This window comes from Polyodon spathula, chromosome 29 (assembly GCF_017654505.1).
Source record: "Polyodon spathula isolate WHYD16114869_AA chromosome 29, ASM1765450v1, whole genome shotgun sequence".
Lineage (NCBI taxonomy): Eukaryota > Metazoa > Chordata > Actinopteri > Acipenseriformes > Polyodontidae > Polyodon > Polyodon spathula.
Genome location: NC_054562.1, coordinates 3,064,322 through 3,208,500, shown reverse-complemented (window position 1 = coordinate 3,208,500; position 144,179 = coordinate 3,064,322). Strand labels below are relative to the sequence as shown.

Sequence of the window (144,179 nt, the reverse complement as noted above, 5' to 3'; positions counted from 1 at the left end):
GCTTTACCACACCTTGCTGTACTTTACAATGCTTCCCTATGCTTTACCAGACCTATCTGTGCTTTACAATGCTTCCCTATGCTTTACCAGACCTATCTGTGCTTTACAATGCTTCCCTATGCTTTACATGCTTTCACTGTGCTTTATTCATTTATTTGGGAGACAAAGGGCTAGGCTCTCTGATGTAAATGTATTTGAATAGCTGTCATTTGCATTGGGAGTCTGAGGCTAAAACTAACCACATGTAAAAGCAAAGTGTTTTTAAACTTGTACAGAGACACTGATGGCAGGACCTGTTGTATTGTACTATACAGGACCGCTTCCCTTTTAAATGTGTCCCTTAACGAAAGCACAGCAAAGTGTAATAAATCAAATTCAAAATCAAATCACATTGTATTTATAAAGTGCCTTTCATGGCGAGCCATCCCAAGACGCTTTTAACAAGAAAAGAACATTCGGAAGAACATTTAGTACAATAGAAACAATATAACCAATAAAAACAGCAAGAGAAAAGAACATTTTTAAAATTATAGCAAATAAAAGCACAGGTGAGGAACTCAAACCTTATAAATAGGAAAAAAACTATATAAAAAAGAAACATTATAAAGATATAAAAGCCCTGTTATAAAAGCATGTTTTCAATTTATTTTTAGAAACTGCAGGTGTAGGTGCGTCTCTCACTGTGCATGGTAGAGCACTCCAGAGTTCAGGTGCCCTGTGACTGAATTTTCTCCCACCCGTCCTTTGCTTTAAAATCCTTGGGACAGATAGCAGCCCTGCATCTTGTGATCAGAGTGGTCGGCCAGGGACTAAAAGATCATCATATAGATCGGAGCCAAACCGTTTAGCTTTATAGGAGATAAGAAGGACTTTAAAGTCAATCCTGGACAGCACCGGGAGCCAGTGGAGGGCTGCTAACACTGGGGTAATGTGCTCACTTTCTTTTGTTTTGGTTAGCACCCTGGCTGCAGCATTTTGTACAAGCTACAATCGTGACAGAACACAGTTTGGAATTCCAGAGAACAGGGCATTGCAGTAATCAATCGTAGAAGATATAAAGGCATGCATCAGTCTCTCAGCATCGTGCTGTGAAAGGAAGCACCTCACCTTGGCAATATTTCAAAGGTGAAAGAAAGATACTTTAATTATATTCCGCATAAGTGGCTCAAAGGAGAGGTCAGGGTCAAAAATGACACCCAGATTCCTCATTTCAGTTTTCTGAGACTATGTGAAACTATCCTCTGTGAAGGCAGACAGGTCAAAATCATTATCTCTGTTTTATCTGAATTTAACATAAGGAAATTATTAGAATTTCAATACATTGATATCAGCAAGACACCACCTGGTTTTAGAGATATAGCTGGGTGTCATCAGCATAGCAGTGAAAGATGACCCCATGTCTATGGGCAATGTCACCCAAGGGCAGCATATATATAAAAATAAAATTGGCCCAAGAACAGAACCCTGAGGAATGACACAAGTAAACAGATAGTAAGACTGGACTGGAATTACATTGTAACTGCAGTTTAATATCACTAGACTGGACTGGAATTACATTGTAACTGCAGTTTAGTATCACTAGACTGGACTGGAATTACATTGTAACTGCAGTTTAGTATCACTAGACTGGACTGGAATTACATTGTAACTGCAGTTTAATATCACTAGACTGGACTGCAATTACATTGTAACTGCAGTTTAATATTACTAGACTGGACTGGAATTACATTGTAACTGCAGTTTAATATCACTAGACTGGACTGGAATTACATTGTAACTGCAGTTTAATATCACTAGACTGGACTGGAATTACATTGTAACTGCAGTTTAATATCACTAGACTGGGCTGGAATTACATTGTAACTGCAGTTTAATATCACTGGACTGGACTGGAATTACATTGTAACTGCAGTTTAATATCACTAGACTGGACTGGAATTACATTGTAACTGCAGTTTAATATCACTGGACTGGACTGGAATTACATTGTAACTGCAGTTTAATATCACTGGACTGGAAATTACATTGTAACTGCAGTTTAATATCACTAGACTGGACTGGAATTACATTGTAACTGCAGTTTAATATCACTGGACTGGACTGGAATTACATTGTAACTGCAGTTTAATATCACTAGACTGGACTGGAATTACATTGTAACTGCAGTTTAATATCACTGGACTGGACTGGAATTACATTGTAACTGCAGTTTAATATCACTAGACTGGACTGGAATTACATTGTAACTGCAGTTTAATATCACTGGACTGGACTGGAATTACATTGTAACTGCAGTTTAATATCACTAGACTGGACTGCAATTACATTGTAACTGCAGTTTAATATCACTAGACTGGACTGGAATTACATTGTAACTGCAGTTTAATATCACTGGACTGGACTGGAATTACATTGTAACTGCAGTTTAATATCACTGGACTGGACTGGAATTACATTGTAACTGCAGTTTAATATCACTAGACTGGTCTGGAATTACATTGTAACTGCAGTTTAATATCACCAGAGAACTTAACCACTGGAGAAATGGCCAGCTATTAAAAAAAACAAACAAACAAACAAACAAAAAAACACTTTTTCAATCATTGAAGAGGAACCCGTCAGGACTTCTGCATTTCTTTCTTTCTTTCTTTCTTTCTTTCTTTCTTTCTTTCTTTCTTTCTTGCTTAGCTCAGCAGTCTAGTGATCTTAAACTGCAGTTACAATATAATCCTAACACAGTATAATATAGTAATCTCAAACTGCAGTGAAAATGTAATTCTAGCACAATCTAGTCTAGAGATCTTAAACTGCAGTTACAAAGTAATTCTAGAACAGTATAGTTTAGTGAAAGAAATATTGATTGATTATCTTCAGGCTAAAAAAAGAAATGCCACACAGTATTGAAAAAAATAAATATTATATAAAAAAAATTACAGAAAAGTGTAACAAAAAGCATTTTAGCAAAAAAAAAAACATAGATGTAGATGTAAAACATAGAATCTGAGAATATAAGATAAGACAGCCACAAACATTCAGACAGCATTTAGGAGACTGGTGGCATCTTGGCTCCAGAATGCAGTTCGGCTCCTATAGAGAAACATGGAACTGTTAGAGCCATCATGGCATCCATAGGGAGCCAGTTTCATTATAACCTTCTAACTGAGTAGTGATGAGTATATGAGCTACAAATAGACACACAATGTCTTACTCTACCAGATACCCTCCCCTTCTACCTCTCCTTCTCTCCCTCTCCTCTTTCCATCTTTCTCTACCCCTTATAGTAACACCAGTCCTGCAATGCAATTAACAGTAATTACAGGGATCAGCAAATTGCAAATTGTAAATTGCAAATTGTTAAGCATGTAGAGAAGAGAGAAAGGGAGGGGGTAGAGAGAGAAAAGAGAGAGGGAGTGGGTAAAGGGATGAGGGAGGAGAGGATAGAGAAGGGGGTCTTCACTCCTCCATTCCACTCTGTTTCAATCTTTCTTTCTCAGGTGGATGTAGAGCACTCCTCTGATCAGCAGGGCCAGGACACACAGCCATGCTAGAATGAAGCAGTACCAAAAGTGACCAGAATCTCAGGAGCGTGAAGAGAGTAGATGAGAGAGGCAGAGAACACTGTCAACCCTGAATGAGAGGTGAGGAAGATTATTAGCGAGATAGATAGACAGAGACACACAGATAGTCAAACACACATGGCATTGAATTTAGTGAAGAATTTGAATTGAAGGCACTGAGAATTACTTCTAGTGGAAACGTTTGCCACAGAATTTACACTGAAACTTAAGTCGTGTCTTAAAGAGAGAGAGAATCCCAGTTTTAACGCACAGACACACACAGACACACACAGACACACACACAGTTAAACACACAGACACATACAGATAAACAGACAGACAGATGGATGGACAGAGAGACTGACCTGCAAATATCTGGAAGAGTCCCGTGATGTAGAAGAGGCCCCCCCCCCCCCCCCCCGCGCAGCGAGTAGAGCTGATACAGGAATAGGAGGAACGAGATAGCAGAGAACAGAACTGATACAACCATCAACGCCTTCACTGCGTGGAGCCAGTCTGAGAGGAAGGAAGAGGAGTGAGAGAGGGAGAGGAAGAGGAGGGGGAGAGGGAGGGAGAGGGGAACAGAGGGAGGGGGAGGTGGAGAGAGAGGGAGATGAAGAGGAGTAGGAGAGGAATGGAGGGAGGGGGAGAGGAAGAGGAGGGGGAAAGGGAGGGAGTGGGGACAGAGGGAGAGGGATGTGGAGAGAGAGGGAGAGGAAGAGGGGTGAGAGAGGGAGGGAGAGGGTGGGGGAGGTGGAGAGAGGGAGAGAAAGAGGTGTGGGAGATGGCGGGAGGGGGAGGAGGAGAAAGAGGGAGAGGAAGAGACGTGTGAGATTGAGGGAGGGGGATGGATGGAGGTGGAGAGAGAGGGAGAGGAAGAGGAGAGAGATGGAGGGGGATAAAGAGGAAGAGGGGGAGGGAGGCAGAGGTGGAGAGAGAGGGAGAGGAAGGAAGAGGGGGAGAGAGGGAGAGGAAGGTGGAAGAGAGGGAGAGGGAGAGCAGTGGAAGAGAGAAGGAGAGGGGTAGAGAAAGATAGGGGAGTGGGAGGGAGAGAGTGAGAGAAGGAGGGAGAGAAGGAGAGGAGAGACATTTTAAAATGACGGCTGTTATTTCAGTTTGTACTTGCGACTGCATAAGAACAGAACTTCTTGTTAGAGGTGAATTCAATTTGAACTGATGGAGAGGGAAGGGAGGGTGTGACATTCAGACAGGCAGACAGACAGACAAGCACACAGTCCTCTTGTTTGACACTGCAAAATGAGAGAGAGACAGAGAGAGAGAGAGAGAGAGAGAGAGAGAGAGAGAGAGAGAGAGAGAAGGGCAATGAAAGAAAACAGAGTAGTTGTTGAACATAAGAACATAAGAACATAAGAAAGTTTACAAACGAGAGGAGGCCATTCGGCCCATCTTGCTCGTTTGGTTGTTAGTAGCTTATTGATCCCAAAATCTCATCAAGCAGCTTCTTGAAGGATCCCAGGGTGTCAGCTTCAACAACATTACTGGGGAGTTGATTCCAGACCCTCACAATTCTCTGTGTAAAAAAGTGTCTCCTATTTTCTGTTCTGAATGCCCCTTTTTCTAAACTCCATTTGTGACCCCTGGTCCTTGTTTCTTTTTTCAGGCTGAAAAAGTCCCTTGGGTCGACACTGTCAATACCTTTTAGAATTTTGAATGCTTAAATTAGGTCGCCACGTAGTCTTCTTTGTTCAAGACTGAACAGATTCAATTTTTTTAGCCTGTCTGCATATGACATGCCTTTTAAGCCCGGAATAATTCTGGTCGCTCTTCTTTGCACTCTTTCTAGAGCAGCAATATCTTTTTTATAGCGAGGTGACCAGAACTGAACACAATATTCAAGATGAGGTCTTACTAATGCATTGTACAGTTTTAACATTACTTCCCTTGATTTAAATTCAACACTTTTTATAATGTATCTGAGCATCTTGTTAGCCTTTTTTATAGCTTCCCCACATTGTCTAGATGAAGACATTTCTGAGTCAACAAAAACTCCTAGGTCTTTTTCATAGATTCCTTCTCCAATTTCAATATCTCCCATATGATATTTATAATGTACATTTTTATTTCCTGCGTGCAGTACCTTACACTTTTCTCTATTAAATGTCATTTGCCATGTGTCTGCCCAGTTCTGAATCTTGTCTAGATCATTTTGAATGACCTTTGCTGCTGCAACAGTGTTTGCCACTCCTCCTACTTTTGTGTCGTCTGCAAATTTAACAAGTTTGCTTACTATACCAGAATCTAAATCATTAATGTAGATTAGGAATAGCAGAGGACCTAATACTGATCCCTGTGGTACACCGCTGGTTACCACACTCCATTCTGAGGTTTTTCCTCTAATCAGTACTTTCTGTTTTCTACATGTTAACCACTCCCTAATCCATGTACATGTGTTTCCTTGAATCCCAACTGCGTTCAGTTTGAGAATTAATCTTTTGTGCGGGACTTTGTTAAAAGCTTTCTGGAAATCTAAATAAACCATGTCATATGCTTTGCAATTATCCATTATGGATGTTGCATCCTCAAAAAAATCAAGCAAGTTAGTTAGGCACGATCTCCCTTTCCTAAAACCATGTTGACTATCTCCCAGTACCCTGTTACCATATAGGTAATTTTCCATTTTGGATCTTATTATAGTTTCCATAAGTTTGCATATAATAGAAGTCAGGCTTACTGGTCTGTAGTTACCTGGTTCAGTGTTGTTTCCATTTTTGTGGATCGGTATTACGTTTGCAATTTTCCAGTCTGTCGGTACCACCCCTGTGTCAAGAGACTGCTGCATGATCTTGGTTAGCGGTTTGTAAATTACTTCTTTCATTTCTTTGAGTACTACTGGGAGGATCTCATCCATCCCAGGGGATTTGTTTATTTTAAGAGCTCCTAGTCCCTTTAACACTTCTGCCTCAGTTATGCTAAAGTTATTTAAAACTGGATAGGAACTGGATGACATGTGGGGCATGTTGTCAGTATCTTCCTTTGTAAAAACTTGTGAAAAGTAATCATTTAACATATTTGCTATTTTTTTTTCTTCCTCTACGATTTTGCCATTTGTATCTCTTAAACATTTAATCTCCTCTTTGAATGTTCTCTTGCTGTTGTAATATTGGAAAAACATTTTGGAATTGGTTTTAGCTCCCTTAGCAATGTTTATTTCTAACATATTGAGAGGCAGGGGGAGGAAATGAGAGGTGGAGAGAGAGGACAGTAGGATAGTGAATGAGAGGTGGAGAGATAGAGAGGAGAAGGAAGAGAGTTTGAGGGGGAGAGAGTATGAGGTGGAGAGAGAGGAGAGGGGGAGAAAGAGAGAGAGGGAGAGAGAGAGAGATGAAGTGTTGAAGCTGTTTGCCTCATTGTTGTCTGCAGAGTTTGCACAGAGCCAGGTGTTGGTGTAATTGGTGTAGATTGCACAGAGCCAGGTGCCAGTGTAATTGGTGACTGCAGGAGAGACCCACCAAACCTAGAAGTGCTGTATTGCACTAGCCCTGCCTGTGCCCTGCTTTGTGCAGTATTGCCCTGTTCCAGCCCTGCTTAGTGCTGTATTGCCCTGTTCCAGCCCTGCTGAGTGCAGTATTGCCCAGTTCCAGCCCTGCTGAGTGCTGTATTGCCCTGTTCCAGCCCTGCTGAGTGCAGTATTGAACTAGCCCTGCCTGTGCCCTGCTGAGTGCTGTATTGCCTAGCCCTGCTTGTGCCCTTGTGAATGCAGTATTGCCCTAGCCCTGCCTGTCCCCTGCTGAGTGCAGTATTGCCCTGTTCCAACCCTGCCGAGTGCAGTATTGCCCTGTTCCAACACTGCTGAGTGCAGTATTGCCCTAGCCCTGCCTGTGCCCTGCTGATTGGTCCCGGGTCCGGCTGCACTCTCAGCCCTCACCTTGTTCAGCATGGCAGTGAAGAGCATGACAAGAGACAAGAGGTGCAGCACAGTCACTGTAATCAGCAGTGAAGCCATGCTGAACGAAGGGGCTGCTCACAATAAGGGACGGTTACAAAAATAGACCGACCAAACAATTAGGTCCTTCCTATGGTGATCAAAATAACAGGCTGGTCCAAAGCTTAGGTAGTTCCTTCAATTGCTGGTCAGAAATAAGGTCAATCCAAATATAGGCTGTTTTTTCAATTGTGTGGTCAAAAAATAAGTCGTTCTTTATACTGGTTGGACAAAAAAATAGGTTGCTCCTTTAATTTGTTTCACCTTAGTTTAGGATGAGTTTCTTTAAAATAACACTCACTCCAGAACATGATAAAGCTAGCCTGTCAAAATCCTTTGGTCTGGATAAAGTTTGGTCTTGAAAAGTTTTGAATTGTTCTAGAAGAGTATGATTCCTTTAAAAAGTTCAAATAAATCTTGTAAAAAGTTCAGAGTAGATAAAACTATTCCTTTTTAATAGTTCAACTCAGATGACATGAATCATGTATAATCTCCTTTTAGAAGTTTAGAAAACAGTTCTGTAGAAAATTCTTTCTCTTAGGGGCTGAGGGTGGGAGCGTGCCATGCAGTCTCCATGCCTCAAGCCTAACCTTTATTTTAACTTAAAAACAATATAATTTCTATTGCAGTTTGTGGTTTAGCTCAGTTTTGAACCACCATTAAAATCAACAAACACAACATTTTAATTAATTTAATCGCTGTAATTAGCTAGTTAAAATATTTTTTAAAAAGCCCACCCAGTTAATTTAGAACCTTAAAGCATGTCCATTCATCCCCTCAAGAGATACAGAGATCGGAATAAAATAGAGATCACACAAACAGACACACACACACCCAGACAGACACACACACACAGAGACAGACACACAGACAGACAGACACACACACACAGACAGACACACACAGAGACAGACACACAGACACACACACAGAGACAGACAAACACACAGATAGACACGCAGACACACACACACAGACAAGGCAGTCTTCCCAGCGACAGCGAGTGGAAGCGACAGCGAGTGGGAGAAGTACAGGCGTGGAAAAGTACAGAGCAGTTTAGAAGCAGTAAGGAGAAATTGCATCTTGAATTGCTTTAATCAGAAAACAGAGGACACTGGGGAAACACAGCAGCAGCTCAAAGTAAAACAGCCGCGTGTGTTTTTCTGATAACAAACAAGCTGAAACTCGGAGCAGCTGATTCAAATTCAGCGCCGTTTTGAGACACGGGCGAGGGGAGGAGCCAACAGCACAGCAGAACAACGCAATTAAACGAGGCAGTCTTCCCAGTGACAGCGAGTGGAAGCGACAGCGAGTGGGAGAAGTACAGGCGTGGAAAAGTACAGAGCAGTTTAGAAGCAACTTGAAAGCAAGTACAGAGCAGTTTAGAAGCAACTTGAAAGCAAGTTGATGGCTGCAGAAGAAACTAAACTTCAAAAAAAAACCCTCATCATGGTCTTCAAGCCAGTAATCTGTGACACCTGCTTGATGTGGGAAATCCGACAAAACCCAGCGGCGCTAAACCAAGGGTGCGTAAAGTGCCGCGCGATCCAGGACTTGCATAAACCAGTAAGTATGCTAGAAATGGAGCTGGAAGAAGTGAGACAGCAACAGGATCTTGAGGAACTGGCACACCCACAATTCATGGAAGTCTGCATCACCCCTAACATACTGAAAGCCACCAAGGAGATAGAAGGTCAGAACAGCTGGGTTCAGGTAGGCAGAAGCAGGGGAAAAAAGAAACTTTGTCAAACACAACCACCAGAAATCAAAACAACCAACAAATTTGAGTCACTTCAGAATTTTGATGAGCAGAACCAACAACAAGAGAATGAAAGGAAGAAGGGAGGTCATGATTGTTGGGGACTCCTTCTGGTGGCAGAGGCGGCGACGGACCCTCGGCAACCCTAGAAAACAAAAAGTAGACACCAGCAGTCCCAAGCGATGCGGAGCAGCAGGCAACCCCAGGCGATCGAAATGTGTCATCCCTGAGCGGAGCGGGCGTGGCATCCCTGGGCGGTGCAAGGCAGGCATCCTTGGGACATAGCTCCTCTCCTCTGGGCTCTGAGAGCGGCGGCTCTTCCCTCTCGGGCTCTGGGAGCAGCGGCTCCTCCCTCTCTTGCTCTGGGAGCGACGGCAGCTCCTCACCCCTCTCGGGCTCTGGGAGCGACGGCAGCTCCTCACCCCTCTCGGGCTCTGGGAGCGACGGCAGCTCCTCACCCCTCTCTGGCTCTGGGAGCGACGGCAGCTCCTCACCCCTCTCTGGCTCTGGGAGCGACGGCAGCTCCTCACCCCTCTCTGGCTCTGGGAGCGACGGCAGCTCCTCATTTCTTCAGCTGCTGCTGCTTTTCCTGCCTTTGCCGCTGTCTGCTCTTCTTTCCCATTTTTATTTTTTTCAAAAAAAAAAAAAAAATTATCCCAAAAATTCCAAAAATGAAAATAAATAAATAAATACTGCTCTGAGCCTCTAGGTGGTGCTATCCCACTGCTGACACCAAATGTGGCAGGCTGGCGAGTGGAAAGAGGCCCAGAGACAGACTGCAGTTCAAAAAAATAACTATTTTATTATAAATAAACACAAAAATGAAAGGGCACAAGGGCCAAAACAAAACAATTTAAACACAAAGAAAGACAAAAAGCAAAACTTACAAAAATAACAATTTCCAGGCTGGGCAATGCCTTCACTGGATTCAAACTTTCCAAACAACCAAAAAAAAAACAACCTGCTTCCTCAACTCCCTCTCCCAAATGAGAAGCAGAGGCCTCCTTTTATGTCAGGTGGCTGGGCGCTGCTTGATCGTTAATTAACCTAATCAACTAATCAACCCCAGCCACCTGAACGTAATAAACCCAGGCAGGTAGGGGAAGTTAACCCCATCCCTGTCAATTTAAAAAGGGCAGAGCTTTGCTCTGCCATAGACCCCCTTACTATAACAGTGTGCTGCCTTCCGGGAGCCTCAGTCAAGCACATCACTGAAAACGTGGACAGGCTCCTAGAACGAACAGGAGACGACCCGGTGGTAGTCGTCCACATCGGTACAAACAACATTGGAAGAGACAGACCAAAATCCCTGCAAAACAAATTCAGAGAGCTAGGAAGGAAATTAAAAGAGAAAACCAAAACTGTGGTATTTTCTGGTATTACCGGCACCTTGCAAAGGACCATATGGACAGCTGGAAATAATTAATCAAAACGCATGGCTGAAGATGTGGTGCACACGGGAAGGCTTCACCTATCTTGATCATTGGACCACATTCTACAACGAGGACTATCTGTATAGACGGGATGGACTGCACTTAAATAACAAGGGAACCAGTCTACTTGGAGAAAAGATCCTCGAGCAGGTTCAGAAGCATTTAAACTAGAAAGGAAGGGGGGAGAAATCAACAAAAAAACAGACGGGAGACCGCATCAAAACAAGAACAACAACTCAGGTAAGACAACCATTAAATTTATTTATCTAAATGCTAGAAGTATCAGAAACAAAATTCTAGAACTTGAAGCTACTGCACTAACAGGTAACTATGATGTGATAGGTGTTACAGAAACGTGGTTGTCTGAGAGTGATGGGGACGAATATAATATTCGTGGGTATACACTGTATAGGAAAGACAGGGAGGACAGAAGAGGAGGAGGGGTAGCGCTATACATAAGAAACAGTCTTGAAGCCCAGGTGTTAAACCTGGACAAAGAAAATAAAACCGAATCAATATGGGTCAGAATAACGGACAAAAATTCAAAGGGCATAATAATAGGAGCATGCTATAGACCGCCAGATTCAGACGGTGAGCACAATAATCTGTTATACAATGACATTAGAAATGCGTGTAGCAAAGGAGAAGCCATACTAATGGGGGATTTCAACTTCCCCCATAAAAAATGGGAAAACCCGGTGGGTAGCACAAAGGATGAAATAGAAATGGTGGAAATGACAAATGACTGCTTCCTAACACAATTTGTCAAGGCACCGACAAGAGGGGAGGCATGCCTTGATTTAGTCTTTTCAAATAACGAAGATAGAATAACTAAAACAGAGGTCAGAGAACCACTGGCAAACTCAGACCACAACATGGTCTCATTTGAAGTGTTTTTTAAAACCCCAAAAGTAATGACTAAAGCTAAGGTTTACAATTTTAGAAAAGCAAACTATGAAGGTATGAAACAGAGACTAACAGAAGTAGATTGGAGTAAAATAGAGAAAACACCCACAGAAGAAGGATGGTTGTTCTTCAAAAATGTAGTACTAGAGGCGCAAAACAATTACATCCCTAAAGTAGACAAATCTAAATGTAAAACTAAATGGCCAAAATGGTTTAATAGATCAATTAAAAAAAAATATTCAGCGAAAAAAGGCACTTTACAGAGCATTAAAAAAGGACCAAAAAGAAAGTACACAGAAAGAGTACACAGAACTGCAAATGCAAGTCAAAAAGGAAGTTAGAAAGGCCAAGAGAGAAATAGAAATGAACATTGCTAAGGGAGCTAAAACCAATTCCAAAATGTTTTTCCAATATTACAACAGCAAGAGAACATTCAAAGAGGAGATTAAATGTTTAAGAGATACAAATGGCAAAATCATAGATGAAGAAAAAAAAAAGCAAATATATTAAATGATTACTTTTCACAAGTTTTTACAAAGGAAGATACTGACAACATGCCCCACATGTCATCCAGTTCCTATCCAGTTTTAAATAACTTTAGCATAACTGAGGCAGAAGTGTTAAAGGGACTAGGAGCTCTTAAAATAAACAAATCCCCTGGGCCAGATGAGATCCTCCCAGTAGTACTCAAAGAAATGAAAGAAGTAATTTACAAACCGCTAACCAAGATCATGCAGCAGTCTCTTGACACAGGGGTGGTACCGACAGACTGGAAAATTGCAAACGTAATACCGATCCACAAAAAGGGAAACAAAACTGAACCAGGTAACTACAGACCAGTAAGCCTGACTTCTATTATATGCAAACTTATGGAAACTATAATAAGATCCAAAATGGAAAATTACCTATATGGTAACAGGGTCCTGGGAGACAGTAAACATGGTTTTAGGAAAGGGAGATCGTGTCTAACTAACTTGCTTGATTTTTTTTGAGGATGCAACATTGATAATGGATAATTGCAAAGCATATGACATGGTTTATTTAGATTTCCAGAAAGCTTTTGACAAAGTCCCGCACAAAAGATTAATTCTCAAACTGAACGCAGTTGGGATTCAAGGAAACACATGTACATGGATTAGGGAGTGGTTAACATGTAGAAAACAGAAAGTACTGATTAGAGGAAAAACCTCAGAATGGAGTGTGGTAACCAGCGGTGTACCACAGGGATCAGTATTAGGTCCTCTGCTATTCCTAATCTACATTAATGATTTAGATTCTGGTATAGTAGGCAAACTTGTTAAATTTGCAGACGACACAAAAGTAAGAGGAGTGGCAAACACTGTTGCAGCAGCAAAGGTCATTCAAAATGATCTAGACAAGATTCAGAACTGGGCAGACACATGGCAAATGACATTTAATAGAGAAAAGTGTAAGGTACTGCATGCAGGAAATAAAAATGTACATTATAAATATCATATGGGAGATACTGAAATTGGAGAAGGAATCTATGAAAAAGACCTAGGAGTTTTTTGTTGACTCAGAAATGTCTTCATCTAGACAATGTGGGGAAGCTATAAAAAAGGCTAACAAGATGCTCGGATACATTGTGAAAAGTGTTGAATTTAAATCAAGGGAAGTAATGTTAAAACTGTACAATGCACTAGTAAGACCTCATCTTGAATATTGTGTTCAGTTCTGGTCACCTCGCTATAAAAAAGATATTGCTGCTCTAGAAAGAGTGCAAAGAAGAGCGACCAGAATTATTCCGGGCTTAAAAGGCATGTCATATGCAGACAGGCTAAAAGAATTGAATCTGTTCAGTCTTGAACAAAGAAGACTACGTGGCGACCTAATTCAAGCATTCAAAATTCTATAAGGTATTGACAGTGTCGACCCAAGGGACTTTTTCAGCCTGAAAAAAGAAACAAGGACCAGGGGTCACAAATGGAGATTAGATAAAGGGGCATTCAGAACAGAAAATAGGAGGCACTTTTTTACACAGAGAATTGTGAGGGTCTGGAATCAACTCCCCAGTAATGTTGTTGAAGCTGACACCCTGGGATCCTTCAAGAAGCTGCTTGATGAGATTTTGGGATCAATAAGCTACTAACAACCAAACGAGCAAGATGGGCCGAATGGCCTCCTCTCGTTTGTAAACTTTCTTATGTTCTTATGTTCTTATGACAGACACACACACAGACAGACAGACAGACACACACACATTGACAGACACACACAGACAGACACACACACACAGACAGACACACACACAGATACACACACAGATACACACACACACACAGACAGACACACACACACACACACACACACACACACAGACACACACACACACACACACAGACACACACACACAGATGCACACACACAAACACACACACACAGAGACACACACACAGAGTCAGACACACACAGACAGCCTCCACACACACTCATATTCTGAGGCTTGTGCTAAAGAAAGTCCTTAACAATTGGTCTTTGAAAGATAATGGTTCCTGTGACAAGGTGGCTTCACGGCCCAGGCTGGTTAAGGCAGGAATTCGATCCAGAGACAGAAAGCTGTGGTTTTACAGCACTGCTGCGTACTTTATTAAACACAAAAGAAACAAACAAAACAGGTACAAATAAACAGGGCACATGGGCCAAAATAAACAAAATGATCCTCACATGTAGGCTGGGCATCACCTTCACTACAGGTCAAAACTCACAACACAAACACTCAGACTCAGACTCAGCAAAAACATACTTAGAGAGGGGGTAGAGAGGAGAGGGGGAAAGAGAGAAAGAGGGAGAGGAGAGGGGGAAAGAGCAAGAGAGGGAAGAGATAGGGGGAGGAGGGAGGGGGAGAGAGAGAGGAGATGGGGAGAGGAGAGAGAGGGGGAGAGTGAAGGAGTTACATAATTACAAACAGATGCTCTTAAATATATGAATTGGTATTGAGAGAGGGGGAGAGGGAGGAGGGAGAAAGAGAAAGAAAAGAGAAAGCAAGGGAGAAATTATCTTCAATCAAGCCTGCCTCTTTCTCCAGGGGCTGAGGGTGGAAGCGTGCCAAAATAAACAAAATGAATCTCACGTGTAGGCTGGGTATCACCTTCACTACAGGTCAAAACTCACAACACAAACACTCAGACTCAGACTCACACACACACTCACACTCACTCAATTAGCACTCAATTACTTAATTGGGGAATGGCCACACCTGTGATTGTTGGCAGGAACAGATTTAACCCCATCCCTGCCAACCTTACATTACCACATGTAAACTATTTACAGTTTAGGGCTTTCGCCCTGGAGGCCATTGGGCCCATCTTGCTTGTTTGGTTGTTAGTAGCTTATTGATCCCAGAATCTCATCAAGCAGCTTCTTGAAGGATCCCAGGGTGTCGGCTTCAACAACATTACTGGGGAGTTGATTCCAGATCCTCACGATTATCTGTGTAAAAAAGTGCCTCCTATTTTCTGTTCTGAATGCCCCTTTATCTAATCTCCATTTGTGACCCCTGGTCCTTGTTTCTTTTTTCAGGTTGAAAAAGTCCCTTGGGTCGACGTTGTCAATAACTTTAAGAATTTTTTATGCTTGAATCAGATCGCCGCATAGTCTTCTTTGTTCAAAACTGTGTAGATTCATTTTTTTTAGTGTAAGACATGCCTTTTAAGCCCAGAATAATTCTGGTCACTCTTCTTTGCACTCTATTGAGAGCAGCACTATCCTTTTTGTAGCGAGGTATCCAGAACTGAACACAATATTCTAGATGAGGTCTTACTAGTGCATTGTAAAGTTTTAACATTGCTTCCCTTGATTTAAATTCAACGCTTTTCACAATAGATCCGAGCATCTTGTTGGACTTTTTTATAGCTTCCCCACATTGTCGAAAGCAGAGGTTCTCAAACTTTGTGGCACTGTGATAAAAAGTACTTTGCGACTCCACTTCCCTGTATTACTGCAGAATAATTAGTACTGATAAGTTAAACATGCAATACAAAGCAATATAATCAAAACTAAAACATAGCTGTTGCTTATTTTTACAGCCAACTCTTTAAAAAATAATGCTAAGGCTTTATATTAAGGTGTTGCTTATTAATGTTTTAATGACAAGGGACCACCGCCAGCCAGGTGTAACCGATTCTCCGGCTGGAGACCGAGGCCGGGGCATAAGAAAGACCCACCCCCTCCCAAGCCCAAGGGAGACCACCCCTGAGGGGCCCCGGCTGCCACCAACCCCCCTCACAACTGGACTGACCAAATGCAATGACCCATGGCAAGGCTGCACCCAGGACTCCTGGGTGCTATCGACAATGAGACACGGATACGCTCTATAATTCCTCTTAGGTCCGCCACCCTTCAAGGGTGAGCTCCTCACCACCGTCGAACCAGCGAGAGTGATACTCTTTCAACAGGAGATCGCCAATCTTCAACAGAAGAACGCTGTGCACTTCGTAGATCCAAACAATGCCTCAGCGGCTTTTACTCCAGGTACCTCCTGGTGCCCAAGAGGGACGACGGTTTCAGACCTATTCTGGACCTCAGGTTCCTCAATTTATTCCTCAACCAGAGGAAGTTCAACATGTTGACAGCACAGCGTATCCTCCAATTCATCCAACTGGGTGACTAGTTCACATCGATCCACCTGCAAGAAGCCTAGTTTCATGTCCCGATCCGTCCCGCGCACAGAAAGTATCTGCTCTTCGCCTTTCAAGGCAATGCATATGAATTCTGCATGCAGCCATTTGGCCTCTCACTGGCACCCAACACATTTTCAAAGTGCATGGATGCTGCACTGGCTCCAGTTTGCGCGCATTCCAAAAGACTCGCAGAGGCCCACACAAAACAGGTCATAGATCATGTGACGAAGTTAAGGCTCTCAATACATCAACAGAAAAGCAACTTCGTTCCGTCTAAGTCCACAGTATTCCTGGGGATCAAACTGAACTCTGCGAGCATGCTTGCCTCACTGTCGAAAGACAGGATTCGGTTGTTGGAGGCCACACTCTCCCTATTCAGAGAGGATGCTCTCCTACAGGTCAAAGTATATCAGAGATTGTTGGGGCTGACGGCAGCAACTTCGAGAATCCTTCCACTAGGGCTGCTGAGAATGTGCCCGCTTCAAGCCTGGGTGAATATGCACCCGGTCCGAGATCGGTACCGGCTGGTGCGAGTGTTCAGACAATGCCGGAAGACACTGGAGTGGTGGCTCCATCCCGGCAATCTGCGCCTCGGATCTCCCCTCGGATCCCCTCACAGAAAGGAAGTGGTCACTACAGATGCCTCCAGCCTGGGTTGGGAAGCGGTCTGGAATGGGAGAGGAATAAGAGGTCAGTGGAAGGGACATTGGTAGCAAGTGCACATAAATGCCCAAGAGCTGCAAGCAGTGAACCTGGCGTTATCTCATTTTCACCAGCAGTTAGTGCACAAACATGCACTGGTCCGGACCGACAATACTACAGTTGTAGCCTTGTGACAGGGAGCATGAGGATCTGAGCTGCAAATCTCCCTCCCGACCCAAGAGGGCACTAAGCAGAGGTACTTGCATGCCTGTTTAGTGATGGGCCGGCTTGGAGAGAGGGGTGGAAAAGGAAGTCGGCCATCTTGGTGCAGGGCGGAATGACCATATTAGGGGACAAAATCACTGTGATCAGCTGTGTTGCATTAGACAACTGGCAGATGTGCTGAGTCGCGCTGATCATGGGGTGGAGTCCCCTGGTATATAAGGGCTGTCATTTTGTAAGTGCGAGGCTTGTTGAGGTAATACTGGAGCTAGGTTCCTGAGCTGTGTGTTTGTTTATTTGGTTATTTTTGTGCTACATGTTTGTGTTTATTGTCAGAGTGATCCCTGACGCCAAGGAGCTGCCGCACCACTGCCAGCACTTTTCACCTTGGACACCACACACCCCGGACAACAGATCTGGACACTTAAGCACCTGAGCACCTGCACTTTTCACCACCCCAGAAGTGCACCCAAGGAGCTGAGAGGGACTCGCTCTGTTGGAACTTATCACTTATATTTTTGTTGCTTTGAACTGTGTTCTTTTTGTTAGTAAAGTTCACCCTACCATTGTGGTAGGGTATTTGCAAATTCAAAAGTGACTCTGTGATGTCTGCTCCACATCCACACCCACTGCACCGTCACAAGCCTACATAAACCACCAAGGCGGCCTGCGCTCGCCAGGTCTTCACCACGCAGCACACAGACTCCTGTCCTGGATGCACAGAAACTTGCGTTCCATCATGGAGGTTCACCTCCCCGGTGTGGACATCAAGGCAGCAGACCCCCTGTCCAGAAATGCTCCAGACAGCTCAGAATGGAGACTGCATCCTTAAGTGGTGAAACAGATTTGGGAGAGGTTTCATACTGCACGAGTCGACCTCTTTGCTACAGCCGAGTCCACTCATTGCCCCCTATGGTTCTCCATGGAGAGAGACAGGGGGGCCCCCTGAGAGTAGACGCGCTACCTCATTCCTGGCCACAGGGTCGCTTGTATGCGTTCCCTCCGCTATCATTATTACCCCTGACACTAGAGAGGATCAGGGCGGAGAGAGCACAGGTTTTGCTGGTTGCACCCAGATGGCTGAGACACTCCTGGCTTGCTCTCCTTTCCGACATGTTGTCGGGTCAGTTCGGGCTCTGCGTTGTTACCTGGATAGGACGGATTCCTGGAGACAGTCCAACCTGCTGTTTGTCTGCTATGGGTCCCGCTGTAGAGGTCAGGTCCTATTGAAGCAACGTCTAGCGCACTGGGTGGCAGATGCTATACGCTTGGCGTATGAACAGACAGACTCACCCTTACCGGGGGACATTACGGCCCATTCTACCAGGGGCCAGGCAACTTAGAACATAAGAACATAAGAAAGTTTACAAACGAGAGGAGGCCATTTGGCCCATCTTGCTCGTTTGGTTGTTAGTAGCTTATTGATCCCAAAATCTCATCAAGCAGCTTCTTGAAGGATCCCAGGGTGTCGGCTTCAACAACATTACTGCAGAGATGATTCCAGACCCTCACGATTCTCTGTGTAAAAAAGTGCCTCCTATCTTCTGTTCTGAATGCCCTTTTGTCTAATCTCCATTTGTGACCCCTGGTCCTTGTTTCTTTTTTCAGGCTGAAAAAGTCCCTTGGGTCGACATTGTCAATACTTTTTAGAATTTTGAATGCTTGAATTAGGTCACCACGTAGTCTTCTTTGTTCAAGACTGAACAGATTCAATTCTTTTAGCCTGTCTGCATATGACATGCCTTTTAAGCCCGGAATAATTCTGGTCGCTCTTCTTTGCACTCTTTCTAGAGCAGCAATATCTTTTTTATAACGAGGTGACCAGAACTGCACACAGTATTCAAGATGAGGTCTTACTAGTGCATTGTACAGTTTTAACATTACTTCCCTTGATTTAAATTCAACACTTTTCACAATGTATCCGAGCATCTTGTTAGCCTTTTTTATAGCTTCCCCACATTGTCTAGATGAAGACATTTCTGAGTCAACAAAAACTCCTAGGTCTTTTTCATAGATTCCTTCTCCAATTTCAGTATCTGGATGACATGTGGGGCATGTTGTCAGTATCTTCCTTTGTAAAAACTTGTAAAAACTTGTGAAAAGTAATCATTTAATATATTTGCTATTTTTTTTTTTCTTCCTCTACGATTTTGCCATTTGTATCTCTTAAACATTTAATCTCCTCTTTGAATGTTCTCTTGCTGTTGTAATATTGGAAAAACACTTTGGAATTGGTTTTAGCCCCCTTAGCAATGTTCATTTCTATTTCTCTCTTGGCCTTTCTAACTTCCTTTGCAGTTCTGTGTACTTTTTCTGCGTACTTTCTTTTTGGTCATTTTTAATGCTCTATAAAGTGTCTTTTTTCACTGAATATTTTTTTTAATTGATCTATTAAACCATTTTGGCAATTTAGTTTTACATTTAGATTTGTCTACTTTAGGGATGTAATTGTTTTGCGCCTCTAGTACTACATTTTTGAAGAACAACCACCCTTCTTCTGTGGGTGTTTTCTCTATTTTACTCCAATCTACTTCTGTTAGTCTCTGTTTCATACCTTCATAGTTTGCTTTTCTAAAATTGTAAACCTTAGCTTTAGTCATTACTTTTGGGGTTTTAAAAAACACTTCAAATGAGACCGTGTTGTGGTCTGAGTTTGCCAGTGGTTCTCTGACCTCTGTTTTAGTTATTCTATCTTCGTTATTTGAAAAGACTAAATCAAGGCATGCCTCCCCTCTAGTGGGTGCCTTGACAAATTGTGTTAGGAAGCAGTCATTTGTCATTTCCACCATTTCAATTTCATCCTTCGTGCTACCCATCGGGTTTTCCCATTTTATATGGGGGAAGTTGAAATCCCCCATTAGTATGGCTTCTCCTTTGGTTCACGCATTTCTAATGTCATTGTATAACAGATTATTGTGCTCACCGTCTGAATCTGGCGGTCTATAGCATGCTCCTATTATTATGCCCTATGAATTTTTGTCCGTTATTCTGACCCATATTGATTCGGCTTTATTTTCTTAGTCCAGGTTTAACACCTGGGCTTCAAGACTGTTTCTTATGTATAGCGTTACCCCTCCTCCTCTTCTGTCCTGCCTGTCTTTCCTATACAGTGTATACCCACAAATATTATATTCGTCCCCATCACTCTCAGATAACCACGTTTCTGTAACACCTATCACATCATAGTTACCTGTTAGTGCAGTAGCTTCAAGTTCTAGAATTTTGTTTGTGATACTTCTAGCATTTAGATAAATAAATTTAATGGTTGTCTTACCTGAGTTGTTGTTCTTGTTTTGATGCGGTCTCCCTTCTGTTTTTTTGTTGATTTCTCCCCCCTTCCTTTCTAGTTTAAATGCTTCTGAACCTGCTTCTGAACTTCATGGGCTTTCCTTCATGGCGACTCCTTAGATGAGTTTTGCAGTGCTGCTACATGGACAGCTAGTCAGACATTTACGTGTTGTTACTGCCTTGATGTTGCAAACAGAGCAAGACCCTCCCTGGGCTCTAGGGCGTTGCAGGCGGCATGCCCTTAGGCATCATGTGGGCTCTGAGGCTATCCCTGTGAGGATGTACTGTTGGTAATCTAGAGCCACAACAGCTTTGGTACAGCTTTTCCCATTCGGTAATGGTTGTCATTCCATTGAAAGGGAATATAGGGTTATTACCATAACCCTGAAAGAGAATGACAACCATTACCCTTCGAGGTCATGTCCCCAGCTGACCTCTGTTTTCGAAAGAAAATGGCGATATGCTACTGTGAGGATGTCCTTCTTCAGCAGGAGATGGGCGGGACTTCCCCCTCACAGCAGGGCCTGATAGGGCAGCATTTTTTATATATGCTCAGTGATTGGTGGTCAGAGAGCTCTTCCCATTCGGTAATGGTTGTCATTCTCTTTCAGGGATCCAAGGTTATGGTAATAACCCAGCGTTTTTTTCCTTTCATGTCACGAGCTCCATTACTACAAACGCCTACCCAGCGCTGCAATTCTAAGCCAGCAGGAGACAAAACCACTCAAAAGAGCAGAGTTCCAGTCACCTTGAAATCTAATCTAGTTCAGCATCTGAGCAGCACCCGACACATCAGTCATTTCATCCAATTGAATAGCAAAACAAATTGAAAATAAAATAATAATAATACTTTGCTTTACTTTGATGATCTCATGATCATTTAGGTTAACAGCCTGGCACCGCTGTCATTAGAGGGAAAGCGAATCAAGCTGGCTGGCAGCACATTGTCCCATCATAATCGAAACCACCTTCTTGGTGCACAGTAGAGAAAAAAAGTTTCTCCATTATTGTGGGGTTTACCAGTTTTGGCTATCCAGTGTGACACAGAAAAGTTGCACGGAGTACTTTCTTATTAGTTGTAGCCGCTAATTTCAGTACTTCAGTCTGGCCCCTTAGCTCTGTCAACTTGCGCTGAAAGAAATCGATAGGCTTCCCTTGAAGAGAACTGTGCTTTGTCTGCAAGTGGTGCAACATTTCCGTTTTAAACTCTCCTTAGCCAGCACTGTGGCCGTGGCTCCTCTTCAGAACCAAACCAGGTAAACCGTGTTCCATTTTGGTTTTTTATCATACTTTGGGGTTGTTGTTTTTTTGCTGCTGATCGGATCCTTGTTGTCGGCACTTCTTTTGCTTGCAGTGCTTCATTACTCCAGTTTATAATGCTCTTCAGAAAAAGCTCCATTTTAAAATACTGCTGATAATGCAGTATTTTAATGCTGATAGATAATCTCACGCTAATCTCCAAATTAGCAGGTGGAGCATAGATTTCACCCAGTATTTATACCCTAAGTCCCATGTGCACCTTCCCCGTGCTGGTGAGGTCAGTCCCAGTGTAGAACATGCACCCATTATAACTACAGGGAAAAAAGATTTGCAGGGCTGTCAGCCCGTGTCCTGTCATGCATCCAGCAACATATTACTAGTTCTTGTCTTAAGTCAATGTTGCCATTAGTCACTGAGCTTGCAAACAGCTCATGCAGCATTTATCCTGTAGCGGCAAACACTACAATAAAATTTAACTTTCTGAACTCCCTTCACAGCAATTATGGTCGAGTTAACACTATAGAAGTGTATTCCGCTTATTGGCTGACATGCAAGACTGGTACAGAAGTGCTGATTGGCTGACATGTAAAAGCCGAAAAAAGCCTTAGTTTGTTGCAAGGTAACCCATTCAGAACATTCAGGCAAAGGCAGGAAGAGAAAACGAGGACCCATATGGAGTAAAACGTGCCAATAATAATAATAATAAATGAATGTTCCTGTTTCTTAAACAAAATAGGGTTTTTTTTTTTTAATAGGGCACATATTCACGACCCCATTGAAAGGCACTGGTGACCCCATTTGGGTTCGAAACCCACAGTTTGAGAACTGCTGGTCTTTTTCATAGATTCCTGCTTCAATTTCACAATCTCCCATATGATATTTGTTGAATTTAAGGCATAACAGGAAAAAAAGGAAAAGAGTCGCGAGCTTCTTCTTTTGGCTTTCAGATAAGTTTAGTTTATTGAAGGATAAAGGTTCTGAGTTGCAAAGTTACAGCCAGACATCGTAAAGGTTACATGGTGACAGCAGTTTGCAGGTATTCTCTTTCCAAGCATGGATCAGAGCAATACAAAGAACATTTCAGTATTCTCAGTTTAAATACAGTCTCTCAGTGACATCATGACTTTTCCTTAAACCAATCAGAAAGACACAGATCTCGTATCACTTGGTTGTCATTTTGTCTTAACCCTGCTTCAAAGCATCTGGTTCAATCCAGTTTCTCTTTGAAGTAGCCAGTTTTTATAACCCTCATAAAATCAACTGTAATTTCCTCAGAAAAGCTGTTTTATTTCTGGTTTGTGAAGATGTTAACATAAAAACAGTGATCCACCCTGAATGGCAAATGCCTTTCATGTTAGAACTGGACCTCAAAGGAGAGGCCAACACCTATTTCAAAATATCTTGAAGGTCAGCCTTGTCTTAACAAGGACAAAGTGACTAGAAAGATCTTTATCAACTTACTGTCCAAGTAGGAATTTAACCAGAATCTGATTTTAATCTTTAGCCCATTCTGTGAGTTGTATTCTAAGACCAATAATTAATTTATATCTAAATAAAATGTTCCAACAATATTTATAATGCACATTTTTATTGCATTATAAAGTTGTGAATCTTGTCTAGATCATTTTGAATGACCTTTGTTTCTGCAACAGTGTTTGTCACACCTCCATTTTTGTGTCGTCTGCAAATTTAACAAGTTTGCTTACTATACCAGAATCGAAATCATTAATGTAGATTAAGAATAGCAGAGGACCTAATACTGATCCCTGTGGTACGCCACTGGTTACCACACTTCATTCTGAGGTTTCTCCTCTAATCAGTACTTCCTGTTTTAACAACTCCCTAATCCATGTGCATGCATTTCCTTGAATCCCTACTGCATTCAGTCTGAGAACTAATCTTTTATGCAGGACTATGTCAAAAGCTTTCTAGAAATCTAAATAGACCGTGTCACATGCTTTGCATTATCCATTATTGATGTTGCCTCCTCAAAAAAATCGTACAGGTTAGTCAGACACGATCTCCCTTTCCATGCTCACTGTCTCCCATGATACTGTTATCATATAGGTAATTTTCCATTTTGGATCTTCTTACAGTTTCCATGAGTTTCCATATAATAGAAGACAGGCTTATTGGTCTTATTGGTTCATACAGCAACAGCATGGGAGCGACAGTGTGGGAGGAGCGCTTCATTGAGAAGTGAGAGCAGTTGGAAGCAGTAAGAGAAAATTAAACCTTGAATTGCTTTAATCAGAAAATACATGAATTGAAAAATTTTAACAGCTGTATGTCTTTTTCTGACAACAAGCTGAAAGAAAATAGATATATAAAAATTATAATTAGGGCTTGAACTTTTCAGTTTTTATTTTTTGATCAGTTTGGGGGAGTTTTATTGTTTTTTATTATTATTTGGCAAAAACGATTATTTTCAGTTCTTAAAAATAAACATTCAAACACATTCATTTTCAGTTTCTATAATACATTGAGTGCATGTTTCACTGACACATATACAAACGATAACGTGCTGTTCTGCAGTGAAAATGTCCACATGAGGGAAAGATGTCCAGCAGGATTCCGGCAATGTAGAACTCTGGATACATTGTACACACCCATTTCTGCCCATATGTCTATCCCGCTACAAAAAAGACCTAGGAGTTCATGTTGACTCAGAAATGTCTTCATCTTGACAATGTGGGGAACCTATAAAAAAGCACAGATGCTTGGATATATTATGAAAAGCTGAATTTAAATCAAGGGAAGTAATGTTAAAACTGTACAATGCATTAGTAAGACCTCATCTTGAAAATTGTGTTCAGTTCCGGTCACCTTGCTATAAAAAAGATATTGCTGCTCTAGAAAAAGTGCAAAGAAGAGCGACCAGAATTATTCCGGGTTTAAAAGGCATGTCATATGCAGACAGGCTAAAAGAAATGAATCTGTTCAGTCTTGAACAAAGAAGATTACGCGGCGAACTAATTCAAGCATTCAAAATTCTAAAAGGTATTGACAGTGTCGACCCAAGGGACTTTTTCAACCTGAAAAAAGAAACAAGGACCAGGGGTCACAAATGGAGATTAGACAAAGGGGCATTCAGAACAGAAAATAGGAGGCACTTTTTTACACAGAGAATTGTGAGGGTGTGGAATCAACTCCCCAGTAATGTTATTAAAGCTGACACCCTGGGATCCTTCAAGAAGCTGCTTGATGAGATTCTGGGATCAATAAGCTACTAACAACCAAACAAGAAAGATAGGCCAAATGGCCTCCTCTCGTTTGTAAACTTTCTTATGTTCTAATAAAAGCTCGACTTTTTCAAGAATCTTTTCCGCTCTATGTAATGAGATGGGAAGCGAGCAGGTAAATCTATTGCTCCACACGGAGGTGCGATGGCTTTCACGGGGCAAAGCACTGGCACGTTTCTTTGAACTTCACTCTGAGGTCAAGGTATTTTTTACAGACCACCCATTCCCATTCTCTCACTGTCTGCATGATACAGACTCGCTCTCACGACTGGGCTACTTGTCAGATATATTCTCTCGCCTGAATAAACTAAACCTAGGACTTCAAGGGCTGAGTGCAACCATCTTCAATGTCCAGGACAAAATTGAGGCAATGATAAAAAAGCTGGAATTCTGGGCTTGTTGTGTGGAGAATAACAACGCTGAAATTTTCCCAAGCATGCACGAATTCCTGACTACAAATGAACTACTGTTGCAAGACAGTGTTAAAGGTGACATCAAACAACATCTCACTGAAATGGCAAGGCAACTATGTGAGTACTTTCCCCCAATGGAAAACGCAAACAGCTGGGTCCGCTACCCTTTCGCAAATTCATCTGCAATACCCTCCCGCAAGACTTGTCAATAAGAACAAGAGAATCTCCTGGACATCAACTAACGACGGACTAAAGACTGAGTTCCAACAAAAACAGTTGGCTGAGTTTTGGATCCAAATGCGAGCAGAGTTCCCCGAATTGTTGGACAAAGCTGTAAAAGTTTTAATACTGTTTGCTACAACTTACCTGTGTGAAAGCGGATTTTCGTCACTCTCTGCAATGAAATCAAAGTATAATCAGCATCTTTCTGTAGAAAACAACTTACGACTCAAGATATCCCCCATCACTCCAAACATTATGCGCCTATGCTAAAACAAACAAGCTCATCCTTCACATTAATGGTGAGTATATTATTAAGCCATTGTTTTTAAGTAAATGTATATTAAAATTAAAAACGTACATTAATTGTATTATTATTATTATTATTATTATGTGTGTTCATGTGTATTGTGTGTACATTTTATACAATGCTTTGGCATTAAAGGGGTTAAAACAAACCCTGTCTGCTGGTAGGGGTACGTGGACAGCTGGTAAATCTGGAAGTGGGTATGAAATAAGAAAAAGTTTGGGAACCACGGTGCTAATACATACTTGGGAGTCATGGGATGACCAATTCAAATGGTTAAAATAACGGAATGAGATGATTGTAATGATTGCTCATTACGTGGCTTATAGTGGAGGCTATATCAACATCTTGGGGCTGTAGGACTAAATTATAGGTTCAAAAAACAGTCATGAAAAATGCATGGCCCTACATTTGACTGTAGCATACTGCTTTAATTAAACACAATTAAGGTTTGATAGTTATGTAATAATAATAATAATAATAATAATAATAATAATAATAATAATAATAATAATTACACAAGAAAAACTTGAACATGGGTTATTACTTTTTCAGTTCATCGTTGAATAATACCATAACGCGATGTTGCTGGTTTGTTTGTGTTCATGGTCGTTAAGCCCGTTGCTAAGGAAATGATGTATTGACGTAAGTGATGCATATTACAAAGTACACAAAATGGATGATTGGTCAGTTGCAATGTCTTTGCACACCGTCCACCTTCTGAAGAGGTTTTCTTCAAGTAGATGATGATTTCCATTACATGAGAGTAGATGTTAAACTTCATGCTGATTTGAATTCTGCTCTCGCCAAGATAAGCACCAACTAAGACGTAGCTTTACAGTAAACTAATGTGATCCATCCTCATCTCCATCCATTTGCGTTGCTTTTCATCTGATGATGTAGATATCCTTCTGTCTGGTGTTCATGGCTGAAGTGCAATGCTGGCTCCAGGGATCAGCTCATTTGCCTCCCCAGCGCATCAGCGCACACAACGGCTGCGATGCTGGCTCTGAGGATCAACCCAGTGCTGTCTCCCCAGCGCATAAGCATGACAACCGTTTGGATTGAGTTAAGTAGGGTACATCTCTGGGGTCTTCAAGTGGGCACCTTCCATCCTCTGTGTTTTGTCGACTAGCCCACTACACCTCAAGAGGGCTCAACAGTGATTCTGGCATCCCAGCATCACCCCCCTCCATCCCCCACTCAGCTCAGCACAGATTACTTACCTGTACATCATCATTAGGAATAGAGAAATATTGTCTTTTGTGTGTAATACTTTGATGGAACTGGTGGCAACTTATTGGTCAGGTTACATTTGTCTTCCAGTGCTAAGGCCAGACATAGCAGTACCTGGTCATGGTGCCAAGTAAGCCGTTCTTGGCTAAGACCCACCTTACATTCTGTCAAAATGTGTCTAAATTATACAGGTGATGAACACAAAGGACATAAGGGATCCTCATCCACCCAGAGGTTTAGGTTCTGTGGTGATGGGAGAACATCATATGTTGATCTGATGTCGAAACTGATCCTGCTCTGTTCCATTGTCCATAGGTCTTGCCAGCTGATCTTGCAGTGTTCCATCTCATCCATTCTCCCTGCTTGGCCTGGGAAATGGCCTTTACACACCTGATCCTCTCCTCCTGCTTTTGCACAATGTTAACTACCAGCTCCCTCCATTGAGCTGGGGTTGCCTTGTGTCATAGTATCTTCCACAGCTTTCTTTGCCGCCCATTTTCTTCCAGTTTTCAACACAGGTGCTGCCTCCCTTATGCATTTGTCACGTGAATCTACTAAAGTCATTTCCAGTCGGACTTTGACTCATTTAAACTCCTCGGTTAGAGCAGAGATTGGTAGCTAGAGTATTCCTTTACCATAAAGTCCCACTCTGCTGAGGCAGCGTGGAACTCCCAACCATTTCCTGACGTATGAACTGATTAAAGCTTCCAGTAGAAAGATAGTAGTGAATGATTGATATTTCAATTATGTTGCCAAAACATTTGTTCATCAGTTTTTAAAAACTTCTAAATAGGACTTTGGGTGTTTTTTTCAGTTATTATCAGTTAAAAGCGAAAACTAAAGGACTGGCAATAATAATATTGACCCTCGAAGAGCTGAGCAGCACAGCTGGCCTCGTGGGACTTAATCAGAACCTAGGCTGATATAGAATTATACACTTAATATTACAGAGGAACTACTTCAGAATTGAAAAGAGAGAGAAAAAAGTGAAATATCAGCTTATCTATGCACTTTAGATTGAAAGTCAGAGCTAACTCCTTCCTCAGGTAGGCTGAATGAAAAATGGCGCAGATCTCAATGCGACAGTCGTGTTTATCTCCTGGGGGCAGAGACGACACCTGATGCATACAGGGCTCTTAGAGGAATAGCTTTGGTATAGGTGCTCAGGTAATTCAGACTAGAATAGATTATATATATATATATATCTATATATATAATGGTTACATTTCGTACTTGAAAGGGAACTAAGGCTATTGAAACTTAGGAGGATTGTCTGAGTCGTGTTTGGTGTTGTTGTATAATATATAAAACTATGCAGATTGAAACTCAGGGGGGCTGTCTGAATCATGTTTGGTGTTGCTGTATAATATATAAAACTATGCAGATTGAAACTCAGGGGGGTGTCTGAATCGTGTTTGGTGTTGCTGTATAATATATAAAACTATGCAGATTGAAACTCAGGGGGGCTGTCTGAATCGTGTTTGGTGTTGCTGTATAATATATAAAACTATGCAGATTGAAGCTCAGGGGGGCTGTCTGAATCATGTTTGGTGTTGCTGTATAATATATATAAACTGTGCAGATTGAAGCACAGGGGGGTGTCTGAATCATGTTTGGTGTTGCTGTATAATATATAAAACTATGCAGATTGAAGCTCAGGGGGGTGTCTGAATCGTGTTTGGTGTTGCTGTATAATATATAAAACTATGCAGATTGAAGCTCAGGGGGGTGTCTGAATCGTGTTTGGTGTTGCTGTATAATATATAAAACTATGCAGATTGAAGCTCAGGGGGGCTGTCTGAATCGTGTTTGGTGTTGCTGTATAATATATAAAACTATGCAGATTGAAGCTCAGGGGGGCTGTCTGAATCGTGTTTGGTGTTGCTGTATAATATATAAAACTATGCAGATTGAAGCTCAGGGGGGCTGTCTGAATCGTGTTTGGTGTTGCTGTATAATATATAAAACTATGCAGATTGAAGCTCAGGGGGGCTGTCTGAATCGTGTTTGGTGTTGCTGTATAATATATAAAACTATGCAGATTGAAACTCAGGGGGGCTGTCTGAATCGTGTTTGGTGTTGCTGTATAATATATAAAACTATGCAGATTGAAGCTCAGGGGGACTGTCTGAATCCTGTGTGGTGACATTGCTGTATAATATATAAAACTATGCAGATTGAAGCTCAGGGGGGCTGTCTGAATCATGTTTGGTGTTGCTGTATAATATATAAAACTATGCAGATTGAAACTCAGGGGGCTGTCTGAATCGTGTTTGGTGTTGCTGTATAATATATAAAACTATGCAGATTGAAGCTCAGGGGGGCTGTCTGAATCGTGTTTGGTGTTGCTGTATAATATATAAAACTATGCAGATTGAAGCTCAGGGGGGCTGTCTGAATCGTGTTTGGTGTTGCTGTATAATATATAAAACTATGCAGATTGAAACTCAGGGGGGCTGTCTGAATCGTGTTTGGTGTTGCTGTATAATATATAAAACTATGCAGATTGAAGCTCAGGGGGGCTGTCTGAATCGTGTTTGGTGTTGCTGTATAATATATAAAACTATGCAGATTGAAACTCAGGGGGGCTGTCTGAATCGTGTTTGGTGTTGCTGTATAATATATAAAACTATGCAGATTGAAACTCAGGGGGGCTGTCTGAATCATGTTTGGTGTTGCTGTATAATATATAAAACTATGCAGATTGAAGCTCAGGGGGGCTGTCTGAATCCTGTGTGGTGACATTGCTGTATAATATATAAAACTATGCAGATTGAAGCTCAGGGGGACTGTCTGAATCGTGTTTGGTGTTGCTGTATAATATATAAAACTATGCAGATTGAAGCTCAGGGGGGCTGTCTGAATCGTGTTTGGTGTTGCTGTATAATATATAAAACTATGCAGATTGAAGCTCAGGGGGGCTGTCTGAATCGTGTTTGGTGTTGCTGTATAATATATAAAACTATGCAGATTGAAACTCAGGGGGGCTGTCTGAATCGTGTTTGGTGTTGCTGTATAATATATAAAACTATGCAGATTGAAGCTCAGGGGGGTGTCTGAATCGTGTTTGGTGTTGCTGTATAATATATAAAACTATGCAGATTGAAGCTCAGGGGGGCTGTCTGAATCGTGTTTGGTGTTGCTGTATAATATATAAAACTATGCAGATTGAAGCTCAGGGGGGCTGTCTGAATCCTGTTTGGTGTTGCTGTATAATATATAAAACTATGCAGATTGAAACTCAGGGGGGCTGTCTGAATCCTGTTTGGTGTTGCTGTATAATATATAAAACTATGCAGATTGAAGCTCAGGGGGGCTGTCTGAATCGTGTTTGGTGTTGCTGTATAATATATAAAACTATGCAGATTGAAGCTCAGGGGGGCTGTCTGAATCGTGTTTGGTGTTGCTGTATAATATATAAAACTATGCAGATTGAAGCTCAGGGGGGCTGTCTGAATCGTGTTTGGTGTTGCTGTATAATATATAAAACTATGCAGATTGAAGCTCAGGGGGGCTGTCTGAATCGTGTTTGGTGTTGCTGTATAATATATAAAACTATGCAGATTGAAGCTCAGGGGGGCTGTCTGAATCGTGTTTGGTGTTGCTGTATAATATATAAAACTATGCAGATTGAAGCTCAGGGGGGCTGTCTGAATCCTGTTTGGTGTTGCTGTATAATATATAAAACTATGCAGATTGAAGCTCAGGGGGGTGTCTGAATCATGTTTGGTGTTGCTGTATAATATATAAAACTATGCAGATTGAAACTCAGGGGGGCTGTCTGAATCGTGTTTGGTGTTGCTGTATAATATATAAAACTATGCAGATTGAAACTCAGGGGGGCTGTCTGAATCGTGTTTGGTGTTGCTGTATAATATATAAAACTATGCAGATTGAAGCTCAGGGGGGTGTCTGAATCGTGTTTGGTGTTGCTGTATAATATATAAAACTATGCAGATTGAAGCTCAGGGGGGCTGTCTGAATCGTGTTTGGTGTTGCTGTATAATATATAAAACTATGCAGATTGAAGCTCAGGGGGGCTGTCTGAATCGTGTTTGGTGTTGCTGTATAATATATAAAACTATGCAGATTGAAGCTCAGGGGGGCTGTCTGAATCGTGTTTGGTGTTGCTGTATAATATATAAAACTATGCAGATTGAAGCTCAGGGGGGCTGTCTGAATCGTGTTTGGTGTTGCTGTATAATATATAAAACTATGCAGATTGAAGCTCAGGGGGACTGTCTGAATCGTGTTTGGTGTTGCTGTATAATATATAAAACTATGCAGATTGAAACTCAGGGGGGCTGTCTGAATCGTGTTTGGTGTTGTTGTATAATATATAAAACTATGCAGATTGAAGCTCAGGGGGACTGTCTGAATCATGTTTGGTGTTGCTGTATAATATATATAAAACTGTGCAGATTGAAACACAGGGGAACAGTCTGACTCATGTTTGGTGTTGCTGTATAATATATAAAACTATGCAGATTGAAGCTCAGGGGGACTGTCTGAATCATGTTTGGTGACATTGCTGTATAATATATAAAACTATGCAGATTGAAGCTCAGGGGGGCTGTCTGAATCCTGTGTGGTGACATTGCTGTATAATATATAAAACTATGCAGATTGAAGCTCAGGGGGGCTGTCTGAATCGTGTTTGGTGTTGCTGTATAATATATAAAACTATGCAGATTGAAACTCAGGGGGGCTGTCTGAATCGTGTTTGGTGTTGCTGTATAATATATAAAACTATGCAGATTGAAGCTCAGGGGGGCTGTCTGAATCGTGTTTGGTGTTGCTGTATAATATATAAAACTATGCAGATTGAAACTCAGGGGGGCTGTCTGAATCGTGTTTGGTGTTGCTGTATAATATATAAAACTATGCAGATTGAAGCTCAGGGGGGTGTCTGAATCGTGTTTGGTGTTGCTGTATAATATATAAAACTATGCAGATTGAAACTCAGGGGGGCTGTCTGAATCATGTTTGGTGTTGCTGTATAATATATAAAACTATGCAGATTGAAGCTCAGGGGGGCTGTCTGAATCGTGTTTGGTGTTGCTGTATAATATATAAAACTATGCAGATTGAAGCTCAGGGGGGCTGTCTGAATCGTGTTTGGTGTTGCTGTATAATATATAAAACTATGCAGATTGAAGCTCAGGGGGGCTGTCTGAATCGTGTTTGGTGTTGCTGTATAATATATAAAACTATGCAGATTGAAGCTCAGGGGGGCTGTCTGAATCGTGTTTGGTGTTGCTGTATAATATATAAAACTATGCAGATTGAAACTCAGGGGGGCTGTCTGAATCCTGTTTGGTGACATTGCTGTATAATATATAAAACTATGCAGATTGAAGCTCAGGGGGGCTGTCTGAATCATGTTTGGTGTTGCTGTATAATATATAAAACTATGCAGATTGAAGCTCAGGGGGGCTGTCTGAATCCTGTTTGGTGTTGCTGTATAATATATAAAACTATGCAGATTGAAGCTCAGGGGGGCTGTCTGAATCGTGTTTGGTGTTGCTGTATAATATATAAAACTATGCAGATTGAAGCTCAGGGGGGCTGTCTGAATCGTGTTTGGTGTTGCTGTATAATATATAAAACTATGCAGATTGAAACTCAGGGGGGCTGTCTGAATCGTGTTTGGTGTTGCTGTATAATATATAAAACTATGCAGATTGAAGCTCAGGGGGGCTGTCTGAATCGTGTTTGGTGTTGCTGTATAATATATAAAACTATGCAGATTGAAGCTCAGGGGGGCTGTCTGAATCGTGTTTGGTGTTGCTGTATAATATATAAAACTATGCAGATTGAAGCTCAGGGGGGCTGTCTGAATCGTGTTTGGTGTTGCTGTATAATATATAAAACTATGCAGATTGAAGCTCAGGGGGGCTGTCTGAATCGTGTTTGGTGTTGCTGTATAATATATAAAACTATGCAGATTGAAACTCAGGGGGGCTGTCTGAATCGTGTTTGGTGTTGCTGTATAATATATAAAACTATGCAGATTGAAGCTCAGGGGGGCTGTCTGAATCGTGTTTGGTGTTGCTGTATAATATATAAAACTATGCAGATTGAAGCTCAGGGGGGCTGTCTGAATCGTGTTTGGTGTTGCTGTATAATATATAAAACTATGCAGATTGAAGCTCAGGGGGGCTGTCTGAATCGTGTTTGGTGTTGCTGTATAATATATAAAACTATGCAGATTGAAGCTCAGGGGGGCTGTCTGAATCGTGTTTGGTGTTGCTGTATAATATATAAAACTATGCAGATTGAAGCTCAGGGGGGCTGTCTGAATCGTGTTTGGTGTTGCTGTATAATATATAAAACTATGCAGATTGAAGCTCAGGGGGGTGTCTGAATCGTGTTTGGTGTTGCTGTATAATATATAAAACTATGCAGATTGAAGCTCAGGGGGGCTGTCTGAATCGTGTTTGGTGTTGCTGTATAATATATAAAACTATGCAGATTGAAACTCAGGGGGACTGTCTGAATCATGTTTGGTGTTGCTGTATAATATATAAAACTATGCAGATTGAAACTCAGGGGGGCTGTCTGAATCGTGTTTGGTGTTGCTGTATAATATATAAAACTATGCAGATTGAAGCTCAGGGGGGCTGTCTGAATCGTGTTTGGTGTTGCTGTATAATATATAAAACTATGCAGATTGAAACTCAGGGGGGCTGTCTGAATCGTGTTTGGTGTTGCTGTATAATATATAAAACTATGCAGATTGAAGCTCAGGGGGGCTGTCTGAATCGTGTTTGGTGTTGCTGTATAATATATAAAACTATGCAGATTGAAACTCAGGGGGGCTGTCTGAATCGTGTTTGGTGTTGCTGTATAATATATAAAACTATGCAGATTGAAGCTCAGGGGGGCTGTCTGAATCGTGTTTGGTGTTGCTGTATAATATATAAAACTATGCAGATTGAAACTCAGGGGGGCTGTCTGAATCGTGTTTGGTGTTGCTGTATAATATATAAAACTATGCAGATTGAAGCTCAGGGGGGCTGTCTGAATCGTGTTTGGTGTTGCTGTATAATATATAAAACTATGCAGATTGAAGCTCAGGGGGGCTGTCTGAATCGTGTTTGGTGTTGCTGTATAATATATAAAACTATGCAGATTGAAGCTCAGGGGGGCTGTCTGAATCGTGTTTGGTGTTGCTGTATAATATATAAAACTATGCAGATTGAAGCTCAGGGGGGCTGTCTGAATCGTGTTTGGTGTTGCTGTATAATATATAAAACTATGCAGATTGAAGCTCAGGGGGGCTGTCTGAATCGTGTTTGGTGTTGCTGTATAATATATAAAACTATGCAGATTGAAGCTCAGGGGGGCTGTCTGAATCGTGTTTGGTGTTGCTGTATAATATATAAAACTATGCAGATTGAAGCTCAGGGGGACTGTCTGAATCGTGTTTGGTGTTGCTGTATAATATATAAAACTATGCAGATTGAAGCTCAGGGGGGTGTCTGAATCGTGTTTGGTGTTGCTGTATAATATATAAAACTATGCAGATTGAAGCTCAGGGGGGCTGTCTGAATCGTGTTTGGTGTTGCTGTATAATATATTAAACTATGCAGATTGAAGCTCAGGGGGGCTGTCTGAATCGTGTTTGGTGTTGCTGTATAATATATAAAACTATGCAGATTGAAGCTCAGGGGGGCTGTCTGAATCGTGTTTGGTGTTGCTGTATAATATATAAAACTATGCAGATTGAAGCTCAGGGGGGCTGTCTGAATCGTGTTTGGTGTTGCTGTATAATATATAAAACTATGCAGATTGAAGCTCAGGGGGGCTGTCTGAATCGTGTTTGGTGTTGCTGTATAATATATAAAACTATGCAGATTGAAACTCAGGGGGGTGTCTGAATCGTGTTTGGTGTTGCTGTATAATATATAAAACTATGCAGATTGAAGCTCAGGGGGGCTGTCTGAATCGTGTTTGGTGTTGCTGTATAATATATAAAACTATGCAGATTGAAGCTCAGGGGGGCTGTCTGAATCGTGTTTGGTGTTGCTGTATAATATATAAAACTATGCAGATTGAAGCTCAGGGGGGCTGTCTGAATCGTGTTTGGTGTTGCTGTATAATATATAAAACTATGCAGATTGAAGCTCAGGGGGGCTGTCTGAATCGTGTTTGGTGTTGCTGTATAATATATAAAACTATGCAGATTGAAGCTCAGGGGGGCTGTCTGAATCGTGTTTGGTGTTGCTGTATAATATATAAAACTATGCAGATTGAAGCTCAGGGGGGCTGTCTGAATCGTGTTTGGTGTTGCTGTATAATATATAAAACTATGCAGATTGAAGCTCAGGGGGGCTGTCTGAATCGTGTTTGGTGTTGCTGTATAATATATAAAACTATGCAGATTGAAGCTCAGGGGGGCTGTCTGAATCGTGTTTGGTGTTGCTGTATAATATATAAAACTATGCAGATTGAAGCTCAGGGGGGCTGTCTGAATCGTGTTTGGTGTTGCTGTATAATATATAAAACTATGCAGATTGAAACTCAGGGGGGCTGTCTGAATCGTGTTTGGTGTTGCTGTATAATATATAAAACTATGCAGATTGAAGCTCAGGGGGGTGTCTGAATCGTGTTTGGTGTTGCTGTATAATATATAAAACTATGCAGATTGAAACTCAGGGGGGCTGTCTGAATCGTGTTTGGTGTTGCTGTATAATATATAAAACTATGCAGATTGAAGCTCAGGGGGGCTGTCTGAATCGTGTTTGGTGTTGCTGTATAATATATAAAACTATGCAGATTGAAACTCAGGGGGGCTGTCTGAATCGTGTTTGGTGTTGCTGTATAATATATAAAACTATGCAGATTGAAGCTCAGGGGGGCTGTCTGAATCGTGTTTGGTGTTGCTGTATAATATATAAAACTATGCAGATTGAAACTCAGGGGGGCTGTCTGAATCGTGTTTGGTGTTGCTGTATAATATATAAAACTATGCAGATTGAAGCTCAGGGGGGCTGTCTGAATCGTGTTTGGTGTTGCTGTATAATATATAAAACTATGCAGATTGAAGCTCAGGGGGGCTGTCTGAATCGTGTTTGGTGTTGCTGTATAATATATAAAACTATGCAGATTGAAGCTCAGGGGGGCTGTCTGAATCGTGTTTGGTGTTGCTGTATAATATATAAAACTATGCAGATTGAAGCTCAGGGGGGCTGTCTGAATCGTGTTTGGTGTTGCTGTATAATATATAAAACTATGCAGATTGAAGCTCAGGGGGGCTGTCTGAATCGTGTTTGGTGTTGCTGTATAATATATAAAACTATGCAGATTGAAGCTCAGGGGGGCTGTCTGAATCGTGTTTGGTGTTGCTGTATAATATATAAAACTATGCAGATTGAAGCTCAGGGGGGCTGTCTGAATCGTGTTTGGTGTTGCTGTATAATATATAAAACTATGCAGATTGAAGCTCAGGGGGGCTGTCTGAATCGTGTTTGGTGTTGCTGTATAATATATAAAACTATGCAGATTGAAGCTCAGGGGGGTGTCTGAATCGTGTTTGGTGTTGCTGTATAATATATAAAACTATGCAGATTGAAGCTCAGGGGGGTGTCTGAATCGTGTTTGGTGTTGCTGTATAATATATAAAACTATGCAGATTGAAGCTCAGGGGGGCTGTCTGAATCGTGTTTGGTGTTGCTGTATAATATATAAAACTATGCAGATTGAAGCTCAGGGGGGCTGTCTGAATCGTGTTTGGTGTTGCTGTATAATATATAAAACTATGCAGATTGAAGCTCAGGGGGGCTGTCTGAATCGTGTTTGGTGTTGCTGTATAATATATAAAACTATGCAGATTGAAGCTCAGGGGGGCTGTCTGAATCGTGTTTGGTGTTGCTGTATAATATATAAAACTATGCAGATTGAAACTCAGGGGGGCTGTCTGAATCGTGTTTGGTGTTGCTGTATAATATATAAAACTATGCAGATTGAAGCTCAGGGGGGTGTCTGAATCGTGTTTGGTGTTGCTGTATAATATATAAAACTATGCAGATTGAAGCTCAGGGGGACTGTCTGAATCGTGTTTGGTGTTGCTGTATAATATATAAAACTATGCAGATTGAAGCTCAGGGGGGCTGTCTGAATCGTGTTTGGTGTTGCTGTATAATATATAAAACTATGCAGATTGAAGCTCAGGGGGGCTGTCTGAATCGTGTTTGGTGTTGCTGTATAATATATAAAACTATGCAGATTGAAGCTCAGGGGGGCTGTCTGAATCGTGTTTGGTGTTGCTGTATAATATATAAAACTATGCAGATTGAAGCTCAGGGGGGCTGTCTGAATCGTGTTTGGTGTTGCTGTATAATATATAAAACTATGCAGATTGAAGCTCAGGGGGACTGTCTGAATCGTGTTTGGTGTTGCTGTATAATATATAAAACTATGCAGATTGAAGCTCAGGGGGGCTGTCTGAATCGTGTTTGGTGTTGCTGTATAATATATAAAACTATGCAGATTGAAACTCAGGGGGGCTGTCTGAATCGTGTTTGGTGTTGCTGTATAATATATAAAACTATGCAGATTGAAACTCAGGGGGGCTGTCTGAATCGTGTTTGGTGTTGCTGTATAATATATAAAACTATGCAGATTGAAGCTCAGGGGGGTGTCTGAATCGTGTTTGGTGTTGCTGTATAATATATAAAACTATGCAGATTGAAACTCAGGGGGGCTGTCTGAATCGTGTTTGGTGTTGCTGTATAATATATAAAACTATGCAGATTGAAGCTCAGGGGGGCTGTCTGAATCGTGTTTGGTGTTGCTGTATAATATATAAAACTATGCAGATTGAAGCTCAGGGGGGCTGTCTGAATCGTGTTTGGTGTTGCTGTATAATATATAAAACTATGCAGATTGAAGCTCAGGGGGGCTGTCTGAATCGTGTTTGGTGTTGCTGTATAATATATAAAACTATGCAGATTGAAGCTCAGGGGGGCTGTCTGAATCGTGTTTGGTGTTGCTGTATAATATATAAAACTATGCAGATTGAAGCTCAGGGGGGCTGTCTGAATCGTGTTTGGTGTTGCTGTATAATATATAAAACTATGCAGATTGAAGCTCAGGGGGGCTGTCTGAATCGTGTTTGGTGTTGCTGTATAATATATAAAACTATGCAGATTGAAGCTCAGGGGGGCTGTCTGAATCGTGTTTGGTGTTGCTGTATAATATATAAAACTATGCAGATTGAAACTCAGGGGGGCTGTCTGAATCGTGTTTGGTGTTGCTGTATAATATATAAAACTATGCAGATTGAAGCTCAGGGGGGCTGTCTGAATCGTGTTTGGTGTTGCTGTATAATATATAAAACTATGCAGATTGAAGCTCAGGGGGGTGTCTGAATCGTGTTTGGTGTTGCTGTATAATATATAAAACTATGCAGATTGAAGCTCAGGGGGGCTGTCTGAATCGTGTTTGGTGTTGCTGTATAATATATAAAACTATGCAGATTGAAGCTCAGGGGGGCTGTCTGAATCGTGTTTGGTGTTGCTGTATAATATATAAAACTATGCAGATTGAAGCTCAGGGGGGTGTCTGAATCGTGTTTGGTGTTGCTGTATAATATATAAAACTATGCAGATTGAAGCTCAGGGGGGCTGTCTGAATCGTGTTTGGTGTTGCTGTATAATATATAAAACTATGCAGATTGAAGCTCAGGGGGGCTGTCTGAATCGTGTTTGGTGTTGCTGTATAATATATAAAACTATGCAGATTGAAACTCAGGGGGGCTGTCTGAATCGTGTTTGGTGTTGCTGTATAATATATAAAACTATGCAGATTGAAACTCAGGGGGGCTGTCTGAATCGTGTTTGGTGTTGCTGTATAATATATAAAACTATGCAGATTGAAGCTCAGGGGGGTGTCTGAATCGTGTTTGGTGTTGCTGTATAATATATAAAACTATGCAGATTGAAGCTCAGGGGGGTGTCTGAATCGTGTTTGGTGTTGCTGTATAATATATAAAACTATGCAGATTGAAGCTCAGGGGGGTGTCTGAATCGTGTTTGGTGTTGCTGTATAATATATAAAACTATGCAGATTGAAGCTCAGGGGGGTGTCTGAATCGTGTTTGGTGTTGCTGTATAATATATAAAACTATGCAGATTGAAGCTCAGGGGGGCTGTCTGAATCGTGTTTGGTGTTGCTGTATAATATATAAAACTATGCAGATTGAAGCTCAGGGGGGCTGTCTGAATCATGTTTGGTGTTGCTGTATAATATATAAAACTATGCAGATTGAAGCTCAGGGGGGTGTCTGAATCGTGTTTGGTGTTGCTGTATAATATATAAAACTATGCAGATTGAAACTCAGGGGGGTGTCTGAATCGTGTTTGGTGTTGCTGTATAATATATAAAACTATGCAGATTGAAGCTCAGGGGGGCTGTCTGAATCGTGTTTGGTGTTGCTGTATAATATATAAAACTATGCAGATTGAAGCTCAGGGGGGCTGTCTGAATCGTGTTTGGTGTTGCTGTATAATATATAAAACTATGCAGATTGAAGCTCAGGGGGGCTGTCTGAATCGTGTTTGGTGTTGCTGTATAATATATAAAACTATGCAGATTGAAGCTCAGGGGGGCTGTCTGAATCGTGTTTGGTGTTGCTGTATAATATATAAAACTATGCAGATTGAAGCTCAGGGGGGCTGTCTGAATCGTGTTTGGTGTTGCTGTATAATATATAAAACTATGCAGATTGAAGCTCAGGGGGGCTGTCTGAATCGTGTTTGGTGTTGCTGTATAATATATAAAACTATGCAGATTGAAGCTCAGGGGGACTGTCTGAATCGTGTTTGGTGTTGCTGTATAATATATAAAACTATGCAGATTGAAGCTCAGGGGGGCTGTCTGAATCGTGTTTGGTGTTGCTGTATAATATATAAAACTATGCAGATTGAAACTCAGGGGGGCTGTCTGAATCGTGTTTGGTGTTGCTGTATAATATATAAAACTATGCAGATTGAAGCTCAGGGGGGCTGTCTGAATCGTGTTTGGTGTTGCTGTATAATATATAAAACTATGCAGATTGAAACTCAGGGGGGCTGTCTGAATCGTGTTTGGTGTTGCTGTATAATATATAAAACTATGCAGATTGAAACTCAGGGGGGCTGTCTGAATCGTGTTTGGTGTTGCTGTATAATATATAAAACTATGCAGATTGAAACTCAGGGGGGCTGTCTGAATCGTGTTTGGTGTTGCTGTATAATATATAAAACTATGCAGATTGAAGCTCAGGGGGGCTGTCTGAATCGTGTTTGGTGTTGCTGTATAATATATAAAACTATGCAGATTGAAGCTCAGGGGGGCTGTCTGAATCGTGTTTGGTGTTGCTGTATAATATATAAAACTATGCAGATTGAAGCTCAGGGGGGCTGTCTGAATCGTGTTTGGTGTTGCTGTATAATATATAAAACTATGCAGATTGAAGCTCAGGGGGGCTGTCTGAATCGTGTTTGGTGTTGCTGTATAATATATAAAACTATGCAGATTGAAGCTCAGGGGGGCTGTCTGAATCGTGTTTGGTGTTGCTGTATAATATATAAAACTATGCAGATTGAAGCTCAGGGGGGCTGTCTGAATCATGTTTGGTGTTGCTGTATAATATATAAAACTATGCAGATTGAAGCTCAGGGGGGCTGTCTGAATCGTGTTTGGTGTTGCTGTATAATATATAAAACTATGCAGATTGAAGCTCAGGGGGGCTGTCTGAATCGTGTTTGGTGTTGCTGTATAATATATAAAACTATGCAGATTGAAGCTCAGGGGGGCTGTCTGAATCGTGTTTGGTGTTGCTGTATAATATATAAAACTATGCAGATTGAAGCTCAGGGGGGCTGTCTGAATCGTGTTTGGTGTTGCTGTATAATATATAAAACTATGCAGATTGAAGCTCAGGGGGGCTGTCTGAATCGTGTTTGGTGTTGCTGTATAATATATAAAACTATGCAGATTGAAGCTTGGGGGGGCTGTCTGAATCTGTTTGGTGTTGCTGTATATCTATGTTGAAACTGGGGGGCTGTCTGAATCGTGTTTGGTGTTGCTGTATAATATATAAAACTATGCAGATTGAAGCTCAGGGGGGCTGTCTGAATCGTGTTTGGTGACATTGCTGTATAATATATAAAACTATGCAGATTGAAGCCCAGGGGGGCTGTCTGAATCATGTTTGGTGTTGCTGTATAATATATAAAACTATGCAGATTGAATCTCAGGGGGGCTGTCTGAATCGTGTTTGGTGTTGCTGTATAATATATAAAACTATGCAGATTGAATCTCAGGGGGGCTGTCTGAATCGTGTTTGGTGACATTGCTGTATAATATATTGAACAATAAAGTAGTTCAGATAGGTTTTCGGTAGAATGAAACAAAAAGCTGTGGCTTGACAAAATGTATTTTATATTTATTTTAAAATAGTCAATTAAAAACAATAAACAATTGATGTACAAACAATGTGCAGCCTGAAATGAAGACCCCTCTGAATAAAAACCAACCACAATTAAGGACACCTTTTCATAGTCACTTTCAATTTAAGACATCCTCTGTATTCAGTATTAAAACCACTCTCTGTATTTAATATTAAGACCACTCTCTTTATTCAGTATGAAGACTCTTCACCCTATATTCAGTATTAATACTACCCCCCTCTATTCAGTATAAAAGCCACCACCTGTATTCAGTATTAAGACTACCCCCTGTATTCAATATGAAGGCCACCCCCTCTGGTATCAACCCTTATAAAAGTTCACCACAATAATTTGCACAATAGTTTACCATGGTTTGTTTTTTTAATATACTTTACCATACCTATCTGGGCTTTACAATGCTTCCCTATGCTTTACCATACCTCTCTGTGCTTTACAATGCTTCCCTATGCTTTACCACACCTCTCTGTGCTTTACAATGCTTCCCTATGCTTTACTACACCTATCTGTGCTTTACAATGCTTCCCTATGCTTTACCAGACCTCTCTGTGCTTTACAATGCTTCACTGTGCGTTACCAGACCTCTCTGTGTTTTACAATGCTTCCCTGTGCTTTACAATGCTTTCCTGTGCTTTACCAGACCTCTCTGTACTTTACAATGCTTACCTGTGCTTTAACAGACCTCTCTGTGCTTTACAATGCTTGCCTGTGCTTTACCAGACCTCTCTGTGCTTTACAATGCTTCCCTATGCTTTACCACACCTCTCTGTGCTTCACAATGCTTCCCTATGGTTTACCAGACCTCTCTGGGCTTTGCAGTTCTTCCTATGCTTTATTACACTTTGCTCTGCTTTCACTATAGATATAAGTGAAACAGCTGTTAAGATCTAAATTAAAAAACAAAAAAAGAAAAAATACAAATATTAATACATTCTGTTTTTCATATAAAACATTTAAAACCACATACAATATTACACCTTTGTTTATACCTAGAAAATGTAAAATATATTTTTAATAAATCAAATAAAGTTTGTGCTTGAGTTCCATTTCAAAACTAGAAGAGAACAATTTTGATATTAAACTTAGTCTAGTTTCTATATTACAGCATGTGGACTGTAGCACAGCACCCCTTTGTGTTTTATCTGTGTTATTACATGTAAAAATACAAGCAATACAATACAATTCACATTTCTATAGCGCCTTTCATCACAAGGATCCCACAGTGCTTCACAGAATAAAAGAGAACAATAAACCATTTGTTTTGGGATCCCAGAGAAAAGCACATTACAATAATCAATTCTAGATGCATTAGTCTTTCAGCATTAAAACAGAAATAATAGGTTTAGCTATATTTCTCAAATGATAAAAGGTTACTTTTAGTGACTTTCCTAATATGAGTCTCGAACGATAGATCAGGGTTAAAGATGAGACCCACATTTCTAGCTGTAGTTCTAATGAGTCTAACTCAAACAATCCCACATTTGTTTTTGTTGGTTCTGAGAGCAATGCTGATTTCACCTCCCAACAGAGACGAGCTGAAACCTATTGGAGAGATAAGATATGACCCAAGATAGGACACCTGCTGACAATCCCACTGAGCTTTCAAGACCATGCAACACAATGGAGAGGAGCACCATATCAAAAGGAGCGGAGAGATCCAGCCAGCGCTTCAGATAATCTGCATACTGAGTGTTTTACACGTTAAAAACTATGAATTATGCATGATATTTAAATTGAGTAATTTCACTGCACAGCTTGAGTTCTTCACAGCTTGAGCTGAGCTTCATGTACTTTGAATAGAAAAAAAAAAAAAACATCACTTAGAGCTTGGAGAATTAAAATTGAAGGAAAGCCCAAGTCAGAGTTTATCAGCAGATCATTTACTAATCTACTCTCTCGGTGCTTCGTGCAGCACGAAATCCACACTCACATTTTTCATATATATATTTATATATTAAGATTGGCCTATAACGATTAAGGACTTTGGGTCCAAGTTTGTTGAGCAATGACTTTACCACAGAACTATACCAGAGGAAAGCAATCACTCAATATGAAGCAGAGTCTAGTCTTTATATTACAGCATTCATACCTGAACACAACCCCTCATACAGTAAAAAAAATTTAATTGAAACATTAGCAATCTATTATGTGAGATAGAGGAGAGGGAGAGAAGACATTAGGGAGTAAAGCTGGGGAGGGAGAGGTCAGAGAACAGAAACAGTAGGGAAAATGGAGATGGAGAGACAGGAGAGGAGAGAAGGGTGAGAGGGGAGATGGAGGAAGAGGGGAGAGGGGAGATGGATGGAGGGAGGGGGAGAGGGGAGATGGAGGGAGGGGGGAGAGAGAGAGGAGATGGAGGGAGAGGGGAGAGGGGAGATGGAGGGAGGGTGTGTATTCACTCTGGGTTAGAGTTCAGTCTCTTGGAGAGGTGGGGCTGTGTGTTTTGGGTTTCATGGTCATGGGGGGGCTGCACCCCCAGTTTTCGGAGTGAAGCTTCATCCGTCATCGAGAGAGAGCGAGTCAGGAGAGAGTGACGAGGACCAGCACTGTCCATCACTGAGGAAAGAGAGGGGAGAGGGGGAGGAGAGAGAGGGGGAGAGGGGGAGAGGGGGTTGGTCACTTATAATGGTGTTGGACAGGTATAATAATAAACGTGTTTCTTACAGACTCACCCACCTCTCTCCCTCCCTCTCTCCTCTCTCCCCCTCTCTCTCCCTCTACCCTCGCTCTCTCTCCCCTCCCTCTCTCTCTCTCTCTCCTCTCCTCTCTCTTCTCTCTCCCCCTGACTCCTCCCCCCCTCTCCTCTTTCTCCTCCCTCTCCCCCTGTCTCCTCTCACCTGTGTTTTGTTTCAATTTGCTGTTAGTTTGCTCCTGCAGGTCTCTCTCAAATTCCCTCACATCTTCAAGAGACATTCCTGAACGAAACATAACAAAAGAGAATTCAAGTCAAGCCCATCACACCACCAGGGAAATATAACACTGAGAAGAATAATAAAAGGAGAATTATTTAGTACTACTACTAATAATAATAATAAGATGAAGTACTGTTGAGGCTTGAACATGCTTAGTAAAAAATGACTTGAAATGAGAGAATATATAACACAGGCTTGAAGTGAGAGCATGCCTACATTTCAATATCCATAGCTGATAAGTCAGTTGCTTTGACTTAGTTCAGGAGCTGTTCTTCAGTTCTAGTTGCCTCAGAGACAGGCAGACAGACTCAGAGTCAGGCAGAGACACTCAGAGACAGGCAGACAGACTCACAGACAGACAGACAGACTCAGACAGACAGACAGATAGTCAGGCAGACAGATGTTCAGACAGACGCACAGGCAGGCAGACAGACATACAGGCAGGCAAACAGACAGATAGACAGATAGGTGTTTGATTGCTCTTGCTTACCGCTCCACTCGTCGATCCAGGCCACTGCCTGCCTGTGTCCGATCAGCAGGATGTCTCGAATGTTCTGTAGGGGGAGGGGGGGTGGGGTGGGGTGGGAGCGATGACAAACAACTTTTAACATCATCTCCTATTCCTGAAGATTGCATCCTCTCCAGTGTTTAACTGCCAAAATAATTATCTGCATCTTACCTACCCTGCACCTCCTAAATATTGATGTGATTGTAGCCAGCAAAATACTCTCCATTCTCTATCTCCTCTCCTCTCCTATCTGTGTGTCTCTCTCTGTATCTCTCTCTGTATTAATATTCTATACCTTGTGAATGAAGCTCTCCGATGTCTCTGTATTCATATTCTATACCTTGTGAATGAAGCTCTCCGTTCTCTGTGTATTCATATTCTATACCTTGTGAATGAAGCTCTCCGCTCTCTCTGTATTCATATTCTATACCTTGTGAATGAAGCTCTCCGCTCTCTCTGTATTAATATTCTATACCTTGTGAATGAAGCTCTCCGATGTCTCTGTATTCATATTCTATACCTTGTGAATGAAGCTCTCCGCTCTCTCTGTATTAATATTCTATACCTTGTGAATGAAGCTCTCCACTCTGCCCTGTAACCCGTACACCTCGAACCTGGCAGACACCCTCTTGTAGGAGCACATGATGGGCTGGGTGTTAGAGCGCCACCCCTCCATCAGGGGGCCTCGTCCTGTCTTTACAGAGTGGAACAACCGCAGGTCCTGAGAGAGAGGGAGGGGAGAGGGGAGAGAAAAGAGAGGACAAAAGGAAGGAGAGAGGAGGGTGAATATAAGCTCACCAGCACTCGTCCTGTTCCTAGCAGCTGATTGAGCTCAAGTCAAGTCGGGTCTTAAAGGGTCCCAGTGATTCAGCATCAACAATGCAACTTGATAAGTCCGTCTCTATTTAATTTCCAACTGAGGGATCATTTACACCAAGACAAAGAGACTTCTAGCCGTTAATCATTGAATTTACACTGAAGACAATGAGAAAGACTTCTAGCCGTTAATCATTGAATTTACACTGAAGACAATGAGAAAGACTTCTAGCCGTTAATCATTGAATTTACACTGAAGACAATGAGAAAGACTTCTAGCCGTTAATCATTGAATTTACACTGAAGACAATGAGAAAGACTTCTAGCCGTTAGTCATTGAATTTACATTGAAGTGATTCAGTATTAGTAACCTCTCACCACTCTCTGTGTGAAGAATTCTCCTTCTCCAATCCTAACTTTATCTCCACCTAATGTCCGCATGGTGTCCTCTGGTCCTGGTTTCTGTGTTTCACTTTCAGCACTAGCTGTAGGGTTACCATGTGAACTCCTTTTAAAGATTGCAGTTCAGAAGTGCAGAGTGGCTGTGAAGGATAGGCACAGGATTCTCACCTCGGACTCTTTGTAGTATCTCTCAGGTAACTCATCGAAGGCGATGTCGAGGGCACAGACTTCATCAGGAGGAGAGGAGGAGCTTTCTACAAACACCTGCAGAGAAACCACAACATAAACTTACATTATACAGTCGACTCCACTTATTTGCATATTGGATAATTGCAAAAACCGCTTAAATGCTAATGACGTGCCCCGTTCCCGTACAATGCATGCAACACGAAACAAGACATGACAAATGAACAAAACAAACACAGAGTCTAGCAACATGCCATCGCCTGGGTCATTACAATATACTGTACTGTATTGTTTCACAGGAGGCAGAACACAGAGAGACGCTGGTTCCTTAATTTCAAATCCTTTCTCTTTATTTATTGCTCTGGACGCTGTGTCTGCAATACAGGATTGTTACGAAGTGCCCGCCCCTGTGTGTATTTTCTGTTATGTTGTGTGTCTAATGTTGGTGTATAGTCATTGGTACACGGGATATAAACGGGTCTGTGTAACACGAGTGTTTAAAATGTATATTTGTATTTAGGCACAAGGATTGCACAGCAAGTAAAAAGTAATAATATGTGAGCACAGGGAATTGCACTTTATTAATTCACGTGCAGTTGTACCGAGACTCCAATTGAATGATTGATTAGTAGTCGAGTCTCGGTACAGCTGCATAAAAACAACATGTTTTCACCCACTTGCGGTTGGGTGTTCGATGAGTGGAGAACGGGAGAGAGAGCAGGCGAGTTAGAATTACAATTGCTATTGCGTGCTGGTGGGACCAGCACGATACTTGTTTATTTAACTCACCGTGTTTGTTTGTCAATCTGCTCACCATGTTTTGTGTAAGTGTTAGTCCGTTTTGTTTGTCTATTTATTTTGGCTTCACGTACTGTGTCCTGTTTCTGTTTGTTTGTTCAACCCTTTTATTTTACAATAAACCGGCGCAAGCAAGCGCCATCATCATTTCATTTCATCTGTCCTGTTTTGTGTATTCATTTCCTGGTTCTGACGCCGCCCACTTCAGCCGTCTTTGTGACAAGGATTCATAGAGCAGAGACGCAGGGACATGACAACCAGAACAACAACATTGAGCGGCATTGCCTTCTAGCTCCCCTCACCAACAAGGATAAAGGATGGCTGTTTGAAAGGATGGCTGTTTTTTAAAAATTTAGTACAAAATGTGCAAAACAATTACATCCCAAAAGTAGATAAATCTAAATCTAAAACAAAATGGTCATAATGGTTTAATAGATCAATTTAAACAAATATTCAGAGAAAAAATGCACTTTACAGAGGGTTTTAAGGGACCAAGAACAGAGTACACAGAAAGAGTACTTAAAGCTGCAAATGCAACTCAAAAAGGAAGTTAGAAAGGCCAAGAGGGCTAAAACCAATTACAAAAAGTTTTTCCAATATTATAATATTATAACAGCAAGAGAACATTTAAAGAGGAGGTAAAATGTCTAAGAGATACAAATAGCAAAATCATAGATGAAGAGAAAAAAAAAGCAAATATATTAAATGATTACTTTTCACAAGTTTTTACAAAGAAGGATATGGGCAACATGCCCTACATGTCAACCTGTTCCTATCCAGTTTTAAATAACTTTAGCATAACCAAGGCAGAAGTGTTAAAGGGACTAGGAGCTCTTAAAATAAACAAATCCCCTGGGCCGGATGAGATCCTCCCAATAGTACTCAAAGAAATGAAATAAGTTATTTACAAACCGCTAACCAAGATCATGCAACAATCTCTTGACACAACGGTTGTACCAACAGACTGGAGAATTGCAAACATAATATCGATCCACAAAGAGGAAAACAAAACTGAACCAGGCAACTACAGATCAATAAGCCTGACTTCTATTATATGTAAACTTATGGAAACTATAATAAGATCCAAAATGGAAAATTACCTATATGGTAACAGCATCCTGGGAGGCAGTCAGCATGGTTTTAGGAAAGGGAGATTGTGTCTAACTAACCTACTTGATTTTTTGAGGCAAATGTCTGCAATATTCTTTGAGCACTGGATGCGGAAGCAGCTATCATGTTTGTTCATGTCCGTGCTGTGTCTGTGGTGAAGGGACTCTATGTATTGCTCAGATCCGGCTCTGTTTTTTTTTTTGGCTTCTATCATACTCTCTCAGCTTTTTCCAGAGAAAAAATGACTAGGGACCAATATTTTGATGTCTTGTTGATGATGTCGGACAGGGTCCTAAAAAGAGGGAGCGACTTATACAGCGGTGCATCTCATGCACCGGTTTTTACAGTAGTTCATTCCTTTCTGTTGGGTTCCTCCAGCATATGTTTTGAGCCTGTTTATTAATTTATTTAAATGAACACTGCAGGCACATTATGCAAGTTATTAATAATATGAGATTATAATTTTGATTACATTAGACATGGAGTAAAAGCAGTTGTGGTATAATTATCTGTTATCAAATGCTGCTGTGCAATTCAGAAGAATCAGAATGCAAACATTGTCAAGAATAACAATTATAAATACAATTCAGCTCATTGTCCTTTTCTACTCATCATTCAATAGCACTATTTAACAACATTCAGAATCACTGTACACTATCCCAAGATATCACATTGATTTAACTATAGTTTGCCATATCTTGATTCATGATATTATGATTATCATACAATGATTTATAATACCATTATTTATCATGATTACCATGGCAAAGTGTTGAAAACACCAATAAGATTACCATGATAGCTATGATACATTTTTACTTGGGTTATGCCAAATAGTGCTGTTTGTATTGAGCGCATATCACATTTCAAGTTGGTTTAATTTTCTTGTACAGTATTTTAGGTTAATTGTAATAAGTTACTTGTAATACAATATGTAAAACATATAAATATAACGTTTATTCCGGCTGTTATATACATTAATTAATGTTTCATATTGTGCTTTACCAGAGAATAGCGTTGTTTGCGTTGGTGTATAAAATATTTCAATTTGGTTTATTTTTCTGAACTTGTTCACTATTTTAAATTACTTGTAATAAAATATAAGGGAAAAATAAAGTTATGAATCTGATCAAAACAAGTCATATATACACATACACATAGTCCTATTGTAATTGTAGCCCATTGTATTCCCTCACTGCGATTATACAGTTGTAGTCAAAAGTTTACAGACCCCAAGGGAAATGTATAATTTCTAGAAATTTCTCAAAAACAAAGAATTTTAAGAAAAATCTTTAGTAGCAAAAGTTTTGTTTTTTTGGGATTTTTTGCAAAGTATTCATATCCTTTGATGCTATGATAGGATTGTCTACAAGGTGCTAGAAATTTCAATATGATAATGCAGAACTTAACTCTAGAAAAGTCTAGAAAATGCTGGATTGTAGGTGAACATTCTTAGAGCATTTAAAAGGGTTAGGAATGAGATGATTGCTGTCATAACTAATAAGTAAATATGGGAACAAGTAAGAGCTATCTGAAGGAAGACCTTAGGCATGAAATTGTTTATTGTCATAAACCTTCAGAAAGATACAAGAAGATTTCAATTTCAACCATTGTTTCTATTATCAAGAAGCACAAGACTGGTACTGTCACAATGCTCCTTCGGCCTGAAAGAAAGAAGGTTCTTTCACAAATCCGATAACAATCCGAGATTGACTGCCAAAGATATTCAAAGTGGGACTGAAGTTTCCATTTCAACCATCGGCTGAGTATTGCATGGTGAAGGTCTCAAGGGAAAAGCCACTCTTTGGAAGATGTTACAAGGACAATTGTTTATAGTTTGCAAAACAGAATTTGAATGATGGATATGAGTTCTGGTCAAAGCTTTTGTGGAATGATGAAACAAAAATTGAGCTATTTGGTCATGCTGATAGTTGTTACTTTGGAGAGAGTCTGGTGAGGCATACAAAGAAAAGAACACCATACCTACTGTCAAGCATGGAGGTGGTAATATCCTTCTGTGGGGATGTTTTTCCTCTAGTGGCACAGAAAATTGAATTCCAGTACATGGTAAAATGGATTCTATAGCATACCAAAAGATACTGGACAATCATCTGAAACCCCCCACTACAAAACTTGGTTTAAAGCACAACTGGACGCTCCAACACAACAGCGATCCAAAGCACACATCAAAATCTACTTCAGAATGGTTAAAGAAGAATGAAATCAAGGTTCTGGAATGGCCTCGTCAATGTTCCGATCTAAATCTGATTGAGAATCTTTGGTATGAGTTGAAGGCAGCTGTGCACTGGAGAAGTCCTCGGAATTTGAAGAGGAGGCCATTCTGCCCATCTTGCTCGTTTGGTTGTTAGTAGCTTATTGATCCCAGAATCTCATCAAGCAGCTTCTTGAAGATCCCAAAGTGTCAGCTTCAACAACATTACTGGGGAGTTGATTCCAGACCCTCACAATTCTCTGTGTAATAAAATGCATCCTATTTTCTGTTCTGAATGCCCCTTTGTCTAATCTCCATTTGTGACCCCTGGTCTTTGTTTCTTTTTTCAGGTCGAAAAAGTCCCTTGGGTTGACCTTGTCAATAACTTTAAGAATTTTTTATGCTTGAATCAGATCGCTGCATAGTCTTCTTTGTTCAAAACTGTGTAGATTCATTTTTTTTAGCCTATGACATGCCTTTTAAGCCCAGAATAATTCTGGTCACTCTTCTTTGCACTCTATCAAGAGCAGCAATATCCTTTTTGTAGCGAGGTATCCAGAACTGAACACAATATTCTAGATGAGGTCTTACTAATGCATTGTAAAGTCCCTTTGGTCGACATTGTCAATACCTTTTAGAATTTTGAATGCTTGAATTAGGTCGCCGCTTAGTCTTCTTTGTTCAAGACTGAACAGATTCAATTCTTTTAGCCTGTCTGCATATGACATGCCTTTTAAGCCCAGAATAATTCTGGTTGCTCTTCTTTGCACTCTTTCTAGAGCAGCAATATCTTTTTATAGCGAGGTGACCAGAACTGAACATAACAGCCAGAACATCCACAAAAGCAAAACTTTTGCTACAAAAGATTTTTCCTATTCAAGAAATTTCTAGAAATTATAAATTTCCATTGGGGTATGTAAACTTTTGACTACAACTGTATGTATGACCTCACACTGGTCCCAAGCCCATTAACCTGAGCTCCTGTAACACTCTGCCTCCTATTGGATGGAAGAAATACAGCAGGAATATAATATATATATATAATATATATATATATATGTATATATATATATATATAACATACATACATATATTATATATATATATATATATATATATATATATACATATACACATATATATAACTGGACACTCCAGGAGGTTGCCATTTAGTGATGACCTGTCCGAGGTGTCGAATTAACCACGGGCATGAGTTGTGGCATTAACATGCTGTGACAGAGAGCGAATGACTTCGAATCAACAATCTCCCTCTCGACCTGTGAGGGCACTGTACAACAGGAACTATGTGCCCCGTACTGAATGGTTGGGCAGTTCATTCCAAAGGCAGTCGGAAGCTGGCCATTCAGGAAGGGGGCGGCGTCACAGTACCAGGAATCCTACGGTGAGTGAAGTTTCAGTCATGAATTGGAGGTGACGTGAATTGAACTAGCTATCGGAAGCAGTCTTGTACTATTATTAACCTGACCCCCTGCATCTCTGCCACCTTGCCAGGGACAGGACAGGTTCATAATGGTACAGATAGCTGTATGGGACTCGCCTGATTATTGTCTCCTCTGTTGTTCTCAAATTGGGTCTCAATTCTGATCTGAAGCTTCGGCAGGAAAGAGCACTAGAAGAGAGGGAGAGAATAAAACATCTGAGAGAGGGGGGGGGAGAGAGGGGAAGAGAGGAGAGACAGGGAGAGGGGAAGAGAGGAAAGAGGGGAAGAGAGAGATGGAGAGAGGAGAAACAGGGAGAGAGGGGAAGAGAGGACAATGGGGAAAGGGAGGGAGAGATGGAGGAGAATGGGGAGAGGGAAGGAGAGATGAGGGAGAAGGTAAGGTGGGGAGAATGGGGGAGTGGGAGGGAAGATGAAGGAGAATGGAGAGAGAGAGAGAAGATGAAGGAGAATGGGGGAGAGGCAGGCAAAGATGAGGGAGAATGGGGAGAGGGAAAGGAGGGGAGCATGGAGTAGAGGAAGGGAGAGGAGATTAAGGAGAGCTACAGAATGACAGATGACAGACATCGAGACAGAAAGATGGGGAGAGACAGACAGAGAATGAAATAATGAGAAGAATGAGAAGAAATAAACACAGACAGAAAATAGGCAGACAGGCAGACAGCCAGACAGGCAGACAGGCACAGCGTGGGGTCTGTGTCATACTACAGTATACTCACAGTATATTCTGTCGGTTAGGAGTTAGAGGATGAGTCAAAGGAAGGTGCAAAATAAAAAATTAAACAAAATATTAGAACAACGCGGTAGACTCATTACAATATATTAAAAGAGACACACAGACATACAGACAGACACGAAGACACACAGAGAGACAGACAGAGAGACAGACACACAGACAGACACACAGACACACAGACAGACACACAGAGAGGCAGACACACAGACACACAGACAGACACACAGACACACAGAGAGACAGACAGAGAGGCAGACACACAGACACACAGACAGACAGACAGACAGACAGAAACAGGCAGGCAGACAGACAGACAGACAGAAACAGGCAGGCAGACAGACAGACAGCCAGACAGGCAGGCAGGCAGGCAGACAGGCAGGCAGGCAGATACTCAGCTCTACCTGTGATGGTGAATGGGTAGTAGTTCCAGGCTCTCTCTGTGATGTAGAAGATTTTGGGCACAAATGTTTTAGCCCAGCCAGGGAGTTTACTGACAAAAAACAAAGAAAAATAAACACCCTCTTGTTTCTCCCTCCCCCTCTCTCCTCCTCCCTCTCCTCTCCCTCTTACCTGCTCAGGTAGATTCTCTTCTCAGTATATTGGCCTCTCCCATGTTTGTGGTCCTCGCAGGGCTTGTTTACTGTCACCTCAACCCCCTCCCCTGCTGAGCTCTGCTCCAGACTGTGTTTGCTGATCATATAGAGCTGGCCTATCCTGTACTGAGAGACAGCAGAGAAAGAGACACGTCAACTCCATCCAGTACCTGTATAAAGAACTACAGCTCCCAGCACCCCTCACTGTTACTCTAGTGCTGATGCATGCTGGGAGATGGGTTTTTATTTTGATTCTTGTGGCACTTATTATTTTAGGAGGAGAGAGGAGAGATAGAGGGAGCATGAGAAGAGCTGTGGTGTTTCAGGTGTAAATACAAACTCACACACACAGGCACAGTGCAGCTGAACAGGTACATTTATACAATTATTTTGTCAGCTGCAGTCACTTTTGTTTGAACAATACAAACTCCTTAACCTATTCACCTATTCATAAGAATCATATTTACACTCATATAACTTTCACTATTACAATCCATCCTCTTACATTTTATTAGATTAATTAACATTATCACTAGCACCTGACCCCTCTCAAACAGACTCCATACACCTTCAGATTCTGACACTCTCAATAACTTGTGCTAAAGAAGATCCTGAGTCTCATCACAATCAGACCAGCGCTTCACTAGCTATGTGTGACGATGCAAGTGGTAAGATATGGTTTTTGGCATGGAACCGCAGAATAGTCTTACATTTTGATTGGCCCTTTACTGTCGGAGGAATATGATGTCAACACGAGTGGGAAAGCTTGCAGGAATTTTGACATTGTGATCAGGCATAGAGAGATAGAGAGAGAGAGAGAGAGAGAGAGAGAGAGAGAGAGAGAGAGAGAGAGAGAGAGAGAGAGAGAGAGAGAGAGAGATCTGCTTTCCAGAACCTTTAGAATGTGGTATTTTGCTGTACTAATATAACAAACTATGGGTGACTGTTACTTTATATAAATGATCATGTCATGCACAAATGTAAGAATTGGCTTTCTGTGGTGATGTACTTTTTTCTTTCAAGTAGCATATATCTATAATCATTTGCATGATTTATTTCAATTGTATGTAACAAAGCAGGATCAGTTTCCTCATCAGATCAATATATGATGTTCTCCCATCACCACAGAACCTAAAGCTCTGGGTGGGTGAGGATCCCTCATGTCCTTTGTGTTCATCACCTGCAACATTAAGGCACATTTTGTCAGGATGTAAGGTGGGTCTTAACCACGGACTGTTTACTTGGCGCCATGACCAGGTGCTGCAATGTTTGGCCTTAACATTGGAAGACAAGAGTAACCTGACCAATAAGTTGGCACCAGTTCCATCAAAGCATTACACACAAAAGACAATATTCCTCCATCCAGGAGAGCAACTACCAAGAAAAGGTGTTAAAACCAAACCTCGCCCAGGACAACTGGAAGCTGCTAGAGACTGGAAGATGCTGGCAGATGTTGGTCAACGGCTTATTTTTCCACCTGTGATTGTCATCACTAACCTTAGACCAGACATTGTCTTGTGATCTAGATCAGCATGCCTTGTTCATCTGGTAGAGTTAACAGTGCCATGGGAAGATGCAGTGGATGAGGCGTATGAGAGGAAGAAACTTTGTTATGCTCAACTAGCTGCTGAAGCGGAACAGCGAGGATGGAGATTCCGAGATTACCCAGTGGAGGTGGGTTGTCGATGATTTGTGGCACACTCTACAACTCGGTTTCTCAGAGATATCGGGTTCAGTGGCCAAGAGTTGCATCACACAGTGAAGAACTTATCTGAAGCAGCAGAAAGGAGCAGCAACTGGCTGTGGTTGAGACGGAAAGATTATGGATGGGGATCTCAAGCACAACAGGAGGAAAGCAATGCTGATGTATGGGTAAATAAGCTGGGCTGAACTGAGTGGGGGGTGGAGGGGGGTGATGCTGGGATGCTAGAATCACTGTCGAGCCCTCTTGAGGTGTCGTGGGCTAGTCGACGAAACACCGAAGATGGAAGGTGCCCACTTGAAGACCCCAGAGATGTACTCTACTTAGCTCAAACCAAACGGTTGTCATGCTGATGCGCTGGGGAGACCGCACTGGGTTGATCCTCAGAGCCAGCATCACAGCCGTTGTGTGTGCTGATGCGCTGGAGAGGCAAAATGAGCTCATCCCTGGAGCCAGCATTACACTTCAGCAATCAACACCAGACAGAAGGATATCTACATCATCAGATGGAAAACAACACAAATGGATGGAGATGCAGATGGATCACATTAGTTTACTGTAAAGCTACGTCTAAGTTGGTGCTTATCTTGGCGAGAGCAGAATTCAAATCAGCATGAAGTTTAACATCTACTCTCATGTAATGGAAATCATCAATCACCATATCTATATATCTATATATATATATATATATACTATATATATATATATATATATATATATATATATATATATATATATATATATATATATGGGAAGGACCTATTACAGTTTTGAACAGGATAAATTAGTTTATCTCTAATGTAATGTAATCACAGTTTTACATATATACTACCCTGTTCTCAGATAACATCCCAAATTATTTGCTTTTCCAAATTCAATCCAGTTTTTGGGATATTCTGCTCAGCTAACATGCATGCTCAGTTACCATAAAAAAAAACATACATCAGAACTGAATCGTGAATTAATTTAAGAGTAACCCTTAGTAAGAACATAAGAACATAAGAAAGTTTACAAACGAGAGGAGGCCATTCGGCCCATCTTGCTCGTTTGGTTGTTAGTAGCTTATTGATCCCAAAATCTCATCAAGCAGCTTCTTGAAGGATCCCAGGGTGTCAGCTTCAACAACATTATTGGGGAGTTGATTCCAGACCCTCACAATTCTCTGTGTAAAAAAGTGTCTCCTATTTTCTGTTCTGAATGCCCCTTTTCTAAACTCCATTTGTGACTCCTGGTCCTTGTTTCTTTTTTCAGGCTGAAAAAGTCCCTTGGGTCGACACTGTCAATACCTTTTAGAATTTTGAATGCTTGAATTAGGTCGCCACGTAGTCTTCTTTGTTCAAGACTGAACAGATTCAATTCTTTTAGCCTGTCTGCATATGACATGCCTTTTAAGCCCGGAATAATTCTGGTCGCTCTTCTTTGCACTCTTTCTAGAGCAGCAATATCTTTTTTATAGCGAGGTGACCAGAACTGCACACAATATTCAAGATGAGGTCTTACTAGTGCATTGTACAGTTTTAACATTACTTCCCTTGATTTAAATTCTACACCGAGCATCTTGTTAGCCTTTTTTATAGCTTCCCCACATTGTCTAGATGAAGACATTTCTGAGTCAACAAAAACTCCTAGGTCTTTTTCATAGATTCCTTCTCCAATTTCAGTATCTCCCATATGATATTTATAATGTACATTTTTATTTCCTGCATGCAGTACCTTACACTTTTCTCTATTAAATGTCATTTGCCATGTGTCTGCCCAGTTCTGAATCTTGTCTAGATCATTTTGAATGACCTTTGCTGCTGCAACAGTGTTTGCCACTCCTCCTATTTTTGTGTCGTCTGCAAATTTAACAAGTGTGCTTACTATACCAGAATCTAAATCATTAATGTAGATTAGGAATAGCAGAGGACCTAATACTGATCCCTGTGGTACTCCGCTGGTTACATCACTCCATTCTGAGGTTTCTCCTCTAATCAGTACTTTCTGTTTTCTACATGTTAACCACTCCCTAATCCATGTACATGCGTTTCCTTGAATCCCAACTGCGTTCAGTTTGAGAATTAATCTTTTGTGCGGGACTTTGTCAAAAGCTTTCTGGAAATCTAAATAAACCATGTCATATGCTTTGCAATTATCCATTATCGATGTTGCATCCTCAAAAAAATCAAGCAAGTTAGTTAGGCACGATCTCCCTTTCCTAAAACCATGTTGACTGTCCCCCAGTACCCTGTTACCATAAAGGTAATTTTCCATTTTGGATCTTATTATAGTTTCCATAAGTTTGCATATAATAGAAGTCAGGCTTACTGGTCTGTAGTTACCTGGTTCAGTTTTGTTTCCCTTTTTGTGGATCGGTATTACGTTTGCAATTTTCCAGTCTGTCGGTACCACCCCTGTGTCAAGAGACTGCTGCATGATCTTGGTTAGCGGTTTGTAAATTACTTCTTTCATTTCTTTGAGTACTACTGGGAGGATCTCATCCGGCCCAGGGGATTTGTTTATTTTAAGAGCTCCTAGTCCCTTTAACACTTCTGCCTCAGTTATGCTAAAGTTATTTAAAACTGGATAGGAACTGGATGACATGTGGGGCATGTTGTCAGTATCTTCCTTTGTAAAAACTTGTGAAAAGTAATCATTTAACATATTTGCTATTTTTTTTTTCTTCCTCTACGATTTTGCCATTTGTATCTCTTAAACATTTAATCTCCTCTTTGAATGTTCTCTTGCTGTTGTAATATTGGAAAAACATTTTGGAATTGGTTTTAGCTCCCTTAGCAATGTTCATTTCTATTTCTCTCTTGGCCTTTCTAACTTCCTTTTTGACTTGCGTTTGCAGTTCCGTGTACTCTTTCTGCGTACTTTCTTTTTGGTCCTTTTTTAATGCTCTGTAAAGTGCCTTTTTTCGCTGAATATTTTTTTTAATTGATCTATTAAACCATTTTGGCAATTTAGTTTTACATTTAGATTTGTCTACTTTAGGGATGTAATTGTTTTGCGCCTCTAGTACTACATTTTTGAAGAACAACCATCCTTCTTCTGTGGGTGTTTTCTCTATTTTACTCCAATCTACTTCTGTTAGTCTCTGTTTCATACCTTCATAGTTTGCTTTTCTAAAATTGTAAACCTTAACTTTAGTCTTTACTTTTGGGGATTTAAAAAACACTTCAAATGAGACCATGTTATGGTCTGAGTTTGCCAGTGGTTCTCTGACCTCTGTTTTAGTTATTCTATCTTCGTTATTTGAAAAGACTAAATCAAGGCATGCCTCGCCTCTAGTGGGTGCCTTCACAAATTGTGTTAGGAAGCAGTCATTTGTCATTTCCACCATTTCTATTTCATCCTTCGTGCTACCCACCGGGTTTTCCCATTTTATTTGGGGGAAGTTGAAATCCCCCATTAGTATGGCTTCTCCTTTGCTACACACATTTCTAATGTCATTGTATAACAGATTATTGTGCTCACCGTCTGAATCTGGCGGTCTATAGCATGCTCCTATTATTATGCCCTTTGAATTTTTGTCTGTTATTCTGACCCATGTTGATTCGGTTTTATTTTCTTTGTCCAGGTTTAACACCTGGGCTTCAAGACTGTTTCTTATGTATAGCGCTACTCCTCCTCCTTGTCTGTCCTGCCTGTCTTTCCTATACAGTGTATACCCAAAAATATTATATTCGTCCCCATCACTCTCAGATAACCACGTTTCTGTAACACCTATCACATCATAGTTACCTGTTAGTGCAGTAGCTTCAAGTTCTAGAATTTTGTTTCTGATACTTCTAGCATTTAGATAAATACATTTAATGGTTGTCTTACCTGAGTTGTTGTTCTTGTTTTGATGCGGTCTCCCTTCTGTTTTTTTGTTGATTTCTCCCCCCTTGAATCAAAGTTAACACTACACAATCAAAGTTAACACTACACAATAGGTACATGAAAATTCATTAAAGTAGATGTTTCCTTTATCAAAGGTTAATACTAAAATAGGCTAACGAGTAATGAGTTTCTAAAATTTTAGGTAACTATAACCCCATTCGCACTACTGTGCTGGCCCTGGGGCGCCGCATATTCAGGTCTGTAACCCTATTCACATTTGCTGTTTAAGGTGGCTTTGCGTGTTCACACATGTTACTGAAAAGCAGCCCTAAAATGTAGCAAATATCTGCAGCAGATGTTTCTTATTAATGCATAGTTTTTCAATGCAGCACAGTAGCAATTTCATGGTATATATATATATATATATATATATATATATATATATATATATATATATATATATATATATATATATATATATATATATATATATATATATATATATATATAATATAAAGAGCATCAAAAGAAACTTATCACTATTATAATACATTTATTTTTGGAAAAAAAGTTATATAAATGATGCAGATTGACGAAATGTTTTTGGTTTCTTTTTAAATCATTCAATCATTTATTTTTGACCATGACACACTTGAGTGACTATGACTGAAGCATATGCACTTAATCACCTAATTAGTGAGACAGTTGATTGGACGCTGGATATGGAGTGATTTCAGCTGTTGAATTGCAAGCTTGAATAAAAGCAATAAAGAAAATCACAGAAAAAAAATGTCTGTCAAGAGAGCAGCACCTTCATTCGATCGGCATGCTGGAGGCTGGACTAGGGCAGCGTACTGTGGCTCGCCATCTTGGGTGCTCACAGCCAGCAATTTCAAACCTGGCCTGACGATATAACCAGACACACTCTGTCAATGACAGGCCACCAACCGGGAGACCAAGAGTCACAACACCTGCCCAAGATCAACAGATCATTTTGCAACATCTTTGTGATGTTAATTGTTAATCAGCACAATAAAAAGACACTGCACCTGCTCTAACACAGAGCTATTCATTTTTTGATCACATCTAATGAATTTTATCCAAATATAAGTGATAAGTTTCTTTTGATGATCAAATATAAGTGATACATTTCTTTTGATGCTCTGTGTGTGTGTGTGTGTGTGTGTGTGTGTGTGTGTGTATATATATATATATATATATATATATATATATATATATATATATATATATATATATATATATATATAATTTCCAGACTGTATTGTTTTTCCACATTTTCTTTGCTCAGTGCTGAGAGTGAATATATACATTAGATTCAGCTTCTTCATACCCACTTGCCATCTGTGCAGCCAAAACATGGTAGCTTTTACCAGCACTTGCTCCACAGACACATCATCACCATCTTGGTGGAACACATACAGAGTATTAAAAGACACCATTTTGTCTATTTTGCTCCGTTGATTTACTAACTAGAAACCCGTACACATGTACCAATACAAAGTGGGATGCTATTAGTGGAAAATATCACTAAGTGATCAGCTTAACTGAACTGTATTTTCTCTTCTTTGATCTGTGAAGAAAAAAATGTTAGAATGATTTCTATATAGTGCACGGAAAAGTAGAATACAAAATGTAAATTATCCTCTCTGAGTGATTCTTGTAACAAAGATTGTTATTGCTGGGATTCTTCTTTTTATTCTTTCTGCCAAAAGTTCCTCAAAAACTGACAAAATTCAGTATGATGGTAGATGGTTATGGGACGTTAGTAGATTGTTAATTGAACATATGTCGTAGGTCACAGGTTTGGCCACAATATTGGATTGAAAAAAACCAAACTTTTTGCCTAAATTTGAAAATTCACCTTTTGAAAACCTCTTATTGCAGAGTTGGTATGCTTGTTGGGAGATAGTGCAAGATTAATTAATGTTTGTAAGAAGCTGATAGGTTGTGTGGTATGGCGACCATGTTGCATGATGTCATAATCACACAGAACAGACGTCATAATCACAAATTACATAGATCATCTTCTCCGATTGAACCAAACCCAATGGCAAACATGATCGTAGTGTGATTGTCGTTAGCACAGAACCGTCGGATTTTCAAACCACCTATAACCACCACGGGTCACTTCGACCCATATATTTTTAAACTGCTTTGTTATGAAAATGAAAGACATACTATCAGATACAGCTCAAAAGTTTTATTTATGAACTAAATATCTAGCATTTTCATCAAAGAAACACCATATTTAAATGAAAAAATAAACCTAAAAGGCTTTATTTTAAAATGAGTGCATATACAGCATGACTACAAGTGAAACAATAAATACAAAATACACATTTCAAAAGAAACAGGGGTGTACATATACCCGTGTTCAGGTGCAAATGAGTATATGTACACACGAAACTATAAAACCGAAATCATTGTTTCTAATATTACATATAAACAAAATATAATGGCTGCGTTGTACTATATGGAGACACGTACACATCTGCCAGCTGACTGTCTGCACCCAGGAGCTGTGTTGTAAACACAGACGCAGTTCCATTGAACACTATTGTGTTAACATGTGTAAACTGGTACATACAAACCTGTAAAACCGATTTTTTTCCTAAAAGTAATATAAAAAATATACAACATCCGTTTCATATTTGGCACAAAAGTTGTTATCCTACCTGCCATTTCAGTTTGCCATATGCATCTGAATGCAGCTTGCCATATTCCAATAAAAATGACTACTTTCAAGATTAAATATTTATTGTTAGAACTTGAAGCTACTGCACAAAGAAGTAATTACAATATGATAGGTGTTATAGAGTGATGGAGATGAATATAATATTTGTGAGTATACACTGTATAGGAAAGACAGGCAGGACAGAAGAGGTGGAGGGGTGGCACTATACATAAGAAACAGTCTTGAAGCCCAGGTGTTAAATCTGGACTAAGAAAACAAAACCAAATCAATATGGGTCAGACTAACGGACAAAAATTCAAAGGGCATAATAATAGGAGCATGCTATAGACTGCCAGATTCAGACGGTGAGCAAAATAATCCGTTATACAATGACATTAGAAATGCGTGTAGCAAAGGAGAAGCCATACTAATGGGGGATTTCAACTTCCCCCACATAAAATGGGAAAACCCGGTGGGGAACAGATGAAATTGAGATGGTGGAAATGACAAATGACTGCTTCCTAACACAATTTGTCAAGGCACCAACTAGAAGGGAGACATGCCTTGATTTAGTCTTTTCAAATAATTAAGACAGAATAACTAAAACAGAGATCAGAGAACCAGTGGCAAAAACTCAGATCACAACATGGTCTCATTTGAAGTGATTTTTAAAACCCAAAAAGCAATGACTAAAGCTAAGGTTTACAATTTTAGAAAGGCAAACTATGAAGGAATGAAACAAAGACTAACAGAAGTATATTGGAGTAAAATAGAGAAAACATCCACAGAAAAAGGATGGCAGTTTTTTTAAAAATGTAGTACTAGAGGCGCAAAACAATTACATCCCAAAAGTAGAAGAATCTAAATCTAAACAAAATGTATTCACAGGCAAGGTGTCGGCTTGAGTTTGTCAGTGTCACTCTTTTATTGCTCTGAGTACACTAAACTCAGGGTAAACGTTTATGGAGGACTATAACAGGATGGCGTGTATGGTCACGTCAGACCCGGAAGAAACACTCAGTACTGCCAGGTGAAACGTGAATTGCGCTGTTGCGCAGTTTAATCAATAAACAGAAAATAGAAGGTTGAACAAATGAAAAACACTTTGTATAATAAAACGGCACAGTAGCCAAAATGAACAGACAGACAAACGGTGGACATACAAACAAGTATTGTGCTGGTTGTAAGCCAGCACGTAGCAATTGTTAGTCTTAGTTTTTACCTCCTCTCCACACCAGTTCTCCACTCACGAACACACAACCCCGAGTGAGTGGAAACATGTTGTTTTTATGCAGCTGTACTGAGACTCGATTGTTAATCAGTCATTCAATTGGAGTCTCGGTACAACTGCACGTGAATTTACTTTGTGCAATTGCCCGTGCTCACATATTACATTTTACCTGCACGTGAAGTGCTGTGAAGTGCTGCTGCATGCCTAAATACAAATATACATTTTAAATCACTCATGTTCATAACCCATTTATATCCCGTGTACCAATGACTATACACCAACATTAACACACTACACTTAACATACAACACAAATAAATAGCACAGGGGCGGGGCACTTTGCCACAAGGACAGAGAGATGTTTTGGACTCCTGTAGTGGATTGTTCATGCACTGGGCTTGCAACATATCCAGACAACCTTTTAATAATCAAGAAAATCACACAGACTCATTTAATTTGAAGTTTTAACGAATCTTAGAGTATTAGTACTCCTTCAGATTATTAAATGCTTAATAATGGATCTAGTGGTTGCAAATCACTTTGGATCCCTGCTAACAGGCAGCCTGGGTGTTTCCATATAGTGCCTTTACAGGTTTAACAGCATTAATACTTCAATACAGTAATACAAATATGATTATCATATGCTTAGCCCTTAGGCTAGCCATGCAAAAAGCTGACGCACCCACCGCTAAATCCTACAACATACAATATATCACTCTCCAAAGCTTAATTTTAATTCCTGTACCTTATAGCAATGCATTAATATAGATGAAGTGTCATTGTAGAATACAACATAAAAACAAGAGCTGTCTTCAAAGGCAGACTTCTGAATATGACCAAACAGCAAGCAGCTTTTACAGAGATCTTCAAAGCATGGACCACACAATTGTAGTTAACAAGTTGGGTGATACTTGACTGGGGTTTTTACCCTGGCTTTTAGAGAGTTTTTTCTCTATTTATACTTCAGAAGACCCAATTAAATCTAATTATTTGCTCTGTTTTGACAGCTCTTATCTTTGTGCGAATAATATTTTTCAGAAAGTGCCAGTGACTCCCTTCTCAAAATGAACTGAATGTGAGCTCGTGGTTCACTATCTTCCACCCCTCCTTTCTGTAAAAATTAGGTCAACTAGAGTATATTTGTATATACAGTGTGTGTGTGTGTGTGTGTGTGTGTGTGTGTGTGTGTCTATATATAAAAGCACCAGCCATGCTGAGCTGGGATACCCCAAAAAACGTTTTAGTTTTATAAGTGTTTGCTTTATTGAAGCACCAGTTGGGGATCGTTAATGAATTTAATGAAATTACAGGTTTCACTCAAAAAGATTTGCAGTGATATTTTTACACTCTGTTTTCTGTAACTTGTGTGGTATAAGGAGGCTTGGTGGTCCAGCGGTTAAAGAAAGGGGTTCTTGATACCAGGAGGTTCAAATCACCTGGCTCATCCACTAACTCACTGTGTGTGTGAGACCCTGAGCAACTCACTGAAACTCCTTGTGCTCCGTCCTTCAGACGAGATGTAAAACAAACATGGTTCTATTGGAAGGGACTCTGCAGCAGCAGCTGTTGATGATGCAAAGGTCACCCCCTAGTTTCTGTAAGTTGCTTTGGATAAAGCGTCTGATAAGTGACTTGTTAATAATAATAAAGTATATGTGAAATGAGAACTGGCGGGCAGTAATTTCATAAAGTTCTGTTTTATGATTGTTTCTGGCATTTTACACGACTTGCCCCTTCCTCCACGATCGTCATGAGGAGAGCAATGCTAAGTTTTGTTTCTCAATAATTGTGTCATGCCAGAAAAATAATGTACACTACCGGTCAAAAGTTTTAGGACACCCCCATTTTTCCAGTTTTTATTGAAATTTAAGCAGTTCAAGTCCAGTGAATAACCTGAAATGGTACAAAGGTAAGCAGTAAACTGCCAGAGGTTAAAAAAAAAAGTTTAGGTTCCCAAAAACTGAAAAAAAAAGGCCTTTTTCAGGGAACAAGTAATGGGTTAACAACTTACAGCTGTTCTGCAGCAATGGAAGTAATTAAGCCTTGAAAGTTGATGCTAACAATTCCTACAGGTGTCCCAACTTTTGTTGATTACTTACAAACCCTCTGTCTGTATAAAAGCAGTGTTGGAACAGACTGTGTTACTACACCCTCTTAAGCATTATTTGGACAGTATTGTGCTGCAGGAAGTAGTATATTGCTATCATAATGGCGAGAAAAAGGCAATTAACAAAGGAAGACAGACAGACCATTATAACCCTTAAAAGTGTAGGTCTTTCCTTTAGAGAAATTGCAAAGAAAGCCAAGGTGTCAGTGAGTATAGTTTCCTACACCATCAAAAGGAACTTGGAAACTGGAGGAAACTCTGACAGGAAGAGGTCTGGCAGACCCAAAGCCACAACAGCAGACAAGTTTCTGAGAGTCAACAGCTTGCGTGATAGGCGGCTCACAAAACAACAGCTTTAAGCACAGCTTAACACTGGTTGAAGTAAGCAAGTCTCAGTTTCAACTGTGAAGAGAAGACTTTGAGCTGCAGGTTTGACAGGTCGAGTGGCAGTAAGAAAGCCATTGCTAAGATGGCAAAATAAGAAAAAGAGGCTTGCCTGGGCCGTGAAGCACCGACAGTGGTCTACTGAAGACTGGAAGAAGGTCTTATGGACCAATGAATCAAAATTTGAAATCTTCGGTTCATCACGCAGGGTTTTTGTACGCCGTTGAGTAGGCGAAAGGATGGTTCCTCAGTGTGTGACACCAACTGGCAAACATGGAGGAGGAAGCATGATGGTCTGGGGCTCTTTTGCTGGATCCAGAGTCGGCGACTTGCACAGAGTGTGTGGCACCCTGAACCAAAACGGCTACCGCAGCATTTTGCAGCACCATGCAATACACTCTGGTATACGTCTAGTTGGTCAGGGGTTCATCCTATAGCAATATAATGACCTAAAACATACCTCCAGGCTATGTCAGAACTACCTTAGAAGAAAAGAACAAGAAGGTAGGCTTCGAATCATGGAATGGCCAGCACAGTCTCCATCGAGCTGGTTTGGGATGAACTGGACAGAAGGGTGAAAGAAAAGCAACCTACAAGTGCAACACATTTGTGGGAACTTCTGCAACAGTGTTGGGAAGAACTTTCCGAACAGTATTTGATTTCCATTGTAGAAAGAATGCCACGAGTGTGTTCGGCTTTTATATCTGCAAAAGGTGGCTACTTTGATGAGTCAAAAATTTAGATTAAATTTTGTTAAATAAAACAATTCCATGATTTCTTTTTTATCTCCAATTGTTTATTTGTTCTGTGCTTTAATTTTAGAGTACATTGAGACATTAAACTGCGTAAATTTCAATAAAAACTGGAAATATGGAAGTGTTCCAAAACTTTTGACCTGTAGTGTATGCAGTGATATCTATCCAGCTGAAAAACATTCAGTTTTGTTAAACAAATAACGTGACCCACCCTCCATGCACAATACAAGCTTCCAAATTCCCAGAACTCCACGCTTGATGAAACAACCGAGGTATGTCCGTTTTTCATCTCCTCATACAGTTAGAATGCAAAAAACCAAACAAAAAAACAAGAGTTCATTAAAGTCTTTTTTATAAATAAATAAATAAATCTGGCAGCACAAGAAAGTCATAAAACCGAGAGTCAGTGAAGTAAAAAAAAAACTATTTAAATGAGTGGTGAGTTAAATGAAAAGTTTTTGTTTGAGTTTATTTTAGTAGTGCATTGAAGAATGCATGTCCTGCTTTTATCTATGTGTTGGCAGCTGGCTTCGCATAGTCAGAGAGAGAGAGAGAGAATGGAGGGAATAAATTATCTTTTCTGTATCAAAAAACCTTGAGCCATTTCTCACTATAATATTTTCTTTTTACATATTGCACAGCAGACATAGCCAGAGCAGTTTTTATTGTATTTCTTTAAAGTTATTGGATATTTAATTGAATAAAAAATGAATCTGTCCATCGGCTTTTAAGTTTAGTTTTTAATTTGAAAACTTTTTTTTTTATTTTTTTATTACGCTCCTTGTTTGAGATTTTAAAGGGACCAGCCATGCCGACCTGGGTTACCACAGAAAGCATGTTAGTTTTATAAACGTCTGCTTTATTGAACTATTGTGGATAGTTTAAAAAAAAAATTAAAATAATTTTTAATTGAACCAATGACATGCCTCGCCCTCCAGGAGCACACATTTTCAGCTTCTGGAACTCCACACTCGACTTCTCCTGAAGCAAGGTACCTGGCTTTGCTCCTCATACAGTTATAATGAAAAACAACTAAATAAAACAAGAGTTAATTAAAGCCTGTCTTGATAAATACATTGAAAAAAAGTAATGAAACTTGAAAAAGTCTATCAAATCATGAGTTAAATTAAATAAGGCAGCTTGGTGGTATTCATGTTGCAGTGCCGTATTCGAAAATGTCAGTCATACAATAACATTGCAGGTGTTTTTTTTTTTTTATATCGTAATAGCAATCCAATTTTTAAAAGTCTGTTAGTTTGATTATTGAATAAAAATGATCAAAATGATGTTATATATTTGGAACGGACACTAAGATTTCCTGTAATCTCATCAGAGCTAGTCCGGTTCCCAGCAGCTGATTGGTCTCAGAACTTTATCAAGTCTGGTCTTAAAGGATCCCAGTGATTCTGCCTCGACAACAAGACTAGGCAACCCTAGGCAGCCCGTTCCATTTGGAATTAATAACCAGGGCTGCTATACTAGAACTATATTATTGTATTAGAAACTACTGCAGTTCTGCAATAACCATTCTCTTTGCTCTTCATATTTTCACAAAAAGGTCAACAGCAGCACAGAAGAGGAGAAATAGACTTCACACCCCTTCTTGGAAAGTGTCCCTCCTGCAATTGCAACATTCGCTATGTCTGGTGTGAAGGGAAGGGATGGTTAGATTAAAGGTCGAAGCTTGGAGAGAGTTTGATTTGATAGTTATTTGAGCCAAGTTAAAACAATTCACTCCCAGCTGTCTAGAAAGATGGAATTTGCATTTTTGGAAAAAAAAATGCTGAAAAATAATTGTAGACATCAATTTCTTGTAACTTTTTTTTTCCTCATCATTTTCGCAAAATTTTTAATAATAATAATAATAATAATAATAATAATAATAATAATAATAATAATAATATAATAATAATAAATATTATAAGTATAATATTTTTACTATAATACTATAATTATTTGCTTGAGAAATTTCTAAAAATTATAAATTTCTATTGGGGTATGTAAACTTTTGACTACAGTGCATAATAATTAAATGAACTAGAAGATAGCAACAAGAACAACAACAACAACAAAAACACAAAAGATCTCTGTCTTTATACTTAGTCACCCGACTTTGTCATTTAAAATAATGTATTTTTTGCGGTTTGTAAACGCTACAGAAAAACACAAAAATGCACTTCTGCACATAATCCACCCCTCTCAGACACAGACCTTGAAAAATGACTGAAATCAGAGTTTGTGCTTATTTTTATTTCTCCCATCTGTTCTGCTCAAACAGTGTGTGTCTGCACTGCCAGTGACAGGGGAAAAAAAAACAACACAGTGCCGTCTCGATTCCGCCCTCTGGTGTATCTTTTCAATGGCAATGTCCACAATATCAAAAATACAGATGTACTTTCTTTTGCATGTTAATAAAATTAATTTACTAAACTTAACTTAATGTGAGGTTTAAAGTTATAGATTGGACTACTTTATTGGCAAAGGATATTTAATTAAAAAAAAAAAAAGTATAATTTTTTTGCCCTAAACATGGTTTATGCTTTTTTTTCCTTCAAATCCACTGTTTGACCTGGATTATAAATGCAATGTCACAGCATCTCTATACATTGAATATAGAGACTTCTCTGGGCTATATTCAACGTATACGGATGCCCTGTCGGGCCTTATTGCATAGCCTAACTTTTCCTAAATATGTGAATTGCAAATCCATTGTTTTATATTAGACAATATTAATAACACAATAATGATTACAAAGATTCATTTGAGGTTAAAGACTCTGCCCTTTATCAAAGCTAAGCTTGATTATGCTAACAAGGAGAAGGTAACAGCGTCCTATGGTAGCTAGATACAACTTAGACGTCCATTCTACGACGTGTGAAGATAACAGCATTCTTATAACTGTTACTTTTGTAAGATTTCATACCAGTTTGTCTCAGTGATATTGATTTTATCTGTGCTCAACAGGGTTAGGGTTAATGATTCTAGTTTAATCTCTCATTTGAATCTTGTTTTTGTTTTCAGCAGCTTTCCCCGGATCCGCACCCCTGTGAAGTTTCCCCTTTTGGGAAGAGCTCCCCAGACCCTTTCATCGTCACCCAGCCAGACCCCCAGGAGGGGGTGGGGGAGGCGGAGAGAGACAGGGAGAGAGTGGGGCAGCTTTACAAACTCCTGAAAAACTCTCTGGGTGAGGCAGGACTTCCTGAGAAACGAGATTGAACCAGAGAGCCAGAGAGAGGTGAGAGGAGCGGTAATGTGAGCAGGGTGTAAGGCAGGGGCACAGGGAAAAGACTGAATCAAGGAGGAGAGCAGGAAGAATAAAGGAGGGAAGAAAAATTAGATGAAGGGAAAGAAGAGGAAAAACAGCAGGGTAAAGAGTAAAGGTTAAGGAGAGAGACCAAAACAGAGAGCAAGGGAAAAAGGGATGAGGAGAAAGGAAGGAGAGAGGAGTACAGGAAAAGATCGGAGAGAAGGATGAGGAGAAAAATACTAAACCAGGGGTGAGGGGATAATAGAAGACTGGAAGGAAGAATAGGTCAAGTAATAGGAGGAGAGAGGATGGACAGAGAGCAGAAGGAAGACATTCATTTGTTTGACCAGTTTGTGTATGTGTCTGTCTGTGTGTGTGTGTGTGTGTGTGTGTGTGTGTGTGTGTGTGTGTGTGTGTGTGTGTGTGTGTTTCTATTCCAGTCTCCTCCAATTCAGACATCACCATCTGTGGATCCCCCCTGCCATACCTCTCCCTTCTGCTAGAGGGAGGCAGAGAAGACCCAGGTAAGAGAGAATTTTATTATTATTATTATTATTATTATTATTATTATTATTATTATTATTATTATTACTAATTGGTCAGTTAAGATACACTTTCATCCAAAACCACTTACAGAAACTAAGGGGAGAGCTCTACTTCATTAACAACTGCTGCTGCTGCAAAGTCACTTCCAATAGGACCTTGTTTGTTTAACATCTCATCTGAAGGACGGAGCACAAGGAGGTTAAGTGACTTGTTCAGAGTCACACACACACAGTGAATCAGAGGCTGAACAGGGATTTTAACCTCTTGGTATCAAACCATTTTCTCTAACCACTGGAGCACCAAGCTTCCTTTTATTATAAGCCATTCAGAGTGAAATGAGTGGAGAAACAGCTGCTTGGGTTTGTGAAGATTGTCGTTGCATTTCTTAAGACTTCTCAGCTGTATAGACGGGACAGACTGCACGTAAATAAAAAGGGAATCAGTCTACTTGGAGAAAAGATCCTCGAGCAGGTTCAGAAGCATTTAAACTAGAAAGGGGGGAGAAATCAATAAAAAAACAGAAGGGAGACCGCATCAAAACAAGAACAACAACTCGAGTAAGACAACCATTAAAAGTATTTATCGAAATGCTAGAAGTATCAGAAACAAAATTCTAGAACTTGAAGCTCCTGCACTAACAGGTAACTATGATGTGATAGGTGTTACTGAAACTTGGTTGTCTGAGAGTGATGGGGACGAATATAATATTTGTGGGTATACACTGTATAGGAAAGACAGGCAGGACAGAAGGAGGAGGAGGGGTAGCGCTATACATAAGAAACAGTCTTGAAGCCCAGGTGTTAAACATGGACAAAGAAAATAAAACTGAATCAATATGGTCAGAATAACGGACAAAAATTCAAAGGGCATAATAATAGGAGCATGCTATAGACCGCCAGATTCAGACGGTGAGCAAAATAATCTGTTATACAATGACATTAGAAATGCGTGTAGCAAAGGAGAAGCCATACTAATGGGGGATTTCAACTTCCCCCATATAAAATGGGAAAAGCCGGTGGGTAGCGCGAAGGATGAAATAGAAATGGTGGAAATGACAAATGACTGCTTCCTAACACAATTTGTGAAGGCACCCACTAGAGGGGAGGCATGCCTTGATTTAGTCTTTTCAAATAACGAAGATAGAATAACTAAAACAGAGGTCAGAGAACCACTGGCAAACTCAAACCACAACATGGTCTCATTTGAAGTGTTTTTTAAATCCCCAAAAGTAATGACTAAAGCTAAGGTTTACAATTTTAGAAAAGCAAACTATGAAGGTATGAAACAGAGACTAACAGAAGTAGATTGGAGTAAAATAGAGAAAACACCCACAGAAGAAGGATGGTTGTTCTTCAAAAATGTAGTACTAGAGGCGCAAAACAATTACATCCCTAAAGTAGACAAATCTAAATGTAAAACTAAATTGCCAAAATGGTTTAATAGATCAATTAAAAAAAATATTCAGCGAAAAAAGGCACTTTACAGAGCATTAAAAAAGGACCAAAAAGAAAATACGCAGAAAGAGTACACAGAACTGCAAACGCTAGTCAAAAAGGAAGTTAGAAAGGCCAAGAGAGAAATAGAAATGAACATTGCTAAGGGAGCTAAAACCAATTCCAAAATGTTTTTCCAATATTACAACAGCAAGCGAACATTCAAAGAGGAGATTAAATGTTTAAGAGATACAAATGGCAAAACTGTAGATGAAGAAAAAAAATAGCAAATATATTAAATGATTACTTTTCACAAGTTTTTACGAAGGAAGATACTGACAACATGCCCCACATATCATCCAGTTCCTATCCAGTTTTAAATAACTTTAGCATAACTGAGGCAGAAGTCTTAAAGGAATAAAATAAACAAATCCCCTGGGCCGGATGAGATCCTCCCAGTAGTACTCAAAGAAATGAAAGAAGTAATTTAAAAAACCGCTAACCAAGATCATGCAGCAGTCTCTTGACACAGGGGTGGTACCGACAGACTGGAAAATTGCAAACGTAATACCGATCCACAAAAAGGGAAACAAAACTGAACCAGATAACTACAGACCAGTAAGCCTGACTTCTATTATATGCAGATATAAGACGACACAACACAAAAGACGACACAAAAGTAGGAGGAGTGGCAAACACTGTTGCAGCAGCAAAGGTCATTCAAAATGATCTAGACAAGATTCAGAACTGGGCAGACACATGGCAAATGACATTTAATAGAGAAAAGTGTAAGGTACTGCACGCAGGAAATAAAAATGTACATTATAAATATCATATGGGAGATATTGAAATTGGAGAAGGAATCTATGAAAAAGACCTAGGAGTTTTTGTTGACTCAGAAATGTCTTCATCTAGACAATGTGGGGAAGCTATAAAAAAGGCTAACAAGATGCTCGGATACATTGTGAAAAGTGTTGAATTTAAATCAAGGGAAGTAATGTTAAAACTGTACAATGCACTAGTAAGACCTCATCTTGAATATTGTGTTCAGTTCTGGTCACCTCGCTATAAAAAAGATATTGCTGCTCTAGAAAGAGTGCAAAGAAGAGCGACCAGAATTATTCCGGGCTTAAAAGGCATGTCATAGGCAGACAGGCTAAAAGAATTGAATCTGTTCAGTCTTGAACAAAGAAGACTACATGGCGACCTAATTCAAGCATACAAAATTCTATAAGGTATTGACAGTGTCGACCCAAGGGACTTTTTCAGCCTGAAAAAAGAAACAAGGACCAGGGGTCACAAATGGAGTTTAGACAAAGGGGCATTCAGAACAGAAAATGGGAGGCACTTTTTTACACAGAGAATTGTGAGGGTCTGGAATCAACTCCCCAATAATGTTGTTGAAGCTGACACCCTGGGATCCTTCAAATTCTGGGATCAATAAGCTACTAACAACCAAACGAGCAAGATGGGCCGAATGGCCTCCTCTCATTTGTAAACTTTCTTATGTTCTTATGTTCTTATGTTCTTATGACTCTGTGGAGAACAATGGTCCACACCCACCCAAGCAGCTGTCTCTTCACTCGTTTCAATGTGAGTGCTTAACGAATCAAAACGCAACAGAGGGGGTGTGCAAAGAATGCAAGAGAAAGCACATTCTCCTCTTGATTAGAGGTATCCACCGAAATCTTAGAAACACACCAAGTCATTACATTACAGAGACGTAAAAATCCAATTCCTGACCCCCTATAGCAGGGCTTCTCAAACTCGATACTGGGGACCCACTGTGGCTGCTTGTTTTCATTCCAACCGAGCTCTCAATTACTTAACCTTATTGAACAGATAATTTGCTTAATTATTTGTTTTCAGCTCTTGAATAGTTGCATATTTCAAGTTAGCTATAACATTTTATAAGTAACTTGAGTTATAAGTAACACAACCAGGTGAAGAATACTGCTAAAACCTGCCTTCGCGTTGCATAGAGATGAAGGCGGGGCTTCGTGTCTTGTCTTTCCTCTGACAACCTTATCTCTCTCTCCCTTTCTGTCATTCTTATCCTCCACCCTTCTCTCTCTCCCACTTTCCTTCTCTAACATTCTTTCTCCCCCTTTCCTTATCTCATTCTTATCCTCCACCCTGCTCTCTCTCTCTCTCTCTCACAATCTTCTCATCCTGACTTGTATCCACCTCTCTCCTCCGCACAGATCCACCTCATGGAGTCTGACCCCACTCACTTCACAGCCGGCCTGGTCACCACCTTCATCCACTTGGACCTGACCGACCACAAGTGGGACCTGGAGAACTGCTTCAGGATCTGCGAGGCCTTGTGCGAGTGCAGGATTCGCCCTGACAGCTGCCTCACTTTCTGGGACTGTGTGGTGCTGGCGGCGCTGGTCTGCGAGCGACTGGGCCTCTGGAGCAGCCCCACCCTGGCTGTGTGGACAGCCAAACAGAAGAGCCAAACCCACCTGTGCCTGCTGGAGGGGGCCCCTGAGGAACCCAGCCAGGATGATTTCCTCCCACCCTCTCCTTGCCATCCCCTCTCATCCTCAGAACCCACTCCAGAATGCTGCTACTGATCTCCTCGCTTCCTCTAATTCTCCTTCTGCTTCTCCTTCCAACACCACCATTTCTGACATTGCCGACAACCGAATGAATCTCGCCGAGCTGTCCGGCAATCCTGTCCGAGGTCCCTCCTTGGAAGCAGCTGCACCAGTTGATAGAATTTCCAATCTCTTCCAGGATTCTCCTCTAACTTTGCCTCTTCCTTCCCACCCCATTTGAACCCCCTCCCCTCACATCTATGCCGTGCTCTGCTGTCACATCGAGCCCAGTGCTGATATAGAGAAGGCAGCCTAGCTTGTTTCCTTCCCGGCCGTTATGAAGCTGGAGTACGGGGCCGGGGCGGTGGGAGCGAAACTTGTTGACTCTCAAGAAGAATGCCAAGCCCACTTTGAGAATATCTCCAACAACCTCCTGGAAGAGAATGACTACACAGGCATCGGGTTAGGTTGAGACAACACCATGACCCTGATGGAGTACATCTCGTGCACGGAATATGACGTCGACCTGGTCCTCTTTGGCCTGCAGAAAGTCGCTGCCTTCATCTCCGACAATGGCCCCACTGGAGTCCCGAACTTCACCGTGACGGCAGCTGCCATGCGCAGCTGGTTAAAGCTGCCCTCTTCTGCTGCCTGGGCTGCAGTCTGAAAGATGGAGTATTCAATGTGGAGATGAATATGACCCCCACGAGACCCAGGCTCATCAAGATCAATGCCAGGATGGGCGGCTACTACCTCTGTGACTGGATCCGGGTGGTTTACGGGGCTGACCTCCTCTTCATTGCTTTCACCATGGCTTGCAGGCTTCGCCCCAGGATTCCTGATGTCTCCCCGCCACTGTGCCACCTCATCGGGGTCATGTGTATCGTCTCCCAGCCCTGAAGACCACCGCCAGCTCGGAGGTGCTGTATCTCCTGCATTCCCGAGGGGTGATCCATCTCAACCAGCTCAGTGACAGGTTGATCTCGAGTGAGTACAAGGATCCCTATTGCAACGTGGCCTGTCACTGCCAGGATTGAGATGACGCAAGGCTCCAGCTGCTCAGCATCTGCCAGATCCTGGGGATTAATTCTCCCGGTTATCCTGTGTCTTATTTCTTGTCGGATTTTAAATAGTTAGAAGCTTGGAGAGGGGTTTTGTCTTTTTGGATAGTCACAGCTTGACATATTTCATGCTTTTAATCATAGAGAAAAACGGGTTCGAGCATTAAATGAATTTAGGTTGATCCTTGTTTAGATATATATTATCATGTTTTTTAATTGTAAAATCTGATCTACTTTTTCTAACTTGGCTTTTTGTATGTTTTGGTCAGATGACAATAAAAAACAATATATCCCTGTTTTTCACTGGGTGTGATATTCTTACCTCATTTTAATAAATAAAGTCCAGTTTTTTTTAAGTAAACTTTCCATCTTTTTAAATTATAGATATTAATAGCACAATAATAACTACAAAGACTGCAGAATTCTGTTGAGGTTTCTTCGTTTATCAAAGCTAAGCTTTGTTATTCTAACAACGTGAACGCACATACCTTTACACATACATATTTTCCTTAACTTCAAATTTGTCACTTTGACTGCCTTTCACAAATGCATTTTTATTTTGAATATAACCTACAATATTCTATTTTATTTTATATACAAGTCTGTTGTTAACTCTACTTGACCTGGAAGCCATCCGTTCGTTTGTTTTATACGAGGAATGCACCAGGGAAAATATGAGGAGAGATTTCATCCTGAAGCTAGCCAAAGTGCTTCGACAAAAACCTTTTGATCAGAAAACTTCAAAGCAGCAGAGTGCTGCAGCAGCTCAACCTGGATTCAGTGCTGCACCAAGTGACACACACGCAAGAGAAAAGCTATTTTAGGGTTAAATTAAAAACTACTTTCATTTCTGTAGTTTTGTATGTACATATAGCTGTTTACACACAAGCTTCTTTTGAAATGTTTATTCTAGTTTTTCATTTTTTGAAGTAGTGCTTTATAGGTGGGAAGGTAGAAAATAAACCCTTTTATGTTTAATTGTTCATTTCAATACGGGGTTTCAGCTGTGCAGATGTTTGATATGATGTGCTTGGATAAAGCTTTTGAGTTGTCTTCGATAGTTTGTCTTTCATTTTAATATTGATGTTGTTTAAAATGTAACCGTCATAATGGCAGCATTTTTAGGTATAACCACAGGGGTTCAAGTGTTATTATTTTACAAAATCTTGTATTGACAATAAAAAAAAAAAACAATGAGAACATAAATGTGCCAGCGAGATCTGTGCAAACCTACAAAGTAACATGCCAGAATAAACAGGTTAAAATAAAACAAACTGACTAACGTTACATCAAATGTGATGAATCAAAACGTGAATATACTACAATAACAGAATCACATGTGCCAAATAAAGTGACATGGGTCATCCTGTTACATTATTAATAATATTAATTAAGAATGAGTAATTTAGCAGACGCTTTTATCCAAAGTTACTTGGATACTAGGGGATGAACTATGCATCATCAACAACTGCTGCTGCTGCTGTACAATGCATTAGTAAGACCTCATCTAGAATATTGTGTTCTGGTCACCTCGCTACAAAAAGGATATTGCTGCTCTAGAAAGAGTGCAAAGAAGAGTGACCAGAATTATTCCAGGTTTAAAAGGCATGTCATATGCAGACAGGCTAAAAGAATTGAATTTATTCAGTCTTGAACAAAGAAGACTACATGGCAACCTAATTCAAGCATTCAGAATCCTAAAAAGTATTGACAATGTCGACCTAAGAAACTGTTTCGACCTGAAAAAAGAAACAAGGACCAGGGGTCACAAGTGGAGATTAGATAAAGAGGCATATAGAACAGAAAATAGGAGGTACTTTTTCACACAGAGAATGGTGAGGGTCTGGAACCAACTCCTCAGTAATGTTATTGAAGCCGACACCCTGGGATCCTTCAAGAAGCTGCTTGATGAGATTCTGGGATCATAAGAACATAAGAAAGTTTACAAACGAGAGGAGGCTATTTAGCTCATCTTGCTTGTTTGGTTGTTAGTAGCTTACTGACCACAGAATCTCATCAAGCAGATCAATAAGCTACTAGCAACCAAAATGAGCAAGCTGGCTGACGGACCCCAGTGCCCCCCTGTGAACAGAGGGGAAACATCTGCTGGGAAACAGCACCCTGGATATCCTTTTGGACATCAGGCTGAAACCAGAAGTCCAACAGCAGGTAATCGCAAGAGGATATCCAGGGCTAATGGAAGCCTTTGAGAGGATGACCCAGCTTGTGGATTGGGTCTACGAGGAGTGTGAGAGAAAGGACCTGGATTGGGAGGAGCTCGAACGTCCTGCGCCTGAGTGGGAGGAGCCCAAGAGGGGGGAGTCGTGCATCCACAGCCCAAGAGGGAGGGAGTCGGTGCGTCCACAGCCCAAGAAGGGGGGGTCGGTGCATCCACCGCCCAAGAGGGGGGAGTCGGTGTGTCCACAGCCCAAGAGGGGTGAGCGGGTGTGTTCACAGCCTAAGAGGGGGGAGTCGGTGCGTCCAAAGCCCAGGTACCCAACAGCAGGAGAATACCTGCTGGTTCCGCCTCCACCAGCAGAGGAAGAGTACCTGCCTGTTCCACCTCCACCTCTGTGAGAGGACTGCTTGCAGGTCCCAACTCCACCAGCAGAGGGAGAATACCTACTGGTTCCACCTTTGCCACCAGAGGGGGAGGAGCCACTGCCACCTTCGGAAGGGGAGGAGTCCCTGTCACCATCACCAGCTGGAGAAAAGCAGCAGGAGCTGCCTCTGTCTCCACCACCACCATCACCACCTGGAGCAAAGCAGCAGGAGCTGCCTCTGTCTCCACCTCCGTCAGAGGGAGAGCATCAGGAGCTGCCTCTCCCTTCATCATTGGAGGGACCAGGACAGGATGCTGCAGTCCTCAGCAGCCCCTGTATAGGTTGCTAAGGGGAGTACAGGGGAAATCCGCCGGGTTGCACCGGCTGTGAAGAGGGCACCACCGCTAGTCCTGGCTTCCCTCCTGCAGTTGCCTCCCGAGGGTCCACTGCCACTGTCGCCATGCATCGCCCGGGGAAGCCAATTTGCCATCATCCAAGGATGTCTGCCTTGCACCTCCCAGGAATGCCTGCTTTGCACCGCACAGGGATGCCACGCCCGCCCAGCAATTGTATGGATTACATGTGTTGTGAAAGAAACTGTAGGCTTAAAAGTTAATAAAAGCAAAATATATTTCATTATTTTCCTCTGAACAAGCCAGCCCAACCCAACAAGACAACCCTGTGAATGTGTAAAGGTTCTTGAAGACAGTTATACATTGCTTTGCTGATTACAAAGATATTCTGAAAAAATAACTTGAACCCAAAAACAGCACAAGCAGCTAAAAATTAGCAGATAAAAACATAAACAACAGTGGTACCTGAAGAGGAGATGGCTGAAAACAATTCTAATATGTAAACTAATCACTTTTATTTCCTTGAAACAAGTTTCTGAAACGAGTGAGATGGCAATGAGACAAGTGAGGATGTAAATGATAATGATGGATTTATGAAAAAAGTGGAGGTAGCAGAAACATGAGTGGCAAAAACTGTTTGTAAAAATAATGGACAGCAACTCTGGAGTGTTGCGGTTGCCAGCACAGTGATGAAAGCAGCTCAGAGTTGGAGAGTGAGGATGAGGTTGATTTAAGAGATTAATCTCAGTGCTCTGAATCTGTTTTGTTAAAGACCGGATACGATGAGCAAAGTATAAAAGCATTTTTAGGGTTGACAAAGGGAAGAAAAACTGATGTAGAGGATTTTTTCTTGAATATAAAACTGTTTGTTAGCTTTTCTAGTAAAGAAAGCGTCTGTGTCAGATTTTACAGAACAAGAGCGCTGGTGCCTAAATATTTTTCGCAGCAGTTTAAACAAAAAGTCAGCAAAATGCTATGAAAATCTCTAAACTATTTTCTAATATTGTTCATGTCTTTAATTTGTTCTCTCTTTTTTCCCATTGAGGATCTTTCTATTAGAGAGTCTTAATGTAAATGACTGTAGGGATAATCTAAGAGAGCTTCCATGTTTGAAGATCTGAACCAAATGAAAGTTGATGCAATTTTCTTACAAGAAACTCATTGTGATCCGAAAACTCAATCAGAGAGGGAAAAAGAATGGAAAGGGGAAATTTTGCCATGGGTCAAATATGAGTGCTGGGGTGGCAGTTTTGTTTAAGGAGAATTTTCAACCTGAATCAGTAGATATTACATAAGTGATAAAGGAGCGTCTGCTTAAAATATGTAATGTTGTAATAGATCAATATCATGTTTTTATTAATGTTTATGATCCCAATAATGGAAAAGAGAGGTTTGAATTTTTGAATTTTGGACAAGGTTCAAGTAAAATGTATTATTGAAGAGGTTTTGTTTCTAGCAGGAGATTTTAATTGCATTGCTAATTGTAATGAGGACAGAAAACCACCCTGAGCCACACCCCAAGTCTGCAAGAGAATTAGCAGTAAAGATAAAGAAGTTTGATATAGTTGATGAGTGAAAAAATGTGCATCCTAATAAAAGGCAATATACTTGGGTCAAGTACAGTAAGAGTAACATTGCTATGGCTAGGTTAGATCAAATTTATATTTTTAAAGAACATTTAGATTTGATGAAACATTCTAACATTTCTCTGCCACTTTTTTCTGATCCCAGCCTTGTGTCTCTCAGTTTTACTGCCCTCTGTTAAACACAGTCCTTCCTATTGGAAGTTCAATACTAACTTGTTGAATGATTCACATTTCATTCAATGTTTTAAATTTTTTTGGAAAAAATGGAGAGCTGGTAAAGATTGTTTTTCAAATATTAATCAATGGTGAGATGTGGGAAAAGTTCAAATAAAAGCAATCTGTCAACAGTATAATTAAAACGTTACGAAGAGGCTAAATGAGCCCCTGCAAGAGCTGAAGCAGGATGTCTTAGAGCTTCAGAGAGTGCTAGACTCCAAGCAAAGGGATAACTTAATCGAAAAATGAAAGTATAAATGAAATGAATTGCAGATCTTTTGTGTGTAAAAGTAAAAGGGGCACTGGTGAGGTCCAGGATCCAGGGGCTGATGAACATAGATGCACCTGCTCAGTATTTTTTTTAGTTTGGAGAAAAAAATAGCCAAAGAAAGACAACCCACTGTCTAATGAGGCCGGATGGAGTGGAGCTGAGCGAGCTGGAGGAGGTTAGAGATACGCTGTCCAGTTCTACTCAGGCTTGTTTTGCGGCGGAGGCTGAGGTCGAGCCCAGCGAGGTACAGGGTTTCCTGCAGGACTTGACATGTCTGCCGGAGGAGGCTTACGAAGGGCTAGGGAGTGCCCTGCCTGTTGAAGAACTCACTGACACCCTACTGGGGCTAAAACAGAGCAAAGCTCCTGGAATCAATGGCTTGCCCATAGAATTTTTTTTTAAAGTTTGTTGGGAACTATTGAAATTTGACCTCTTTGAAGTTTTTGAAGAGAGTTTTGAGCAAGGAGAGCTGCCTCTAAGCTGCAGGAGGGCTGTTATCATGCTTCTTCCAAAGAAAGGTGATCTTTGTAATATAAAAAATCAGAGACCTGTGTCGCTGTTGTGCTCTGAATGTAAAATCCTTTCTAGAGCCCTGGCCAACAGACTGAGTGCAGTGATTGAAAATGTTGTGCACCTATTGCATCCCAAATAGATCTATTTTTTAGTAAGGGTCATACTGTTGGCCTCAGAATTATTTGTCTTTAGTACTGGTCTATTTTCGTTGGACCAGGAAAAAGCATTTGACAGAGTAGACCATCGTTATTTATAGAAGGTGCTCGTTGCTTTTGGTTTTATTTCTGAAATGTATTAGCAAAATAAGGCTCTAACAGGGGCCAAGGGCCAGACCATGGGACCTATGACCATATTTCCCCTGTGGCATAGCACCCCATTGAACTCTACTTAACTTTGAAGACTGTACTATATTCTACCATAAATTAATAGTACTATATATGCTGAAATTTGATTTGATCGTGTTCTCCATGTGTTTTGACACAGCAACTTTTTTTAACAAACGTCCTAGGTCAAAGGTTAATGTTAAGGTCATTTTTGGATAGAGCCCATATGGTTTCCTATATGTGTTCCATAGTCACCATGGCCCTATCTGCACTCTTTAAGAATTATAAGACAGTTTTGCATTTTACCTTAAGATGTAAATATGTGGGTTACTAACTGTTCCATTTTAAACATGACCCTCTCTACACTCTATAAGGAATTATAGCTAGTTTTACAGTTCCCTTAAGGAGAGGTCAATGGCCATGATCAAGGTAATTTTTTAATAGAGCACACATTAATTCCCATAGGTTTCCACTACTCTATGAAGATTCTTGAGTCTACAACACTCCATCTTAGATAAATACTGCAATATATGCAATATGTGTAAATTGACCATAGCTGAATTCGATTGGCTCGTGGCAGCAATGTTTTTTGTTTTATATATCGACTTACTTTGAACAAACTTGATAGACAGCCTTGCAAGGCTATGTGTGCAAAGTTCCGCTTCAGTCGGCATAACGGTTTCAGAAGATGTTAGAATATTTTGATAAATCCAATATGGCCACCAAACTATGTGACCAATCAGCTTCTCTTGAACAAAAAATATAGTGCATAAGCGTAGTCTGTGCCCCAAGTTTCACATCTCTACCATAAGTGGTTTCGGAGAAGAAGATTTTTTTTTAAATTGTCAAAAATTTGTTCTGAATCCAATATGGCTGCCAAACCATGTGACCAATCGCGTTTATTCAGCTGTGGGTATTAGTTCCCATTGGTGTCTACAACTCTGTGAAATTTCTAGAGTTTTCATTCAAAGTTTTTCATTTTATCAACTTTTAAGGTTTTGTTGGTGGAAAGAAAAAAATAAATCTTAACAACGACAGCAGGCTCCCCTGCCATGGCTTGGACCCCTAATAATAATCTTAACATCAGCAATAGGCTCCCACAGCAACTTCATTGCTTGGCCCCTAATAACAAGCTGAAATATTATAGTGAAAATACAAATCATTACATTTTCAAATTCTAAGCAAGTTATAAGCTTACCAGTGCCAGTGCCAAACAAACACACTTCAAATATTACAAATAGTTCCCTGTTTTAAAAAAAAATAAAAAATAAATATTCATGTTAGTTCAGCTCAGGTTAGTCTCCAGACAGATTGTCGTGAGACGCTGGCAATGAACACAGAAAAGAGTCACAAGTTTGCTGTTTACGTTGCCTTTCATTCAATTTATGTTTAGCGCTTCCCTTGTGTTCTATTAATGATCATGAGAAAGCGTGTTTTGACAATCTAAATGAGATAACAACACATTTTACAAAGGCTAATTGCTCTGCTGATCTGGCTGGAGTTTATTTTCTGAGTCACAGCATAGGCTGAGACATAGATCAAGGTGTAATAAGATTACATTGTATTCCTTTTCTGATCAAATGCAATGTTGTCACCTCTTTACTTACAAAAGGAATACTCTTTAATCTCCCTTAATACAAGCACAAGCATTAGCCTATGCAAAATGCGCAGAGACATTTTCAGATTGTCAAGAGACACCTTCTCATTATCATTGATTGGTACTGAGAAACTGCATATAAGGGAGGAAATGTCATCATACAATTGACACATTTTTAACAGGTTCCTTTCTGTTTTAAGTGATACCTGTCAAAAATGTTAAAAACTAAATTTAGAAATACAATTATTTGGAGAAGCTTAAAGGGGTTGACTACACCCCCAGCCCCAGGTAATTCAAACCCTGTAATTTGCCTATTTTGCTGAAAGAAAAATGTTTTTATCAATGAGTTGTTTTTCTTCTATTAAACTAATAGCTGTGATGAAGTAAAATGCTTATAAAATACCTTCTATCGCTATCACATTTATTTACAGATAACATTACTCTTTGCCTCTATTCTTTTCTTAAACTTTACAGGATAAAATATATTTAATATATTTAACACAGAAATAAAAATAAAGTCACCAAATTAAAAATAGATTTGTCCTGCCTCTAAGGAAGCGTATTTAGATATTTTTAAAAGAAGTGAAATGAGGACGTGAATGTTTTTTGTAATTCTTTTAACCTGTCTGTATCTGTAACAGGGCGAGGAACCCTATACAGTATTGTTTGTTTATTTTTAGAATGGGGTCTCCTTCTCCGCCCCTGTGCAGTTCATTTTGTGTTTGTATTATGATTTATTTATTTCTGTTTATTGTTGTGTAAAAATGATGGCGAGAGCTGTATTATTGTTTTGACATTGGGGCAGTATGTTTTGTTTTTGCATTTATGTTGCAGCGTGGATGGGAAGCTGTCACAAAGACGGCCGGAGTGGGTGGTGTCAGACCAGAGCCAGGAAATAAACAACGAGAGAGGTTGAGTTTGGTGGAGCTGAGCGAATGCTTTCGCTCAGCATTTAATAAATAAACAAACAGACAGAAAATAAACGGTTGTAACAATACAAAAAACAGGACACAGCACATTCGCCAAAATAAACAGACAAACAAAACGAACCAAACAAAACACGGTGAGCTTATTTTACTTACGTTATTATTATTATTATACTTATTATTTCCTCCGTCTCCAATCCCGTTCTCCACACGTGCGATCCAGGACTTAAACTAGTAAAGTATGCTAGAAATGAAGCTGGAAGAAATGAGACGGCAACAGGATCTTGAGGAGCTGGCACACCCACAATTCATGGAAGTCTGCATCACCCCTAACAGACTGAAAGCCACCAGGGAGATAGAAGGTCAGAACAGCTGGGTTCAGGTAGGCAGAAGCAGGGAAAAAAAGAAACTGAGTCAAACACAACCACCAGAAATCAAAACAACCAACAAATCTGAGGTACTTCAAAATGTTGATGAGCAAAACCAACAACAAGAGAATGAACGGAACAACATCCAGGAACCTATTAACAGTGGTGACCAGACAGCAAAAAGAAGGGGGGTCATGATTGTTGAGGACTCCATATTGAGAAACACAGCAAGTTCAATTCGTAGTTTGGACCACCTTACTACAACAGTGTGCTGCCTTCCGGGAGCCTCGGTCAAGCACATCACTGAGAACGTGGACAGGCTCCTAGAACGAACAAGAGACGACCCGGTAGTAGTCGTCCACATCGGTACAAACAACATTGGAAGAGACAGACCAAAATCCCTGCAAAACAAATTCAGAGAGCTAGGAAGGAAATTAAAAGACAAGACCAAAACTGGTATTTTCTGGTATACTACCGGCACCTTGCAAAGGACCATATGGACAGCTGGAAATAATTAATCAAAACGCATGGCTGAAGACTTGGTGCACACTGGAAGGCTTCACCTATCTTGATCATTGGACCACATTCTACAATGAGGACTAACTGTATAGATGGGATAGACTGCATTTAAAAACAAGAGAACCAGTCTACTTGGAGAAAAGATCCTCGAGCAGGTTCAGAAGCATTTAAACTAGAAAGGGGGGAGAAATCAACAAAAAAAACAGAAGGGAGACTGCATCAAAACAAGGACAACAACTCAGGTAAGACAACCATTAAATGTATTTATCTAAACACTAGAAGTATCAGAAACAAAATTCTAGAACTTGAAGCTACTGCACTAACAGGTAACTATGATGAGATAGGTGTTACAGAAACATGGTTGTCTGAGAGTGATGGGGACGAGTATAATATTTTTGGGTATACACTGTATAGGAAAGACAGGCAGGACAGACGAGGAGGAGGGGTAGCGCTATACATAAGAAACAGTCTTGAAGCCCAGGTGTTAAACCTGGACAAAGAAAATAAAGCCGAATCAATATGGGTCAGAATAACGGACAAAAATTCAAAGGGCATAATAATAGGAGCATGCTATAGACCGCCAGATTCAGACGGTGAGCAAAATAATCTGTTATACAATGACATTAGAAATGCGTGTAGCAAAGGAGAAGCCATTAATGGGGGATTTCAACTTCCTCCATATAAAATGGGAAAACCCGATGGGTAGCACAAAGGATGAAATAGAAATGGAGGAAATGACAAATGACTGCTTCCTAACACAATTTGTCAAGGCACCGACTAGAGGGGAGGCATGCCTTGATTTAGTCTTTTCAAATAACGAAGATAGAATAACTAAAACAGAGGTCAGAGAACCACTGGCAAACTCAGACCACAATATGGTCTCATTTGAAGTGCTTTTTAAAACCCCAAAAGTAATGACTAAAGCTAAGGTTTACAATTTTAGAAAAGCAAACTATGAAGGTATGAAACAGAAACTAACAGTAAACATCCACAGAAAAAGGATGGCTGTTCTTTAAAAATGTGGTACTAGAGGCACAAAACAATTACATCCCTAAAGTAGACAAATCTAAATGTAAAACTAAATTGCCCAAATGGTTAAATAGATCAATTAAAAAAAATATTCAGCAAAAAAAGGCACTTTACAGAGCATTAAAAAAGGACCAAAAAGAAAGTACGCAAAAAGAGTACACAGAACTGCAAACGCAAGTCAAAAAGGAGGTTCGAAAGAGAAAAGAAATAGAAATGAACATTGCTAAGGGGGCTAAAACCAATTCCAAAATGTTTTTCCAATATTACAACAGCAAGAGAACATTCAAAGAGGAGGTTAAATGTCTAAGAGATACAAATGGCAAAATCATAGATGAAGAAAAAAAAATCAAATATATTAAATGATTACTTCTGTCATCCAGTTCCTATCCAGTTTTAAATAACATTAGCATAACCGAGGCAGATGTGTTAAAGGGACTAGGAACTCTTAAAATAAACAAATCCCCTGGGTTGGATGAGATCCTCCCAATAGTACTCAAATAAATGAAAGAAGTAATTTACAAACCGCTAACCAAGATCATGCAACCTTCTCTTGACACAGGGGTGGTACCGACAGACTGGAAAATTGCAAACGTAATACCAATCCACAAAAAGGGAAACAAAACTGAACCAGGTAACTACAGACCAGTAAGCCTGACTTCTATTATATGCAAACTTATGGAAACTATAATAAGATCCAAAATGGAAAATTACCTATATGGTAACAGGGTCCTGGGAGACAGTCAACATGGTTTTAGGAAAGGAAGATCGTGTCTAACTACCTGCTTGATTTTTTTGAGGATGCAACATCCATAATGGATAATTGCAATTGATTTCCAGAAAGCTTTTGACAAAGTCCCGCATAAAAGATTAATTCTCAAACTGAACACAGTTGGGATTCAAGGAAACACATGTACATGGATTAGGGAGTGGTTAACATGTAGAAAACAGAAAGTACTGGTTAGAGGAGAAACCTCAGAATGGAATGTGGTAACCAGTGGAGTATCAGTATTAGGTCCTCTGCTCTTCCTGATCTACATTAATGATTTAGATTCTGGTATAGTAAGCAAACTTGATAAATTCATAGACAACACAAAAATAGGAGGAGTGGCAAACACTGAAAAAGACCTAGGAGTTTTTGTTGACTCAGAAATGTCTTAACTAGATAATGTGGGGAAGCTATAAAAAAGGCCAACAAGATGCTCGGATACATTGTGAAAAGTGTTGAATTTAAATCAAGGGAAGTAATGTTAAAACTGTACAATGCATTAGTAAGACCTCATCCTGAAAATTGTGTTCAGTTCTGGTCACCTTGCTATAAAAAAGATATTGCTGCTCTAGAAAGAGCGCAAAGAAGATCGACCAGAATTATTCCAGGTTTAAAAGGTATGTTATATGCAGACAGGCTAAAATAATTGAATCTGTTCAGTCTTCAACAAAGAATACTATGCGGTGACCTAATTCAAGCATTCAAGATTCTAAAAGGTATTGACAATGTCGACCCAAGGGACTTTTTCAACCTGTAAAAAGAAACTAGGACCAGGGGTCACAAATGGAGATTAGACAAAGGGGCATTCAGAACAGAAAATAGGAGTCAATTTTTTACACAGAGAATCATGAGGGTCTGGAATCAACTCCCCAGTAATGTTGTTGAAGCCGACACCCTGGAGATCCTTCAAGAAGCTGCTTGCTGAGATTCTGGGATCAATAAGCTACTAACAACCAATTGAGCAAGATGGGCCGAATGGCCTCCTCTCATTTGTAAACTTTCTTATGTTCTTATTTTCTTATGTCAACAAACCTTTAATGTCTGCAATAGTCACAGCTGGGTGTGTGGTTACTGCAGTCCCGGTCTGTACCTAGCAGTGTTCAGGACCCAGGGGAGCCCTGTGGCAGGCATGCATTCAGAGCTAGTGGCAAGCTCACAGACAGTACTTAGCCATGCACCCTCACCCTGCCCCCCCCCCCCCCCCCGTCTCGTCCATCCGTATGTCCGTCCAGACATAACTCCACATTTGTAAAATATCGTGATAACGCGGGTCTCAGGAGACACACAATATTTCTAAGCGTTATAACTGAAGAATGTTATAAATGGGGAGGGGGCGGGGGGGGGTGTGTGCGCTGCGGGACACATAACAGTACAAATCTGAGTAAAATACAAAATAAAATAACTCCCTCTCTATAATGCAAGTATAGTGAAGCAAAAATGTAACTTTCCATGAATTAAGCATGCATAAAGCACCATGTAATCAATGTAATATTTTTTTTAGAAAAAAAAAGGTAACATTCTCACTCGTGGATCATTTTAATGAGCAGTTTTTTTAAACTATAAACAGCCTGGCTAAGCGGCGGTCGGGAGTTCAGTTCGAAGCGGCAGGCAAGCAAACCAAGCGGGCTCTCCCCAGGTTCGGCTGCTAAAGCAGGGCGCAGCTGAAGTATCCCGGAGAAAGCTGCAGCTCCTCTTGCAGCAAAAAAGTAAATATATTAGGAAAGAGAACCACGTAATAGGCCTAATATTTATTTAGTTATAAAACAAATGCTGAATAAGATGTCTGTGTTATAAAGTGCCAGCACAGCTTTTCTTCAGTTCAGATACTGATCAAAAGGCAGAGACAGAAACAGAAGTCAGACTGAGAAGTTCTTTACAGTTTGAACACCAGTACTGTATTTACTTTAGAAATATTGTATGAATCACTAGTATAGGGAATTGGGGGATATGCTATAGGAGGATTATATCCAAGGCGCGTTTTAACCGAGAGCTTTATAGCGAGAGAGCACTGTAGTTCATATTTTTTTTTGTATTATTCACTAACATATGTTTCGTAGAAAGGTTCTGAGGACACTGGGACCAGTGTTCCAAAAGTGGGACTGTCCCATTCAAACCAGGACATCATCACACCTTACCTATGATCTTACTACTGAGCTACATAATCAAATTGGTCATTTGATATGAAAAGGCAGCCCAAAATCTGCTTTGTGTTCATATATATGTAAAGGCCAGCCCTGGTCCCGGATTGCAGGCCCTGGGCCACATCAACACGGAGGCTTAATCTAGGCCAGCCCTGGACTCTGTTCTTTTGTGGAGCGTTCACATCTCAGAAAAACCGCATGAGTGAATGAGGTCATAGTTTGTTTGGTTTGGTTGAGGTGTGGTTTATGAGCTTGTTATTAAACAGGAGGAACAGGTTCCAAAAAAAAGTAGCCAAACTAATTTCTCCTTTCTCTATCTCTCTCTCTCTCTCTCTCTCTCTCTCTCTCTCTCTCTCTCTCTCTCTCTCTCTCTCTCTCTCTCTCTCTCTCTCCTCTCATCTCCTTTCTTCCCTCTCCTCGCTCTGTCTCTCCTCTCCTCTGTCATCTCTCCTCTCTGCTCTTTTACTTCAGAATTTTATTCAAATCAACTTTAGCAAGAACATAGTGTCCCTCTCCTCTCAAATCTCTCTTCTCTCCCCCTCTCTGTCTTTCAAGGGGCCAGGATAATAATGGTACCAGATTGCTATATTGAGGTCTATATATTTCTTACTGATGAATGTCTCTCATCCACTAGGGGAGAGTGTGTTGCAGGGGGGCAGGTTAATAATGGTTCCACTCTGATGAACCTGCTGTAGTTTAGACATTATTCTGAGAGCTCTATTGAGGTCACAGGGTTTGCTTTAAACTTTTTAAAAAGTCACCAGGACGTGACGAGTGAAACAGAAAATGATCCAAAGTGAAACTGAACTAGAAGTTCCTCATAGCTGACTGATCTTTGTCAAGTTGGGTCTTCAAAGATCCCAGTGATTCAGTATTGACAACATGGCCTGGCAGCCCTTGCTAACCATTCTACATCCTCACCACTCTGTGTGAAGAAGTATCTCCCTCTCTCTGTCTCCTCAGTTCGTTTCTGTGCTTGAACTATCAGCTATAGGGTTTGTCCGATCCTTTAGAAATCCACCCGATGATATGTTCTAATAGATTTGTATAAAAAGCCCTGTAAAATTTATACTGTAATAAAAATGCACACTTACTTTTTAAAGGAAAGGAAAGTTATTGAAAAATTCATCTTTAACTACAGCATGTAAACAATTAACTACTATCTTCAAGATTCAGACAGAAGAGATGGAATTTTTATACATTATAAACACACTGACACACACACACTCAAACTCACACACTGATTCTCTTACCTCTTCCACAGTGAGAGGCATGCATATTCTATACTCTTTAACAAGCATGTCTTCAGCACTCCTCTGAACCCAGCTCTCTCCTTCTTTCTCTTTCTTGATTTCCTTCTCTATCCTCCCTTTTCTTCCCTCCCCTGTATCTCTATCTCTCTATGAACTTGAATTGCATTTTAAGAATCCAGTATTTGCAGCATTTATCTAACTATATCTGTCGCTCTCTCTTTCTCTACTTTCTCCTTGTCCTCCCTCTCTGTCTCTCATACACTTTGTTGCTCAGAGCTGTTTCTCTCTCTAGCATTCCCTTATTTCCTCTTTACCTATCTGCCTCCCTGGCCCCTCCTTCTCTACCTAAGTGTCTCTCCCTCCTCTCTCTCCCTCACTCCCTCTCATAATATCATTAAATCAAAGTGAATTCTCTCCTCTCTCTCGCTTATAAATGCTCACCACAGTAAATGTGCACTGTAAAGTTCACCTCATGCTTTTCCCATTGTTACACTATGCATTAATGTACCATTGTTTTTAATAGCTTTACCAGACCTCTCTGTGCTTTATAATGCTTCCCTATACTTTACCGTACCTATCTGTGCTTTACAATGCTTCTCTATGCTTTACCACACCTCTCTGTGCTTTTCAATGCTTCCATATGCTTTATCGACCTCTCTGTGCTTTACAATGCTTCCCTATTCTTTACCACACCTCTATGTGCTTTACAATGCCTCCCTATTCTTTACCAGACTTCTATGTGCTTTGTAATGCTTCCCTGTGCTTTACCCTGCTTTCACTGTTCTTTATTACACTTGGCTGTGTTTTTGCCTTTGGTCACTTTTATATGGGCTCTTTATCTCCCTTGTTAAAATTTAACAAAGCATTATAGCAAATATAATATGTATTTCTTACTACTCTGTCTCTCTCTCTCACCCCTCCCCCACTGTTTCTGTAAAGTGTGTAGTAAACTAATTTGATTATATCTCTCCTCCTCTGTTAGAACTTGTTTTTGAGAGACAAGAATGTGCCAGAGAGGTGAGGGGAGGGGAGAGAGGAGAGGAGAGGAGAGAGGAGGTGATAGAGGATGTCTGTACCTTCGGTTTGGTTTGCAAAACACTGGACTCCAGAGGCAAACTAGACATGCAAATAGCTGTTCAGCGTGACACTATAATATAAATCCTTCTTTGTGGTGTCTGTATTAGTTTAGTACATTCTTCCAGAGTTTAGTTTCATTAAAGTTGTAGTTGACTCTGAGGCATGCCTGTAATTCCTTGTGATACAGATCTCAGTGTGTGGTGTGTCTGTGTTTCTCCCTGAAGTGAATCTTGTTAAGTCCCTGGCTGACTCCATTTAAACAGACACCTCATTAAAGCTTTTTTTTATATTGTAAACACACTGACAGATAGGCAGACTCACAAGCTGAGGCACACACATATTCAGGGCCCGTGCGAGGATTTTTGCCACCTTAGGCAAACAAAGTTTTGCCGCACTCCCTTTTCACTCTTTTTTTAAAATTGTGTGTGTGTGTGTGTGTGTGTGTGTGTGTGTGTGTGTGTGTGTATATATATATATATGTATATATATATATATATATAGTAAGATAGCAGGGAGGGGGTTAAAATTTCTCCCTGCTAAAAGCTCCCAGAGCCCAGAGAGGAAGAGCCGCCACTCCCAGAGCCCAGAGAGGAGGAGCCGCCGCTCCCAGAGCCCAGAGAGGAGGAGCCGCCGCTCCCAGAGCCCAGAGAGGAGGAGCCGCCGCTCCCAGAGCCCAGAGAGGAGGAGCCGCCGCTCCCAGAGCCAGAGAGAGGAGGAGCCGCCGCTCCCAGAGCCCAGAGAGGAGGAGCCGCCGCTCCCAGAGCCCAGAGAGGAGGAGCCGCCGCTCCCAGAGCCCAGAGAGGAGGAGCCGCCGCTCCCAGAGCCCAGAGAGGAGGAGCCGCCGCTCCCAGAGCCCAGAGAGGGAGGAGCCGCCGCTCCCAGAGCCCAGAGAGGGAGGAGCCGCCGCTCCCAGAGCCCAGAGAGGAGGAGCCGCCGCTCCCAGAGCCCAGAGAGGAGGAGCCGCCGCTCCCAGAGCCCAGAGAGGAGGAGCCGCCGCTCCCAGAGCCCAGAGAGGAGGAGCCGCCGCTCCCAGAGCCCAGAGAGGAGGAACCACCGCTCCCAGAGCCCAGAGAGGGAGGAGCCGCCGCTCCCAGAGCCCAGAGAGGAGGAGCCGCCGCTCCCAGAGCCCAGAGAGGAGGAGGTGAGGTGCCCCTCCCAGCGAACCAGTCCGGCACTGTCAGGTGCGGTCCCTTGCCTCTTGCTCCTGGACACCCAGTCGGTCTTCCTAGACCTTCCTGCGCTGGACAGCTTTTCCCCTGGTTTCCTTCTCCGCTCTTCCCGAGCACCCAGACGTCGCTGGGCTGCTGCCAGACGTCTCTGGTGCTCCCCCTGTTCGCTTCTCCGCTCCCCCTGGGTGATCAGACATCGCTGCGCCGGTCCCCAGGGGAAGAGCTCTGCCCACTGCTGCATCCTCCTGTTCCCCAGTCGTCGCTTGGGTCGGCCCTATTATCCCGGTGGGGTCCCTTGTCGTCGGTTCAGGGTCCCTTCCCGGATGTGCCGGAAAGTCCGACCCACCCTTAAGTCCCCCCGTGGAAGAGGGCGGAAATGGACAATTTCTGGACTTGACTGTGGGTGGTTGTGTTTTAGGGGAGGGGGTGGCCTTGGTATGGCCGGTCAGTGTTGCACACTTGGGGGGAGGATATGTAAGATAGCAGGGAGGGGGTTAAAATTTCTCCCTGCTAAAAACATGTGGGAATGCACTTTTGGGTGAATGGGCTAAGGGTTTGAATTGTTTAATTGTTTTATTGCTTAGATAATCCCCTGCACCTGGTGCTAATTGTAAATTAGAGCCAGGTGCAGGGTATTTAAGAGAGGCAGCCAGTCTGTTCTAGGCTGCTGAGTGAAGAGCCCGACTGTGTGTGTGTCCAGTCATATCAAAGAGGGTGCTGAGTGAAGCCTGTGTGAGTTTGGTGTTTGTGTCAGGTAAACGGCTTAGCCGTCCTGAGTGTTTAGTTAGGTTCCCGTTGGTGTTTAGTCAGAGCTCCAAAACGGAGTTATGTTTTTGTTTCTGTTTTGTTTAATTTTTGTTTTGTTTGGTGTTTATTAAAAGTGTGCGTCAGCACTGTAAAAATCTACTGGGTCTACTTTTAAAGGGGCAACGAACGGTGTGAGTTGCGAGGATCCTTCACAATATATATATATATGGTAAATGAGCTTCACTCACTCGGGTTTGTTTGCCCCTTTAAGAACGTAAGATCCAGACACACACTTGAGTTTTAAAGCGCTTATGCACTATTTTTAATAATACAACCACAAAACAAAAATAAACAAAAACAAACACCTAGCTCGTTTCAAGCACTAACTACACTTTAATGCAGGTCCCTGGCTAAGCTGTTTACCTGGCAACAAAACAAAGCAAACAGTTTTTTACAAAACTTACAGTCTGACTGCTCGGAAACAGAGCACCCTTACTGGTCCCTTCTACTCAACAGCCCTGAACAGACTGGCTGCTTCCTTTAAACACCCTGCACCTGGCTTGAATTTACAACAGTAGCCAGGTGCAGGTGATAATGAACTAATAAAACAAATAACAAAACCATTAAATTAACCAAAAACGTGCATTGGCACATGTTTTCTTTTTTAGCAGGGATGAATTAACCCTCTCCCTGCTCACATATCCTCCCCCATGTCTTTTTAAGACATCGGCCATTTAACAGCCATCTCCCACCATCCTTAAAAGACCACCAGAAATGTAAAATTTCCTCCTCTTCCACTGGTGAACTTGAGGGTGGGTCAGTCCCTCTGAGGGAGGGCCCAAGAACCAGTGATGAGGCACCCCACCGTGGTGACAGGGGTGACTTGCTCGCCGACCTGTTGGGTGGTGCAGCAGGCATAGGTCTGAAGCTGGGCACTGGCGCAGTGACCTCTGAACCGCCAGGGGGAGCACAACAACAGGCAGGGGGAGCTCAAGCGACGTCTACCGCCTGCGTCGCAACGTCTGGGGTTGCAGGGGAAGCACAGTGGAGGACCAGACGAGGAACTGTGCCTGGTGGAGCACACTCCTGGGCTCCAGGTCCAGCGACAGGAGACCTGGAACCTTAGACAGGGTGTCCCAGAGCACGGGGCAAGGGACCGTACCCATCAGCACCGGACTGCTTTGCAGGGGTGGAGGTTGGGGCTATATTGGAGGTACACTCCTCACCTCCTCTTCCGACAGTTGCAGCTTCTGTTGAAGCTCAGGCAATGCCAGTTCTAGAGCTGGGGCAGACGGCTCCGGTTCCGTCACAAGTGCCTCTGGCTCTGAAGCAGGCAGCTCTGGTTCCAAGGCCAGCAACTCTGGCTCTGAAGCAGGCAGCTCTGGTTCCAAGGCCAGCAACTCTGGCTCTGAAGCAGGCAGCTCTGGTTCCAAGGCCAGCAACTCTGGCTCTGAAGCAGGCAGCTCTGGTTCCAAGCCCAGCAACTCTGGCTCTGGTGCAAGCACAGGAGATTCACACAACCTTCTGAAATACCGACTCCATCGGCGAGACAGGAAACTCCATCTCCTGTGTGGGCAACCTCCGCTCATGCCTCCATCGCAGGGTGCTCTGCCACTGCCTGTGGGTCGCCTCCTGCGTCTCCACCGTGGACTTCTCTAGATCCCTTATCAACTCCACAATGACCATTTTATTTGTCCTCTGGATCAGTTGGGGGGTCTCGCTTACCGCTGCCTTGTGGCTCGGGTTCATTTGCCCCTTTAAAAACGTAAGACCCAGACAAACACTTGAGTTTTAAAGTGCTTATGCTCTATTTTTATCAGCTCTACAATGACAATATTTATGATACATGGACTCTACCACCATGCATGATACAGGTTACTCAGGTTACTTCAGACACATTGGATTTTCATTGCATCTTATTTATACAGTACCTTATTGCATTCCTTAACTACTATAAAACTGGAATCTAACATGTAGGATAGTGATGACATAATTATGCACAGCAAATCCTCCAGTGTTAAATCAACTCAGAGTTAAAGTAGCACTGATCATTGTTATCTTTCAGTTTAACACCGTAGGATTTGTTGTGTGACTCTCTTGGTAAGGATTATTTGTATGACATTTGAAACAATATAAATTATACAATTACAATATAAATACAATATAAACATTCAAATAACTTGTAGTTCCCTTTCAATTCGAAGACGACCACCAACAAATATTATGTATGGGATATGCCTGCCCATTGGGTAGGTATCGCTGAGCTCTCTATACCAGAGCTGCTGATAGGCCCCTTCCTGGGATGATTGATGCACTTGGTCCCACCCACCGGGGAATAAAACTGTTATCCTGAGGAAGCCATTTCTCTTTTTCCTTCTCAAGATGGTAGGTAAGGCCTCTATGTTGAGCTGAGCGTATTGATAGAAAAGAGCTTCTCGAGTCGATTGTATTTCCTTTGCATTTATGCTGAAAGCCGGCTCCCGGAATCAACGACTCTGAAAAACGTTCTTTCACCTTTCTGTCTTTTAGCAGCCTCCTCGCTTGCATGGTAGGCCTCTGTCTGTCGTGTGTGAGTGACTGTCTATGCAGTCATCCTAGCGAGTGGTTGTCTATTTCTTTCTTGGAAGTACACAATTCCTCCACGGAGCTAGGCCTTGCCGCATCCCCGCTGTCGAGTAGACCTCGCCAGCTGCGTAGGCCTGCCCATCTTGGTGAGTTGGGCCTTATAAACAAACAGTGTGCGCTCCCCTATGTATTCTAACATAGTTTTTTGCTGTCTGTTTCAGCCCTTTTGTCCCCCTGGTGCATGCTACACATTGACCAGGTGTGTGTGCCCACATGGTTAGGGTAGGCACAATTGCGTAGCTGCCCCCCCTTGGTGCTTCGGTACCACGGCGCACGCATAGCCCTTGGTACTTCAGTATCTTGGTGTTCATTGCATACGGCACATGGCGCCCAGCGCTATAGCGTCAATGCACAGACACAGCGCTGCACTGCACATGGTGCTCGGTACGCATGGTGGTCGGTACCCTCTGCTACAGCACTAGTGGGTACTATTAATCAGTGCTTGAGTGCAGTGCAAATGATGTTTGGTGCACCACCGATGCAGAACACCAGACTCATGTCAGGCAAGTCCCCGGGTGAAAGAAGTTAGGTTGGAGAGGGCCAAGAAGGTGAGTTCTGCGTCCTCGGTGTCTGGACCATCGGCGGCTCTTAGAGCCCCAGAGCCTCTCCTCCATGACCTGTCCCAGGACCCCCTGCTGGCTGTCCCTGATGGCTGGCCTCCCACAGTTGCTACCCATCTCCGCAGGTAGTCCCAGCTCCGTTGAAGCCCCAATTGCCATACCCTCCCCCACGGGAGAAGAGGGTGGATGGGAAGAGGCGTTCCAGGACACACTTTCTATGGTGGCTCTGGGGAGGAGGCCTCCTTCTCCTCTGACATGCAGGTAGGAGGGGATCTCAAACCTCCTGCTGAGGAAGAACCTGGCTTCGAGGTGGCCTCAGAAGCCAGTGCTCTCCTGTTGTTCAGCCCGGTTTTTGCACTTATGGGATGCTGTGGCAGAGCAAAGCTCTGCCCTTTTTAAATTGGCAGGGATGGGGTCAATTTCCCCTACCTGCCTGGGTTTATTAAGTTCAGGTGGCTGGGGTTGATCAGTTGATTAGATGATTAAATTTATTAATGATCAAACAGCGCCCAGCCACCTGACATAAAAGGAGGCCTCTGCTTCCCATTAGGAGGAGGGAGCTGAGGAAGGTTTAAACGAGGCAGTCTTCCCAGCGACAACGAGTGGAAGCAACAGCGAGTGGGAGAAGTACAGGCGTGGAAAAGTACAGAGCAGTTTCGAAGCAGAAAGGAGAAATTGCATCTTGAATTGCTTTAATCAGAAAACAGAGGACATTGGGGAAACACAGCCGCGTGTGTTTTTCTGATAACAAACAAGCTGAAACTCGGAGCAGCTGATTCAAATTCAGCGCCGTTTTGAGACACGGGCGAGGGGAGGAGCCGACAGCACAGCAGAACAACGCAGTTAAACGAGGCAGTCTTCCCAGCGACAGCGAGTGGAAGCGACAGCGAGTGGGAGAAGTACAGGCGTGGAAAAGTACAGAGCAGTTTAGAAGCAGTAAGGAGAAATTGCATCTTGAATTGCTTTAATCAGAAAACAGAGGACATTGGGGAAACACAGCCGCGTGTGTTTTTCTGATAACAAACAAGCTGAAACTCGGAGCAGCTGATTCAAATTCAGCGCCGTTTTGAGACACGGGCGAGGGGAGGAGCCAACAGCACAGCAGAACAACGCAGTTAAACGAGGCAGTCTTCCCAGCGACAGCGAGTGGAAGCGACAGCGAGTGGGAGAAGTACAGCGTGGAAAAGTACAGCGCAGTTTCGAAGCAGTTTGAAAGCAGGTTGACGGCTGCAGAAGAAACTAAACTTCAAAAAAAAAAAAAAAAAAAAAAAACCTCAACATGGTCTTCAAGCCAGTAATCTGTGACACCTGCTTGATGTGGGAAATCCGAGAAAACCCAGCGGAGCTAAACCAAGTGTGCGTAAAGTGCCGCGCGATCCAGGATTTGCATAAACTAGTAAGTATGCTAGAAATGGAGCTGGAAGAAGTGAGACAGCAACAGGATCTTGAGGAACTGGCACACCCACAATTCATGGAAGTCTGCATCACCCCTAACAGACTGAAAGCCACCAGGGAGATAGAAGGTCAGAACAGCTGGGTTCAGGTAGGCAGAAGCAGGGAAAAAAAGAAACTTCGTCAAACACAACCACCAGAAATCAAAACAACCAACAGATTTGAGTCACTTCAGAATTTTGATGAGCAGAACCAACAACAAGAGAATGAAAGGAACAACATCCAGGACCCTATTGACAGTGGTGACAAGACAGTAAAAAGAAGGGAGGTCATGATTGTTGGGGACTCCATATTGAGAAACACAGCAAGTTCAGTTCGCAGTTTGGACCCCCTTACTACAACAGTGTGCTGCCTTCCGGGAGCCTCGGTCAAGCACATCACTGAGAACGTGGACAGGCTCCTAGAACGAACAGGAGACGACCCGGTAGTAGTCGTCCACATCGGTACAAACAACATTGGAAGAGACAGACCAAAATCCCTGCAAAACAAATTCAGAGAGCTAGGAAGGAAATTAAAAGAGAAAACCAAAACTGTGGTATTTTCTGGTATACTACCCGCACCTTGCAAAGGACCATATGGACAGCTGGAAATAATAAATCAAAACGAATGGTTGAAGACGTGGTGCACACGGGAAGGCTTCACCTATCTTGATCATTGGACCACTTTCTACAACGAGGACTATCTGTATAGACGGGATGGACTGCATTTAAATAACAAGGGAACTAGTCTACTTGGAGAAAAGATCCTCGAGCAGGTTCAGAAGCATTTAAACTAGAAAGGAAGGGGGGAGAAATGAACAAAAAAACAGAAGGGAGACCGCATCAAAACAAGAACAACAACTCAGGTAAGACAACCATTAAATGTATTTATCTAAATGCTAGAAGTATCAGAAACAAAATTCTAGAACTTGAAGCTACTGCACTAACAGGTAACTATGATGTGATAGGTGTTACAGAAACGTGGTTGTCTGAGAGTGATGGGGACGAATATAATATTTGTGGGTATACACTGTATAGGAAAGACAGGCAGGACAGAAGAGGAGGAGGGGTAGCACTATACATAAGAAACAGTCTTGAAGCCCAGGTGTTAAACCTGGACAAAGAAAATAAAACCGAATCAATATGGGTCAGAATAACAGACAAAAATTCAAAAGGCATAATAATAGGAGCATGCTATAGACCGCCAGATTCAGACGGTGAGCACAATAATCTGTTATACAATGACATTAGAAATGTGTGTAGCAAAGGAGAAGCCATACTAATGGGGGATTTCAACTTCCCCCAAATAAAATGGGAAAACCCGGTGGGTAGCGCGAAGGATGAAATAGAAATGGTGGAAATGACAAATGACTGCTTCCTAACACAATTTGTGAAGGCACCCACTAGAGGGGAGGCATGCCTTGATTTAGTCTTTTCAAATAACGAAGATAGAATAACTAAAACAGAGGTCAGAGAACCACTGGCAAACTCAGACCACAACATGGTCTCATTTGAAGTGTTTTTTAAATCCTCAAAAGTAAAGACTAAAGCTAAGGTTTACAATTTTAGAAAAGCAAACTATGAAGGCATGAAACAGAGACTAACAGAAGTAGATTGGAGTAAAATAGAGAAAACACCCACAGAAGAAGGATGGTTGTTCTTCAAAAATGTAGTACTAGAGGCGCAAAACAATTATATCCCTAAAGTAGACAAATCTAAATGTAAAACTAAATTGCCAAAATGGTTTAATAGATCAATTAAAAAAAATATTCAGCGAAAAAAGGCACTTTACAGAGCATTAAAAAAGGACCAAAAAGAAAGTACGCAGAAAGAGTACACAGAACTGCAAACGCAAGTCAAAAAGGAAGTTAGAAAGGCCAAGAGAGAAATAGAAATGAACATTGCTAAGGGGGCTAAAACCAATTCCAAAATGTTTTTCCAATATTACAACAGCAAGCGAACATTCAAAGAGGAGATTAAATGTTTAAGAGATACAAATGGCAAAATCGTAGAGGAAGAAAAAAAAAATAGCAAATATGTTAAATGATTACTTTTCACAAGTTTTTACAAAGGAAGATACTGACAACATGCCCCACATGTCATCCAGTTCCTATCCAGTTTTAAATAACTTTAGCATAACTGAGGCAGAAGTGTTAAAGGGACTAGGAGCTCTTAAAATAAACAAATCCCCTGGGCCAGATGAGATCCTCCCAGTAGTACTCAAAGAAATGAAAGAAGTAATTTACAAACCGCTAACCAAGATCATGCAGCAGTCTCTTGACACAGGGGTGGTACCGACAGACTGGAAAATTGCAAACGTAATACCGATCCACAAAAAGGGAAACAAAACTGAACCAGGTAACTACAGACCAGTAAGCCTGACTTCTATTATATGCAAACTTATGGAAACTATAATAAGATCCAAAATGGAAAATTACCTATATGGTAACAGGGTCCTGGGAGAGAGTCAACATGGTTTTAGGAAAGGGAGATCGTGCCTAACTAACTTGCTTGATTTTTTTGAGGATGCAACATCCATAATGGATAATTGCAAAGCATATGGCATGGTTTATTTAGATTTCCAGAAAGCTTTTGACAAAGTCCCGCACAAAAGATTAATTCTCAAACTGAACGCAGTTGGGATTCAAGGAAACACATGTACATGGATTAGGGAGTGGTTAACATGTAGAAAACAGAAAGTACTGATTAGAGGAAAAACCTCAGAATGGAGTGTGGTAACCAGCGGTGTACCACAGGGATCAGTATTAGGTCCTCTGCTATTCCTAATCTACATTAATGATTTAGATTCTGGTATAGTAAGCAAACTTGTTAAATTTGCAGACGACACAAAAGTAGGAGGAGTGGCAAACACTGTTGCAGCAGCAAAGGTCATTCAAAATGATCTAGACAAGATTCAGAACTGGGCAGACACATGGCAAATGACATTTAATAGAGAAAAGTGTAAGGTACTGCACGCAGGAAATAAAAATGTACATTATAAATATCATATGGGAGATATTGAAATTGGAGAAGGAATCTATGAAAAAGACCTAGGAGTTTTTGTTGACTCAGAAATGTCTTCATCTAGACAATGTGGGGAAGCCTTAAAAAAGGCCAACAAGATGCTCGGATACATTGTGAAAAGTGTTGAATTTAAATCAAGGGAAGTAATGTTAAAACGGTTCAATGCACTAGTAAGACCTCATCTTGAATATTGTGTGCAGTTCTGGTCACCTCGCTATAAAAAAGATATTGCTGCTCTAGAAAGAGTGCAAAGAAGAGCGACCGGAATTATTCCGGGCTTAAAAGGCATGTCATATGCAGACAGGCTAAAAGAATTGAATCTGTTCAGTCTTGAACAAAGAAGACTACGTGGCGACCTAATTCAAGCATTCAAAATTCTAAAAGGTATTGACAGTGTCGACCCAAGGGACTTTTTCAGCCTGAAAAAAGAAACAAGGACCAGGGGTCACAAATGGAGTTTAGAAAAAGGGGCATTCAGAACAGAAAATAGGAGACACTTTTTTACACAGAGAATTGTGAGGGTCTGGAATCAACTCCCCAGTAATGTTGTTGAAGCTGACACCCTGGGATCCTTCAAGAAGCTGCTTGATGAGATTTTGGGATCAATAAGCTACTAACAACCAAACGAGCAAGATGGGCCAAATGGCCTCCTCTCGTTTGTAAACTTTCTTATGTTCTTATGTTCTTAAGCAGGTTGGTGGTTTTTGGTTGTTTGTGTATTTTTGAAATTTTGAATCCAGTAAAGGGATTGCCCAGCCTGGAAACCTTTATTTTTGTGAGTTTTGCTTTTTTGCTTTATTTGTGTTAAAATATCTTTTGTTTTGCCCTTGTGCACTTTTATTTTGTGTTAATTTATAATAAAATCATTATTTTTTTTTAAACTGCAGTCTGTCTCTGGGCCTCTATCCACTCGCCAGCCTGCCACAGATGCGCTGCAGCCATCCTGCATGTCCCCTGGACACCAGCTGCAGAACCACGGTGATCCATTTCTGGACTCAGGCGATGGCTCCTCACCCTCAAAAGTTCCCACCCTTCCCAAACTTCATGGAGGAGGTACGCTCCTTCTGGGATTGTCCGGCCTCAGGTCCTAGCGTGCTAAAACAGGCCACACCGCTTGCCTCTCTGGTAGACGCGGAAAAGCTTGGCCTAGCGCAGTTCCTCCCGGTAGACTCCACCATCACAGACCTGGTTAAGGCCGTTCCGGTGGGTGGGTTGGCTAGAGACCCGGCGTGCCCAAAACCTTAATACAGGGTGACGGAAACGCATCACAAGCAGACGTATGCTGCAGAGGTGCAGGCATCTGGCCTGTCAAACATGGCGAGCATGCTCATGGCGTGTATGAATGTTGTACTGTGCGAGGCCCTACTCCCTGGCCACGGAGCTACGCCTCCTGTCCAACACGCTGCTGCAGATGTCTAGTCTCCAAGGGCAAGCTCTTGGCCAGAGCTTGGCTATTGTGGCTTGATGAGGATAAGACCGCGCTACTAGACATGCTTATAGCCACAGGACTTACCTTTGGGCTAGCTGTGGAGTAGTTCTTACAGAGATCCCACCAGGAGTGCGAGGTGTCCCAGCAGGTGGCCGTGTTGCTCCCTCCCTGCGCCTCCGCGTGAGGCAGATCAAACTGCTGACGAGCTCCTCAGATGTGGACTGTCACCAGGGCAGTTTCAGTCCCCACGGCTCTGCTGGGTGACCTAAGGCATCGCCCACAGGGCACACCAGCAGCAAACAACCGGGCCCCCCTGGCAGGCAGAGGGAACGCAGGACGTGGCCAGCACACACACCAGCTTCCCAGGAGGCGTTTCCAGGGCCTGCTCCCTAAACAGCCACCCCAAACTGCCCCGCCGCAGCCTCAGCAACCTGAGCAGGGCCCCTGAAGGCTGGCAGCCTCAGACCCCCTTTTCGGCACAACAACTGCAATACTGGCGCGCTTGCATCTTAGACTCCTGGGTGCTTCCCACCATGCAAAACGGTTACGCGCTTTAGTTCCGCGTGAGACCTCCTCCTTCAAGGTATCATAAATACTTTCATAACAGACCCTCTCCAGGCCTCGGTACTTCAAAGGAAGTGGCCACCTTACTGTGCAAACGAGCCATTCATCTAGTAGACCCCACCTCCCACGGAGAGGGGTACTACTCAAGGTATTTTCTGGTACCCAAAAAAGATGGCGACTTTCACCCCATCCTGACCTGAGGCATCTCAACAGGTTCTTAAAAGAAAGGAGGTTCCAGATGCTGACTCACCGTCACATTCTCCAGTCTGTCTGGCCGGGTGATCGGTTCACCACCGTAGACTTACGGAACCGTAGACTTACGGAGGTACTTTCATGCTCCCATTCATCCAGAGCACAGGAAGTATCTCCACTTCTCTTTTCAGGGAAGTGTTTACTGAGTTTGCTGTGCTGCCATTTGGCCTCTCCCTAGCTCCGTGTACATTCTCAAAGTGTGTGGATGCTATCCTGGCCCCCATGTGGCTGCAGGGAATCAGAGTAATAAACTAGCTTGATGACTGTTTGATCTGTTCCCAGCTCCGTTGCAGCACCAATTGCCATACCCCCCCTCCCCCAGGGGAGAAGAGTGTGGTTGGGAAGAGGTGTCCCAGGACACGCTTTCTATGGCGGCCTCTGGGGAGGAGGCCTCCTTCTCCTCTGACATGCAGGTAGGAGGGGAGCTCGAACCTCCTGCTGAGGAAGAACCTGGGAATAGTGGCCCACAGAGCGGTATTGACAGAGCATCTGACGAGGCTGGTCCTCACCGTCAATGATGCAAAGAGTCGGCTTACATCAGCGCAGTATACAACGTACCTGGGGCACCGGCTGGACTCTGGTACGATGTGCGCATACCTGTCAGTCAACAGAGTTGCAGCTATTCAGCATTGCCTCTCCCTGTCACCCTCCTAGTGTGCCAGAAATCATTGGGTCTGATGGCCGCAGCCATATCGGCCACTCAGCTGGGTCTGCTTCGCATGCACCCACTACATGCGTGGCTCGCCGACAGACAGACGACCTCTTACCTGCACGAAGGTGTGTGAATGGGAGTAGTGTTGAACTGCCAAGTGGTGACAACAGACACCTCTAACTTGGGTTGGGAGGTCGTCTGGGAAGGCAGAGGAGTATGCGAACCCTGGCCGGACCATTGGACATTCCTGCACATAAACATGCTGGAGTTGCAAGCGGTCTCCCTTGCTCTCCACCACTTCCTCCTGGTGCTTCTTCTTAGAGTGTGCTGTTCTTGCACAGCAAAGCAACTGCTGAATCAACAGCTCTGTGTAGAGCACGGAGTCCACCCGGGAAACTTGTCAGTGAGCAGTCCTCCACAATGTGAAACATTGTCCATTTCTGCCCACATGAGCAGAGTGGGCTGTCTTCAAGGCCACAGTCATAAAGACACACTGCACACCAACTGTGACCAGTATGATAGCGACTGAATAAAGTCCAGTCTTGGCGTGGCAGGTCAAAGCCGGGCGGGTGGTCTGTTGGGTGGGCAATGAGGAATTGGTTGCGAGTGTCGTTCTGGAACCACTCCTCTTGCCACTGGGTTGTTGATGACCAATCAGGGTCAGGAAGTGACAGCCAGACTGGGCGTCTAGTTTCCAGACGCACCTTTGGTGGATGGAGGATAAAGTCATGCAATGGTAGTGTCGGGTTATCCTGGATCTTGCTGACGATTTTAACCACTGCATCCTTGTGCCAAATGTGTGGAGGTGTGATGTTGCTCAGCACCAGTAGCCACTGGACCGGAGTTGAGCGAAAAGTGTCGGAGATGGTCTGTATTGCAGAGTTCAGATGAGTGTCAATTTTCTTTGCATGCGAACTGCGACACCAGACTGGGGCACAGTACTCTGCTGTTGAGCAGCAGAGAGCAAGGGCTGTGGACCGGAGGACCGGTGTTCGTGCTCCCCATGATATGCCGGCCAACATGCTCAGCAAGTTGTTTCGTGCGCTGACTTTCACGGCTGTCATCAGGTGGTCGTGGAATGTCAGTGAACGATTCAGGGTAACACCGAGCTAAATTAGGCTGTGGTCGCACTTAAGCCGTTTACCATCAGGACTACATTCAGTTCCCATGAAACACTTGCATTGTGCAGGTGAAAAACTGCTGAGACAGTTCTTGTGATGCTTGGTTGGAGTCGTCACTTTTTGCAGTAGTCGGATAAGATTGCCATATCAATGTTGAGAGGCTCTTCGAGTTCTTCGAAAGCTTGGGCTTGAGTGGCACAGCAGATGTCGTCCGCATACATGAACTTGCTGGATCTTGTACGAGGAAGGTCCGAGACATACACATTGAAGAGAGTAGGTGAGAGAACAGATCCTTGTGGGAGACCGTTCTGCTGAATCTGCCACCTGCTCACTTCTTCACCCATGTGTACTCGTATCCTCCTTTCTCGCAGCAGGAACTCCACGACATCTGGAACCCAAGCTGGCAAGGATTTTTCCAGCTTTAACAAGAGGCCTGTGCGCCAGACAGTGTCGTACGCTGCAGTTAAATCCAGGAAAACAGCGCCGGTTTTAAAGTTCCGCTGGAAGCCATTTTCGATGAAGGTAGCTAGAGCCAGGACTTGATCACATGTACTTCTTCCTGCTCTGAAACCTGCTTGTTCAATTGGGAGGATCTGCTCAACGTCTGGGGTGATGCGTTTAAGGATCACCCACTCCAGGACCTTGTAGCATACTGAAAGTATTGATATAGGTCTGTAACTTGCTGCAACGCGAGGGTCCTTACCTGGTTTCAGGATAGCAATGACTTTTGAGCATCGCCAAATTCATGGCATGCGGCGCTCTGACAGGACACACGTTAGAAACCCAGCCAGCCATGACCTTACCCGTGGTCCTAAATGCTTCAGGAATTCTGGGGGGATGTTGTCATAGCCCATGATGGTTCCAGATTTTATTCTGTTCAGAGCTTCTGCCAATTCAGCAGGTGTGACTGGATTAACTGTGACCTGACCACTATTCCTTCAGTGGAGTTGGCGCCACTCGTCTCTTACATGCCTCTTCCATTGTTTCTCGAGAGGTGCTTTTCCAACCTCTATCAGGTGAGTGGCCACCTGGTTTGCCGTCACTCCTGGGCGGCTACATGAAGGAGGTTTCTGGGATGCACCAAGTCGGCGCATCAAGTTCCATGCCTTCCTGCTTGAGTGGGTGAAATTGAGGTTACTTGTCGATTCCTCCCAGTGCGCTGTTCTGGCTACATCCAATGATTCCAACAATTGGTCCGCAATCTCTGGGTCTCCTGAATCTTCGTACTCTTTCAACAGAGCCTCACATTCATTGTCCAGGAACGGGATGTACACCGGTCTTCCACCTCTTGGAACTGATGACTTTGCTGCTTTGAAGATTGCTTGATGGAAGCGGTTGTATGCCTCTTCAACGGGAATGATGCGAAGTGGAATCGTTAGAATGCTGCGGTCGGCTATCTCACTAAACTTCTCCCAGTCTGCCTTTCTGAAGTTCCAACGAAGGTTGTTTGAGCTGCGGATTGCTGGTAGGCGCAGACCAATATGTATCAGTGATGGTCTGTGCTGGGAATGTGGAAAGTCACTGAGGATCGTTCTGGCCATTCACAGTGCTCGCCCAACATAAGTCCGGTGAATAGTCTTTGGACCAGCGGGCTGAGTGGAAGATACCTGGTTGTTTTGGGTCATATGACAGGATAATGTTGTTTCTGGTGGCCCAAGTAACAAGGCTGTCATCGTCATTGGATACATCCTCATATCCCCAGTCTGAATGGTGGCTGTTGAAATCCCCCACATAGATAGCCGGGTGACGAAGCACCGGTAGAACTTGACTGTCCCAGTTGGCACTCAGAGGCTTGTAAACATTAGCAATTTGAAAACCTCTGACTTTGATGAAGTCGCAAAAAGTGATTGACGAAATGAACCAAGCATCGGCGATGTCGCTGCGGACGTACGTTGCACGGCTGTGCTTTGGGTGAGTTGCATGACACAGCAGGTCAAAGCCATCAATGGCATAGCGACCGGCCTCTTCAACCGCAGTGTGCATCTCTTGTAGACAGACAATGTCAATCTTGAGCTGATGAGCAAGACTGCTGATCAGTGTGCGCTTGGCTGGTGATAAGCCTTCGACGTTGAGTTGAAAAACTCGGATTGCGAATCCAACGGCTTGAAAGTCGGAGGATCCTGCCACGTCGTGGCTTGCATATCGCAAGTGACTGGGATCCATGAAAAACTGATTGGGTTCGGTCAGCAGGGTTGGATCAATTAGCAGTACCAAGGTACTGACAGGGAGCGCCACGTGAAGGCTGATCCAATGCTCCTGGTGCTGAGGGGTGCACATGTGTTGATCCGGACGAACAACATGACATTGGTGGTGTATGTCAACCACCAGGGTGGCCTATGGTCCCAGGGATTTCATCGCATGGCCTTCAGACTATTAGCATGGGCTCAGAGGAACTTGCTGTCCCTATGGGCGATGCACATTTCCGGAGTGGTGAACTGGACAGTGGACCTCATTATGTGGTTCATCAACCTGGTTATTGTCAAAGCAACTAGCTGCAAATCTAGCGATTTGCAGGACAGTCATCTAAGAATTTCAGAGATAGAAAATCTAGCGATTTCCAGGACAGTCATCTGAGAATTTCAGACATAGAAAATCTAGCGATTTCCAGGACAGTCATCTAAGAATTTCAGAGATAGAAAATCTAGTGATTTCCAGGACAGTCATCTGAGAATTTCAGAGACAGAAAATCTAGCGATTTCCAGGACAGTCATCTGAGAATTTCAGAGATAGAAAATAGGTAAAACATTTAGATTATCCTGCATTAGCATCATCCTTTTATAAGAATCATGGTCAGGGTAATGAAATGAAATCCAATAATGCCCCGCCCTATTTGAATATGCAAGGAAATCCAATGCGTCTGTTGCTTAGCAACAGGCTCAACAACCACGACTCCAAGCCTGTTCTCAAGGGAGAATTTCGCTTGACACCCAGGGCCGGATTAAGGTTTGAGGGGCTGTGATGAGTCAAAGGGGTTTCGGTCTGCAATTCAGCCTCCCAACAGTAGAAGGCATCAAACTAACTCGAGACTTCCCTTACCAAGGTCTTGTGACCATGACAAAAGTCATCTTTTTGAGGGGCGGCACCTTGGTGAGGGGCGGAAGTACGAGTATGTAAATTCCAGCCACTGGAGTCAGGTGAAATTAAGGATACCTGTCAGTTTGGGATTGGTGATCCACTGACTACCGGGGCGGGGTTTGCATACTAAAGGGAACGTGTTACTGTGTTCGGGGTTGGTCCTAAGGAATAGAGGCAGGGGAAAAAAAGGCTGGAGGGAAGTACGTGGGAGTTTTGGACTGTGTCACGAACGGAGGCCTTACTAACTTGGCTCTTTTCTGTTTTTATTCCTTTTTGTTTTATTTTTTGGATTTAAGCAGAGCGCGAAGAGGACTAAGAGGCTTCCGTTCCTTTATTTTTGATTACTCCCGCACTCCCTCCCTCACATCCTTCTTTATTATTTTTCTTTTTTTTTCCGTGTAATATTAAATAAAATTTTAATTTTTACACGTAAATCACTGTCTGGAAAATCCATTTTTACTCACACGCCTCACAGGGGCCTAAGTCTAATAGGAAGGAGGGGGCTAAGTATGTATTACATATTGCAACAAAAATTACGAAGTCATAAAACATATTTATTTATTTACCTACGTAAAATTAACAGATTTATTTGACTCAAGGTAAATTCAACAAACATAAATGGGCGATACAGGGCAATACAGGTATTATGCATACAGGTATAGCTATGAAAATTTCAATCATGATTTTCTTGAAAGCGGTTAGTCCTAACAAAGTAAATATCGTAAAATATTAAACTTTACAAGATCTACAACTTTTGTTCATAGCATTTTCTGGTGATTTAGTTGTTAGAAAATCATGTTGATTTTTTTTGTTTTTAGATCAGTGGATTTCAACCTGTGGTACTCGTACCTTTACTGGTACGTGACAGGCTTGCCACTGGTACACACTGACAGTTCATTATGATGATACGATTCCTCAAAACACAATGCTTTCTCAGTCGCACCATCGTAATGTATCAATCTATTTGTACTGCTGAATCACAGACAAATGCAAAAACAAATAAACAAAAAATAACATTCTTACAGCTGTTTTTTAGGGGTTAGACAAAAAATGCTGCATCTCCCTTTAAATGCAAGTGCCAATATTCACAAGTGCAATATGACTTCGGTCAGTATAAAAACAAAAACCACACATCATATGTTTTAATAAACTGAAGTGCGAGAAGGACAGTAACAATTTGATCAAATAAAAATGCTTGTCAGTGCAGAGATGTGTGAGTACTGCTGTGTTAAAAAGTAGCTTAAAACTAAGAGTTGCAGTTAAGAAACGTAGAACAAGAACAGCAACAAATAAAAATACACTTAAAGTTTGTACATGTGCCATTAACAAAATGCCCTGGGAACTTAAAATATAGAAAATAATTAATGAAGGGCTGTAATGCAGCAAAAAGCGCAAGACTTAAACAAACAAGAAAGTGAAAAGGTTACTGTACCAAGCTAAGAAAAGTTATTTTTGTGAACTCCAAAAAAACAATGTTATCTTTCGCCATAATGTTTTGAGGCAACACGAATGGATTTTTTTCATCTGTTGCGTCTTGCATCCCGCATATAATAGATCCAGCTGCATTCTTTACCATCAGGAGTTGAAGTATGATTCCATACACGATTCCATAGTCAGACGATGAGCTGGTAATATCTCTTCAGCCAAAGAAACAAGTACCTTAATTTAAGAGCACCGTTACCATTCTGTAAAACAGTATGTAACGTGAGTTTTGTACCAAAGCAGGGTCAGTTTATTTTGAGTATATTTCTCAAACTGACCATTTATAAAATGTGAAAGCAGAACACACAGAAATACTTGGGACTGTCATTAAGAAGTGTACTGTGTACTGCAGCTTACTTGATTGCAGTAAAGAAAAAAAAAAGCCATTTACTAAATTTAGCTCTCAGATTGTGCTAATGAAAATGTATGACAATGTGCTTGCTGTGGTGTATTTAATATGTAAATACAGCAGAACTAACTCACTGCAATTTAAACTTGTTTTTACTGAAAAGTAAATGTTATGTAAATCATAAGAGCTGTGTGTGTTACATGCTGTCAGATCAGAACTTCACCAACACTGAGCATGCGAGCTGCAGCATGCTATTCCCATATTACAACTAGACACAATTAAAGGTGCTGTCAATTCAATACACAATACTTGCAAAATATTTAAAATATAAACGTGCTGAGTTCATGGCAGTCATCAGCTGCATGAGAAAACCATTCAGCAGAATGAGGTGCAAACAAGTGAGTACACACACAACAAACCTGGTTTGTAATGGGGTAGGTCTTGGTTTTACAACAGTGGTTTAAGCTTGCACATAGTTACTGGTACACCTGGTGGTCGCTGTTGGAAACAATGGTACTTGAGATGAAAAGGTTGAAAACCACTGTTTAGATCATAAAACGACCACTCAGAAATAATACAGTACCGGTCAGAAATGATAGCTACTTTCACCTCTATCATGATATGGTTCTGTAACATCAGCAATACGTTTTGCAGAACAAGAAAAAGTGATCTAAGATGCTGAACATTTACCATTAAATAAATGTGAAGTATAAAATGTAATTATGCACCGTTTTTGCCGACCCCTTCAATTTGTCGCGCTAGGCGGTCGTCTGTTCTTCCTATATAGCTACACCGGCCCTGCCCACATTGAGAGACACAGATACAGACGGACAGAAACACACTGAGACACTGCGATAGAAAGACAGTGATCCTTGGTGGTAAATCACACGTTTCAGAGCGGTCGTCAGAGGCCAGCACAAACCTGGACTAGCACTTCACTTGTACCTCTGTAAACTGTATGGCACCACAATCACTAACTCACGCACTAAGAACATAAGAACATAAGAAAGTTTACAAACGAGAGGAGGCCATTTGGCCCATCTTGCTCGTTTGGTTGTTAGTAGCTTATTGATCACAGAATCTCATCAAGCAGCTTCTTGAAGGATCCCAGGGTGTCAGCTTCAACAACATTACCCGGAAGTTGATTCCAGACCCTCACAATTCTCTGTGTAAAAAAGTGCCTCCTATTTTCTGTTCTGAATGCCCCTTTGTCTAATCTCCATTTGTGACCCCTGGTCCTTGTTTCTTTTTTCAGGTCAAAAAAGTCCCTTGGGTCGACATTGTCAATACCTTTTAGAATTTTGAATGCTTGAATTAGGTCGCCGCGTAGTCTTCTTTGTTCAAGACTGAACAGATTCAATTCTTTTAGCCTGTCTGCATATGACATGCCTTTTAAGCCCGGAATAATTCTGGTTGCTCTTCTTTGCACTCTTTCTAGAGCAGCAATATCTTTTTTATAGCGAGGTGACCAGAACTGAACACAATATTCAAGATGAGGTCTTACTAGTGCATTGTACAGTTTTAACATTACTTCCCTTGATTTAAATTCCACACTTTTCACAATGTATCTGAGCATCTTGTTAGCCTTTTTTATAGCTTCCCCACATTGTCTAGATGAAGACATTTCTGAGTCAACAAAAACTCCTAGGTCTTTTTCATAGATTCCTTCTCCAATTTCAATATCTCCCATATGATATCTATAATGTACATTTTTATTTCCTGCGTGCAGTACCTTACACTTTTCTCTATTAAATGTCATTTGCCATGTGTCTGCCCAGTTCTGAATCTTGTCTAGATCATTTTGAATGACCTTTGCTGCTGCAACAGTGTTTGCCACTCCTCCTATTTTTGTGTCGTCTGCAAATTTAACAAGTTTGCTTACTATACCAGAATCGAAAACATTAATGTAGATTAGGAATAGCAGAGGACCTAATACTGATCCCTGTGGTACTCCACTGGTTACCACACTCCATTCTGAGGTTTCTCCTCTAATCAGTACTTTCTGTTTTCTACATGTTAACCACTCCCTAATCCATGTACATGTGTTTCCTTGAATCCCAGCTGCGTTCAGTTTCAGCATTAATCTCTTGTGCGGGATTTTGTCAAAAGCTTTCTAGAAATCTGAATAAACCATGTCATATGCTTTGCAATTATCCATTATCGATGTTGCATCCTCAAAAAAATCAAGCAAGTTAGTTAGACACAATCTCCCTTTCCTAAAACCATGTTGACTGTCTCCTAGGACCCTGTTACCATATAGGTAATTTTCCATTTTGGATCTTATTATAGTTTCCATAAGTTTGCATATAATAGAAGTCAGGCTTACTGGTCTGTAGTTACCTGGTTCAGTTTTGTTTCCCTTTTTGTGGATCGGTATTACGTTTGCAATTTTCCAGTCTGTCGGTACCACCCCTGTGTCAAGAGACTGCTGCATGATCTTGGTTAGCGGTTTGTAAATTACTTCTTTCATTTCTTTGAGTATATTGGGAGGATCTCATCCGGCCCAGGGGATTTGTTTATTTTAAGAGCTCCTAGTCCCTTTAACACTTCTGCCTCGGTTATGCTAAAGTTATTTAAAACTGAATAGGAACTGGACGACATGTGGGGCATGTTGTCCGTATCTTCCTTTGTACAAACTTGTGAAAAGTAATCATTTAATATATTTGCTATTTTTTTTTCTTCATCTACAATTTTGCCATTTGTATCTCTTAAACATTTAATCTCCTCTTTGAATGTTCGCTTGCTGTTGTAATATTGGAAAAACATTTTGGAATTGGTTTTAGCTCCCTTAGCAATGTTCATTTCTATTTCTCTCTTGACCTTTCTAACTTCCTTTTTGACTTGCGTTTGCAGTTCTGTGTACTCTTTCTGCGTACTTTCTTTTTGGTCCCTTTTTAATGCTCTGTAAAGCGCCTTTTTTCACTGAATATTTTTTTTAATTGATCTATTAAACCATTTTGGCAATTTAGTTTTACATTTAGATTTGTCTACTTTAGGGATGTAATTGTTTTGCGCCTCTAGTACTACATTTTTGAAGAACAACCATCCTTCTTCTATGGCTAAGGCTAACAAGATGCTCGGATACATTGTGAAAAGTGTTGAATTTAAATCAAGGGAAGTAATGTTAAAACTGTACAATGCACTTGTAAGACCTCATCTTGAATATTGTGTGCAGTTCTGGTCACCTCGCTATAAAAAAGATATTGCTGCTCTAGAAAGAGTGCAAAGAAGAGCGACCAGAATTATTCCGGGCTTAAAAGGCATGTCATATGCAGACAGGCGAAAAGAATTGAATCTGTTCAGTCTTGAACAAAGAAGACTACGTGGCGACCTAATTCAAGCATTCAAAATTCTAAAAGGTATTGACAGTGTCGACCCAAGGGACTTTTTCAGCCTGAAAAAAGAAACAAGGACCAGGGGTCACAAATGGAGTTTAGAAAAAGGGGCATTCAGAACAGAAAATAGGAGACACTTTTTTACACAGAGAATTGTGAGGGTCTGGAATCAACTCCCCAGTAATGTTGTTGAAGCTGACACCCTGGGATCCTTCAAGAAGCTGCTTGATGAGATTTTGGGATCAATAAGCTACTAACAACCAAACGAGCAAGATGGGCCGAATGGCCTCCTCTCGTTTGTAAACTTTCTTATGTTCTTATGTTCTTATATGGGTGTTTTCTCTATTTTACTCCAATCTACTTCTGTTAGTCTCTTTTTCATACCTTCATAGTTTGCTTTTCTAAAATTGTAAACCTTAGCTTTAGTCTTTACTTTTGGGGTTTTAAAAAACACTTCAAATGAGACCATGTTGTGATCTGAGTTTCCCAGTGGTTCTCTGACCTCTGTTATAGTTATTCTGTCTTCGCTATTTGAAAAGACTAAATCAAGGCATGCCTCCCCTCTTGTCAATGCCTTGACAAATTGTGTTAGCAAGCAGTCATTTGTCTGAACTGACTTGTGTATGTGTTTTGTGTTTAATGTGGGGGTACAATAACGGGACTATTATTTTGGGACCAGCTTGGGGGATTTTAAATGTAAATAATACATACCACTTTATTACTGACCAGCATTATTACTTACTGTTTGTTCCAACGTCAGGCACTTGACAAAAACAACTAATAAAAACAAACCTGGATTCACCTGGATTACAATGGTTTGTCTGTTCTTTAATCACCTGCACCTGTACACTATCAACCACTTTGCCACAGACACACAGACAGATAGACAGAGAGACAGACAAACACACACACACACACACACACACACACACACGCACACACTCTCACACATACACACACTGAGGAGACCAATGGTGTCTCTGGGCCTCCTGAACTGGAGTTCTTTTTTTGAGTGAACCATTGCGAGGGAGGTTTATTATAGAAAAGTGGTCCAGTGCATTGTGGGAGCCAGTTACAATGTGGGTTGTGGGTAATGTACAGATACATTTAAGATCTCTCCCAGTCCTACCTCTTAACCTGTAATCAACTCAGTGGTCTAACACTGATACTCTTAGTATCATCCTCAGTGCTCACCTTATAGTTACCCAGTTGAGCTTTTAATTTTAAATGTCTTCCTAACTGTGAAGAAATGTAATTCAGGTCTGTGGCAAAGTGGTGAGTACGTGCAGGTGAGTGCAGTGCAGAGCGGATTAATCTCACAGACAATGATTCACAGGTGCAAGGGTGTTTATTAATGATTATAATGTCCAGAGCCTTATGGCAAAACCTGTAAATAATAATAGTGATGGAAGTGGTACAGTAGCCTGTATCACTTCTGTTTTGTAAATCCCACGGGTTTGACCCGCAACCAAAAAGTCCTGTTCTTTTTCACCCACATGAAACCCAAACACAGACACAGTTCCTATAGTGCGTGAATTACGTGCTCGTGGTGTAAAGACAGTTCCTCCGTGAAAAGTGAGTGGTGATATCCGGGTTTGATGGTGGCCTGCAGCTGCAGCTCCGGATCGTGTTAGCAATCTTGAAACAGACAATACAAGACAAACAGCGTTACAAGACAAACTAACAAACACTCATGGTTACTTTCACAATTCACGGTACTCCTTCTAGGTTGTTTTACTAACCATATACAAAGGAAAAGATCACTTTCACTACCCCCCTATTTCCAATCCTCGGAAGCTACACTATGTCCCGTCCGAGTCATTGAACTTGGGTGTCATTGCTCCGCCCCCTTTTTAAATGACCAACTTCCACCTACCCTAAGGAATACATTGTCATGCCATTTAGTTAAGGGTACTCTATTCCTTTTACACAGTGCCCTCATCGGGAGGGAGATCTAACATCAAGAATCATTCGATCTCTGTCACAAGGCCATGCACCCTCATAAAGGTGCAACACAGTTACCCTTGACTCCATATAATAATAATAATAATAATAATAATAATAATAATAATAATAATAATAATAATAATAATATTTATTTTTTATAGCGCAATTCATACAGCACATCTCAAAGCACTTTACAGTTTAAAACAATACACAGTGATATTAAAAATGGACACAAAGCAGGTTACACATTAAAACAAGGACTCACAACAATTTAGCCCAGAAACACAGGACACACAGCACCAGTACTGTACAACACATAAACATCCAGACCTACACAGACTCAAATGCCATTTTAAAAAATTGTGTTTTTAGTTGCTTTTTGAAAATATCTACAGTATTGGAATCTTTTATTTTCTGTGGGAGAGCATTCCAGAGCTTGGGTGTATAGTAAATGAAGGCCCTCTCTCCCATAGACCGGAGCACAGAGTGTTGCACTGTTAAGAGCCCAGCATCTGCAGATCTCAGGTTTCGCACAGGAGAATACACAGTTAACAAATCAGAGATATAGCTAGGAGCCAGACCATTCAAGGCCTTATATGTTAACAGTAGTAATTTAAACTCAATCCTGAACTTAACAGGAAGCCAATGCAGAGATGCCAGGACAGGTGTAATATGTACAAAAGATTTAGACCTTGTTAGGACCCGGGCAGCCGAGTTCTGAACATATTGTAGCTTATTAATAATACGTTTAGAGGCGCCAGCAAACAATGCATTACTGTAGTCGAGTCGGAAGGAGACGAAGGCATGCACAAGTCTCTCTGCATCAGGTAGAGAGAGAATAGGTCTTAAGCAGGCTGTGTTACGCTGTGTTAACATTTCGAGCATGGGCTTCGAAAGTTAAATGAGGATCAAAAATAACACTGAGATTTCTCATTTCAGAACTCGCTCTAATTTCTAACTCATCAATAGCCAAGCTGAAGTTCCCCACATTACTCAACTGACACAGTGAACCTAGCAGCATAACCTCTGTCTTATTGCAATTTAACTGCAGAAAATGTTCTTGCATCCATAATTTGATTTCCTTCAAACAGTGTGAGATTACAGAAACAGCTATTGAGGTACTAGGTTTAGTTTGAAGATAAATCTGAGTGTCATCTGCATAAGAATGAAAACTAACTCAGTGGCGCCAGATTATCTGACCAAGTGGCAGCATATAGATATGAAATAACAGAGGCCCTAGAATATAGCACCAGGGGACACCTGTGGAAACCGAACTAGAAAAGGACGCCCCCATCGAGACAGACTGCTTCCTGTCTGCAGATAAGACTTAAACCAGCACAGTGCAGTGGCAGAGATACCAACAGAGGTCTCTAGGCGCCTAATAAGAATATCATGGTTGACTGTGTCAAATGCGGCACTAAGGTCAAGGAGTACCAAGATAGATAAGGCTCCAGAATCTGCAGCAATGAACAGATCATTTACCACCTTTACAAGAGATACAGTGGTGTGACTGATGCACATTTAAATGAAGTGGAACTGTGCCAGTGCTTAGAGACACATTGATGATCTTAGCCACAACTGAACTAATGGCTGGAGAATTAGCAACAATAATAGATGTTGTAATAGGATCGAGAGAGCTGGTTGTAGGATTCATTTTTAGACATGATTTTTGTCAGGCATGATGGCGTAACCTCAGTGAAGTCTGAGAAAAGAGGCCCCATAAATTCTGTTGTTAAAGGTGAAACACACCAGGCATGGAAGAAGATACAAGCTCTTGTCTAATGTTGTCTATTTTAGTTTGGAAAAATTCCTGGAACTTATTACATTGCTCTGTAGAGCCAGAGGGAATGGACTGACAGTTTGGCTGCAGCATTCGATTTATAGTTGAAAAAAGACACCTAGGTTTATCAGAGCCATCCTTGACAAGGCTGAAAAAAAAGGATGATCTTGCCAAATTTAAAGCAGCCTTATAACTGTGTTTGTGCTGCCTGCAAGCCTACAAGTGGACAGTTAAGCCAGTATCCCTCCATCTGCGTTCAAGTTTGCTGTTTTCATAGAACGTAACTGATCATTATACCAGGGGGAGCAGCGAGTATATGAGACCGTGTGTGTTTTCTCGGGTGCTAAACTGTCAAGAATGTTATGCATAGTAGTATTGTAAGAGTTTACAATGTCTTCCAATACGTCAGGTTGTTCAGTAAGTAGGGGTGAAATTAAAACAGCCTCAGTAAAGGCAGCTTGAGTGATTGACTTAATGTTACGATACTTGACTGTACGCTTAGGGTTAATCAAAGGTATTGGTAGCTCAAGTCCAAATAGTATAGCCATACGGTCAGAAAAAGCCAAATCAACAGCCTGCAAATTATCAACTGGCAGGCCAGAGGTAATGACCAGATCCAAGATATGACCCTGATTATGGGTTGGGACATTACATGCTAACCCAAAAAAATCCAAGAGAGACAATAACTCACTGGCCAAAGAACAGTTCTGGGAGTCAACATGGATGTTGAAATCACCTAATATCAAAAGCCGGTTGTACTTTGAACACAGAAATGATAGTAAAGCAGACAGCTCATTCATAAATAATGAGTTATGTTTTGGAGGGTGATAGATGACCACCACCAACGATGGTAATGTAGCAGATAACTGAAATGCTAAACACTCAAATTAATTAAAAGCTGGGAAGGATATGGAATTAACAGTAATACCCAATTGATGGACAATGGCCAGTCAGCCACCACGACCCGACAGATGAGCCTTGTCTAAAAAGCCACAGCCAGAAGGGATTACCTGGTTTAACCAGAACCAATCATTCTGCTGCTGCCAAGTTTCCGTTAAGAATAAAAAATCAAGAGTCTGATCTATGAGAAGTTCACTCAATAGCAAGGCCTTAGTTGCCATGGAGCGAATATTTAATAATGCTACTTTGGCAGGCCCGGTAACACTTAATGACTCCAGTCCGTGCTTGTTTAAACTCAGCCCTGCTATTCTGGGTTGTATCGGTGAACTCCTTGCATGCTCAGTCCCTCTGAAGTGATATTAAGCATGTTTAACTGTATTTGTTTCACAACAACAAGCAATATCAGAAAACGGGAGAAGCACATTTTTTATTTCATACTTTTAAAACCAGAAAACGGCAGCCCACAAAACACTTGATTCTCGGTTTATGTATTTGCTTTTCAAGCTTAGAAAGTAAAAAAACTGAGTCTATTTTTTTAAAGGAAAAAAACAATTGAACAGGATATACACACATCTACTTCCATAATTTTCTTACACATACGGGATTCTATTCTCAAACATTCCAATTTTTAGCAGAATTGGTTCTCCACTGGAATATGGAATTTTAATTGAGTCTGCTCCTTTCTCAAGGCTGTATTCAAGTGTATTTGCAAAGCAGCATGAGAATCTCTTTTTACTCTAATTAATTCAAATCATGCATTTGCTGTTCCCAATTTACATACAATCCCACAAGTGATCAGTGTCTCTTCCTATAGATTCCCTGACATTCGCTTTGTTCTCCTGTCAAGACATGGCTGAATCAAACAAATGTCTGGAAACCTCAGCGCTTACTTATACCCCAAATATACAGCCCAAAGTTGTCAAAGGGAGAAGGAAGTGAACACATTTTAGAAAATGATAAAATAATAGAGCTGGTCATGCAAAATAAAACTGCACTGTTTTTAAACAGACAGATGGGTCCTAAAGAGAACAAGAAAATCTGGGATGCCATAGCCACTCCTATAAACAGTGTGGGCTCTGCCAAAAGAAATGCATCAGATGTTCAAAGTCGCTTTTATGATATTCGGAAACAAGTTGAAAACAAGACTCAGGGGCAATGGGGCTCCCATTGGTGCATCCGTTAAAGGCACTCCGTGTGGATGTGCCCTATAGCCTGGAGGTCGTCGGTTCCAGTCCAGGCTGTTCCACTACCGACTGTGGACGGAAGTTTCCAGGGCGTGGCGCCCAGGTGGGGAGGGCTTAGGTTGGCTAGTGTGTCCTCTGCACACGGTGTACCAGCAACCCCTGTAGACTTGCCAGGCACCTGGAGCTGCGTGGTCCTCTGGCGCTGTAGCTTGGAGGTGGCTACATGGTAGGCATGCAGAGTGAAAAGACTGAGCACACGTTTCAGAGGATGCATGTGTCTGTTTTCGTCTCAACGCAGGGGTGGCAGCGGTGAGCCTGGTGAAATAAAAAATAATTGGGCTTTCCAAATTGGGGAAAACATTTTTTTTTTTTAAATGACCGAAAGGAATATTAATTGGTAAATTATATATAGCCAGATAAAGATTTTTAAAATAATCAATATATTTGATTGCGAATACAAACCTATTATCTGACTACTGTAATAGATCCTCCAACTCTCAAGGTTCGTTGCCCCTTTAACTCAGGACTCAGAAATTGATTTTTTTTAGCGCTTACGCGCACTTTTAATAAACACAAACAGAAATAAACAAAACAAACACCTAGCTCTTTCTTGAGCACTAACTACAACACACAGGAACCTAACTAACACAGGACAGCTAAGCTGCTTACCTGTAACACACATTGACCAAACACACCACACAAAAAAGGCTCTCACACTACTTTTTTTTTTTTTTTTTTTTTTAACTACGATTGAGCACACCTTCAATCGGGCTCCTCACACACCAGCAGCCCTGAACAGACTGACTGCTTTCTTTAAATACCCTGCACCTGGCTCTAATTTACAATGCACACCAGGTGCAGAGGATAACTAATAATCAAACAATAAACCCATTAAACACCCAAATGTGCATTCTCACATGTTTTAGGCAGGGAAGGATTTTAACCCCCTCGTTGCGGTATTACACTACATATTTACCAATTAATATTCCTTCTGGTCTCCTTGGCGACTCAAACAATTGTCAGGGGTTGGTGTTTGCGTGACTTTACAGGTAAGTATATTTTTTCTTAGAATCTTCTCTTCTATACCCCACATGATGTTTCGATCTCAGACTGACCACCGAACCGCCCCATAAACACACAGGAACCACACAGACAGGTGAATGAAATGGTTGTTCTTTATTATGTCAAACAACAAATGTCAACAAAACACAGTTTTCACAAAGAGATGCCAATAAGAACACTTATACCTCTAAAATAACAATAGTTTTCTCAGAGATGCTATAACTGAATATCCACACAGTAAGCATTCAGGTAAGTAAATAGTATAGTTCAGTCCCACTGGAGAATTTCAAAATGTCCCACATTGTCTAGAAGGCAGGTTAATTACGTCCACAATACTATTATAATGTCACCTGGCCTTCAATGGCCGCAGAGTGTCTCCTTCCTCAAAGGACAAAAAGCAATCTTCTCCAAAGTCGTCTTCACTATAATGCAGACGCTTTAATTTTCCACGAAATTCTAATTGGCTCCTTGCCAATGCTCCTTCCCTCTGTGACGTTGATTCTGGAGAAACAATGAAAACAATCCATCTTTCATACTCGCTCTCCCCTCCCCCCCTCTCTCTGAGCGGGGCTAATTCTCCCACCCCGCATTCGGCCCCTCTCTACAAGAGCACAAGTCTTCCAACCCGGCCACTGATATTTAACTCCAGTAGGTGAGAGCCTCGCGTATCGGGGTGTGTACAGGTGATACAGCAGTCCATCTTCTCTGCAATCCTTCTTCTGGAACAGAGGGAGAGAGAAGCCAAGCCCTGGAGACAGGCAAAACTAGAATGCATCAGCACTCATAATGCAGTCAAGATATCTTCCAGTCAAAGTGTATACTTATTCCATTCACAGTCCCTATGTACTGAAGCCATGTAAAAGTTAACAATAACTAGAACACTAGCATCCATTAAACGGGACGCTTACATAAACAACACAAGTTATACTTGCAGTCGTTTGTGACACAGTATTCTCTTCGACTCAACCATGCAGAGTCCTTCACTTCTTTTCTTCTTCACTGCATGTAGTTGTGCCGGTTTATTTCCTTCTGCTTCTCTTCAATGTATTGGTTTTGACTCCAGTGCTGCTTCTCTTCAGTGTATTGGTTTTAACTCCAGTGCTGCTTCTCTTCAATGTATTGGTTGTTTTGGCTACGGTGCTGCTTCTCTTCTTTCAGTCCAAAATAGCCATGGTCCGGTTCCTTCCACTTCCACTTCCACTTCCACTTCCACCCCCACCCCCACCCCCTCTCTGTTCGTTTCGATCCAGTTAAATAGGGAAACTAATCAAGTGGTGTTGATGACTTGCACCTGACTAAAATTAAGGTCCCAATCACTTATGACTGTGCCCGTAGTAAAATAATTAAAAGGATAAAAACACATAGTTATAACTCCTTATTGGGGTCTCCCTTTAGGTATAAAAATAAAATAATTAGTGCAACTAAAACAGTGGACAATAAAACCACCAGTGAATAAAACAATTATACTAAATTGGAATTTTGCAGTATATGTGGATCGTGGCAAGATCCTGGATAGCGGGCACACACGTGAGTGACGATACACTTGGCATCGCACACCACCTGTTTGTTTAACAAAGGAAACAAAAATATTTTAACAAAAAAAACATGTCTTTTTCCCTGCAGTGTGTGTGCAATCTATAGCTCCCAGGACAGATGGAACTCCTGCTATATATGTGTGTGTGTGTGTGTGTGTGTGTGTGTGTGTGTGTGTGTGTGCAATATAATCCTGTGTGGGAGAAGTAGTTCAGAAGTTACTTCATTAATAGTACTTAATTGCTTGACTAATGCCAGCCCCATCTCCCCCAGGACACTTAAACGACCCACTTTAGGATAGACAGGTAGGGCTATATTACTTTCGGATAGACATTCTAAATCATCCTTAATCGCCTTACAGAGATCCATGATAGCAGCCTTGTCTAGTCTGAGCCTAATCCTTACGTCCTAGTCTGGTAAATCAAGAAAGGTGACTCTGGGATGGTATATTCGTTCTGTTTCGATTGAGCCTCATTTGCATCATCTGTTTTACAGATGCATTAGCATTAGCTTCCAGAAACAAAAAGTACCATTTAGAGTCCTTTTATAAAACAGGAGAATGAATTGAACAGCTCCTGACTAAAATTAGGATTAATAACTGACATTTTGACAATGAGAACAGCACAGCCAGCTTGTGCTTAAAAACACATCAGCGGTCTTTCTGTGTGCATGTTATTATTAAACATTATAAATTATAAGCCTCTCTCAATCAATTAAAGTGCTGCATTCACTAATATTTCTAAAGCCCACACAAAGTGCTGTATAGGGGGGGGGGGGGGGGGGGGGGGGGGGGGGGGGGGGGGGGGGGGGGGGGGGGGGGGGGGGGGGGGTCCTTTTTTGTTGGTCCTAGCCAGGCTGTACACTTTCAATTCATCTCTGGCAGAGATAACAGATTTTGTGCTTAGCATGCCTTTCTGCTGGAAAATGTCATTTATTCAGATATATTGATACCCCAATACATTCACAGCATTCATCCTCTCGTGCAGCGCACTGCCTCGCTGGTTCAGTGTCTGTATTGACTTTCCTAGTTGTTTGGGATTGTGTTTCTCTAACTACATTTAAGACTACATGAATATTGGGAACCAGTGAATACAAACACACTGAGGCCACTGTTTTTAAGGGGAGTCTAAAGACTCAACAGAACCCACATTTTAACATGTCAGTGTGCTGCCATCACTGTCGCTGCCATGCTCAACCCTTCTTTTTTAATTCTTGAACGTGCTTAGTTAGAGAAATACAATCCTTCCTGCTGAAAAAGTAGACCGGTGTTAAATCTTTTAAATATTAGAAAAATGAAGAGAAGCAATGAGAAATTGACTATCATTTTTTAACAATTGTAGGACAGAAAATAAGTCATCCGTATTGGTAACATGTTTGAAATTTATGTCTGCTCTACACCTTTAAATTACAGGTTTGAATGAATGTTTTCATTTTGGCAATTAGGGTTCCTGTACATTGACTGGGGGTTGACCTTAATGTAGGGCACACAGGAAGTGAGAAGAGAGAAGAAATGTGAGACTGTAATCAAGGCTAAACAGCTGCACTGTCCCTTTTGCTCTGTCACCTCCTCACACTGTGAACTCTCCCAGTGAAGCCTTCTGAAGACACTTATTGTGTATCAACAATTATACGCCTTACACAATCTTCAAAGCCAAAATAATTCGTTATCGGAAGCTGCCTCAGAAGAATAGCTACCCATTGTTTCTGCTGGGCTTGGGTAAGTGTTACATCGTGACCACTAAAAGAAAACACCATCCATCCACCACATCCATGCACCCTCGTGCACACATGCATTCAGATAACTTTAAACCTTTGGTTACCACATCCACCCCCCCTAAGAATGAACATAACTGGAACTTTTAAACTCCCCATCATTACAGGATTACAACATAAGAAACTCTGACTGACAGTGTGGGTAGACTGCCCCATCTCTAGCAGTAAGGTAAGCAGGATTATTCTGGCCGTACCTTCCCACCACTGCTAACTACATATCCATGTGCAAGGGCACTCTCCGAAGAATGGCACTTAGGGACAGCAGTTTATTCTGGAATCACTGGCTTACTGTAGGGCTCAAAGGAACAGCCTTCATGGGAGTTCCGCATCTCGCTGGATCAGGTGGATCAGATGAAAAGGGATTGCTGCAGAGCCCTTCCAGCGATACCAGGTCTAATTCTTCGGTCACACTGTTGTAATCAAGGTCCAACTCAGAGGGTATGCTGACCTCCTGCCTAGACAGCAGATGGTCTACATGACGCCTCATCTTGTTATCAGCTACATCCACTCTGTATAAAAGGGGTCCCATGAGCGCAACCACAGAACTGGGGAGCCATTTTGCCTTCCCGGTAAGTCCTTAACCCAAACAGCAGACCCTGAGGCTAACACTTGTGCCGGTTGATGGCTGTTCTGACTCTGCTTCATCGTCTCCTGTCCACGGCTGGCCGGGCCATTTCCATGGGCAAATGGGAGCCTCTGCCAGAGCCTTCCTTAATTGCTGACACAATCCACATGACTTCATTAGTTCTTCCACAGCAGCGTCCAATCCAGGCCACCACATGTAGGTTCAAGCTAATGGCTTTCACCTTTGAGATACCGGGATGAGTCTCGTGAAGCTCTTCCAAAAGTGCTTGATGGCCCTGCGATGGCATGACTACTCTCAGCCCCCAAAACAGGATGCCATATTCTCCACACAGCTTGTTATGCTTATTAAAGGGGCTGTAAATCCTCAGGATGTCCAATGCCTCAGCTGCTGGCAGGTGATTGGAGCTGATTGCAGCTGTCTCAGCACACACCAGTTCCAGCGGTACAAGGGGATCTGGTGTTGCATATGGCAAGGTCAACCTGCTGAGACCCTCGGCATTGGCAATTGTGGGACCCAGTTTATACACCAGCTTGTATTGGTATTCCATCAACATGAGGGTCCATCTTTGCAGACGACCTGACGCAGTAGGTTGGGTGTTCTTAGGCTCTTCAAGAAGCCAGAGTAATGGCTTATGATCTGTTTGAATGGTGAAGCTGCGACCATATATATATTGGTGAAACTTTTTGATAGTGAATATTATTGCGAGGCCTCCCTTCTCTAATTGAGAATATCGCTTTTCTGGAGGAGTTAGTGAGTGTGATGCAAAACAGATTGGCTTCTCAGTGTTGTCTCCAAAACTGCCCCTACTCAGACAGGCAATGCATCACCAGTAACCACCAATGGTCAAGACGGATGATAATGCACCAGCAATGCAGCCGATGTCAACAAAGTTGACTTCTGTGGAGCTTTGCCTCACTCTTTAGGAGGTCATGCAGTGGGGCCAAAACTGAGGACAGGTCGGGTAGAAAATGGCCATAATAATTCAGCAGACCCAAATAAGCGCCTAGCTCTCCCGCATCTCATGGCCCTGGGGCTGCCTTGATTGCCTGCACAATCAAATGTTTACAGTCCTCTTACAGACACTTTGTGCACAAGATACTCTACATCAGGCACCTGGAAAGTACACTTTGACTTCTTCAGTCTCAGACCAGTGTTCTCTAGTCCAGACACAACCTCCTCCAGGTTCCCTAAGTGCTCTTCTTCCATCAAACCCATCAACAGAATGTCATTCCAGATAGACTACCATGTGATCAATTCAAGAAAAAGTCCCTCCATGGCACTCTAGAAAATTGCACAAGCTGAAGATATTCTGAAGAGTAGGCAGGTATATTGGAACAAGCCCTTGTGTGTATTGATGGTGACTACATTGTGGGACTCTTCAGCTAACACCAACTATTGTTAGGCATGTGACATGTCAATCCACGGAAAAGGGTACTGCTCCAGTCGTGACGCCACATTGGCTATCAGCTTGTAGTCTCCACAAATTCTAATTGAACCATTCAGCCTAGCCACATATCTGCTCCAGGGTCTTGAGAACTGATCCGATATTATATATATATATCGATAATATATATATATATATATATATATATATATATATATATATATATACCTTTCTCTGAGTAGATTGGTTAAATTGGTTAAGTGCCATTCATCCCACCTATATAGATGATCCTTGTTGTAGAATGTGGTCCAATGATCCAGGAATGTGAAGCCTCCCTGTGTGCACCATGATTTCAGCCATGCGTTTATATTATTTTTTTCCAGCTCTCTGTATGGTCCTTTGCAAGGTGCCGGCAGTATCCCAGAATACACCACAGTTTTGGTCTTGTCTTTTAATTTCCTTCCTAGCTCTCTGAATTTGTTTTGCAGGGATTTTGGTCTGTCTCTTCCAATGTTGTTTGTACCAATGTGGACGACTACTACCGGGTCGTCTTCTGTTCATTCTAGGAGCCTGTCCAGGTTCTCAGTGATGTGCTTGACAGAGGCTCCCGGAAGGCAGCACACTGTTGTAGTAAGGGGGTCCAAACTGCAAATTGAACTTGCTGTGTTTCTCAATATGGAGTCCCCAACAATCATGACCTCTCTTCTTTTTGCTGTCTGGTCACCACTGTCAGTAGGGTCCTGGATGTTGTTCCTTTAATTCTCTTGTTGTTGGTTTTGCTCATCAAAATTTTGAAGTGACTCAAATTTGTTGGTTGTTTTGATTTCTGGTGGTTGTGTTTGAGGAAGTTTCTTTTTTTCCCTGCTTCTGCCTACCTGAACCCAGCTGTTCTGACCTTCTATCTCCCTGGTGGCTTTCAGGGGTGGTGCAGACTTCCATGAATTGTGGGTGTGCCAGTTCCTCAAGATCCTGTTGCTGTCTCATTTCTTCCAGCTCCATTTCTAGCATACTTACTAGTTTATGCAAGTCCTGGATTGCGCAACACTTTACGCACACTTTGTTTAGCTCCGCTGGGTTTTCTCGGATTTCCCACATCAAGCAGGTGTCACAGATTACTGGCTTGAGGACCATGTTGATGTTTTTTTTTTTTTTTTTGAAGTTTAGTTTCTTCTGCAGCCGTCAACCTGCTTTCAACTGCTTCGAAACTGCTCTGTACTTTTCTATGCCTGTACTTCTCCCACGTTGTCGCTTCCATGGCAAATGACATTTAATAGAGAAATGTGTAAGGTACTGCACGCAGGAAATAAAAATGTTCTTTATAAATATCTTATGGGAGATACTGAAATTGAAGAAGGAATCTATGAAAAAGACATATGGGAGTTTATGTTGACTCAGAAATGTTTTCATCTAGACAATGTGCAGAAGCTATAAAAAAGGCTAACAAGATGCTTGGATACATTGTGAAAAGTGTTGAATTTAAATCAAGGGAAGTAATGTTAAAACTGTACAATGTATTAGTAAGACCTCATCTAGAATATTGTGTTCAGTTCTGGTCACCTCGCTACAAAAAGGATATTGCTGCACTAGAAAAAGTGCAAACAAGAGCAACCAGAATTATCCTGGGTTTAAAAGCATGTCAAATACAGACAGGCTAAAAAAATTGAATCTATTCAGTCAAAGAAGACTATGTGGTGATCTGATTCAAGCATTCAAAATTCTAAAAGGTATTGACAATATCGACCCAAGGGACTTTTTTTGACCTGAAAAGTGAAAAAGTGAAGGACCAGGGGTCACAAATGGAGATTAGACAAAGGGACATTCAGAACAGAAATAGGAGGCGCATTTTTAAACAGAGAATTGTGAGGGTCTGGAACCAACTCCCCAGTAATGTTGTTGAAGCCGACACTCTGGGAGTCTTCTGTAACATTGTTACATTAAATTAAAAGCTTTAAATGAGAAAAGCAACAAATAAATAAATAAATGGTAATATCCCTTTAAGAGGAGCCATTGGGCTCCAGTACCTTTCCGTTCCACCTCCAGGACTATCTACTGGTGGCCAAATTATTAGGAAAACCTGTTTTTCCACATTTTTTCCTTTATTAAGGTCAGGTGGCCATCGGGGGTCATTTTTTTTGTTCTGTGTTTGGTAACAGAGTTGGGTTTCTGGCTGCTATGATTTTAACCAAAATCATCTACTAAAAAAAGGTTGTAAGGTCCTTTTAGGAAAAGAAAAGTATTAAAAGTACTGAACCATGTTTTAAAGAGTAGTTTGCTGACATCCTCTTCCTTCTTTCTTTTGGATTACAAATACTTTTTGTTGTTTTTGTTGGAGTTTTCCTGGTTTTGTTCTGGAAGGGCAGCAACCCCAAGGATTTTCTACACTAACAGCTTCCCCAGTCCTGGGGAGATCTAACCAATCTTTTTTTCTAGATTTTTGATTATTTTTGGGTTTTTTTTTTTGTTTTGTTTTCCAAACTGAGGAGCTGCAGCAACTTGACTATTCTGTTCAGGACTGTGTATATATTTGTGGGGTGTTGGTTTGGGGTTATTTCTGGTCACTTGTAAATGTTGTATCTTCATTGTTAATGTTTCTGTACAATACACTTGCTTGTTGGTTAATTGAACTGGGTCCAGAATCTATTTATTTTTCTGACAGTATTCCATAAAATTTTGGAAACCGTTACACTTCAAGAAGCTGCTTGATTAGATTCTGGGATCAATAAGCTACTACAAGCAAGATGGGTCGAAAGGCCACCTTTGAAAACTTTCCTATGTTCTTATTTTCTAACCTTTTGAAAATCCTGCCCTTAAAATCTTACATGAGGGATAAATTAGAAAGTAGTATTACATAGGTATCTAGGGATAATATTATTTATTGCTCCAAGGTCTTTCGTCATTGAACGGCTTTCCATGTAAACGGCATAAACTGATAAGAAATTCTTTTGAGGGTGGCATGAATTGTTTTTAGGAGGTTTACACATTGAGGCTTGTATTAGAGGGCGAGTTGAGTTGGAGAAAATATTTTGGTGTGCCTCAAAAAATATTATATATCAAGGTGTGCCACAGCATAGAAAAGGTTGGGAACCACTGCTCTATGTTATGCACAGATTCCATTGTGTAGATCCTCCAGTGTTGTTACTAAAAGAGATCCAGAGAGTGAGAGTGGATTTTTTCGGGGATGGATTGCACTGGTAAAGCAGAGTGTGTTGTTTTTGTCTGTTGAAGAGGGAGGGCAGGGCTTGGTTGATATTGTGAGTAGGGTGGCAGTGTTTAGACTGCATTCTTTACAGAGGCTGCTCTATACTCCTGAATCTCTCCCCTGAAGAGCACTGGCTTCTCTTTCCTCCAACAGGTGTGGAAGCTTGGATTAGCCAGACAGCTGTTTTTGTTGAATACTGCACATTTGGACTTGTGTGTTTTACCAGATTTTTACAGAGGGATACTGAACGTGTGGATATTGTTTAGAGTACAAAGAAATTTTAAGTGTGTGGGGTTGTACTGGCTCTCAGAAGAGCCTTTACTACATAATCTTGATTTGACATGCCCCCTTTCAGAGTCAAATAGTTTTAAGTATTAGCGAATTACTAAGGATTGATTCAAATTGCACTTTTATTAGATCTTAAAGAGCTGGCTTGGAAAAGCTCTGAAGTCTTAGCCTCTGGGCTGGGAGTGAGATCAGTGTGGATGATAAAGAGCTGGGAGTGAGATCAGTGAGGATGATAAAGAGCTGAGAGTGAGATCAATGAGGATAAAGAGCTGGGAGTGAGATCAGTGAGGATACAGAGCTGGGAGTGAGATCAGTGTGGATGATAAAGAGCTGGGAGTGAGATCAGTGAGGATGTTAAAGAGCTGGGAGTGAGATCAGTGTGGATGATAAAGAGCTAGGAGTGAGATCAATGAGGATACAGAGCTGGGAGTGAGATCAGTGTGGATGATAAAGAGCTGGGAGTGAGATCAGTGAGGGTGATAAAGAGCTAGGAGTGAGACCAGTGAGGATGATAAAGAGCTGGGAGTGAGATCAATGAGGATAAAGAGCTGGGTGTGAGATCAGTGAGGATGATAAAGAGCTGGGAGTGAGATCAGTGAGGATAAAGAGCTGGGAGTGAGATCAGTGAGGGTGATAAAGAGCTGGGAGTGAGATCAGTGGGGGTGATAAAGAGCCAGGAGTGAGATCAGTGAGGATGATAAAGAGCTGGGAGTGAGATCAATGAGGATAAAGAGCTGGGATTGAGATCAGTGAGGATAAAGAGCTGGGAGTGAGATCAGTGAGGATGATAAAGAGTTGTGAGTGAGATCAGTGAGGATAAAGAGCTGGGAGTGAGATCAGTGAGGGTGATAAAGAGTTGTGCGTGAGATCAGTGAGGATGATAAAGAGCCAGGAGTGAGATCAGTGTGGATAAAGAGCAGGGAGTGAGATCAGTAAGGGTGATAAAGAGCCAGGAGTGAGATCAGTGTGGATAAAGAGCAGGGAGTGAGATCAGTGTGGATGATAACAAGCTGAGAGTGAGATCAATTGGGATAAAGAGCTGGGAGTGAGATCAGTGTGGATGATAGAGCTGGGAGTGAGATCAGTGTGGATGATAGAGCTGGGAGTGAGATCAGTGAGGATGATAAAGAGCTGGGAGTGAGCCTGGGGTTGCCAGCTGCTCCGCATCTCCTGGGGTTCCCCACCTCTCAGCATCGCCTGGGGTTGCCCGCCTCTCAGCATCACCTGGGGTTGCATGCCTCTCAGCATCGCCTGGGGTTGCCAGCCGCTCCGCATCGCCTGGGGCTGCCTGTTGCTCCGCATCGCAGCAGGAAGTACTGTGGCCGGAACCCCACCAAGGGGAGCTGCTGGCCACGAAGAAGGGGGAGGAGGTCTGGAGACCATCGACCCCAGCAGCAGTTTCACTGCCGGAGATCGTGGGGGAGGTCAGGAGACCTGCTCCCACTGCAGGTTTCGCTGCCGGAGATCGTGGGGGAAGTCCAGAGACCTGCTCCCACTGCAGCTTCTTCGCTGCCGGAAGTACTGTGGTCAGAGCCCCACCAAGGGGAGCTGCCAGCTCCGAAGAAGTAGGGAGGTCAGGAGACCACCCCCCAAGCAGCCTTTCCCCTGCCAGGACTACCCTGGCAGGAGTATGCCACCCCGCTGTCAGCTTTGCTGCTGACAGCCTTATGACCTGTGGGCCCCTTGAAGCCTCCGGTCCTGGCCCAGGACTTTGTGCTGGACTTTTGGGCTTTTAAGGGGGGAGGTAGCCATTGAGGCCATATGTGTTTGGCATGGTGGGGGGGGGGTGTTGGTGTCTAGTCATTGGTACACGGGATATAAACGGGTCTGTGTAACACAAGTGTTTAAAATGTATATTTGTATTTAGGCACGAGGATTGCACAGCACTTCATGTGCAAGTAAAAAGTAATAATATGTGAGCACGGGGAATTGCACTTTATTAATTCACGTGCAGTTGTACCGAGACTCCAACTGAATGATTGATTAGCAGTCGAGTCTCGGTACAGCTGCATAAAAGCAGCATGTTTTCACCCACTCAGGGTTGGGTGTTTGGTGAGTAGGGAACGGGAGAGAGAGAAGGAGTAATAGAGCTTATTATCAATTGCTATTGTGTGCTGGTGGGACCAGCATGATACGTGTTAGTCTGTCTATCTGCTCACTGTGTTTGTCTAGTATTGTTCGTTTTGTGTGTCTATTTATTTTTGTTTAAACCTTTTATTTACAATAAACCGGCGCAAGCAAGCGTCTCATCATTTCACTTCACTGTCCTGTCTTTGTGTTCATTCCTTCCTGGTTCTGACGTCACCTAATCGCCCATCTTTGTGACAGTTCTGCACACCATTGCATTCTCCAGTGGAGTGTTCTGCACACCATTGCAATCTCCAGTGGAGTGTTCTGCACACCATTGTGATCTCCAGTGGAGTATTTTGCACACCATTGTGGCTGTGAACTCTTTTCTCAACCATAAGATAACTACGAGTTTGCAATAATGAACATGAAAGTGCCATCCATAGAAAAGACAGACATATGCCTTTGGCTTTACATTTTGCAGAGACAAATCACTCCATTTCGAATTTAACATTCTGTGGTGTACAAAGATGAACTAAACCTCATAGAGGGGGTGATCTAAACTAAACATTACTTCAATGTGAAACAAAGTATTTTCTATCTCAAAATAGTACAACCTGAAGGAATTAAGTTTATCATGTTATCTTTAGAAACAAAATATATAATCTTCATTCAATTATCTCTAATACTAACATCTATGCTATGTAATTATGTCAATCTGATTCCAAATCTATATGAATAGCTATAATCTGAATAACTGTTTGTTATACCCATCAATTTATCAGCATGCTACATTCTTTTGATCCCTATCATCATTATTACATATGATATTGTCCTGTTACTTAATGTAATTATTTAATAGAGTATATATTACATTTCTTCTGATGTCTATAAGTTCTAATGTATTAATTGGTCTGTATACCTGTCTAGTTGTTTTTAATTGAACACCTGGCTCTTTAAATACCCAGGTGTTCCTAACCTGTTTAGCACAGCACTGAAGATGCGCAAACGACTGAAACGTTTGCACTTGCACTGAGCACATTATTTCTTTATTTGCTTGTTCTTTGGTCAAATAAATGCATGTTTTTTTCACTTAGTTTGATTATGTAGTGGTTTCCTTGTCTCCACTCTCCTGATCACAGTGTGCGGATCCTTTTCAACTTTGAATGCTTTTCTCAGTATTATTCAGTCAGAGGCAGATAAGTGTGTGTGTGTGCGTGTGTGTGCGTGTGTGTGTGTGTGCGTGTGTGTGTGTGTGTGTGTGTGTGTGTGTGTGTGTGTGTGTGTGTGTGCATGTGTGTGTGTGTGTGTGTCTGTGTGTGTGTGTGTGTGTGTGTGTGTGTGTGTGTGTGTGTGTGTGTGTGTGTGTGTGTGTGTGTGTGTGTGTGTGTGTGTGTGTGTGTGTGTGTGTGTGTGTGTGTGTGTGTGTGTGTGTGTGTGTGTGTGTGTGCGTGTGTGTGTGTGTGTGTGTGTGTGTGTGTGTGTGTGTGTGTGTGTGTGTGTGTGTGTGTGTGTGTGTGTGTGTGTGTGTGTGTGTGTGTGTGTGTGCGTGTGTGTGTGTTTGCGTGTGTGTGTGTGAGCGTGTGTGTGTGTGTGTTTCATCAGAGAGAAACCGTTTGTTTTCATTGTTTTCATTGAGTAGCAAAGTTCACTTCACAAGACAGGTTTTCATATAAACAGCAGGGTCTTACAGCCAGCAGGGTAGTCCAAATGTTCCACTTCAACACAGGGGATCAGTAATTCGCAATTCAATAACTCTCCTCGTCCCCGCACACAGATTCAGCAAAACACTCGCTCTTTGTGGCTATTCTTTTCCTATATATACAGGAGGTCAGAGTTTAATTTAGCCCCATTACAGGCCATCACAACCCATTCACACCCTTCCCAAGACTCCTGTCTCTGGGCAGATTACCCTGTCGACCATTTTGTGAACTGGTCAGCCATTCTGTGTAATCACCTGCCATTTTGTAGAGGGTTTATTGTCCAGTTTATTGGCTTGTTGGGGAAATTCATGGGGTTTTTGATAATAAATCCCAACAAAATGTCTACCCCCACGTATCTCCCGCTGACCAGACGACCTCTAGCCTTATTACAGCTTGGATCTGTTTCAAACAACCTGGGGTTTTTGATAATAAAGATCTATTTTAAAATAAATAAATATCTATCTTTCTATTTTTCTCTATTTATTTGTCTAGCTCTATATGCAGGTGCCTGCCTGTCTGTCTGTATCTGTGTCTATTCATAAGTGTAAATCAAAGAGAGAAGAGGGGAAAAGGAAGAGGAAAAAGAAAAAACAAAGTGGTAGAAAGACAGGGAGATAGAGGTGAGGAGAGAGAGGAGAGAGAGGAGAGAGGAGAGAGAAGAGACAGGAGAGAGGAGAGAGGAGAGAGAGGGGAGAGGAGAGGAGAGAGAGAGAGGAGAGAGGAGAGAGAGGGGAGAGGAGAGGAGAGAGAGAGGAGAGAGGAGAGAGGAGAGAGGGAGAGGAGAGAGAGGAGAGAGAGAAGAGAGAGGAGAGAGGAGAGGAGAGAGGAGAGGGAGGAGAGAGGAGAGAGGTGAGTGGAGAGAGGAAAGAGGAGATTGGTGAGAGGAGAGAGAAGAGAGAGGTTCAAGCTCTGAGCTGTACGAATAGACATGGGAGCATTATCGAGATCACAAGATTGTCACTAAGATAAACAACACTCTCCTCTCTTCTTCCTCCTCTCTTCTGCATCCTATCTCTCTACTATCTCTCTTCCTTGCCGTCCTCTCTCCTCTCTCTGTCCCTTCTCTCTCTGCTCTTTTCACCCTCCTCTCTCTCCTCCTTCCTCTCCTCTCTCCTCTTTTTTAAGCAAGCAGTCTTTTTTTACCTTAGTTCATGTTTCTGTATGCTCTATGTATTTGTTTGTATTTTATCCCTGTGATTTATTATTAGAGTAAATCATGTTTTGTGGGGTTTTTTCTGTTGCAGGACTTGTAAATCAAGGCAGGTCTCACTTGTACATTACAGTCCTGTCGCGGAAGATAGATGATCACATTGCCAGCAAAATATCATGATCCTACAAATAAGAAAAATAAGGCTTGTGCTTAAATTACACATACAATGAAACTGTGCCAGACGTATTATGCATGTGTGCATGTGTGTGTGTGTGTGTGTGTGTGTGTGTGTGTGTGTGTGTGTGTGTATGCATGTGTGTGTGTGTGTGTGTGTGTGTTTGTCTCAATGTGTGTGTGTACATGTTTGTGAGTTCTATCTCAAGACAAGTAAATATGTATTTGGAAACATTGTCAAGACATGCCTTTAGCCATTATAAACAATATCTTACTATAATGATCTAGAGTTTTATCACAATATCCTTCTATATCACCATCAAAACTACATTCATATCCAAGTGTAATCAAAAGATACACTTCAACATATGAATAGAGATTTTACAGTAATCACAGAATTCTGACCATGAATATAAGAACATAAGAACATAAGAAAGTTTACAAACGAGAGGAGGCCATTCGGCCCATCTTGCTCGTTTGGTTGTTAGTAGCTTATTGATCCCAAAATCTCATCAAGCAGCTTCTTGAAGGATCCCAGGGTGTCGGCTTTAACAACATTTCTGGGGAGTTGATTCCAGACCCTCACAATTCTCTGTGTAAAAAAGTGTCTCCTAATTTCTGTTCTGAATGCCCCTTTTTCTAAACTCCATTTGTGACCCCTGGTCCTTGTTTCTTTTTTCAGGCTGAAAAAGTCCCTTGGGTCGACACTGTCAATACCTTTTAGAATTTTGAATGCTTGAATTAGGTCGCCACGTAGTCTTCTTTGTTCAAGACTGAACAGATTCAATTCTTTTAGCCTGTCTGCATATGACATGCCTTTTAAGCCCGGAATAATTCTGGTCGCTCTTCTTTGCACTCTTTCTAGAGCAGCAATATCTTTTTTATAGCGAGGTGACCAGAACTGCACACAATATTCAAGATGAGGTCTTACAAGTGCATTGTACAGTTTTAACATTACTTCCCTTGATTTAAATTCAACACTTTTCACAATGTATCCGAGCATCTTGTTAGCCTTTTTTATAGCTTCCCCACATTGTCTAGATGAAGACATTTCTGAGTCAACAAAAACTCCTAGGTCTTTTTCATAGATTCCTTCTCCAATTTCAATATCTCCCATATGATATTTATAATGTACATTTTTATTTCCTGCGTGCAGTACCTTACACTTTTCTCTATTAAATGTCATTTGCCATGTGTCTGCCCAGTTCTGAATCTTGTCTAGATCATTTTGAATGACCTTTGCTGCTGCAACAGTGTTTGCCACTCCTCTTACTTTTGTGTCGTCTGCAAATTTAACAAGTTTGCTTACTATACCAGAATCTAAATCATTAATGTAGATTAGGAATAGCAGAGGACCTAATACTGATCCCTGTGGTACACCGCTGGTTACCACACTCCATTCTGAGGTTTTTCCTCTAATCAGTACTTTCTGTTTTCTACATGTTAACCACTCCCTAATCCATGTACATGCGTTTCCTTGAATCCCAACTGCGTTCAGTTTGAGAATTAATCTTTTGTGCGGGACTTTGTCAAAAGCTTTCTGGAAATCTAAATAAACCATGTCATATGCTTTGCAATTATCCATTATCGATGTTGCATCCTCAAAAAAATCAAGCAAGTTAGTTAGGCACGATCTCCCTTTCCTAAAACCATGTTGACTGTCTCCCAGTACCCTGTTACCATATAGGTAATTTTCCATTTTGGATCTTATTATAGTTTCCATAAGTTTGCATATAATAGAAGTCAGGCTTACTGGTCTGTAGTTACCTGGTTCAGTTTTGTTTCCCTTTTTGTGGATCGGTATTACGTTTGCAATTTTCCAGTCTGTCGGTACCACCCCTGTGTCAAGAGACTGCTGCATGATCTTGGTTAGCGGTTTGTAAATTACTTCTTTCATTTCTTTGAGTACTACTGGGAGGATCTCATCCGGCCCAGGGGATTTGTTTATTTTAAGAGCTCCTAGTCCCTTTAACACTTCTGCCTCAGTTATGCTAAAGTTATTTAAAACTGGATAGGAACTGGATGACATGTGGGGCATGTTGTCAGTATCTTCCTTTGTAAAAACTTGTGAAAAGTAATCATTTAACATATTTGCTATTTTTTTTTTCTTCATCTATGATTTTGCCATTTGTATCTCTTAAACATTTAATCTCCTCTTTGAATGTTCTCTTGCTGTTGTAATATTGGAAAAACATTTTGGAATTGGTTTTAGCTCCCTTAGCAATGTTCATTTCTATTTCTCTCTTGGCCTTTCTAACTTCCTTTTTGGCTTGCGTTTGCAGTTCTGTGTACTCTTTCTGTGTACTTTCTTTTTGGTCCTTTTTTAATGCTCTGTAAAGTGCCTTTTTTCGCTGAATATTTTTTTTTTAATTGATCTATTAAACCATTTTGGCAATTTAGTTTTACATTTAGATTTGTCTACTTTAGGGATGTAATTGTTTTGCGCCTCTAGTACTACATTTTTGAAGAACAACCATCCTTCTTCTGTGGGTGTTTTCTCTATTTTACTCCAATCTACTTCTGTTAGTCTCTGTTTCATACCTTCATAGTTTGCTTTTCTAAAATTGTAAACCTTAGCTTTAGTCATTACTTTTGGGGTTTTAAAAAACACTTCAAATGAGACCATGTTGTGGTCTGAGTTTGCCAGTGGTTCTCTGACCTCTGTTTTAGTTATTCTATCTTCGTTATTTGAAAAGACTAAATCAAGGCATGCCTCCCCTCTAGTGGGTGCCTTGACAAATTGTGTTAGGAAGCAGTCATTTGTCATTTCCACCATTTCTATTTCATCCTTCGTGCTACCCACCGGGTTTTCCCATTTTATTTGGGGGAAGTTGAAATCCCCCATTAGTATGGCTTCTCCTTTGCTACACGCATTTCTAATGTCATTGTATAACAGATTATTTTGCTCACCATCTGAATCTGGCGGTCTATAGCATGCTCCTATTATTATGCCCTTTGAATTTTTGTCCATTATTCTGACCCATATTGATTCGGTTTTATTTTCTTTGTCCAGGTTTAACACCTGGGCTTCAAGACTGTTTCTTATGTATAGCGCTACCCCTCCTCCTCTTCTGTCCTGCCTGTCTTTCCTATACAGTGTATACCCACAAATATTATATTCGTCCCCATCACTCTCAGACAACCACGTTTCTGTAACACCTATCACATCATAGTTACCTGTTAGTGCAGTAGCTTCAAGTTCTAGAATTTTGTTTCTGATACTTCTAGCATTTAGATAAATACATTTAATGGTTGTCTTACCTGAGTTGTTGTTCTTGTTTTGATGCGGTCTCCCTTCTGTTTTTTTGTTGATTTCTCCCCCCTTCCTTTCTAGTTTAAATGCTTCTGAACCTGCTCGAGGATCTTTTCTCCGAGTAGACTGGTTCCCTTGTTATTTAAATGCAGTCCATCCAGTCTATACAGATAGTCCTTGTTGTAGAATGTGGTCCAATGATCAAGATAGGTGAAGCCTTCCCGTGTGCACCACGTCTTCAGCCATGCGTTTTGATTAATTATTTCCAGCTGTCCATATGGTCCTTTGCAAGGTGCGGGTAGTATACCAGAAAATACCACAGTTTTGGTTTTCTCTTTTAATTTCCTTCCTAGCTCTCTGAATTTGTTTTGCAGGGATTTTGGTCTGTCTCTTCCAATGTTGTTTGTACCGATGTGGACGACTACTACCGGGTCGTCTCCTGTTCGTTCTAGGAGCCTGTCCACGTTCTCAGTGATGTGCTTGACCGAGGCTCCCGGAAGGCAGCACACTGTTGTAGTAAGGTGGTCCAAACTGCGAATTGAACTTGCTGTGTTTCTCAATATGGAGTCCCCAACAATCATGACCTCCCTTCTTTTTGCTGTCTGGTCACCACTGTCAATGGGGTCCTGGATGTTGTTCCTTTCATTCTCTTGTTGTTGGTTCTGCTCATCAAAATTCTGAAGTGACTCAAATCTGTTGGTTGTTTTGATTTCTGGTGGTTGTGTTTGACGAAGTTTCTTTTTTTCCCTGCTTCTGCCTACCTGAACCCAGCTGTTCTGACCTTCTATCTCCTTGGTGGCTTTCAGTCTGTTAGGGGTGATGCAGACTTCCATGAATTGTGGGTGTGCCAGTTCCTCAAGATCCTGTTGCTGTCTCATTACTTCCAGCTCCATTTCTAGCATACTTATTAGTTTATGCAAATCGTGGATCGCGCGGCACTTTACGCACACTTGGTTTAGCTCCGCTGGGTTTTCTCGGATTTCCCACATCAAGCAGGTGTCACAGATTACTGGCTTGAAGATCATGTTGAGGGTTTTTTTTTTGAAGTTTAGTTTCTTCTGCAGCCGTCAACCTGCTTTCCAACTGCTTCTAAACTGCTCTGTACTTTTCCACGCCTGTACTTCTCCCACTCGCTGTCGCTTCCACTCGCTGTCGCTGGGAATACTTACGCGCAGGGATATTGCAAGAGATTCAATAGCAATTGCAAAGAGAAGGGGAGAGAGAGGGCGACCTTGCTGTGTACCACGGTGGAGAAGCAAGTATTTGGATTGCGTATTATTTGTGCGAACAGAAGCTGTAGGGGAGGAATTTAACAGCTTGATCCATTAAATAAAGTTGAGACCAAAGCCAAACCTATGTATAGCAGCAAACAGGTAGTCCCGTTCAACATGATCAAAAGCTTTCTCTGCATCTAGTGAAAGAATAGCCTCAGGCGGTATGAACCACAATCAAGAGGGTCCTTATTCTGTTTAAGCAGTACAGAGATAGAAGTTTGGCTCAGCATAGGTGGTAGGGACATAGTAGTAAAAGATTCTGCAAACATTGTACTCAGTAAAGGAGACAAACTACAGCTACATTTCTTATAAAACTCTATGGGAAATCCATCTGGGCCAGGAGATTTACCACTCTGCATTGCCGTAATAGCTTGAGTTATTTAATCTGGGGTAAAGGGCTCCTCAGGTAGGCTTCTGAGTCTGGATCCAAAACTGGAACAGGAAGTCAGTCATAGGCAGACCTGATTGGGTCTTAATTTGTGGGATCAAATGTGATACAGCAGAGTGACAAAGACAATGTTCTAAAATCTTGCTAGCCTTGTCACCATGTTCATATCCTGCATGCCATGATCTAATCATTAATTGCTCTGCCTGTTTAGTGAAGAGAAGGTCAAATTCAGTTTGTAGGGAGAAAATAAACTGGGAAAAAATAAACTGGATAAAGTCTTGATCAGATAACAATAGGGGGTTGAGTCTCCAAGGATGACATGGTGCCACTTCACCACTGAGATATCCCCTTCGCAATGTGTCTAGTACCTCATGGTTCAAAAACAACTCTGATCGACTAGCTCTGCATTTGGCTGCTCTGGCCTTACAACTATCTCTTGATGGTGAAGTCTTCATTATTTCATTGTAGGGGAGGTTACAAGCTGTCCAATCATACCTTGATTTTGTTTGTAGCCTAATCCATTGAAGAGTAATCGATGTGCGTAAGTAAATACACCATCTGTATTGCAAGGAGAACGCAACGTTACACATTGCGGGTCAATGGTTCTTACCATTTTCTGATCATTTTTCAAATTGTGAAATTAGTAAATTGAATGAAATGTCAAGCAGTGTTCCAAAGCATCCCAAAAAAAGTCAATTCAGTCTTTTAGAAGTTTTGGATAGGAGTGAAAGTGATGTTGTAAATTATCCACTTTCTGGGTTGGAGAGCACTGATTCAGTGTCTGAAGCAGCATTTGAAGATGGATCGGATCCTCTTCAGGATTTGTAAGTATAATGGATCCACACTACATTTATTATTATTATTATTATTAACAGGATAAACATTAGCTAAACTTAAAGGGGTGTTATAAAGAGTACCTGTGACAACAATATAATGACCATTTGGGTCTGCAGTCACCTGGGAGGGAATGAATGGAATGGATTTATGTACTAATCCATACTAATCCATAATCCGTACTAATTGCTGCACCCCGAGCCTTGCCATGAAATTTGTAATGAAACAGCTGCCCCCCCCCCAACTCCTACGTATGCGGGAGGAGTCTGAATTTCGAAGATGTGTTTCTTGGCAATGCTCACTTTCAGTTGTTCAAGATGAGATAACACTCGATTGCGTGTCACTGGGTGATTAAGCCCTTTCACATTCCATCTTATAAAATTAACCTGGCACCTGATCGTACCAGAATTAGTGCCAGCTGCAGCAACCATCAAGATCTAGGGATATAAATAAAAAATGTTGGATGAGATACACACAAAAAAACCCCCCAAAAAACAAACATCTTAACCTGAGATCTCCTCCCCTTGACCCATAAGAAAAACACAACAGAAGAGAAAGATTAAGGAAAGTGAAAGAGAGAAAAAGAAAAAAATATAACAGCCACGCCCCCCCCCCCCCCCGGTATGGTGGACTAAAGAGGTTAATATGTTACGCTTCTAACTAACCACTTCGTCTGCTCTGCTGTGCATAACTTTACAGCAGTAGTTAACTAGATCTAAATGTGAGCAACCCTTAGAAATAGGTAAGTATAAGAAATGTACAAAATTTAAGAAAAAAAAGATACTGTAATAATGCAAGAGCATGTAAATTATATAGTATGAAGTACAGTATACACATGGTAAGTTAACACCCTAAACTGTTTCAGTAGGAGAAATAAACATTTTCAGCTGTGCCCAGAAAAAATACTGCACACCGGGCAGTGCAAACATTCTTTCCTTTTCCTCCTCCTTCTAAACCACACGTAAATAGTGAATATATATGAATATATATGAGCAATAACAGTAATGAAAAATCCATCACTGGCAGTTGAGAGCAGCAAACCTAGCCAGCGGACTAAAAACCCTACTAGAGTGAAAGCTAAAGGCTGCCTACACGACTACTTCTGCAAAGCATGTCTCCCCGCCTCGACATTGTTCTCAGTGGCACCAAGACTATATTCGGTAGGATGCATTGCGTTGACGTAATCAGTGAGGCACTGTCACAAGGACAGCCGAAGTGGGTGACGACAGACCCAGAAACAGGAACTGACTCTGAACACAGCTGTTGAAATGATGGTGGCGCTTGCTGGCGCCGGTTTATTGAAAAAATAAAACAGGTTTAACAAACATGAAAACACAGGACACGGCAGTCTACGCCAAAATAAATAGACAAACAAAAACAGACTAACACTTAACAAAACGGTGCACGGACAGACACTGACAAACACGTGAGATGATAAATTAACAAGTATCGTGCTGGTCCCACCAGCACGCAATAGCGATTGTAATTCTCCTACTCTCTCTCCCGTTCTCCACTCACCGAACACCCAACCCCGAGTATGTGACAACGTGCATCTATATATACTGTTGTGCTGGGATTCAATTACCTATTAATTATTCACTTGAATCCCAGCACGTGAATTAATAAAGTGCAATTCCCCGTGCTCACATATTACTACATTTACCTGCACCTGAAGTGCTGTGCAATCCTCGTGCCTAAATACACATATACATTTTAAACACTCGTGTTACACAGATCAGTTTATATACAGTGTACCAATGTCTATACACCAACATTTAAACACACCACACGCAACACAGAACAGATAATATACACAGGGGCGGGCACTTCGTCACAGGCACCCACAGATATATATCCATGGACGTACCGTTGGCCTATCTGGTGCGCTCATTTAGATCACATTATAGCAGTAAGTGGATGCTTTTAACTTAGGAGAATAAAAATACAAAAACAATAACAGTTTAAGTAACATTTTCTGTATATATACATTTGACCAAATAATCACTAAAAACACACACATGTATACATTTTAAAAATAAAATAAAAAAGAGATTATGCTGTGATATAAAGCCGATATGTTTAAATGATTTTACTTCAGCAACCACCATACATCAGTCTGTGTCCTTAGGAAGGATCTCTCTTGAATAAAAGCCCCTTGCTGCTTCTGGAGAATTGAAGATCTTCTCAGTGCCATTGAATGAAACACAGAGACGAGCTGGATGTAATAGGCCATATCTCACCTTTGCGTCATGGAGAAGAGCCCTCACTTTATTATAAGCAGCTCTGCACTTTACCAAGTCAGCACTAAAACCGGGGAAAGTAAAGACTCTCTTTTTCCGCAGAAAGTGAGCTGACCCTTCTCCCTTGCCAAGCGCAGACCCTGAAAATGATGAACTCTCAAAATGAAAGGCCTTGGGCGCTCACCCTCTCGTGGTTTCGCGGCCGAGGAGCGATGCGCCCTATCCAGAACAGGGGAGAATCCAGGCGCTCCTGCCCAAACACTTCTTGAAAGAAGCTCGACATAACCTTTGATGTTCTGCCTTCCTTCATCCCCTCTGGAATGCCAACCACATGCAGATTATTTCTCCTGCTTTGGTTCTCCAGATCATTAAGCTTGGCATGGAGTTTGTTATTTTCAGAGTCAAGCAGGTCACAGGTTGTTTCAAATGCATTCATAGATCCCTCTACCTCCCGAACTTTTTCAGAGCACTCAGACAACGTGGCTTTAATGGGAGCAGTTGCCAAGTGTATTTTGGATCGAAGCGTTGCAATCTCATCCCGGATAACTTCAAGCAGATTGTTATCTGTGAGATGTTTCGTCAACTGGCTGGCTACAGCCCTTTCAAGAGTTTTGGAGAGAAAAGGAAGATTGGATATGGGATGGAAGTTAGATAAGACAGCTGGGTCAAGGGAGGGTTTTTTGAGCACTGGCGTTACTCGGGCAGTCTTGAGGGCAGCAGGAACCAGGCCTGATACCAGGGACAGGTTGAGTGTGTGTATAATGGAAGGAGCAAGATCAGAAGCACAGAGACGGACGAGATTTGTGGGCCAGGGGTCCAAGGGGCATGTGGCAGTAGTTCATTTCAACAATAGGCTGGAGACATCAGTAATGGAGAGAGGAGAGAAGGAGGGGCAATCAGAGGAGAGTCAAGTTGGTCAGGTACTGTACTGGGTTTGTGGCAGGAGAGTGTAGAATCAATGGTGACGACACATCGAGTATCCATTCAGAGTCACGATGTCTCATAGATAGGAATTCCTTGTCTCAAGTGTGAAATGCTTTATTTGAAGCTCGATACTTAGTTCTGATAACAAATTAAACATTCTTAACAAACTGAAGCCTAGCTAGGGGATTTTCTCTGAACAAATTTCTCTTGTAATCAATGAGTTCCCTTTCAATGGAATGACAACCATTACCGAATTGGAAGAACCCTCTCTGACTGCCAATCACTGAGCATATATAAAAAAGCTTCCCTATGAGAGCCCTGCTGTGAGGGAGAAGTCCCTCCCACCTCCTGCTGAAGAGGGATGTCCTCACAGTAGTATATAGTTATTTTCTCTCTCACTTCACTGAGACAGGTCACAGATTGCTTTGTCAGAATTTGGCTGATTTGTCGGTTTAATACCATCAAATTAATTTTCATCCACGGTAAAATCACGCTTTTGAGCATTATTAAGAGTGCTCCTGCTTAATTCTCATGTCAGTTTACTGACTAGAACTGGTTTCGACCCCTCTTTTGAGATTGGTAAGCGGCCATTACTCTCTTTCACTACACAAGGCCTTGTGTAGTTTGCTTGTGTAGTTTGCTTGTGTAGTTTGCTTGTGTAGTTTGCTTGTGTAGTTTGCTTGTGTAGTTTGCTTGTGTAGTTTGCTTGTGTAGTTTGCTTGTGTAGTTTGCCCAGTGGGCTCGCAGCGTCGTCCTCTACATCGTATTAATTGGCTGCAGTGAACCAAAAAAAAACAAAAACCAAAAAAGCTCTCAAGCCTCGGGCTTTCCTAGCGTGGCTGCACTTGCCCTCGGCACCCAAGTTGACTGAATCGGGAGAAGAATGAGGCCCGTGGTCCAAGGTCCTCCGTAAATGTCTCTAGGACCCCCTCTGCCACAGTGACCAGGGAGCTCCCCTGCACACCTGGGTCACCCTCCCCTTCTCCACCACTGGTGCAGAGGAGCAGGTGCCTCTCAGGAGAAGCGAGATGGTCACCGCCGAGGCTGTACTGCTCGAGGGGGCGTTCACCAGGGGACAGGCGGTCACCACGCAGGTACTACTCTCCTTCCCCATGCAGGCACAGATGCTCCCAGTCGAAGTCGCCTCAGAGATGCCCAAGTTCGGCTGAGCAACGTTTTCAGGAGCTTGCAGAGACTGTAAGAGCTCAGCAGACAATGCTGGAGACCCAGCTTAAACCTAAGGGCAGATTGCCCCCTACGACTGGGTAGCCCCAACTTCCCCAGTCTCGCTCCCCATCCCTAGCGCCTAGACCTCCTAGCCCAGGTGAGCTGTCTTTTACAGCATCAAGGTCAGATGTCTAATCCAGCCACATCCATTGGACAGACCACAGCAGGGAGCTCCTTACTGCCCCTCCCGCATGTGTCGCAAAGGGAAGAGTTCCGGGCACTTATGCAGCGTGCAGCTGCAGCCATGGACGTTCCCTGGCTTGCAGAACAGGAGGAAAAGGGGAACCGCTTCCTGCAGAAGAAAGGGTACCCACAGCATGCCCTCCTCTTGTTCCAGGATTTCCTCGAGCTAGTTCGCTCGTCCTGGAGTAACCCAGCCTCCGCCCCCTCAGTCTCTAGAACAGCAGAGGCCCTGAAACACACTGCAGGAGCCCAAGAAGCGGGCTTAACCATCATCGGGGACACGAACAGTGCTGGTGCAGGGAACCACCAGGGACTGGCAATAACAAGAGTGATGACCAACCTAATGGGGGAGTTAGGTTAGGCATCTTAGGCATATTAGATGCTCCCATTACACCGGGGCAGACATTCGGAGTGACCATTGATGTGAGCCTTGAAAGGTCCCACAAGGCCACGGAGGTCACTTCGAAGTTCTCCGGGCGCCTTCCTGCCTACCGCCAGCAAGGTGGCCTTCACAGCCTGCAGGGGTAACAGGGCCTGAACTCCACCCGCCACCCCAAAACAGACGAGCAGGCAGAGGAAGAGTCGGGTGCAAGGGACCAAAGCCGGCCAGGGGTAACCGGTTCTCCGGCTGGAGACCGAGGCCAGGGCCTAAGAAAGACCCGCCCCCTCCCAAGCCCAAGGGAGACCACCCCTGAGGGGCCCCAGCTGCCACCAACCCCCCACACAACCGGACTGACCAAAGGAAATGACCCATGGCAAGGCTGCACCCAGCACTCCTGGGTGCTATCGACAATGAAACACAGATACGCTCCAATTCCGCTTAGGTCCGACACCCTTCAAAGGTGTACGGGGCCCCAGCTGCCACCAACCCACCTCACAACCGGACTGACCAATGGTAACAACGAGCCATGGCAAGGCTGCACCCAGGACTCTTGGGTGCTATCGACAATGAGATACGCTCTACAATTCCGCATAGGTCCGCCACCCTTCAAGGGTGTGCTCCTCACCACCATCAAACCAACAAGCATAATACTCTTTCAACAGAAGAACGCTGTGTGCTTGG

General features: G+C 41.8%; 3 protein-coding genes across 3 annotated transcripts; 1 reads left to right on the top strand and 2 right to left on the bottom strand.

Moving 5' to 3' along the window:
* Positions 1-3,476: 3,476 nt before the first annotated feature.
* LOC121302148 (epithelial membrane protein 3-like) lies at positions 3,477-7,521 on the bottom strand. The gene is given in 3 exon segments (XM_041231969.1): positions 3,477-3,627; positions 3,923-4,073; positions 7,395-7,521. Coding segments are annotated over 3 exon segments (429 nt in total).
* A 36,307-nt stretch (positions 7,522-43,828) lies between these two features.
* Positions 43,829-89,465, bottom strand: pitpnc1b (phosphatidylinositol transfer protein cytoplasmic 1b). Its single transcript, XM_041232476.1, has 10 exons — positions 89,173-89,465; positions 53,233-53,381; positions 53,064-53,152; positions 52,646-52,653; positions 52,026-52,097; positions 46,330-46,425; positions 45,509-45,664; positions 44,926-44,989; positions 44,361-44,438; positions 43,829-44,079 (listed from the first exon to the last, which is right to left on the bottom strand). Exons 1-10 carry the CDS (start codon positions 89,218-89,220, stop codon positions 43,919-43,921), a joined length of 921 nt encoding a protein of 306 aa, XP_041088410.1. The 5' UTR covers positions 89,221-89,465; the 3' UTR covers positions 43,829-43,918.
* On the top strand, positions 73,206-75,331 carry LOC121302473 (carnosine synthase 1-like). Its single transcript, XM_041232477.1, has one exon. It carries the CDS (start codon positions 73,378-73,380, stop codon positions 73,741-73,743), a length of 366 nt encoding a protein of 121 aa, XP_041088411.1. The 5' UTR covers positions 73,206-73,377; the 3' UTR covers positions 73,744-75,331.
* Positions 89,466-144,179: the final 54,714 nt, after the last annotated feature.

Excerpts from the sequence above, each read along its gene's own strand:
- LOC121302473 (XM_041232477.1), top strand. The coding sequence starts at position 73,378 with ATGGAGTCTGACCCCACTCACTTCACAGCCGGCCTGGTCACCACCTTC.
- pitpnc1b (XM_041232476.1), bottom strand. The coding sequence starts at position 89,220 with ATGCTTGTTAAAGAGTATAGAATATGCATGCCTCTCACTGTGGAAGAG. Across the intron at positions 46,426-52,025 it reads ACAGAGGAGACAATAATCAG|GTGTTTGTAGAAAGCTCCTC; the intron begins GCGAGTCCCATA and ends GTTTCTCTGCAG. Across the intron at positions 44,439-44,925 it reads CTGGATCGACGAGTGGAGCG|GAATGTCTCTTGAAGATGTG; the intron begins GTAAGCAAGAGC and ends TGTTTCGTTCAG.